The sequence below is a fragment of the Ipomoea nil genome, unplaced genomic scaffold (genome assembly GCF_001879475.1).
Source record: "Ipomoea nil cultivar Tokyo-kokei standard unplaced genomic scaffold, Asagao_1.1 scaffold1932, whole genome shotgun sequence".
Classification (NCBI taxonomy): domain Eukaryota; kingdom Viridiplantae; phylum Streptophyta; class Magnoliopsida; order Solanales; family Convolvulaceae; genus Ipomoea; species Ipomoea nil.
The window spans coordinates 2,796,130-2,925,000 of NW_017618360.1; the positions used below are offsets into that span (position 1 = coordinate 2,796,130).

The window sequence follows — 128,871 nt, forward strand, 5'->3', positions numbered from 1 at the left end:
TTAACTAATTAAAAAAAAGTTTCTACATGTTTTTTTTGTCACTGTTTTTGGTGTCTCTACTTATACTGATTTTGTCCATTAATGTCTAATTTTGTGATATTTTTTTAGAAAACTTGCATGCAAATGGTGTAAATATTAGATTTTTCAGTTCAAATCATAAGGTAGGACTGCATACTAATGCGGATGGTAAGTGTGGACTGCAATTTGAGAAGTGAGAAACAAATTGACAATGCCATGGTACAAATTACACAATACCCAAGACATACATGTAGGAATACATTTCCCATACACTTATACCTATACCTAAGCATTTAATGTGGATGGTAAATGTTGACTATTATATACTAACTAGTAGTTGCACACGTGCGATGCACGGCCATATGTATATTTTAGGGAATATACAGTATGTACTAAAGCTTAAGAAATGTAAAAAATAAAAAATCCCCACCAAATTGAAAATTGATTAAACATTGTTGAAGACTTCTTTGTACACAACATTTGTTGTCTTACTAAGACATGTTACATCTTCTCCGCAAATCAAAACTTTTAAACCCGCAGGGTTACTGACTCTTGAAACAACTACGTACATTTGGCCATGGTTAAAGACTGGTCTTTTTAAATACAATCCCACTCTTGAGAGCGTTTGTCCTTGACTTTTATTTATTGTCATGGCATAGGATAGCATCAAAGAAAATTGCTTTCGTTGGAATTTGAAAGGCAATCTTGGATCTGACAGTGTTAGTGACATCCTTGGAATCAAAACTGTAGTACCTGCATTTGTACCCCCCATTATTTTTGCCTCCAACACATGATCAGCTAACCTTGTTACAATCAATCTTGTACCATTGCACAAGCCAAGAGTGTGATCAATATTTCTCAAGAGCATAACAGGTGACCCAATTTTCAAAGTCAATGCATGATTAGGTACACCAGAACATCGCAGACCATTTAAGAATTCTGGAGTGTGCAATTCCGCTAACATATCTGCATTAGAATCTGACTTGCACACTGAATCACAACTCAAATAAGTCCTAGCTTCACTTGGATTTTGATCATTCATGTACTGGTTAATGATATCTACCATATCCAATGTTGGTGCCAATATGGCACTATCCTCAAGGTATGATAAATCACCATTAGCGCTTCTAAACAACGAGAAAATGCTATCAACAATTGTAGAGATAGTATCACCTTCACATTTAAGTAGAAACTTATCTGGAATTGTTAACTCTGCGTCACCATCCGTTGAATTTCCAATTTTCCCGTCACCTATATCTGCTATCCAGTTTGCAAACTCCTCAATCTCTTTGGCCTCTAGTTGCGATTTTACACGTCTTAGGCGTAGATTTTTTTGTTAGCCCAAATACTTTGCATGATCTCCAAAGGTATGATGAATTTATGCTCGATCCAACAATATCTTGCCTTGTGCCCTTTGGAATAACCGGAAGAATTTGTCTAAAATCGCCACCCAAAACAACTGTTTTACCACCAAATGTCATTTCACAACTTCTTGGATTTGTGGAGTGCAATAAATCACGCATAGTTCGGTCTAGGGCTTCAAAGCAGAACTTGTGCATCATTGGAGCTTCATCCCATATTATCAACTTGTTTTGCATAATAAGCTCAGCCAACGGGGTGCCTTGTTTTATGTTGCAAGTGGAATCTTCATTAACAGATATAGGTATTGCGAACCTAGAATGTGTTGTACGACCACCTGGTAGCAGAAGAGAAGCTATGCCGCTAGATGCAACATTTAGAACAATTTCACCTTTCCGTCTTAAAGCGGATGAAAGTGCTCTCCACAAGAAGGTCTTACTAGTACCACCATATCCATAAACGAAGAAAAATCCACCAGATTTGCTTTCAATATCTGTTAACACCTCCTCGTATATTACCTTTTTCTCATCTGTCAGTTGACTAACCAAATCGTTATTCTCTTTCTCCTGAGTAACACGATCATATGCCAATTCTTCTTGTATCAACCTATTTGATATTAAATTATATGTCTCCAAATCTGCAACTGACATTTCTGGAAAGTCCTTAAGACTCTTTCCCATTATTGATAACAATTTTTCAATCTCAACCAACGCAAAATTCATCTTCTGATTGTCATTCAACACAGAATCTGCAGTGATTTTAATCATACAGTGAAAACAAAACCAATGGATTTTGCTTGAGTACGTTGTCCTAAAAACAACTAAAAATAAAGTTCAAAAGATATAACCAGAATAGCTTGTGTACCTGAATTTTGCAATTGTTTCCGAACTTGATATTGTGCATCTTCAGACAAATGTTGCCACACAGCATTCCAAACAGCTTCAGGTTTACCTATACAGCTGGTCATTAACAGTGTAACAAATAACCTCCTCAACTTATCTCCAGAAGCCCAATGACTTGCTTCCTCTATTGCGTCGATATATTCTTTGTCATCATCAACTAAGCCTCTAGCATAACACGTATCGCGGAATGAATCATATTGAACACCATTCACAACCTTTATATCAGAAAAAGATGTAGGACCACGAACTTTATTCAACAAACATCTTAAATAAAAAATTTCACCAGTGCCAGGTGGGACGTAAAAAATCCTTCCAATTGCGAATCCTTTTTTCCTTGGCTGCCATTTTCGTAGTTGTTTCTTCCACACAAATTTCGTTGGCATCTCAGCATAAGTCATCTTTCTTGCCTCTGGAAATGTCTTGTTAGCCTCAAACCATTCCAAGAACATGCTTTGTCCTATAGTTGGTCTATTGACAATGTTGTCAACTGGATCGTCATCTGCAAAAATCACACTTTGTTGATTGGGTAAGTGAAAGCTTAACCTTTCCACTGATGGAGCCCTAAGCTGTATATCAAAGCCAAACAACCGCCATACAGCCTCGCAGGGAGAAATGTACATACAGTCATAGTACATATTAATCTCATCTACAGATTTTCCAACATCTGAATCATTGCTTGTTTTGTAGAACTCGGCTGTTACCCGGTCGTGTCCCTTATTAACATATTTGAAAAGGTACTTGATTGAACGGGACTGGTTGCACCACTCAACATTTATATGAGCCTTGTATTTAAGCAATAAATGTCTGTTGTGCGGTACAACATACCTGTTGTCCAAGGCAATGCCATTCTTTGTTATTGTCCTACCATTTTCTCGACGTCTATATAAGGGATACCCATCATCATCAAAAGTAGTACATTCCAAAAAATTTTTGGGAAAATGTTTGGAACATCTTCCTTTCACCATACACGGAGAATTCAGTCTAGCTTTTCCGCATGGCCCATGCATCATAAATTCCTAAACAGCTTTGTAGTATTCTACATCCATATTTTGATCAGGTATCTCAGTTGATATTATTTTGTCTAAAGCCCCAAGTTGACTAACTTCATTTCTTTTGTCCAAGAAGAGCAATATATGCGCATGAGGGAGGTCTCTTTTTTGGAACTCAATGGTATATATAACTGTGAAGTAAATAATGAATATATTTTAGGAAAAACAATCTTAACAGGATGATATAGTAAAAAAAAAATTGTACAGGGGTTTACCTCCAGCAACCGATCCAAACAGTTGCTTCTTTATACAATCGGCTATCAAGGAATCGAGCTTCATCTTGAATAACCTGCAAATTATGTCAGGACGGTCTTCAGCTTTCAAACAACGGTCGTTAAGGAAACGTTGCACCTCAGGCCACTTTGGGTTGCAGGTAAAAGTTATAAATAAATCCGGATATCCAATCCATCTACAAATAGCCATCGCATCGTGGTAGTTCTGTATCATGTACCTTGCTCCGCCAGTGAAACTCGATGGTAAAATTATCCTACGGCCCTGAGTTGCTGCATTTATTTCACCCCGAGTTAAAGCATCTGTCAACCCACTATATGATTCACAACGTAAGCTTTTTTGGTGTGTCCTTATATAGATGAGTCTTCCTGACTCAACCATTGTATATCCGTCAACAACAAATTGTTGGAATAACCTCTTCGCATGTAGTATTGTACTGACAACCTCTTTTCTTGATTGTAAGCGATAACAAAAAAATTCCCTTGGACTAATCCTTTGTCTTCCGCCAGCACCACAGTTGCCCTTTATGTTAGAGAAGGCAATGTCTTCCCTATAACCATCTTCCCCATATGGAAACAACAATGGGTATTGAAGTGGCAAGTATGAAGGGTTTAATTCACTTATTCTTTGTAGCTGGCCGCCCTTAGTTTGAACGACAATGTCACGCTCACCTATACTGGTATCAAGATCTCTAACTATTAATGCAGCTACTTCAGACACTTCAGGTAAATTATATGTCCTAGCATCTTTCTTGCGCTTGCCTAGCAATTTTATCTTGACTTCAGTGCAGGGATTTCTATCCATTTCTGACTTAGCCATACGAAATGACTTAACCAAGACATTATTTTGATCCAACTCACCTTGAATGACATTCACTATGTCTATATGAATGTCATCTTGATTACAACCCTCCCTGCATAAATTAATAAATCGTGTTCCTACTTTATATAATTGGTTTAGACTAAATGATCATAACATAAGTAAGCGAAGATTAGGTTTACCTCACAGCATTTATACGGATTATTTGCTCATTGTTTGTGTCGTATATGTATAGTTGGGCAAAATGTGGTGGCTTACCTTCGTGTGGGAGTAAACTTCCCATTAAATGATAGTTCTGCCCATTTAATCGGAATACAGGGGGGCCGCCTCCCTTGTTCACCGTCCTGTCAACCCTACCTCCCATTGATGTGAAGCAAAACATGTTGTTGTATGTCCTGATGTTTTGTAAGAATTTCCTAGATAGTTCACATTTGCCGAAAAAAAGATCGCTGATACCTTTAGGTGGCAAGGGTAACGTGGGCAACTTAATTTTACCACTGTTGCAACACATGGAAAATCGCGGTGATCCCTTAGTCACGGTTTTGTTCTGTCTCTCCTCAAACCAAAATAACGCACCGCAATGGTCACAAGTATTTGTAGCGTCTCCAAAATCACAGTATTCAACTGCATTAAAAGGTAATATTATGATGCGGTATTAATATTTCACAACAGCTATTAATAGTATATTGTGCAACGTACCATCAGAAACCGCATGTGTGGTAGCAATATTGTTGTTCTTTGGTATTTCGTCAACATTTTTAACCAAACTTGTAGCAGTAAGGCTGGCTTCTGTAGGCAAGGGAATATTTTGTACTTGAAATTTAGAAAATTTTTCAATTTTCCAATAATATATATAATAGATTAGAATAAAGTAGTAAAGGGTTTCTCAAAAAGGTTAACAAAATTAAATAAAAGTAGTAAAGTATCCCTATATTTAACAAAAGAAAGCATTTCTATATTAATATAGAAATTAAGGAAATACCGGTTGAACAAATATCTGCTGTTGTAATCGGTGCAGGAATAGATTCTTCTTCGAATGCTAATAGCAAGTCCCTATTTATCTCCTGTGGAGGTTTAATAGTACAACAATTATTACCGTCTAGGATTTTGGTGCATCCACTATTAACATTCGATATGTTCTTGAACGGTTGTCGCCTTGGTACTTTATGTTGTGTGTCACAACCTATTGTCAAAGTTCATAGCAAATGAGCTATAGTATCAACGTAAAAAATTAAAACGTACATTTAGGATTTTATAGAAAGTTACCAGTTAATATAGATGTTGGTACGGAGGATATTGACTCTTGTAAGTGTCCCAAAATGAAAACCTTTGATTTGTTTGAGCCGATTTTTTGTGTTATGTTACGCCCACTTAAGTGTATATTGCAAGTACCTTTGTCACAAATAGATAAATATTTTAGTTAAACACAATATCGAAATAGACAAATAGATTCAATAATTAAATAACAACCATGTATAAAAAAAATTATATACAATATCGAAATACACAAATAGATTAAATAATTAAATAACAACCATATATAAAAAAATAATATATGGATATTTGAAATATATGTAAATGTACATCGCTAGAATATGTAATAGTTTTACCGTTTGTTATAGTACTCATTGGTGTAATATTTTGAGTAGAACAACATCCATATGAAAGTCTTATGGGGATACTTGAATCGTTTTCGTCTCCAACGGGAGGCTTTTCCTTTGTTGGTGAAATTTCTTCAAAATTCTCTGCGATATAGGTAAGTAAAGTTAAGTAATTAGACCAACATTACACACTATAAATGTCCAAGTATAATTATCAATGAAAAGTTAATAACATAACTATGATGAATTATTTATGTACCAAGGTCCACCATATGGTGTGCACCCTAAATAGAAACTATATTGTTATGTAACGTGTTGTTTCCCTATAAGTACGAAAATTGATAAATTATCAAGATGATTTAGAATTATTTATTAGACTCTTATATTAGTACATTCCATTACAACACAATTTCTAATATTTCGTCTTAAAAATCTAATTTATAAAGATGTACGTTCAATTTAAAAGTAATATTGAATAAGACAAAAAATAGAGTTCTATGAATACTTTCAAAAACGTATCTAATATACATGGAAGCTTAGAATTGTGTATTATGTGTCAAATAATACTTGACGACATAAGTATTCTATGATATCCTATTTATCCATTACACGACAATTAATTCATTAAATCATTGTACTAAACATACTAATAAGTTGTAAAAATAAGGCCCAAGCTAAGTAAAAATGCAATACTTACCCAATAGACTTAAACTAACCAGTCCCATTAACCCGACCCACCAAACCTGTCCTAAACCCGACCCGCAAACCCGGAATATAAATGCGGAGTCCAGCCTTCACTTCTACCCTACCCGACCTTTCGCATTCCTTCCGCCTCTCTCGCCATCGTCACAGACCATCGCATTCCGTAGTTCTCTCTACCTTTCCTCCTTACATCTCTCACTCTGTCCGAAAGCTTGGTAGCAAGCATGTCGTTGACAGTCTCTATGGTGTTTGCGTGAACTCTTTCGCTTGTAGCTCGATGGAGTACAAACCCTAACTGTAAACTATACACCTGAAATCTTCAGTTTGTTTCCTTCGCTTTAGTTGCGTGACTGTCCTTTCTCTTTCGAATTTCAATTCTGGAAATTACCGATTTGATACTAAAATCAGGCGATACCATAGTTTTATCCTATTCTTCGATCTAGGGTTTTGTTCTATCCTAACCCTAACATGTGTTCGAGACATCAATTGCTCGGCGTGGATGAGTCCGACATGATCGTCCTTGACCAGAAGTCCAGAAACAACATATAAGCTAAGTATATCTAAGATTTCTCATCATTTGTCTACTTTTCGATTTCAGTTTGCGGATTTGAAATGATTCAATTGAATTGCTGTGAGACATGATTTCTGTCCGTAATTAATAGCTGAAATTATATAGCTAGCTGCATTTAGCCTCTGTTTTAGAAGTCACATTTCACGAATTTATGACCTTCTTTAATTGTTAGATTTAGTTTACTAATATTTGTAAAACAATTGTTCTTATTATTGAATCTATTAAATGTGTTTTGCAGGGACAGAGTCTGGGATGCACCATTTGAAATAGGATACAGTAAAAAATCCAAGTTATTGACAGTAATGGTAGCAAAAGTCAAGTAAGATTAGAAATTTTGTGTACCTTTTTGTTGTATTGAATGCTTCCTCTTTGTGCCTATGATTGTAGAAGTTGTAATTTGCCTCATTGCTCTGAAAATGGTTAAATTTCCAATATGATATGCTGTGTTTGATAAACATGAATTATGAACTGTGTGAATTATAACTATCTTATTTGATGTTGAGTAATTATGGTATGACTCTTCAGTTTTTCTTGAAATTGGCATTTGGTGTGTGCCACTTTTAGTACTAATTAAATACATGTATTCCTGATATTGTCTGATTTAAATTTTTTCAAATGAGATGACTAAATTATTTGTTCCCAGATTCTGGCAAATGATGACTCAAAATTCTGATGCCATTGTTTTGATTAACAATTCATCCTCTCTAATTAGCGTACGTGTGAGGTGTTGTACTTAATCTGGTCCTTAAAAAAGTGGATTCCAAACTTTTCCTAAACTTAGATTTTCTTTTTTCAGATTACTGCCTTGTATACATTTTCTAATATGGCAAATGATGAAATATTATTCTGATGCCAAAATGCATTTTAACCTCTGTTTGTTGTGTCCTATCTTTTTGCAGCACACATTAACCCCATAGACACTATATAAGTGTCTATTTTTTTCAGCTCTTTTCAAAGCTGTATAGTATATTTTTAGTCTAGGATTAGTCAACTCATCTGTATATGTAGCTTTTCAAATAATTGATACAGGGTTTCAAGATATAATACTTCATTGCAAAGAATCGAGTCATTTATTTGTTTCAAATTCGATTTCTTTCAAATTCACAAAAATCATTTTTAAACAGTACATATACAATGTGGATATAACTTGAGAAACCCCTGTCGTTCATTCATTGACCTCCTTACAGTTCAATATTTCTGAAAAAGAAAAAAATTAGTTTATATACTACAGTGATATATAAAACCAAGTACGCGAGTACTTTAAGAACCCAAGTTTTTCATAGTATACTATATAATGAGTCCTTTGTACAGCTCCAATTGAACGAAACCATGAAGGTGATTTTTATTTTTATTTTAGATTAAGTTACAATCTAGAACATCGAGAATGTATAATAATACGTATCTCTTTCATACAAAAACAGAACTTTTAAAACAAAACCACACAGGCAATTGTGGTTTTACTTCCATTTCAACTAAAGGATGATAGTATAGATAAATGTGACTTTTAAAAAAAAACTGTTTGACCGGCATAAATTTGTGGAATTAATTTGTTAGTTGTTTAAGTATCATTACAGAAAGTCGTATTGTATTATGGAAAGATAATTTCATAATAAATAATCACTTTTTTTAACAATAAAGTATAAAGTTTAGGGTATACTTATCGATCTAAGTCTATAATGTGTATAAGTTTCAACTACAAAAAATAATTTTTTTGAGAATCAAGTAGACGGAAAACTGTTTTTAGTTCACTTTCTGGCCTACTGTTATGAGATTTTAGACATTTGATGCATTTTAATTAAATGAGTTTTAATCTTTTCTAAGTAGTTGTGTTAATTTGGTGTTTGTTTAAGTATCATGCAAGATACTCTAAGTGTATTATAGTATGTCTTAAGCAATACATAATTTTTTTACCAACAAAGTCCACAGTTTTTGATGGATTTAAAATCAAACTGTTTTATTTTTTTTCTAAGTTGTGGTGTTAATTATCATTAGATTTTAGATAGAAAAACTGTTTGTATGAACCTTTATGGTCTACTATAATGAGATTTTAGATATTTGATGCAATTTGTTAATCTGTTTTATTTTTTTTATAAGTTGTGGTGTGAACTCTTTGTTTGCTTAAGTATCATGAAACATAAACTAAGTTCCCTTATAACCAAATTATAATATTTTTTGGGATTTGATGCATTATTTTTAACAAAATCAGGTCTAAAGACTTTGAATTGTCTATACTGTGGAAAGTAAAATTCTTAGCAATATAGTATTTGGTGTTTGTCCTATGAAATAAAATAGGACAAAATGAACTTACAATAGTATCCTTAAGTAATTATGTAATATAATTAGGAGAAATTAAAACATACACAAAACAATAATAAACACCGAAATAGCCCAGATTAATTATCATTTAAAAAAAAAACAGAGTCAACAAAATGTTTAGTGCAATGCATAAATAAAAAACAAATCAAAACATCTAAGAGGCTTAAAGTATTGTTCATAACTGAATTGAAACAATTCAGTTCATCTTCTCCTTCTTAATGCTACCACCCTTTAACCTTTTGCTCCCTTTTGAGGATGAAAACTGATCCAGCAATGACCTCTTAGTAGTAGGAGAATCTGCTTCAACATGAACTTGGGATTCTGAGTGCCTTGTGTTAGCAGGACTATTGACATCTTCTTCTTTAGATGCTTCTTGCAAACAAAAAGTAGAACCAACAATTAGAAATTACTTAACGTATTTAAGTAAAAGATAGGGTTTAGTTCAACTGTATACTCACCTCAGAATGTTGAGAAGTGTTGTCATCCTCTTCTATTTGCTGTGACATTAGGTCCTTTTCTTCATCTTCAAATAATCTGGAACAATAAGCATCTAACAACTGCTCGTCCCTCAGAACCCTCACCACATTGTAAGCTGGATTAGTGCCTTTCATTAGAGCTCTCTTAATCACCACGCACTTTAAAAATCATTTTTAAACCAATCACCACCTCAATCTCAGTGGGGATGTCAACATCGGCCTGATAAGTAATACGATTAGTAAAAAAAAAAAAAAATTAAAAGGCTTATACAATTGGTAGAAGCAAAAAAAGTACCTTTTTGTACTTCTCATACAACAGAGTAGCAGGAATGCCAACTAATTCTGCAACTTCCCTATCCCAGAGCAGGAAAGTTGCATCTGTGGTTTTGTCTAAGACTCTCACCAAAAGCTTATATCTAGCAGTACCTTCCTCAAATTGTTTTACACACTTGTCACAGCTTAAGACTCCTTCAATTGCTTTAAGCTTCCTGTTACAGCCAGGTGTCAGGCATGCCATGTAGTACCAATCGTCTGTAGAAGACTCTATTGCCATAATTTCACCAGGAATATAGTAATCCCCATCCTGAAAACATAGTTACAAAAATTATGTTTAACACCACAAAATAGATTTGTAAGAAAGCTTGTTAATATGTAATTAACAACCTGCAGCTTAGATAGATCAAAGATTGTGGACACAATCCTTTCACCCTTTTGGAAACTCTCAGTCCCTGTGGACTGGGAGTTCAGAGTCACAGTGCTCATACTCTTAATTGGAGTCTCTTGAACCTTTAACCTGCACAAAACAATCAGAAGTGGACTGAGTAAATGACACTCATTTAGACCTCATAAATGGCAGGAAGTTTATGCATTACATAGACTTACTGAGATTTGAAGTCCTTGAACTCATCAAAATCACCATTCACCCAGATCTTAGTTGCATCATACGATGATGTTATTCTGACCTCACCTAAAAAAACACATAGAAAAAACATAGCATTGGAGTCTATTGCATAAATTAGAGGAGGACAGTATAAGGTTCAAACACTCACCACTAACCACCTTGGCCCTACAACATTGAATAACTACAATCACTGGTTCATTTGAAATTGAATTGTAGTAGGGCAGTAGAGACTCAACATGAGAATCCCACAAGGTACACATCATGTAGTTATCACTGTTTTTGGTAGGTAGAAAATGAAAATAATTAAATATAATAATCAGAAAAAGAAACTTATAAAGTGGAATCAATAAAGAAAGTGTAAAACTAAAGGAAATACGCAATATGAAAGTCAATCTAGATCAACAATAAAATCTGAAAGGAAATATGCAGTCTTGTAATGGAACAAATAAACTAAAAATATAAAATTTACGCATTATCACAGAGTTGAAAGTCAATCAGTTTTGTGGCTTTACCACCAACAATCTTGTCCACAGGGCTATATATCTCCACCACACGACCTATAACATCTGAAACATATTTAAAGAATACAAGCAGTCATATAAGCAGTCATTATATGCCTAAGTAGTTGTATTAGTAATAGTACAATTAGGGTTTTACCAATGAGCTCCTTGTCATTCACTTCCTTGGGATCTTTCAAAGACTCAAAACTTGTAAGACGAAACATAAAAAGTGGAAAACCTATAGAGTTGATCTGTTTGACTTCTGTTTTGTAATTAAACTTGAGCATATACTTATGCTGGGTGACCTTGTAAAGGTAATAGTTTGTAACAGCATAGAAGTTCTTTATCTCATACAGTTGGCCTTCTTTTAGCACATCTTTGTATTTGACAACATCTTTATCCTGAATATTAGCATGTATATAGTCTCCCTGTACAGAAATGTAAATACAGTGTGCATAAAATATGGGCAGTAAGTGATATAGAAATTTTGATGGAATCATGCTTCTGTTTTACAAAAATATTGCTGAGTTACAGTGAACATGTAAACATGTTTCTGTTTGCAAATGTAGTTAGTAAACAACTATAGAAGCTATACATGTACAGGAATGCTATATATATAAAAACCTGCTTCTTTTTGCAAATTTAGTCACTAAAATTGTAAACATGTAGATTCTTTCTGTTATTCAGTGAATGTGTAAACATGTATATACTTTAAGATGAATTAAATAAAAATGTAATAGAAGTGTACCTGATCATCATGCTTCTGTTTGCAAATGTAGTTAGTAAACAACTATAGAAGCTATACATGTACAGGAATGCTATATATATAGAAACTTGCTTCTTTTTGCAAATTTAGTCACTAAAATTGTAAACATGTATATTCTTTCTATTATTCAGTGACTGTCTAAACATGTATATACTTTAAGATGAATTAAATAAAAATGTAATAGAAGTGTACCTGATCATCATGGAGAAGACACTCCATACTCTTGACGTTACTGCCTACCCTCCTCTCAGGCACATCATAGATGCGTACACAACGTACTCTAATTCCCCTTTGCTTGTGGACAGGATGGATATCTTTGATAGCAATGAACAGGGAAGGCATTGTATTACTATTTCGAAGATGGAGAATAGTGATGGGCAGGGTTTAGGGTTGAATCAAATGGACATCAACATCTGGATGTAGCCTTTTATAGGCAACAATCAGATTTTGAATTACAACTTTCGAAGAGTTTTCATGATGATCAAGCCTTGGAACACCAACATGGTATTAAATGTTGGTGTTGATTTAAATTTAAATTCTATAATCTCGAGTTATGTAAATAATTTCCGTCTTTATTATATGATATTGTTTGTAGTAGATGTGTAAATATATATAGACATTTCAGTAGTGGTCTACTTTTAAAAGTAAAAACCATTCGACTTCTCAGATAGTTTCTGCATTGGTAAGATAAAAGTAGTATTTAAGATATTATTTGGAATGTGAACATTTATAAATGCAGCATTAAATAGCCGAATTTTGGACTGACAGCACAACAAACGACATCGTATACATCAGGCGCTAAAATGCAATAGACAATAACATAGGGGTAAAACGACGGCGTATTCATTTGGGCGGGATAATTTTTTAGGCCAGAAGTTGTTGCTTTATTATAGAGTTAGATGTTTGATTGAGACTTCTTATTAGCATGTGTACTACTTGGTATCTCTATATATACTTCATTTAAGAATGCAACATGTACACTATATATTCATTCCAAAAGAGAACTTCTACAAGTTTTTAGCTAACAATTACAACAATGAAAAAATTGACTAGCTCAACTATCATTCGTGGAAAAAGAAAGCTTGATGTTGAAGATAAAGGTAAAAAGGAAACATTCCTGTTGTTCTTCATTAAAATTGTAACAAATGCTAACTTAATTTTTTTTTTCAATAGTCATCTTCTTTGCTTTCCATTTGTGTACTATATCTGCACCAATTTGGCTCCCTTTTATCTATTTTTTGGCCTGTGTATTGAGAGAGTGTAAATGCAGCACTCTCATGTACACCTGCAAATGAATAGTATACATATTATAATTTTTTAAATTTATTAGGTTGGCAAGTAATGACATAATACCCAGAAAATTGCATGAACAAAAAAAAAAGTTGTAAATTCTAACAAAGTCTCCACTACTAGAAGCTCTATCACACATTTAGACCACACTCAAATATTTTTGAATTCAAATTCTTTTATTTGCTTAATCATAAAAATAAAAAAATAAAAAATAAAAAATACGTGTGGGTACAACACAAATTTATTTTCCTAAAAAAAAAATTAAAAAAAATAGATACAGATGTATAGTTTTGAGGTAAGAGACTACTGATCTTTATCGTATTAGTGTTTGGGCCTTTAAATCCAAGTTTATGAACTACAAAATCTGTATGCATGTATATCTACCGTGCTTATTTGTGCTTTTTCGTTTGATGCTGGTCAGATGTAGATAGATCTGTAAACAAAGAATTAGGGTTTAGGATTAACGAATTTAAATGAAATTTTTTCTTGATATGTAATTAAAACGTACCGTGAGAAAGAATCTTTATCTATATCCATGAAAGACGATGCTCCTTAATCAACACAGTCTAGGATTCAGACTGTACGGAATATTTAGAAGATGTTTTGGGATGGTGAAGCGAGGGAATTAGAAGAAGCTAGGTAGTCTTGGCGTTAAGGAGGAGATTGAAAGAGATGTTCAGACAAAGGAGGGCATGCATCTGGTAGATTTTGCGTTTGATTTTTGTTTATATATATGGGCTGAAATGGATTTGGGTTGGGGTTTGCTTTGGGCTTCTGAGTTGGGTCAAATAAACAAAAAATTATATATTAAATACATGTATATTTTGGGCTATTAAAGTAAGTAAATTATATTATATTTTAAATATTATGATTTGTTATCTTTTTTTTTTTTTTTTTTTTTGGTTAGAATGAACATGTAAACAAATTATCTTTCTAATGCTATGATTTTTTATCATTTATTTACAGCTTGGAATGAAAATGTTAAGTAAGATTTTTTTAAAATTTATTTTAGTTAGTAAATTAATTTATGTTCAGTTGATGTAGAAAATATTCATGATCAAGTTGTGAAGACTGTGATTTGAATGGATCTAATTTGTGGTGGGAATCATTTGTATTTTTTAGTGTTTTACAGTTAGTTTGGATTATGAAAAATAGTTTTTTTTTTTTGTTAGATTTGAAATTTATAAATATATTTCATTTGTATGGAAGTATTCTTTAGTGTTTGTATACATTTCATATATAATTTTTTGTGCAAAGTACTGAATTGTATGAATATAAAAATGCATGCTTTGTATTAAAAAAAATACCTATATACAAAATTATTCAGTCTACTATTTAAATATGCTATCTTTTTTTTTTTCTTGAGAATTAATTTTAATTCAGTTTGTTTCTTTACAAATTCAGAAAATGTTCGACCTGATTGTATTGAGATTAGGTCCCATTTGATTTCAAATGTTGCTCAAAGTTCGGATATTATCAATTGTTTTTTTTTTTTAAAGGATATTATCAATTGTTATTTTACTATTAATATGAAATAATGGCCACAATGAAAATGAGCATTTGTTTCTTTATATTATTCTACTATTGTCGTTTTTTTAATATTATATAATGTGTTTTTATTTGTAGTTTACGTGTTCATGTTTTTTTTTTTTTTTTTTTTTTTTTTTTTTTTTTTTTGTAATTTTTAGGTGATCAGCCCAAGTTTAACATGCCATTTACGGGTATTGGACCTTAGGTTCACATCTCAACAATTAGATTCCATGTTATAAATTATTAAATTATATTTAATTATTTTCACTTCTTTTTTTTGGCAATGAATTATCTTTGGCTTTTATTGTAATGGCATATTATGATGTAGGAGATCTTATTTTTAATTGTCACCATTGTAGTGCGTTGTTTTGGGTGGATGAAAAATTAAAAAATCTGAAAGTAAATGGTGGACCAAGATAATATGGATCATTTTTATACATATCTAAAAACATAATAAGTTCCAGTCAAGGTTATACCCCTGGTTTATGTCCATTTTTTCTGTTAATTTTTTTTGTACCTTATGCTATAAAAGTTGTACTACATAATTTTTTGGACAAAAATATCCTTGCCGTTATAACTTCTGTTATCTTTCCACATTATTATTAGAGTAAATACCCAAAATAATGGTCCCTCGACTATAGCTAAATTCACAAATTGGTCATCGACTTTCAATTTCAACCAATTAAGTTCTTAACTTTGCAATTTTGACACGATTTGGTCTTCTATCTATTTGACCGTTTGTTGACGGCGATCTTTGAGGATATATATGTAGTTTCACGTGCAAATCTCAAGAGAACGCTCTTGGAGGTGACATCGTTGTTTCGGAGGGGGAAGTGCTTCTCCGCTTGCTGCTTGAGGATCACGAGCCGGTTCAACTTAGAGAACGCTCTTGGAGGTGACAGCGCCGTTTCGGAGGGGGGAAGTGCTTCTCCGCTTGCTGCTTGGGGATCCCGAGCCGGTTCAGCTTGCCTACATCGCTTGGAGTCACGGCTTTCTCGAAGAGCCACTCCAGGAACTTCGGCCATCTATCTATCAAAAGCTATAATCGCTCCAACATGGGGTGCAGCGCCGGCAGTGGATTCAAATGTAACAGTGTTGCGGTCTAGAAATGCAACTAGAACCTTAAAAAATCGACGATGGACCATAAAATTACATATATATCCTAAAAAACGCAGTCAACAAACGGTCAAATAGACAAATGACCAAATTGTGTTAAAATTGCAAAGTTAAGGACTTAATTGGTTGAAATTAAAAATTGAGGACCAATTTGTGAATTTAGCTATAGTCGATGGACCATTTTGGGTATCTACTCTTATTATTACCATGTACATGCATACACAATATTTTTCTTACATCCTTCAATGGTAAGTTTGAATTCATTTAGGTTTTAATTAAAATGTTACCATAGTTATATTTAGTAATTTATCATTTCTATAATTCTTAATTACCTCAAAAATATTAATATGAATTATACAATAATATATATATATATATATATATACACACACGCACACACTATTATTAAAAAAAAATTAATATAACTAATATTTTAATATTTAATTTTAATATTGGGCATATATTTTTTGCGCATCGCGCATATAAAATACTAGTACAATCATATACACATTAAAAATTAACATACAATTCTTTTCCAATAGCGTGCTTCACCAGGATAAGTCTTCAACAATAGTCGATATTAATGAGGGTTAGCCTTCATTTTGGATTGGGTTTAGAAGACCATGAAATTTTTAGCATCCAAAAGGTTGCATAAAAGTTATATATGCATGAGGTTTTTTTTTTTTTTTTTTTTAAAAAAAAAAATTATTTATTTGTACATGCAAGGTTGTAGAATAGTCCTTCTCATCTACTCACATACTTGTAATAGTTAGAATTGTAAACATACACGATGATTAGACTTCATTCATCTTATGATTTTTTAATGATTCATTCATAGTATACTCAAGCTTCAACTTCAAATCATATATATATATATATATATATATATATATATATATATATATATATATATATATATATATATATAAACTTTGTCCGTGCAACACACGGGTGGTGGTGGTGGTGATCAAGGGTATTTTTTATTTTTCCACCATCACTGAATTGTATTCATGGGTGCCCATGAATTACAATTCAACAAAATAAAGGAATTGCAATTCCCTCCAACTAAACACTGTAATTTGCTTTGTCATAAAATAAAGAAGGAAACAAGTTCCAACTACATCCAACCAAACACCCCATCAGTATTACTTAATGTAGTGCAACTATGTAGGCAATTTAATAATTTATATGAGGAAGTGTACGTGGTTGAAGACTTCGAACTTTGAAGTGTTGAAGATAATATGGACGTTTTTACTGAGAACTTGTTAGAACACTGAAGTGTTGAACAATTTTTTTTAAACGATTATGGAACCGGAATCATCTAATTCCGAACCATTAAGAGTATCTAAATTGGAACCAAAACCATTTGGGTTTCGGTTCTTAACCGGAACTAACTGTATAGTTTCGGTTTTAATAGTGAATGGTTCTGTTCAAACCGTTCGTGATAATGCTTTGACTTGTAGTCTTAGCCTAATACCAAATTTGGTACAAAATATAGTTTTTAGAGGATTAAATGTGCCAAAAAATGTAAAATAAGATATAAATCTAGTCAATTTTGAAGTAAAAATCTCAATAGCTAAGGAACAGAAACATAAATTAACCCTCTTAATGTAAAAATACCGATATAAATAAAGTAATATTGTATTGACTATACGGGAATAGAACAATAGTTTACTTAAGAGCAAATTACACTTTTGGTCCTGTGACTATTGGGGGTGTGTTAATTTAGGTACGTGACTTTTAAAACTAACAATTTAGTCCTTTAACTATCAATTTTTTAGCAGATTTGGTCCTCCCGGCCAAATTGCCGGTGGAATTCGGCCGGAAAGATGTTCGAATTAATAAATCATATAATAGTGGGGGTAATTCTGTCTTTTTATCAGATTTGGTCCTCCTCTGTTCTTTTCGTTTCTTAGCAGCCCATTCCCAGTTTTCAGCATTACACAACTAGAACTCAAAGAACGCCTCTCCCTCTCCCGAACCCAAACCCAAAATCAAGAAGGGGTTGGTAAATTTTCCGCTTTTGAGAAAAATGAGCCTCAGAAATGGCTTCAAGGCCCGGCGATCTCTGTACCATTTATGGAAGGAATCCTCCGTCGTAGATTCGATCGGAGCGTCGAAGCTCCAGACTCATCATTGCCACCAGCAAGCTAAAGTGTATTCTCAGTTCCCTCAATCCATTTTCAAAAAGACCAAGGAGGTTGAGCTGTCGGTTCCCAGCATAATTTCTCTGTCGTTCTCCTCTCGGAGTAGCTCCTCCGCGGCCGCGGCCGCGGCGAAGGCTGGATTGGCCGGGTGGTACTTAGAATTGTTGAAGACGCGGCCTATTCTCATCAAGAACATAACCTGTACTGTTAAAAAGACGAAATTACCCCCACTATTATATGATTTATTAATTCGAACATCTTTCCGGCCGAATTCCACCGGCAATTTGGCCGGGAGGACCAAATCTGTTAAAAAATGATAGTTAAAGGACTAAATTGTTAGTTTTAAAAGTCACGTACCCAAATTAACACACCCCCAATAGTCACAGGATCAAAAGTGTAATTTGCTCGTTTACTTAATTAGTTTCTTTCCCACTGTTTGTATAGTTTAGTTTGAAGTTCTATTCTCTTGTGTGTACGTATCAAATAATGTGCTCGCATTTTGATCATAGTTGATAAAGGATTACAAAGATATAAACACTCTAGGTATAGTCCGCATTATGATCCTAGCTAACAAAAGAACATAATAAGATAAATCATATTAGGTTGAAGTATATGGTAATCTGTAATTAAGGATGACAATGTGTCGGGTGTGGGTCGAATAGGGCTACATCCATCACCCGACCCACCTCATATTTTCTCCACCCGTCCACACCTCCAACCTGCATCGGGTGGACATTTTCAAAATCCACCCCCAACCCACCGGGTGCGGGTGCCCACTACGGATACCCACCACTACTTATCATCTTATTACTTTTTTTTTTTCAAAAATTAATATTTAAATTACTTACACATAATAAAATATTAAAATTCATTAGTGATACTAAAACTTAAAATAATATAAATATTTAAATATAATAACTAAATTGTTAATTTTTAAAAAGAGTTATTTCTCAAAATGGTCCCTCGACTATCACTCATTCTCAATTTTACAATTCGACCTTCAATTACACCCAATGTGATCCCTTGACTTTTAAAAATTATCCCAAATTGGTCCCCGTTACATTTTATGTCAAACCGTCGTTAAGTTGGCGGTATTTTGGTCCATTCCACCCAATTTGACCATTTTGTTCATCAACGTCGTGAATCATAGAGCTTTGATTTTCAAGGAGGAAGCCGCGGCCAAGGATTCCCGAATCTCCGGCGCGCTCGACACGTGTAAGGCGGTGCTACGCCACTCCATTGATGATCTTACGAGGATGTACAACCGGCTGTATATTTGATTGTATATTTATTCTAACAACACCTCCATCCAACGCCAAACCTCGATCAGTAGAATGAATGGTTGGTAATGTATGTCCAACAGAAGTTTGCACATGAGAAACCAACACTTAGAGGCGGCAAGCCTTCGTGAACACGAGCAGAAATCAAACCCGGGACTCCGGCATTGGAAACCATCGGTAAAGGAGCTCGAAGAGGATTATGGGAGCTATGACCAGCCAAGTTCGCATGAACCGACCGATTAGCAACACCATGAGAGGACAAGCTCGCATTACCAGTACATGGAGTTCCAATCTGCCAGAAACTATCCCAGAATCTTGAGGAATAATGGACTTAACTTGCACCCTAGTCAGATGATGAACCTTGGCCAAGAGCAGTTTGAACCCGAGAGTACGGAGCCTTGGTTTTGCGACGTCTCCACCTGCCACAAGCCACCAATCCTGCCCAAAAGATGGGCGATCAACAAATTGGGCGATGGTGATCAGCATCCCTAACTCCAACGGTGGACTCCGATTGCCCATGCAAGGCCTCGATCGACGGGGGGGCGGTGGTCAACGAAATCGAAGTCACAACCAACCTCGCATCCAACGAAAATCGCCGATGATCTTCCGATTACATGAAGCCTCCAGAAAATCAGGACCAACCTCGCATTTACCCTTCCAGCCGAAAGGAACTGATGATAGCCCCTCGTCGGAGAAGTTGGGCCTCTTTGACCAGATTCTAGTGTCCAGAACCCCCACTATAAACATCATCGACATAATCAGAGTTTGGCCAGAGGCCAAAAGATTCCGCCAAGCCTAAAAACTAAGGCGTGTGAGTGGTGTGGAGCTGCCGAACTTTATCCAGAAGGACAGAGAACACGCCGAGAAAGCTCCATAGCTGAGATGCGGCGCGGCCATACGAGTACAAGAGCTCAGATGGGTGAATGGACGAAAATACCCCTAATATTAACGGTTGTTTCACAAACAGAGGATCAATTTGAGATAATTTTTAGGAAAAAACGGCGCTTTTGGCCCCTCAATTGTTTTACTTTTGAAAATTTGGCCCCTATCAATTGATTTGAACAAACTTAGTCCTTCAATTCTTCATAATGTACTACACTTAGTCCCTCATTTTATATAATTAAAAACTTTGATAATAATTTTTTTCATGGGGTTATATTTGTTAATTATTCTCCAGCTTCATTCTCTCTCCTCTTCACAATTTACGCCATCTTCATCTTCATCTTCATAGAGCTTTTTTCAGCACTTTCCCAGTATATGTAGCTTATTTGTTCATTTTTACAATTTATTTCTGCTTTTAAAAAAAAAAAAAAATTGTTTCTCTAAAATCTACAATCTTAGTATACTGCAATTTCATATGTTAAGCAACTCTCCAAAACTCAGAACAACAAAAATGCTTAAGCAACAATTATAAATGAGTTAAAAGCTATTGTGAGTCTAGCTTCTAGTATTCTTGAGCTTCTGAATTGGCTTTGGCAATTCTTGAGGATTCACAAGCCTGTGTATATTAGGAGATTTGCTCACCTTTTTCTCAAAGTTGTAAATGTACAACTGTGTTAGCATACTTCCTCACATCATCTTCCTTGAAGAGGTTGAAGAGCTTCCTAATATTTAGAGCCCTCTTTGGACCCTTAGCTTCATGCTTGGCTTCTCCATATATCAGTTATACCACTTTTTTTTTTTTTTCTTACAATGCCCAGATTCTTATAATCTTGAAGACATAGCCCTTGAACTGCTTGACCAAAGCATCTCCGTTGACCATTATTCCCCATAATCAATCCATTGAAAAAAAAAAAAAAAACAAAAACAAAATCTACGCCCATTATTCCCCTGCAAAATCCATAATTTTGAATACACGAAGGGAAAAAAAAAAAAAACCTCCATGATGTTTTTGTCTAAGAACGCAAGCACATATACTTGGCTGCTTTTGAAAGCATGTAGGTGTGTTGGACATCTTCCCAAAAGTCATTGAGAGTGGAGGAATTATTGATTTTGATTGTTTATGAGTTAGGGTTCTTTGCAAATCAAATGTTTGATGAAGATGACGGACATTTAAGAAGAGAGAGAATGAAGTTGGAGAGTAATTGACAAATATAACCATATGAAAAAAGAATTATTAACAAAGTTTATAATTATATAAAATCAGGGACTAAATGTGGTATATTATGGACAATTGCAGGACTAAGTTTGTTCAAATCAATTGACAGGGGCCAAATTTCAAAAAGTAAAACAATTGAGGGGCCAAAAATGTCATTTTTCCTAATTTTTAAAAGTCAAGAGACCACATTGGGTACAATAGAAAGTCAAAATGTAAAATTGAAAATATGCGATAGTCTAGGGACTATTTTGGAAAATAACTCTTTTTAAAAATAAACATAGTAGTTTAGATATAAAAAATAGTAAAAAGATACACGAAGTTATATAAATTTTTATAAATGACTACGCACTGGTACTTATTTTTAACCAAAAAAAAAAAAAAAAAAGATATTGGCATGAACTCTGAGGAAGGTAGTCAGCTTTCTCTATCCCAACTACCTGCTCGAATAGATTAAGAAGTTTCCGAGCTTTTTTCAGGAACACCAACAAGCCTCACAGCTGCCACATCCAAGGCAGCCCTTCCGGTCACAGCTACCTGTCCACTTCCATCATCATTGGCCGCATGTGACTGGTTCTGATTAAGACTTGAACCAAATACCGAAAAAGATAAATTTGTACTCAATCTGGCAAGGGTAGCCTTGAGGGAAGCTTCAAAGACAGATGATCTGCTGGTTAAACAATCAGCAACCGTGAGAATTTGCAATGCACCTTGTACAAATGACCATTCCTCCTCATTTGACATGAAGTCAACTTTGCGTGAGTTGGAAGCTCCTTCCCTCCTGTCAGATCCCATTTCTTTCTTTGAACCAACAGCATCAGCATCCAATCCACACACAGCTCTTAGTGATTTTAAATTATCCTGCAGAGTGGAAATGTACTGTAGCATAACATCATCCAGAGCAAGAATAAGCTCATCCGCCTCAGAACCACCAGTGAAATTAATGCATCTCTCTACAGCAGCTTCAAGAAGTAAAATGATTTGTGGGATACACTCTTTCATCCTTCAAACTGTTTCACTAAGTTCAACTCCCTGAACCCCAACAAGAGTGATGGCAGCTCCTCTGAGGTCAAGTCCTGCAATCTCAACAGAGAGAACGGCACGCTCCATTTGTCCATACCTAAGAACAGATCAAACAGGCACACAATGCAAGAACATTTAGTTCAGAAAGCCAATAAAGAATAATTGTATGATGTATATTTAAAGATCCTGTTTTGGCTATTTCACACCTAGCATGCTGAATCTATTGAAACAAACTTACAAATCCATCCAATTCCATTCCATGGTTAAGTACAACAACGATAGATGTAGCAATCACCAGATAAAATCTTAATCACAAGAGCCAAATTGGAAGCTGAGTTAATTAAAAGCAGATACATTCGAGCCTCCAAATTTCATGTTTACAACTAAGAGTTAATTAAAAGCACATATATTCTAATGACAACAACACTTCTGTCCAATGAAAAACTTTTTAAAGGATTAATTTCTCAAGACCAAGAACAAGTAGGGGCAAAAGAACTTCTTTACACCTTTTAATATGATGATAGATGATAGATTTAAAAGCTCCTCTGAGAAAAAAATAAAATAAAATAAAATTGTTGTCTAGAAAACTAGAAAAATCTTTAAAAGCAGGATGCCCAAAAGAATGCTTCAGCAAAACCATGTGCCATTATAAACTTCATATGTGCTCACCGTCGTTTAAATGATTCAAAAGGATGGTATATGGCTTTCAAAACATCCAACATAACTTGAAGGTCAGTGTCTGAGAATAGGTGTTGGATATTCCTAGCGAAACTCCCTGTTGTATTGTGAAGTTCAATTAAGGCATCCAGATGTTTGGTTTGGACCTTGACACCTTTTGACAAATCTCCAGTTGAGATGTCTATGATACCTGAATTTTTGACAGAATCTTAGCTATGATCATAGAAAATGCTTAGCAAAATATAGTACAAGTATGTTTGGATGCCATACGGATGATGAATTAGAGAGGACACATGCTCATCTATCATTTAATAAAGGTCATAATATTTATATAGGTTTCTATTTACAAATCCATACTTGCTCCACTACTCGCATTCCAAATCCTTGCTTACATAGCCAAATATCATTTACATGAAAACAAGAAAGAATATGCTAAAATTGGTGACTAGAAGAGCGTGATTTGTTTTAAACAAGAGGCTGAAAAATGATTTACATACACCATCAATCAAAGTAAACAACAGACAAATATTGACTTTTCCTTAAGAATTAAACAGCTCCATGAAAATGCATTTGTGCAATTTCCCTTTGTCTATGTGACACCTTGCTTTTTGAGATGTCCTCAAATGTTTGACACACTGACACAGTCACAACCAACTTTCTTCCAGGTCATCATGACATGAGCAACTCAAGTTCAAATTTAAAACAGAATTTTTTTATGATTTAAAAGCCTCCCAACTCTTAACCCATGTCTATCAAAATTTGTGACATATTTGGATGGAGGCAATAGAGTTAACTAGGACTACTACCTAAAATCTTCCCAAAGATGTTTTATAGGCTTGAGGTGGACCTTTGAGTATTGCAGTTCTAATGACTTGAATCTCCCAATTCTATTGAGATTACTCCTCATTTCTTGGGCAACATCAACCTAGAAACAAGGATTTCAATTTATGTCCCTTTTCTACAGTCTCCAAGGAGATATGTGGATTCAAATGACTGTGAATTGGAAATATTTTGCAAAAGGGAAGGGGAAAATATGAAATTAAAGTAACCTTCCGATTGCTTAATGCATCTGTCAAGCGAGGTTGCACCATCGAGTCTAGTCTATCTTCTAAAACTTCAAGTTGTTCCTTAATATTAGCAAATTCAGCAACCTGGAAATCTCTCTTGTTCAAATCACAAAATATAAACTCTTTTCATTCCACTTGAATCTCTGGTCGACTTTTGTAATGATTATAAACAGACAATTTGGAGATATTCTCTCAACTTCTCTTATTAAATGTATAAAGAGTTCCCTTCAAAAAAAAATATGTATAAAGAGTTAATACCATATGGGGTCTTCCTAGTATAGTGATTTAGTCCGTAACTTTCAAATTGACTACATGTAGACCTTTGACTTTCAAATTGTTACTATCCACAGTCCAAGTTAACTACTTATGATCCTTCAACTTTTAAAATTTAACCAGTCAGGAAGGACCATGGCTTATTAAGTTTTGATAATTAAAGAACTAAGGGTTGTTAACTTGGACCACGAATAGTTAATTTGAACATTTAAGATTAAACGTGGCAAAATCCCTATACTCAGAGAATCCCATATGACATTAACTCAATGTATGAAATATAAACCCCTTTTTGGTTCACTTGAACCGCTATTCGACTTCCATAATGATGATTATAAAGAGACAAAAATGATTGCGTTGCCAATAAAACCGATATAATGATGCACTTAACAGCTTTAATTAGTGATGGGTTAGTGCCACCAATCTTCATCGGCCACGCTCCCCCCATTCTAAAGCCAGATCAGATTCGGGTCGGATGACAGAGACAGGATTAGAAATTTTAGCTAATTTTGACCTGGAATTGGATCATCCAATAGAGGGAGAGGGGAGGGCATATTATTCTGGAATTGACGGAGATTGATGGGTGCACTATAAGGGGGAATGGGAGGCCGAGAATGACAAAAGGAGTTAATTAGTCTGAGGATATAGCTCAATAGTGTGTCAATTTACCACACCTTTGCTGCAATAAGAGACATCTAAGACAGCTTACTGAGAAAAGGGCTCTCCTGAAAAGGCCAAATCAGAACGTTTATGCTGCCAACCAAACAGGAATCAACCTGGAACTGTTGCTTTCATCTCAATTTTTTTTGCTTTTTCTGCTTTTAACTTTATGTGAATCCATGGGGTGTATAAGAGTATCAATTCCCTTCATGTAAAGTTACTATCAAAACCAGAGGATTCCTGTATGCAGTAGACAATGTATCATTAGAAGGTGACCTATTCCAGCATTATCAGTAAGGCTGAAAATTCGAGAAAGAACAAAGTATATTACACTCGGGCTGTCGGTGAGTTGAAAATTATCAGAGAAAGGGGCATACCAATATACCATATAGTTGGCATTAATAAAATGTGCAAATTGCATTCTAATTTTAAAAAAAAATGCAGGTTGTAGGAAAAAACCAGAGAAGGGCATACCATATAGTTGGCATTAATAAAAAAAAAAGTGCAAATTGCATTCTAGTAAAACAGTGCAGGTTGTTTTCAGTATAAGCAGTGCTATAGTTACCTCCACCCGTCTTGGCAGATCAAGTGGGGGATCTCTTCGTACTAGCATTTGGTTAGCTCCAACATATTGCAGAGGCTTGTGATATCAGGTAATCAGGTATTACGCCTTCACCAGCAGGCCTTGTAATACCGTTTCCTACAAGGTCATTCAATATATTAGTAGCGTCTTTGGCTCCTCCATGCTGCAGGAACTTCATCCTTAGAACTGAACCTGTTGCCGGTGATAGTGGATCCTCTTGGCATATCTTTTCCCAAATGGTTGCTGAAAAGCATTTTGCATACAAGTAGCTATAGTAACCTGTAGAATTTAAATCAGTCAGATAAATCTCATGACTTAGGCTATGTATCCCATATCTCATAGACATGATCAATTCCCATGGTTAGATATAACTTTAGGCTAACAAGTAGACAGTTCTATTACTGGCTGTATATTGCAGCATGTAGTGTACCAGCACCATAGTTTGTAAGATGATTAAATTGGGTGTGCCAATGCGTCCCTTCCACATGTTTCCAGCTTGTATGTTGTCTTTTGAGATCAGCAACAATTGATATTGAATCTCTGACTGAGGATGGCTACTCTCCAAAAAGTGTTTGATCAACTAAAGCGTAGAAAATCTGATAAAATGACAAAAGAAGATATGCAGGTGAATGCTTTCCAAATCCTGCTACAAGTAAACTCTACAAATGTTTATAAACAACAATTTCAAGCCCAGAACAACAAACCTGTTGTTGCAATTTTGTTGCAGCAAACATATTTTTCGCTCCAAGCATTGATTCTACCAATTCTTTTGGTATGACATCACCAGTTGAGTAGTGCTTAGCAAATGTCCTTAAAACCCGATAATCCAATGCAAAGTGCCTTTAGGTACCAAGGTAAATGACATCACAATTAACAATCAGCAACAAGGTGGCCTTTGGGACCAACACTATTTGCTCCAATCATTGATTTTGTTATTCTAAAACATCAGGATAAAACGAAGGTATGTTATACTCACTCAAAGAGTGTTGAAGGTGTTTCAGCAAAACCAAGAACAGCTCTAGTCCCTGAAAAATGTTGATATTCCTGTACAAACAATCATCAAGTAAAACTCATCAAAATGATGAAGCTTATGCAGTGTCCACTAGAGAATATAGACGCAGTCCATCCAATACCGTACCTGAGAGAAATGAATGAAGAGCATGCCCGAATTCATGAAAAAGTGTTTCTACTTCAAGTTGGTTAAGCATAACTGGTGTTGAACTTGGACCAGAAAAATCACAAATGAGGGCAACAATCTGCAAGTTATCATGAATATATAAAAATGCATGTAAATAGGACCCCCACCCACCCCCCCCCCCCCCCCAAAAAAAAAAAAAAAAAAGCTCAAGCTATAGTTGTACAAGTCTAAATGATAAAATATATTAATAATGAAAAAAAGAGTAGAATAAATATCTTACATACAGGAAGTTGGTACTCTGTCTCAGAAATGCGACGTCCTCCTCTGGTAGCAAAATGGGCACAAATCTTTTCTTGATTTCAAATCAAGGTATAAGTAGCCCAGTTCACCCTGACATATATATGTTATGGATCAGTTCAAGCATAAAAGGGTGGTAAAGACTAACAGTAAAAAGTAAAAGCAAGTGGTGTGTTCTGGGGAGAAAGTGCACATATCTAAACAAGATAATATAAACTATGCACCCGCACGAAAATGTAACACAAAACAAAGAGTTTTGACTTCCAAAATATGCTGGGTGAAAAGCAGCGTAGACTCGTAGAGAGCTTTTAGTGAACCCTTTGTAATAAATTTAGAAAGAAAAATCAGTTTGATGAGAGATATAAAGAATATTACCTCATTAGGATGGTGTAGTAATATTTTTATCACATCTGGATGCCATGATTCACCAGGGGCCAGGGGTATCTGTCTAAATGTCACACCAAATGCACAATGAGAACCCAATAAATTAACATCCCACTCAAAGTGATGGAGAAATGAGGACGGGAATATTGAGCACATGAATTGCAAGATCACAGAAAATCTGCAGTTAATGACTATAGAAGCAGATTATGGATTATGAGAATATAAATTAAATAAAATGATACTCTTTTTGGTAAGTAATATATCAAATGATTCTCTTTTTTTTTTTTTTTTTTTTTGTTAAATATATATACCGGAAAAATGAAATGATACTTACAAATAAAAAAGGAATGGAGCAATCAAAATCTTCTCTCTCTCTCTCTTTGAGAGAATAATTGAATGCTATTTAATATATGGTAATTCAAATATGATCCTAGATTTCAGTATAACAAATCAACAGGTCTAAAGGTCTGTTTGCTTTTAGAAATGCAACCTGAGCAAATTTGTGGCAAGCAGCAATAAGCTTATCAAGAACCTCAAGATTCGTGCGTGGGGCAGAATTTCCCTGGAAATATGCCATCTTCCTAACCTGTACACATTTCTGAAGTTGACAAAATAGATGGAATAATAAACAATGTGGTAATCTAGCTTCCATCTAGTTACAGTGGCTCAGTGCAAAGGATATTGAACGTTATACATGCTGGTGAAGGGTAAGAAGATAGAAAAGATTTAAGGAACAAAGAGCAGATTGTGCTTCATTTTAGTGGCAGACAGAGAGTTAAAACTAAATTTACAGCCTCCAGTAAAGTTGTTGCTAAGACTGAGGTCCTAAAGCAACTCTTCCATTTCCAAATTCTGTTCTGCTTATCAAATATAATTTATTTCTTTCCTAATGGTACCAGCACAATCACGTCATTGTATATTCTTTCCCTTCTCTTCTTCAGTTAGTGGTATCTTTCTCATTTCCTTTCTCAACCAAACCCCAAAGCATAATATGGATTGAGTGTGTTCCTTTCAGAGCATGGGACATGTTAACTTGGGTTCGGAATTTTGGCACTTGGCATGTGCTTATGAAAGAGCCTCAAAACAGAGGGTTAAAAAAACTGCCATTTGCTCCAATTTGTGAACCAAGCATTATAAAATTTAAAAAAAAAAAAAAAAAAAAAAAAAAAAAAAAAGACGCCAATTATTGCACAATGAAATGCTGTACAAAGAAAAGTAGGTTGATTGTCTCTAATAACCCAGGCATGCACAAAAAAAGTAGGCTGTCCTTCACTCAGTTTAAGAGAGAAATTTAAGGATGTGGACATGAAAAATAGCAATTAACTATTTAGAACTGCATCAAAATTCAAAATGTTACCTCGGCATCTGATACACATTGAAGGACATGCTGCAAACTGTTTGGTGAAGTTACCAACCTAAAGCCCTTCTCCTTCACGCTGTCTCTAGACCATACGGATTCCTTGGAGGTACCCCTTGGAAAACGATAGATAGGCTTGACAAGGTGGTGCCAAGTTTTAGAAACTCATGAAGCTGGAAATATATCCACTTGACCTGGGTCAGTGACAATATTTGTACTAAACCTGATAAAAAAAATAGTCATAGAGAAGTATCTTGTAAGTATTCAGTCAAGTAGATGGTAGACCAGCGGCAAAATTCAAAAAGTGAAAGATGAATGCATATGCAGTGCAGAAGGATGGCAAAAAACTATCAGAAAGACCTAACGAATAAGCCATGATGTGCATTGTGTGTGATGAGTGTAGAAGAAACCAAATGTGGAGGGAAGAGAAGTGGTGAGAGAAGATTGGGTAGCCCCGGCAAGATATGGTTTTTGGAACAGTAATCACGTCAAAAAAAAAAAAAAAAATTAATTAATTAATTAAAAAAAAATCACGCTATGCACGTTTCGCGCACATACTATGGCCACACGGGCACGTGCAGTGCACGCGCCCTGTGGCGCATCAAGCACGCCTGACAGTGCATTTTAATACGTAGTAATTTTTTTAAAAATCAATTTTGCTTTATTTTTTTTTTCTTTTTTCTCTCCCCTCCCATATTCTCTTTCCTAATCACACTTACAAAAAACTTCTCAAAAATCACAAAATATTTTCACTATTATGGATGCTCTAATTGAATGTCTCATTTGCTTTTCGCAATACAACATAACAAATGTTACTAACTTCCCAATTTTTTCCCTCAAAAGTAGGTGTTATTTGTACAAAGTACAATTGTACTTACCTCTAGAAATTTGAAAAGTCAAAAGGATAAATTGAAAAATGTAGAATGATAGTTATGTTCAACTTTGAAAAATGACACTATTTTGGGACAAACTAAAAAGGAAAGTAAGACGGGTAAAATGAAACGGAGGGTTGAATTGCAAAGCATGGCATTTAAAAGGGAAGAATAAGATGACAAGTTACAAGTTTCAAAACAAAATACTCCATAGAACACATCCAATAGAAATTCAACCTTTTCCTTAGTTTAGCAGGGAAAACAAATGATGACTTCCAATTCTTTTTTATTTTTTAACTAGATTCACCCATTATTCCCATTAATACTCTAGTCTTTGGGCAGACTGCCTACAAATTTAGCTGGTACTGCTAAATTTTGATGCACAATGCAACATGTTTTGACCTAAGGAAGGCGATGAGAGATTTAGCTATATTTCTAAACAGAAGTTAATACATTAAGGCAATATAAGACGAGTGAGAGGTTACGTTAGAATGGTGCATACCGTCAAAACCTCTTCAGCTCCAATTTCACCACCACCATAGACAAAAAGGTAGCCTCTTAAACTGTTTTGAGATCTGTTAGCAGAGCAATGCAAAACAGTAACAGGAAGCCTTCTGTCTCCTGATAATAGTTGCAACTTAACAACATTGTTAGACAGATTTTCAGTCTTGGGGCTTTTACTACAGTCTGGCACAGATAAGTTCCATAGGAAAATATCACCATCTACATAACCAACAGCAAGAATTGATCCATCAGAGGACAACCAACAAAGGGAACTTATTTCCTTTTCTTCTTGGTCATGATCTTTGGAATCATTTGCATGCACTGTGCTCATATTTGTTTGAGTACAAACAAAAATTTCCTTTGGTTGAAGATGGTTTTGAATACTAACAAAAACAGCTCTATCTTCTGTAATATCCCAGAGAATAAGTAATCCATTTTCATAAGCAATTAGGACTCTGTAAACAAATAGAGAAGGAAAGGTTAAGAAGTTATGCTGCTTATTGCTGCTTTAAAACAGTAAAACTTGATCAAGTGTGGCAAGCTTGCCAAATTAGCACTCCATATATAAACATTTTCAAAACGAGAAAATCATGAAAAGGAAAACTTATTATTTATTACCTATTTCCAAATGAACAAGGATGGGGAAGCAACCCAACAATAGATAGTAGTTGGTCGGGCATTGAACTTGCATCAATTAATTCATACATTCTTTTGTTTTTTTAACAATGGTAAAGTAAAAGAAGTTTCACCCCCAACCCTGAGAAAAAATGAAGGCAAAGCTGTCCAGACCAAAAGAACTTGAAGATTTATGAAAGTTGCTAAAACAAACACCAGGTCCTAGCTGTTGGATGAAATTTCCACAATAAAAAGCTCTATTTAAGTACATAATGTAGATGAGTAATCAAGTCACCCTAATACCAGCTACAAGATTTGGAGGCACATAATATGGCAATTGTACAACATTCCTTTCCTCTGCATCATATTTGAGCACAGATAAATATCCACATTCATCCCCTAAATACCTGTTTGTAGAATAAAAACATGGTTAGGGAATGAATAAATGACATAAGATTTTTGGATGGAGTAAATATAAATTAAACAATTTTGGCTTTCACTACCCATTTACATGTAATGAGTGCCATAGATAACAGAGAATGCAGTTATGTTTGATTCCCACTTTAATTTTGAAGATAAGTGTCTGCTTGCCAGATCCCAGACCTGCAGAATTTGAATGAAACTGGCAGTCAGTAATAACAGAGTACTATCGTTCTTGAACCTTGGGGTGGGGATGTGGGGAGATAAAGAGATGGCCACAAGCAATATAAGAATACCCAGTTGATGAGAACAGTACTCTATGGCTCAAATTGCATAGACTGGAGTGGAAAGTACCTGAAATCCTGAATATCATTTTCCTTTGAGATGCTCACTAAGAAACCTTGGTTTTGCAAAAACTGAAAAAGAAAAAAGCACAAGAGAAATGATAATTAGTTGGCAAACACAAAAGGAGGTTTTGCACTGTAAATAAAGGAAATCAGTAAGTTCTAGAATTTAAAAAGAACCTCGTCTGTTACAAATTTCAGAATCAACTGATGAATAAGGGACCCAATCATACAAAACATACTATTAATACCAAAAGATAATTCCAGCAAAGACCTTAAAATATCACTACACAAGTACACAGTACTTTTATCTCACCAACCTCCAAATTCTTGAAAGGCACTGGCTTTGGAGATACAAGAAGGCCTTCAATATTGTCACCTCCAACAACTTTAATCCTACCATCCCTGGAATTAAAATTATCAGGAAAAATCAAGCCAATAATTTTGAACAGAATACAAGATCTGGAGAGCTATTATTTGTTTCTAATGGTATGCATATGGTGGTTATGGTTATCATTATGCATGCAAGTACGTGAATTCAAATGCTGACTTGATGTCTCCAAGCTTTCTCTCAAAGACATCATGGTTGGCTGGTAATGCAGAGTACATATAGTACAAATATATACAGTATATAACACATTGTAGCACATTCATTTATTGGGACAAATCATTAGCATCAAATACTATCAAGTGAATAAATTAAATTACTAGAAAAAGGCAAACTTCTTGCTTATCCATGTGTTATTAGGTGTTTATCTATGTCCCTTCATAGACAATACTATACTAATACTGCACTGAAATAAGCTCCCTACTCACGATGTCCCAATCGCTAAAAGCTGTTGAATAGGGTCAAAAGCCAGAATAGATGCAGGATATAGCTCGGTCACGCTCACCCCATTCTAAAGCCAGATCAGATTCGGTTCGGATGACAGAGACAGGATTAGAAATTTTAGCTAATTTTGACCAATAGAGGGAGAGGGGAGGCATATTATTCTGGAATTGACGGAGATTGATAGGGGCACTATAAGGGGGAATGGGATGCCGAGAATGACAAAAGGAGTTAATTAGTCTGAGGATATAGCTCAATAGTCTCAAATTTACCACAACTTTGCGGCAATAAGAGACATCAAAGACAGCTTACTGGGAAAAGGGCTCTCCTGAAAGTGCCAAATCAGAACGTTTATGCTGCCAACCAAACAGGAATCAACCCGGAACTGTTGCTTTCATCTCAATTTTTTTTTTTTTTCTGCTTTTAACTTTATGTGAATCCATAGGGTGTAATGGTGTATACGACTATCAAAACCTGAGGATTCCTATATGCAGTAGACAATGTATCATTAGAAGGTTACCTATTCCAGCATTATCAGTAAGGCTGAAAAGTTCGAGAAAGAACAAAGTATATGACACTCGGGTTGTCGGAGAGTGGAAAAATATCAGAGAAAGGGGCATACCATATGGTTGGCATTAATAAAAAGTGCACATTGCATTCTAATAAAAAGATGCAGGTTGTTTTCAGTATAAGCAGTGCTGGAGTTACCTCTATGTGACAACATATTGCTAGTTTCTCCACCCCTCTTGGCAGATCAAGTGGGGGGATCTCTTCGTACTAGCATTTGGTTAGCTCCAACATATTGCAGAGGCTTGTGACATCAGGTATTACGCCTTCACCAGCAGGCCTTGTAATACCATTTCCTACAAGGTCATTCAATATATTAGAAGCGTCTTTGGCTCCTCCATGCTGCAGGAACTTCATCTTTAGAACTGAACCTGTTGCCGGTGATAGTGGATCCTCTTGGCATATCTTTTCCCAAATGGTTGCTGAAAAGCATTTTGCATACAAGTAGCTATAGTAACCTGTAGAATTTAATTTAGTCAGATAAATCTCATGACTTAGGCTATATCCCATATCTCATAGACATGATCAATTCCCATGGTTAGATATAACTTTAGGCTAACAAGTAGACAGTTTTATTACTGGCTGTATATTTCAGCATGCAGTATACCTGCACCATAGTTTGTAAGATGATTAAATTGGGTGTGCCAATGCGTCCCTTCCACATGTTTCCAGCTTGTATGTTGTCTTTTGAGATCAGCAACAATTGATATTGAATCTCTGACTGAGGATGGCTACTCTCCAAAAAGTGTTTGATCAACTAAAGCATAGAAAATCTGATAAAATGACAAAAGAAGATATGCAGGTGAATGCTTTCCAAATCTTGCTATTAGTAAACTCTACAAATGTTTATAAACAACAATTTCAAGCCCAGAACAACAAACCTGTCATTGCAATTCTGTTGCAGCAAACATACTTTTCGCTCCAAGCATTGATTCTACCAATTCTTTTGGTTTGACATCACCAGTTGAGTAGTGCTTAGCAAATGTCCTTAAAACCCGATAGTCCAATGCAAAGTGCCTTTAGGTACCAAGGTAAATGACATCACAATTAACAATCAGCAACAAGGTGGCTTTTGGGACCAACACTATTTGCTCCATTCATTGATTTTGTTATTCTAAAACATCGGGATGAAATGAAGGTATGTTATACTCACTCAAAGAGTGTTGAGGGTGTTTCAGCAGAATCAAGAACAGCTCTAGTCCCAGAAAAATGTTGATATTCCTAGACAAACAATCATCAAGTAAAACTCATCAAAACGATGAAGCTTAAACAGTGTCCACTGGAGAATATAGAGGCAGTCCCTCCAATACCGTTCTTGAGAGCAATGAATGAAGAGCATGCACGAATTCATGAAAAAGTGTTTCTACTTCAAGTTGGTTAAGCATAACTGATGTTGAACTTGGACCAGAAAAATCACAAATGAGAGCAACAATCTGCAAGTTATCATGCATATATAAAAATGCATGTAAATAGGATAAATGGGCACAAATGGGATGTTATGGATTTCAAAAACAAGTGTTGTGTTCTGGGGAGAAAGTGCACATATCTAAAAAGATGATATAAACTATGAACCCACACGAAAATGTAACACAAAACAAAGAGTTTTGACTTCCAAAATGTGCTAGGTGAAAAGCAGTGTAGAGAGCTTCTTTTTTTTTTTTTTTGAAAACTGTAGAGAGCTTTTAGTGAACCCTTTGTAATAAATTTAGAAAGAAAAATCAGTTTGATGAGAGATATAACTTCAAGTACATAAGAAGTACAAGTATTCTATAAAGAATATTACCTCATTAGGATGATGTAGTAATATTTTTATCACATCTGGATGCCATGATTCACCAGGGGCCAGGGGTATCTGTCTAAATGTCACACCAAACAGTGACTCAACCAAAACCTCTAAGCCCTCTATACATCGTGCTAAAGGAAAATATGATGCCACAGCCTACAAGATTGAGAGAGGAAAATACTCTGTATAAGAATAATCTTTGCAAGTAACTTTCATATTTTCATATTTTGGCAAAATGTATAGAGAAGACAAATAAAATATATTTATTGTGAACTCACAAAAAACAAAGACATTCCACTTACCTAGGAATTCAAGTTGTATGCAGAATACTTCATCAACCACGTGAAGTATCCCTCATCCCATGGCTCTAAGCCTCCACCCAGGTCACAACTTTTCACTCTCTTAAACTCCTCAATTGCCTTACATTCCTACATAAAGCATCATGCTCTGAGTATAATTTCTGCAAAACATGCATCAAGAATAATTGCAGGAAATACTGTATAAGCTTGAACAAAATACCATGTCAGCCTTGGCTCTAACTGATTTGCTCATCTTGTGCTTAAAGGAAAAGACTACTTCCGGTGATGCAGCCATAGTTGAATGTAGAGAAAATGCAGAATAAGATTTATACCCCAGAATCTGCAAGCTAGCCCAAAAAATTAATGGCAACAAAAAATTGTGTAAATATTTTACTAGTTGGCCAAATAATTTGGTACCAATCAAAATTTAGGCCCCATAAAATGCACAATGAGAACCCAATAAATAAAGATCCCACTCAAAGTGATGGAGAAATGAGGACGGGAATAGTGAGCACATGAATTGCAAGATCACAGAAAATCTGCAGTTAATGACTATAGAAGCACATTATGGATTATGAGAATATAAATTAATAAAATGATACTCTTTTTTGGTAAGTAATATATCAAATGATTCTCTCCCTCTCTCTCTCTCTCTCTCTCTTTTTTAATATAACGGAAAAATGAAATGATACTTTTCAAATAAAAAAGGAATGGAGCAATAAAAATCTTCTTCTCTCGCTATCATTTTTTTGTTTTTTTTAGAATAATCGAGTGCTATTTAATATATGGTAATTCAAATATGATCCTAGATTTCAGTATAACAAATCATCAGGTCTAAAGGTCTGTTTGCTTTCAGAAATGCATTAGCACGTGGGGCAGAATCTGTCAATAGAATGAATTTTTGACACCATCGAAGACAAACATCCAAAGAATCTGCTACATGTTCAAACTGCCTAATACCAGAAACAATTAGGGTGCAGAAATTCAATTCAATAGGGATGTCATCATAGCACAAGATTCTAGCGTGCATGTGTAACAAAGAAGGATAATTGTTTAAGGTCAATTCTGTCAAACATGACCTGTGAAAACCTACATGGTTCCTAACTCAAATATACACAAAAGTCCCACGTCTAAACAGATTACATCAAAACAGAAGCGTATAACAGTACAGGTACTAGAGAATGCAAATGTTTGGGTCTGTAACAGCTCAGTGTTGCTGGTTATGATCATCGCTATCCATCTCTTCTGCATCCTCAAACCGTTGATCGTTAATTTGAAGCTGCAATTTTTAAAAATGGCATAACCATGACTCAGCATTTTGAATAATAAAATCAATAGGGAACATTTAGTCATTTACACTTAAAGCCAAAGATAATTACATAAAATAATAATAATAATAATAATAATAATAATAATAAAAAGAGTAAAAAAGCCAAAGAGAATTACATAAGCCACAAGAGTGCTGGACAGCTGACAGTGGTGGACTTGCTGCAGGTAAAATATAAAAAAGTAATCAGTTGCTAAGCAATAGTCATTGGCTGCAAGCATTAGTCAGTGGCCAAAGTTTGCAGTTGATGAAGAAAGCAAGAAAGCATAGAATATATGAATGGCACGTACTCTTAGGCTCTAAATCTCTTAGCACACTCAATTCCACATTCGAAAGTACCTCTCCAATACATTCTTTCAGTTCCTTGGGTGTGCTTGCGTAATGTATCAAAGAAGGCCTGGTGAAAAATAGAGACTTTGCTGCAAGAACTGATACAGGCAGAGGATCTGGCAATGAAGGTCCAACACTCACCATATAGCCACGAGTTTTCAAGCAGTCCAAGGATCTCTGTTTTAAAAAAAAAAAAAAAAACAAAAAGAAAAAAAACAAAAGTTTCAAACAAGAACTAAGTAACAAGTTTTGAGGCCATTTATTAACAAATATAATAGTGAAAGTGAGAATATAATACCTGAAATGTCTCTTGTCCAACAAAGTCATACACAACCTCCACTCCTTGTCCGGACGTGATCTTATCAACACGGGAGACAAGATCCTCCTCCTTGTAGAGTATGGTATGATGGCAACCATACTCTTTAGCTTGGGCGGCCTGTTCTTTAGTTAGGACCGTGCCAATGACTGTTGCCCCAATAGCTTTTGCCCATTGGCACATAATGGAGCCAACTCCAGCTGCTACAGGGTGAATCAGAACCATGTGTTCAGGCTTAACCTGAAATTTTCATGAAAGCTAGCATGAGAAAGCTGAAGAATAACAATTCAATATGTAAGCAGGGATAAACGTTGAGGAATAGCAAACCTGGAAGCAACTGCAAAGTAAAAATTGCGTCATCATCCCCTTCAAAAGCAGGGACATTGCTGTATCAGTGAGAACAAGCCTAGGAACAAGAGCCACTTTGTCAGCAGATAAGATCTGTTCTTCAACATATAATCCCGTTGGGTAGGGATCATAATAAGCAACACGATCGCCAGGTTTTATCCCAGTTACTCCCGAACCCAATGCTTTGACCACACCAACGGCGCCAATACCTGTAATGAAGGAAAGGAATTAGATTTCAAATTTTAAGGAAAGAAAAACTATAAATCCTAAAGAACAAACCTTGTATACAGGAATTGGAATCCACAGCATGAAAGCTAATGTCATGAGTCTCAAATTTCACAAGGACCTCCCCTTCCTTTGGGGGTCCTAGCTCAATGTCCTCCCACTTAAAAATCTATGACCAAATGGAGTAAGAATCAGTTAACATTCAGATGTTTTAAGATGACAAAGTGAAAACAAGCAAATTAAATGTCACATGAACAAGGAAAATATATGTCCAAGACTGAATACATTTGCAAAGAAAGATCAAGTCAAAATTGAGTCACAGGAAAATTTTACTTTGGTGAAAATCTTGTACAAATCAAGTTAATAAGAATTTTCAAGCACTCACAAGAGCAATCTGAAAAAGGATTCACTGCAAGACTGAATACATTTGCAAAGAAATATCAAGTCCAAATTGAGTCACAGGAAAATTTTACTTTGGTGAAAATCTTGTACAAATCAAGTTAATAAGAATTTTCAAGCACTCACAAGAGCAATCTGAAAAAGGATTCACTGCAAGACTGAATACATTTGCAAAGAAATATCAAGTCCAAATTGAGTCACAGGAAAATTTTACTTTGGTGAAAATCTTGTACAAATCAAGTTAATAAGAATTTTCAAGCACTCACAAGAGCAATCTGAAAAAGGATTCACTGCAAGACTGAATACATTTGCAAAGAAATATCAAGTCCAAATTGAGTCACATCTTGTACACATCAAGTTAATAAGAATTTTCAAGCACGCAATCTGAAAAAGGCTTCACTCCAAAGATCAAGCCAAAATTGAGTCACAGGAACATTTAAGAAAATCATTCAACAAGATTCTATTGGAAATAGAAAAAATGAGTAGAAAGTAGTGGTGGACACTTGTTAAACACCTAATAGACTTGTAATTTGTTTGGAAACAAGATTACTAATGAATCTCTTTCCGGTGGGAAGGAGAAAATTAAAATTGAGAAATCATACAATTCTTTGAACCACTATAATATTTCTAATTACACATTCACGTTTTCAAGACTATTTAGTTAAAATTTCAACATTACTTTTTGAAGTAATGTTGAAAAATTAACTTAAAAAATTAACGTATTTAGTAAATAAAGGGAGAGAGATGTACCCAATGATCACCGAATCTAATAGACTTCACCATTGTAGTGTTTCCGGCGAGAAGAACAAAAACTGGGGGAAGAAGAGAAATGCGAAAAGAAACAAAATTGGGGGGAAGAAAAGACGAAGATTCAATCTAAATATAAAATCAAATGTCAACTGTCAACTATCACATAAAAGAGTGTTTGGGCCGGCCCATTGTATACTTCCTATACCAACGGCCCATGTCGAAGACGTTGCTTGTCAGCTGGTTCTGCACCCCGGTTCAGTATCAATTATCATCAAGATTATCCAGAATCGGAACCAGAACCGACGGTATGGTCTCAAATTTTATATTTCATACATTTCATTATCTTCCTTATATGACAATTTCAAATGGGATAATTAACTTTCTTTTTAATTGATGGTGGGGTCACTCAATTCATGGACACCAATAATTTTAAGACATCATAGGAAAGTATTAGGAAAAAATTTAGAGGGGAAAATATCATCTTCCAAACATAAGTCTCTATATGGCTTGAAGCAATCACTACGAGCTTGGTTTGGGAGGTTTAGTAGTGTGATTATTGAGTTTGGTATGCAAAGGAGTATGTGTGATCATACTGTCTTTTTCAAGCACACTAATGTTGGGTGCATTCTCTTGATTGTTTATGTTGATGATATAGTAATCACAGGTAGTGATGCAGTGGGGATTGAAGCTCTTAAATCTTTTCTCAAAGAAAAGTTTCACACGAAAGATTTGGGAGTGTTGAAGTATTTTCTAGGGATTGAAGTTGCTCACTCTCGGAGATGAATATTTCTTTCTCAAAGGAAATATGTACTAGATTTGCTTAATGATACTGGGTTGTTGGGATCAAAACCATGCGAGACTCCTATGGAGCATGGTGTTAGACTTGTGACTGGTGAGGGGGAGGCCTTTGACTTTCCAGAAAGATATAGGAAGTTGGTGGGAAAGTTGAACTATCTCACCATTACGCGTCCAGACATTGCTTTACCAGTCAGTGTGGTAAGTCAGTTCATGCAAGCACCTACGCGAGCTCATGGTGTGATAATCAAGCAGCTATACACATTTCAAATAATCCAGTGTTCCATGAGCGTACCAAACATATTGAGGTAGATTGTCATTTTGTACGTGAGAAGATTCAACAAGGCTTAATTTCTATGGCTCATGTTCGTAGTGGCGATCAACTAGCTGATTTGTTCACCAAAGGGCTCAGTAAGGACAGGGTTGAATATATTTGTAACAAGCTGGGCATACTTAATATCTATGCTCCAGCTTGAGGGGGGTGTTAAAGATAAACAGTTATAGAAGATAGAAAAGCATAGAAATAAAGACTAGGAAGTGAAGAGTCTATAAACTGTCCATTGTTGTAGTATATATATTTGAGGTGTAGCAGTGAAGAAATACACAGAAAACAGAGAAATAAGAAACAAGCTCAGTGTTCAAAGCTTCTTCCTTTTAGTTTTCTTCTTCACATACAAAGTATAGTGGCCCAGAAAGGACTCCAATTACTCCAAACTAAGACGGCGCATTTTGCACACAAGGTTGGCAGTGGGTAGATGAAGCTGCAGATTTCCAGAATCAGATTTTACAAGTTCCTTGAGCTTATTTCTTGGAGTGGAGAGACATGAATAGAAGGTGGCAAGAACTGGAGGAACAGGCATCGATAGAGCTGAAAGCACATTACTTAATAAGTACTCAATATCAACAGAGAGTTGCTGTGCTCCACGATCGCTGATATAATGAATGCCACGCAATTGTTCCACATAAAGAGCAGTAGCACCTTCTGCAACCTATTCAACACAAACACAAGAAAGAATAGTTAACTTATAGGTTTAGCTGGAGGAAAGTTTAAATGGAATATGTGTTATTGAACATATTTTAACTACTTCAAATCCCAAGAATAATAATAGACCATTTTCTAAAACAGCCATTAGATCCTAGTTGTTATCTAATTCTTCTTTAAATGATGAAGATTGGATTGGAACATTTCATTTTTCGGGCAAAAAAAAAGAAAAAAACGAAGCACACTACTACTTATATAGCATAAGAACTAAAATCCAAGAGTGCAGATGCAATATGATAGTTCATCAATTCAGAATTTCAGATAAGCTGCCAGTAATAGCATTAATAATGGAAACAGACAAAATTAAAACCTAAATTTTTAAAATTTAGTTACCTTAGGCATCCATTCAGTAGCAAAGTACTGGGCCTCATCAGCATTGGCATCAGATTTGGAAATTCCCTCTGCGAGAAGCTCTAATTGTTTGGGTAACGTCAGAAGATACTCACCAACATTAGTAACATAAGACTGAGGATCTGCACTGAATATTGGGAGGGGACGAGCACTATGCTCTTCTACAGAAGACCATATAGGCAAACGAGATAAATCATCATTGAAGTGTTGTCGTACTTTTGATACAAGTACATCATAAACAAGCTCATTAACCGCATCCGCAAAAGCTGTAACCCGTTGAGAAGCAACTGGAAGTGCATGAAACTGGGGATCCTTAGACTGCAAGAAATACAAAAAATTACTCATAAATTTAATATAAACATCACATAAGAAAAGTATATATAGACAGAGAGGTTTCCAGATCTAGAAAAGAAAAGGACTCGCAGATGTATGTGGCAACTCTTTATTATTTTTCACCAGATCACCATATAGGTAATAGGTTCATTCCATCTATTTATTCATCAGTTTGACACCCACTTTAGGGGAAGTAGCATTGATATATTCATTTTATTTTTAACCACAAAAAAATAATAATAATAATAATAAAAATAAAAATAAAAAAATAAAAAGATATTGGCATGAACTCTGAGGAAGGTAGTCAGCTTTCTCTATCCCAACTACCTGCTTCAATAGATTAAGAAGTTTCCGAGCTTTTTCAGGAACACCAATAAGCCTCACAGCTGCCACATCCAAGGCAGCCCTTCCGGTCACAGCTACCTGTCCACTTCCATCATCATTGGCCGCATGTGACTGGTTCTGATTAAGACTTGAACCAAATACCGAAAAAGATAAATTTGTCCTCAATCTGGCAAGGGTAGCCTTGAGGGAAGCTTCAAAGACAGATGATCTGCTGGTTAAACAATCAGCAACCGTGAGAATTTGCAATGCACCTTGGACAAATGACCATTCCTCCTCATTTGACATGAAGTCAACCTTGCGTGAGTTGGAAGCTCCTTCCCTCCTGTCAGATTCCATTTCTTTCTTTGAACCAACAGCATCAGCATCCAATCCACACAAAGCTCTTAGTGATTTTAAATTATCCTGCAAAGTGGAAATGTACTGTAGCATAACATCATCCAGAGCAAGAATAAGCTCATCCGCCTCAGAACCACCAGTGAAATTAATGCATCTCTCTACAGCAGCTTCAAGAAGTAAAATGATTTGTGGGATACACTCTTCCATCCTTCCAACTGTTTCTCTAAGTTCAACTCCCTGAACCCCAACAAGAGTGATGGCAGCTCCTCTGAGGTCAAGTCCTGCAATCTCAACAGAGAGAACGGCACGCTCCATTTGTCCATACCTAAGAACAGATCAAACAGGCACACAATGCAAGAACATTTAGTTCAGAAAGCCAATAAAGAATAATTGTATGATGTATATTTAAAGATCCTGTTTTGGCTATTTCACACCTAGCATGCTGAATCTATTGAAACAAACTTAGAAATCCATCCAATTCCATTCCATGGTTAAGTACAACAACGATAGATGTAGCAATCACCAGATAAAATCTTAATCACAAGAGCCAAATTGGAAGCTGAGTTAATTAAAAGCAGATACATTCGAGCCTCCAAATTTCATGTTTACAACTAAGAGTTAATTAAAAGCACATATATTCTAATGACAACAACACTTCTGTCCAATGAAAAACTTTTTAAAGGATTAATTTCTCAAGACCAAGAACAAGTAGGGGCAAAAGAACTTCTTTACACCTTTTAATATGATGATAGATGATAGATTTAAAAGCTCCTCTGAGAAAAATAAATAAATAAAATTGGTGTCTAGAAAACTAGAAAAATCTTTAAAAGCAGGATGCCCAAAAGAATGCTTCAGCAAAACCATGTGCCATTATAAACTTCATATGTGCTCACCGTCGTTTAAATGATTCAAAAGGACGGTATATGGCTTTCAAAACATCCAACATAACTTGAAGGCCAGTGTCTGAGAATAGGTGTTGGATATTCCTAGCGAAACTCCCTGTTGTATTGTGAAGTTCAATTAAGGCATCCAGATGTTTGGTTTGGACCTTGACACCTTTTGACAAATCTCCAGTTGAGATGTCTAAGATACCTGAAATTTTGACAGAATCTTAGTTATGATCATAGAAAATGCTTAGCAAAATATAGTACAGGTATGTTTGGATGCCATACGGATGATGAATTAGAGAGGACACATGCTCATCTATCATTTAATAAAGGTCATAATATTTATATAGGTTTCTATTTACAAATCCATACTTGCTCCACTACTCGCATTCCAAATCCTTGCTTACATAACCAAATATCATTTACATGAAAACAAGAAAGAATATGCTAAAATTGGTGACTAGAAGAGCGTGATTTGTTTTAAACAAGAGGCTGAAAAATGATTTACATACACCATCAATCAAAGTAAACAACAGACAAATATTGACTTTTCCTTAAGAATTAAACAGCTCCATGAAAATGCATTTGTGCAATTTCCCTTTGTCTATGTGACACCTTGCTTTTTGAGATGTCCTCAAATGTTTGACACACTGACACAGTCACAACCAACTTTCTTCCAGGTCATCATGACATGAGCAACTCAAGTTCAAATTTAAAACAGAATTTTTTATGATTTAAAAGCCTCTCAACTCTTAACCCATGTCTATCAAAATTTGTGACATATTTGGACGGAGGCAATAGAGTTAACTAGGACTACTACCTAAAATGAGTATACAAGACATGATAGGGAAGGCAATACTGGTATATTAGCAAGAAAACACATCGGTCTATAGGAAATATGATTACAGTCCACTCCAAAAGAGTACTAGAAATTAACCTTTGGCCAATGTTTTTGTCTCGGGGACAGCCTCCCCAGCAGCCAGGTTGATAGATGATACAAAGTTTGCACCAATAGCTGACATTGTTTCAATTACTAGATTTGGAACAAGTGTTTTATATTCTTCTGGAAAAGCAAGCACACACCTGTAGAAAATATCAAACTAGTTTTACTCAAACATAAACTGCAATCTATCCTCAAACAGCCACAAAGAATGCAATATTTTATACAAAATAATTTTGAAGTCTATCCATGTTATACCATTTCCATTCCTGTTCAAGATAAAGCAGCAATTTATCATAAAAACTGGGAAGCCAACGTGAAAATGAAATCGGGGATGAATTCAGTTGCAAATCATTAGCACTTGAGAGCCTTTCTACTTCAATCTTCTCATTTGAAACCTTATTTGCATGTTGCCTCAACTCAAAATCTTCCCAAAGATGTTTTATAGGCTTGAGGTGGACCTTTGAGTATTGCAGTTCTAATGACTTGAATCTCCCAATTCTATTGAGATTACTCCTCATTTCTTGGGCAACATCAACCTAGAAACAAGGATTTCAATTTATGTCCCTTTTCTACAGTCTCCAAGGAGATATGTGAATTCAAATGATTGTGAAGATAAAATATTTGCAAAAGGGAAGGAGAAAATGTGAAATTAAAGTAACCTTCCGATCCCTTAATGCGTCTGTCAAGCGAGGTTGCACCATCGAGTCTAGTCTATCTTCTAAAACTTCAAGTTGTTTCCTTATATTAGCAAATTCAGTAACCTGGAAATTTTAGGGACATTAATACAGCAATTTAGGGCCCAATAAAACATGATTTAACACCAAACAAAGGCAACCAATTTAAACAATACCTCACCAACAGCAGACAAGCAGTGCTTCATGTTTGCCAGTGTTTCTACAGCACGTGGAAGATCACCACTCGAAAATACATCCTCCACGGTTGAGCTTAATTGAGTCAAACCAGCCTCATCCTGTCCATTAGCAGATGAGAGCATTTAGTCCAAAAAAAGTGAGGTATGAGTGCATTAAATAACGAAAATTTACATTTACCTTGGAGCATTTGTGTAGCAAGAGACGAGTTGCCATCTCCTTGACGAGTGCGGATGATGCGGTAATCGGGTCAACCGAAGGAGGAACAAGCACCACTTTATCTGCCGGGAGTATTTGTTCTTCCGCAAATACTCCCTCTGGATAGCCATCATAATAGGCAACGAGATCACCGACTTTTATTGCGGTTATTCCCGAACCCAGGGCTATCACTACTCCAACCGCCCCCATACCTGTGAAGAATCAGATTTCAAATTTTGGCATTTTATGTTAAAAATTTCTGGAAGAACATCACATATACTGCATTTTCAGGATATTTTTAGTGTAAAAGATGGATTTCAGGAAAATTAAAACGCATATTATCCTTGCGTCCAGTCCAGTCAGTACAATTTATCCAGCAAACCTAACCTTGTATATAGGACATGGAATTTACACCATGAAAGTTAGGGTTAAGAGCCTGATTTTTCACCAGGATCTCCCCTTCCTTGGGAGATCCTACATCAATATCTTCCCACCTAAGAACCTATGACCAAATGGGGAAACAGTTAATAAAATTACCCTTTATCAGTTAACAAATTAAGATGACAAAGTGAAGATTACATGATGAATAAGACACATAACTACATCGCACAAATCAAGTTAATAAGAAATTTCAAGCACTCACAAGCGCAATCTGAAAAAGGCTTCACTCCAAGACTGAATAAATTTGCAAAGAAAGATAAAGTCCAAATTGTGTCACAGGAACATTTAATTTGGTGAAAATCTTGTACAAATCAAATGAATAAGAGTTTTCAAACACTCACAAGCGTAATTAACAAATTAAGATGACAAAGTGAAGATTACATGATGAATAAGACACATAACTACATCGCACAAATCAAGTTAATAAGAACATTTAATTTGGTGAAAATCTTGTACAAATCAAATGAATAAGAATTTTCAAGCACTCACAATCGCAATCTGAAATAGGATTCACTCCAAGACTGAATACATTTTCAAAGAAAGATCAGTCCAGATTGAGTCACAGGAACATTTAATTTGGTGAAAATCTTGTACACATCAAGTTAATAAGAAATTTCAAGCACGACTAACAAGCGCAATCTGAAAAAGGCTTCACTCCAAGACTGAATAAATTTGCAAAGAAAGATAAAGTCCAAATTGTGTCACAGGAACATTTAATTTGGTGAAAATCTTGTACAAATCAAATGAATAAGAATTTTCAAACACTCACAAGCGCAATTAACAAATTAAGATGACAAAGTGAAGATTACATGATGAATAAGACACATAACTACATCGCACAAATCAAGTTAATAAGAACATTTAATTTGGTGAAAATCTTGTACAAATCAAATGAATAAGAATTTTCAAGCACTCACAATCGCAATCTGAAATAGGATTCACTCCAGGACTGAATACATTTTCAAAGAAAGATCAAGTCCAGATTGAGTCAGAGGAACATTTAATTTGGTGAAAATCTTGTACAAATCAAATGAATAAGAATTTTCAAGCACTCACAATCGCAATCTGAAATAGGATTCACTCCAGGACTGAATACATTTTCAAAGAAAGATCAAGTCCAGATTGAGTCAGAGGAACATTTAATTTGGTGAAAATCTTGTACAAATCAAATGAATAAGAATTTTCAAGCACTCACAATCGCAATCTGAAATAGCATTCACTCCAAGACTGAATACATTTTCAAAGAAAGATCAAGCCCAGATTGAGTCAGAGGAACATTTAATTTGGTGAAAATCTTGTAAAAATCAAGTTAATAAGAAATTTCAAGCACGACTAACAAGCGAAATCTGAAAAAGGCTTCACTCCATGACTGAATACATTTGCAAAGAAAGAGAAGGTTCAAGTCAAAATTGAGTCACAGGAACAAACTTTGGTGACGGTAGCTGTGTCTCCGGCGAGAAAGTTCAATCCAAATACGATAAATAAGGAGAAATACGTACCGGAGAACCACCGACAAATCTAACTGCTTTCACCATGTCTCCGGCGAGAAAAGAAACAAAAATTGGGAAGAAGAGAATACAATTGGCGTTTAGGAGGAAAGAAAAAAAAAAAAAAAAGAAGAAGAAGACGAAGATTACAGCAGTCTAAATATAATTAGTATAGTACCCGTGAGATAGGAATTATATATTAAATATACCAAGGTTTATGCAAAGGCAAGTCTAGCTTAGATGGTAAGGCTACTTATTTGTTTATTTCTAAATTATATGAATAGGCTAGGGTTCGAACCTTGCAAGGCACCTATGTTTAATTTCTAATTGTTTGTTTTTTTTTTTTTGTTTTTTAATTCTAATTATTTTTTTTTTAATTCTAATTTGTTTGCTTTTGATTTTTATTTTTTTTTTATTTTTTGCTTTCGAATTCTAATTGGTTTTTTTTTTTAATTCTAATTTGTTTGCTTTTGATTTTTAATTGTTTTTTTTTTTTTGCTTTTGAATTCTAATTGGTTTTTTTTTTTTTTTAATTCTAATTTGTTTGCTTTTGATTTCTAATTGTTTTTTTTTTTTTTGAATTCTAATTGTTTTTTTAAAACATTGTGACTTCTTCCCTATTTTACTTTTATTTTTACTTTTTAATATTAATAGTGTGATGAGTAATTTATAATATATATGTTTTCCATTCGAACTATTTTATCTAATTAATTATATTTTATATTTTGTCTTAAATATTTTTTATACTGATGTATTTTAAGTTTTCATCTTTAGTCAACAATATTTATGGCTAGGTCTCTAAGTGTTTTATTTTTATTTTTTTTTTCAAAATATCTCGTTGGTAAAACCTTCGCCCCCACTGGAGAAGATTTCTGGATTTGCCACTGTTGCCAACATTAATTCCACTTTGAGGGTTGTACAGCTCTCAGTATAAGACGATGAGAATATAATTGTGTTGTATTCAATAATAATGTCTGAGAGTACAGGGAGTGAATATATAGAGATGCTAGATAGAATCCTAGTCTAACACGAATAATATAGTCCTAGTATATGAATAATATAGTCCTAATACTTCCCCTCAAGCACAAGGTTGGCTAGCCAAAACATTGAGCTTGTCACGGAGAGAGTTAAAACGAAGAGACGACAAAGACTTTGTGAAGATATCCGCTAGTTGATCCTTGGTTGAAACAAAATGCACCTCTAACTCCTTTTTGGCTACTTTATCGCGAACAAAATGATAGTCAATCTCAATGTGCTTCGTGCGGGCATGAAACACCAGATTGACACATAAATAAGTAGCTCCCAAATTATCACACCATAGTCGAGGAGGAGACGCAGTAGGGATGCCGATTTCGTGTAACAGAGAAACGAGCCATGTAACTTCTGTAGATACATCAACGAGTCCCTTGTATTCTGCTTCACCATAGTCGAAGAGGAGACGCAGTATGGATGCCGATTTCGTGTAACAGAGAAACAAGCCATGTAACTTCTGCAGATACATCAGCGAGTCCCTTGTATTTTGCTTCAGTCGAAGAACGTGCTACAGTCCGTTGCTTCCGACAAACCCAAGATATAAGATTACTGCCCAAGAACACAGCAAAGTCGCTAGTAGATTTGCGATTATTCGGATCGTCAACCTAATATGAGTCAGAATAGGCGTGAATATCCATAGATGTGGACCGAGAAATACGCAGGCCAAGATGCATGGTGCATTTGACATACCGCAGGACTCTCTTTAGAGAGGCCCAGTCTGTAGTAGTGGGAGCATGCATATGTTGACACAAGAGATTAACAGCATAAGATAGATCCGGACGAGTTACCGTAAGATACTGGAGAGCACCAGCAAGACTCCTGTATTGTGTTGGATCGGCATAGGGAACGGCCACGTCGTCTGTGATTTTCGCAGAAGAGACAGGCGTGATTACTGGTTTGCAGTCCACCATGCCAGCACGTTTGAGAATATCCTTCATGTACCGTTGTTGGGATAAAAGCATACCGCCAGATAATGGGACAGTTTCTATTCCCAAGAAGAAAAGAAGGCACACCCATATCACGAACTTTAAATTCAAGTGCTAATTTATCAATAAGAGCAGTAACACGATCTGAGTCAGAACCCATAATTAAAATGTCATCAACATACACCAAGAGATAAAGACGATACTGTCACGAGAATAGATAAAAAGAGACACATCCGTCTTAGAAGGCGAGAAGCCCACAGAGACAAGAAAATCATGTAGCCTTGTGAACCATGCACGTGGAGCCTATTTGAGACCCTATAGAGATTTTTTAAGCAAACATACATGATTAGGTAACGACTTATCCTCATAACCAGGTGGCTGTCGCATGTAAACAGTTTCAGCTAGCTCGCCATTTAAAAAGGCGTTGTTATATCCAACTGGCGAATAGACCACCTGTAACACCCCTGATTTTCAACAACTTTTAAAACCAATTAAAGCTTAAGGAAGAGATAAAGTCTACTCATCAAGATTAAAATTAAAGCGGAAGCTAATAAACAAGTACGGGAGATGCTATGCCACACATATACATCTATAGGTGCACAGGCTAAGTCTAAACAAAACGTCATACTCATACTCATAAAAATCCATGGCTCACAAGCCAAAAGTCTAACTAAAACAGTCACAATGAGCTACACTAACTAACAAACTGCTAGCGCGCTCTCCAATATGCTACTCAAAACCTGTAAAGCAACATAAAGATAGGGCATGACACCCGGTCAGCGAGCATTGCTGGTAACCCATCAATACGTGTTAAATAACATATATAAATAGTATAAGTCAAAACCATTTTCGAAACGGAATACAGTATATATCATTTCAAAAGCCATAGAGAGAAGTCAACTTCAAGACTCATTCACACTCTCAAAGGAAAAGGGAATCAACACCCTTACGACAACAATAAGACAAGAATACCAACAGTAAACAATACAACTCGAGATGTATTCTACTGATCACAAAGTAGAATACATCAAGACATGCTCAATTGCAAAGAATACGCATTCACACACTGGCAACTACATGCCACAGTGACAACTACATGTCACAAGTTTCACAGTTCCAACCTTATTCCATGTTCCAACCTTATGGCTACCCCCGGTCTTATTACAGTTCCAACCATTACCTCCAAGTACCACCCTGTACTTCTGAGTCCAACCTTATACCGCCAGGGACCGTCGTCCCTCCTCCAACAACCTCTAACAAAACCACCTACATAAGAGTACACGAGGGTACTATTCATTTCATTCACACAACCACCTACATATGAGCCTAGACTCAGGTCACACCACCAATTTGAATCAAGGCCACACGAGGACCACATCATTACCAAGAAGACTAAGGCCTCATAAACCTTAATCATGCATCGATCAAAGGGTACAATGTTTACACACGTTCACATCATAGGAATCAATCAATGGATCACAACAAAGATATGAAACCATACTCAACGACGAAGGATCACAATCCGACACCAAACGATGGTCAACACAAGTTGCCAATCTCAATAGGAAAGAACAAACCGCACACACTAGCATTTCAACATCAAACTAGCATGTTTATCAAACAGGTAAACCAAAAGTAGTTCCATAGAACATACAAGACTCACAATAGCCCAACGAATCACAAAGTCGGACCCTTAGCACGATTCAAGACACCAAATCCTACATGGATTCCTAACATACCGTTCTAGACATACGAAACATCAAGAAGACACTCAAATCGCCCAATAAAACAACATCGGGAGGTCAAAACATCAATACCGAGTCAAAAAAATCACGGGGAACAAATCCCGAACAGCAACTCTAAACCCTAAACTATAATAAAGAATAGTTTTTAATAGTTCGGGTTGTCGGGCTAGCCCTATCGGGCCGTCGGGCTAATCGGTTTCGGGCTCGTCGTGTTAATGTGTTTTATCGGGCTAGCCCGTTCGGGCCATAGCCCTGTCGGTTTCGATTTTATCGGGTTGGCCCATCGGATTCGGGCTAAATTGACATCCCTAGTGCACACTATGTTGTGCACCAGAGGTTTCTTCTTCACCTGTAAAGCATTTTCAGACAATTTTTCACTTCCAAAACACCATCAACACATTGTACAACATCAACAAGTCATCTAATAGCTCAAACACATAATATTCTAGCATTTCTACTCATTTCTAACTACATAGCAGTGACTTCACAGAGTCAAAAGAGATTGGGAATCCATGGGGTTATACCTTTGTAGACTTCTTCTCTTTGTGTGGTTCCCTTTCCTTTGTTTCTAAGATGTTACCCTCCTTCACCACCTATTTCCTCAAACAAGCATAGGTACATTATAAGCTTAAGTCAACCTCAGAGATGAAAGATTAAGAGATGAAACCTTAAGGGAAGAAGATGAAGGAATGAGATGAAATCTTACTGTGATTTTCCCTCTCTGTTATCAGACTTGGAGTGTAGGAGGAAATGAAGAAATCAGGAGATGGCAAAGCAAAGGTGATATTTATATAGGGTCCAAAACCCTAGGAAACTTGCAAATGATTGGAGGGTGGAAAAATGATAATTTAGTTTAGCTTGCAAAAATATCAGACAAAGAGATGTGGAGTCTAGTGGTTCACCAAGCTTCATAGACCAAGGTATAGAATCATGGTTTAAAATAGTTTTGGGATAAAAATGCATTTTTCCAAAAATACTTTCTAGACAACCACTTAGTTTTAGGTTTCTCAAGTTTCTCCCGATTTCACTCAGATTGACTTTTGGATCAAAAACTTGGTACGCAATGTACCCGAAAATCTAGGATTTTAGATTCAAAATAAGTCCCGGTGTTGAATTTACTTAAAAGTGGCTCAAAATAATTTATTCAAACATCGATTTCATCGCAAAAATTTTTATAGGGTGAAAAATGGCTATTTTGGAATTTCTTAAAACCGAATTTATAAAATTAAATTTTGGGTTGTCACACCTCCGTTGTTGACGGAGAACAAACAACGCCGGATTATATATAAAAAAAAAAAATCACCGGCTGTTCCCCCTTCATCTACGTCAACAATGGTGGCTGTTTTTCCGGTGTTGACGGACGGTTTAGATGGCTGGACGTTCCGTAACGGCGGCGATGGCGCTGGTTCGCGAAGAGGTCGGCGGTGGTGGCGAAACCGGGTTTTATCGGTGGTAACGCCGCTGCTGTCTCCTCCTTCAGGCGACAGGTGACGGCTGACGTCCCGCGACGCGGCGGTGGCGGTTGTTCGCGAGAGATCAGGCGGAGGTGGCTTAAACTGTGGGGAAAGGGGATGAGCATAACCTTACTTATTTTGGAGAGGTTGTGTCCTGACCTGACCATGTGGCTATCCCCTTTCTTTGTAATAAAAATATCTTTTTATACCTTTAAAGTGAGTAATTATTGAATTATTCTTGTTTAAACCACATTGTGGGTGTGCAACTGGTTTTGGTTGATTTTTTGTTAATAATTTTTTTTTAAATAGTCATAACCGATCAAAAAATTTGAACTAATTTTTTTTTTTTTTTAATTTCATAATCAGTAACAAGTAACAACTAACAAGTCATTACACAATACACACATCAATTTAAGTGTTCATTAAACTCTCATATATTCAAAATAGATGCATTTGTGCGATAAACTAAAAATTATTAATTTCATAACCAATCGATAACTACAAAATCGATAGTGTGGCACGCGATCTTTCTTATGTTGGTTGTGTCTTAAATGAGTGCCGATCTCTCAAACGACACTTTGAATCAGTGTCCATTTATTTTATTCTTAGATCAGCGAACAAGTTTACTCATGCACTAGCTAGAGCTACTCGTTCTCAGCTTGGTCCGTTGTGTTGGTTATCAGTGATTCCTTTTTGTATTGAGCACCTATTTTAATAAAGTTATTCTTATTTCCTTTCAAAAAAAAAAAAAAACTACAAAATTTAAGATAATGCATATGCAACCGTTGCAACTAAATAATCGGAGAACGGAGGAGGACAAGCCCATACAAAAAAATGATAAAGAAGTGTCAAAGATAGTACCATTGAATCATTTATATATCTTCAATTACATAGTAAATTAGTTTTATTTATTTTTGTCTCACCCATATATCACATAATAAATGGATAAAGTTATAGATATCATAAATTTTCACCATGACAATAAAAATTTTATTTTTATTGATTATTACGAATTATCTGACTGCATATTACAGTAAAATTACATTTATGTATTAATTAAATATGAATATAAATTATATATTATCCAATTAGATTAGATTATATTCTGGTGGAAATTTGTGTACTTGCTTGATCCCATAGGCCATAACAAATACTGCAAAAACATTTGTACCTTTTTCTTTTGTGTAACTTGTAATCTTGTACGAAGACCGTTATATCAGTTGGAAACGTCCAGAACCGCAGTTTATAATCCCCTACGACAATCTACCACCAATAATATCCTACAACGCCACGTGTTCGGAGTTCATTGGTCTGGCGGAAAAGCCTCAATAGTCCAGCAATGGCTACTTGACCAGTCAATCTTCCACCTCATTGAGCTTCATAATTATTCTTCTTAATAATACTCCGTAATTACTTTTCTGTTCCTGCTTTCTACCAGCGTTCGTCTCCGAATCTTCGCTTTCCGGCGAGATCAAAGGTAAAACCCTAGTTTTTTCATCCCAAATTTAAGGTTTTAATCACTTTTCAGACACAAAATCATCGGAATACAAATTAAAGGGAAGAAGAAGAAGGGAAAAGCTGTTTTTATAGTCGGAAAAGCTGTTAATTGCGTTGAACAATCCGATCAAGCTTTTTTAGCCGAGCGTCAGTTGTGTATCGTTGATTCTTTGTATATCGTGCGTTTACGTTTTTATGGTTTTAGTTATTAGATTGTTTGAAACTCCAGTCCAGCGGTAGTGTCAGTTTTCCATGGAGTCTCGAATTCTCATGGGATTGCTTGTTGTTAAAGCGATGGAGTTGATTAATTTAGGGTTTGGTTGAATCTTTTTAACATCAGTTAATTGACTTATGCGTGTTTGTTCTGGCTAGGTGAATTTTGATTTCTTCCATAGTTGGTAATAGTAGTTGGTCAAACTTCAATGCCTTCGGCTATTTCGCCTCAGTGGCAAGATAAGGCTAGTGGGTTTTTCCAATCCTCAGGTAACTCATCTTGAATTTAGTTAACTTCTCCTTGACTTCTTGTATGAACACTGTATTTCTTAGGCATGATTAACTTTTTGATGTAGGGGCCAAGCTGAAAGAAGCTGGGCAGTCTGCAGGAACAGTTTTGGGGGAGGTTGCTAAGGATGCAAAGGGAAATGTCACTGAGGTTGCAGAGAAGGTTGGATCTGTCGTCAAGAGCCGTTGGTCATTTCTACAGCAGCCATCAACAAGACAAGCTATGCAAGAGCGTCTAATTTCTGCAGCTGCCACCACTAGCTTATTCTTGAGGAAGGGTTTTTCAGAGACAAAGGATAAGGTTGTTGTTGGGAAGACAAAAGTTGAAGAGGTAATAACTAGAAGGAAATTTTATGGTGTCTGTGTTTAAGTAGTCAATGATTAAATAGAAGCAATTGGGGAGTGTGCATCATCCTTTATAGGTTTGCGGGTCCTAGAAACATTTAACTTCTATAAGAGAAAGAGTATTGATATTTACATAACTAGTAGAAGGGAATTGGCAAAGTAATAGGTGATGCCATCACTAGGTTACCAAATTTGGCTGTCACATGTGCCCTTAATTTTTTATATGGATATGTTATTATTTTTCAGTAACCCTAAGGCAATCATTATGAAATCAGTTTGTCTGGTAATCCATTGTTATTAATAATCTACTGTGTATTGGTGTATGTATGTCCAAGTCTCGTATATGCATACACAAATTGGGTTAAATCATGATGGGCCTTCATTGAAGCCTAGATATTATGCTAATTAGCTAATATAACTTACATTGCAAGAAAATAGAATCTTGAACATATAGGGTAAACTGTGAATTGGTTTAACATACAGTGTTGACTTTAGGAGAGAGAAACAATAAGAACTTTCCCACTGCATTAGCATGAGAAAAAGGGGATTTTAGAAATACTTCTGACAATGGCTTACAACCATAATATTATGGTTCAGGTGGCAAAGAAAACAGCACAAAAAAGTAAGACCCTGATGACTGATATCGAGCGCTGGCAGAAGGTATATAAACCCCTATTAAGCTTTTTATTTTTTCTGATTAATTACTTTGTGAAGTGGAGACTAACTAATCATGCTTTCCCTTTTACCAATTGCAGGGAGTTGCAAGCACTGATGGTATGTTTCCCCTCTGTTGATGACCATATGACTTGCTATAATTTTAGATGCTTTATTGGTCTGCATATGTTCAAATTCAGACGAATGATCAAGACACTTAAACTGTGGGGAAGGGGGATGAGCATAACCTTACTATTTTGGAGAGGTTGTTTCCTGGCCTGACCATGTGGCCTAACAGTCAGTGACTGAGCTTTGGACCTCTGCATTAGGTCCAACCTCTAATATTAGTTCATGACTACATTTTTTGCCTAATATTTTTCTTAAATTAAATTTCACATTTTGCACAATGCTCATGATAGGATGTAATTTTATTTTATTTTTCATTGGGGAAAAAACTAGCCAAACCAGACAATTTTAGATGCCAAATAATTCTCTTGATACCACTGTGCTTTGCCAATTTGGATTTGCCTCTTTAGTGCTGGTGGCCCTTGTCTATGTGACAAACAGTGTGGACTATAAGTTATCGATGGTTAGAGAGAGTCTACTTACTTTATTTTATTTGTCTCCCCAGTGTTTGGAGTTCCCATTGAGATCACTGTTCATAGGCAACAATCCACCAGGCCTATCCCATCTATATTGGTCAAATGTGCAGATTATCTTGTGTTATCAGGTGATAATAAAACCCAATAAATTGGCTTTCTGATCTTGTTCATTGAAGACGAAACAATTTGATGAGCATGACTTCCTTCTTTTGGTGCAGGACTCAATTCTAGGGGGTTATTCAAGTCTGAAGGAGACAAAAAGACCATTCAGAATTTGGTTTCACTATACAATGAAGGTATATGACCATCTGAATTCATGTGGTACTCATTGGACTTCTACATTTCTGCTAACGGTTTTCATTCATTCTTGTGTTACAGATTCAAGTGCAACACTGCCTGAGGGTTTAAATCCACTTGATGTTGCAGCTCTTATAAAGTGCTATCTTGCAAGCCTGCCTGAGCCATTGACAACCTTCCAGTTATATAATGAAATCAGAGATGCTCGCTCTAGCATACCTACAATGAGAAATATATTGAAGAAGCTTTCTACTGTCAACTACATGACACTGGAATTGATTACTGCATTGCTGCTACGTGTTAGCCAAAAATCTCCAGTCAATGAGGTAGGATCTATCTGTGTGGTGCCAAATATAAGATACCATGTTCACTTTTCTTCCATAACTTGCTAGATCCCTAGAAGTGCTCCCTGGTGTTAATTGTTTGAAATGCTTTTTTTCTTTCTTCAGTCTCTGGTGACATTAGTGTTTAAGGTTTGTGCATATAGATTTGCTTATGAATTTTTCTCTGGAGTGGTGATTAAAAATTGTATTGACATGATTTGTTCTGGCAGATGGATGCTCGAAGCCTTGCCATGGAAATAGCTCCCATCATTATGTGGCAACAAGGAAAGAGTCCAGACCAATATAAACAGTTCTGGAGTCAGTTACCAAAAAATCACCAGAAGACTCGTTTAGATTCTGATTCTAACTATAGCCCATGGGACATGCTTGCAGGTGAATGATATTCCATTAATTATAAGCATTTCTGTTTCTCATACTTTTGCCAATTTTCATTACATGCATTTCTGCGAAAGTCGACTTACTGTGTTACTATATTTTTGGGCATTTAGATGAAGATGAAAATGTAGACGCTTCTTCTCCTATTCCTTTGGATGATGGCTTGCCTGTTGACTTTGGTGCGATCGAAGTTGTTCAGTGCTTGATTGAACATCATAATGCAATATTCACAGACGCAAATGAGACTGTTTGGAGGTGACAGATAACTCAGTTTCAGCGACGCTTATGCTCTGGAGATTCAGTAACCCATTGCCAATAACTTTTCCAGAATGGAGTTTGAGGAGTGTGCCGTCTCAACATTGGAGAGTTTCAGGGTTTCCGCATGCATGTCACTGTAAATTTTTGTTTATTTGCAATGGTCATAGGTTATGGTCTGTCATGAGTACAAGAAAAAGATTATTTTTTTGTCATCTTTGAAGTTTGAAGATGATTGATTGTACATGGGTTCATCAGTGACATAGCAGACATGATTGAAGGGCTTGTGCTTGGGCTTGGAGACTTGGAGTTAATGTTTTATTCTGGGACACATGCAAATAGTTATAAACCCATATTCTACATGCATCTCTTTAGTCTTTTATTTGCTTACAGTTCAACAAAATTTTCCAATATAATGTATGTGTATACAGTATACTCACTACAGTCTACAACAATTTATAATAAATAAATAAATAATGAACAAATACAGCACTCCAAACAATTAAAGATGAGCCTACAAACTGCGAATTGCAACATAATTATGAGTTATGTGGATCTCATAGATATAACGATTTTGTTTTGTTTTGTTTTCGTTTTTTTTTTTTTGTTGTTTTCGAGTGAAGACAGTAACTGCGTAACTTGCAATCCCTATTCGAGGATGATGTGTAGTGCATTGTGTAAATCTCACAAGGAAGTAAAGCAACCTACTCAAACCATGAATTCGCTATGCATTGGATAAAATCAAATTCGTGCTGCAATCACTACTCAAAAGTGTGTGCGGGATAAACCTCCCATGTAACCCTAGTCAGCAAAGGATCACACCACCTTGTAACCCTTGTCAGCAAAGGACCACAAGGAGATAAACTAAGAAGATTGTACCTACAAGGGCCCCTCACACCTCAACTCCAAGGGCCCCTCACACCTCAATCACGGTGACTCATTGGCGTAGTAGCTAGGACCAAATACCTGTGCGACTGTACCTACAAAGAATTTGCTCACTTTAGATAAAATTCTCACACTGTCGCCCAAATACACGTGGCTACAAAGAGTTTGCCCATTTTAGACAAAATTCACACACTGTCGTCGTTATTCAAACCTTGATCTCTTCTCCCAAATATTACATACTGAATCAGTGAGATAAGTCCGTGTCAGCTATATCATTGTTTTTCTTGTCTCTATAATGGCTGGATAGTAATGCAGCCGGCAAGAGACATGGATTGGTATTCTTGATTGTCATTTTATTAATGTTAGTTTACTTTTTCTGACTTTTATTTTCCTTTTATCAAAACGTTAACTTAACTTTCATCACAGTTGTATATATTTCTGACCAAAAAATGACGGGAAATTCCCTTTTGAAACATTATTGACGACAAAAATCAACGGTTTAGTTGTTGGGTTTTGACGAGATTCACGTCTGCTAAGATCCCCTTATGGCTTTACCCAATATCCAACTCGATTTCTCACTTTCTCGTTAACAATCAGATTTTTCCCCCTTTTTTTTTATGTTTCTCGAAACTGGGTAGGATTTTCTGCTCAAATAAAATCCAGATATTTATCTGAAGAAAAATAGAAAAAAAATAGAAAAAAAATATATATACTATTCCAAATTATGGAGAGGTGCGATGATTCATTACCGGGAGGAGATGAAAATTCTCGCCCAATTGCTGATAATGATTCCCAAAGCTCAATCTTGAGCTCAAATCTCTTCTTGGATGGCGTTGGAGAGGTTGTTGTCACCCTTAATTCCGACGGGTTGTCTTGTAGATCAGCTGAATCTGTTTCTAACGTAAGTTTTTTTCCATTTTATGAATTTGTTTTCGTTGGTATATAATTTATAGGGTTGTTTAAAAGATCCGAAGAAGATGAAGATTTATATCTTTTTATTTTATTATTTTAGCCATGTACTCTGCTTGGAGGTTTCCCTATTGTTTGGGCATTGATCTGAAACAATGAATTCATCTAGAAGATTGTATAATGCCAATGAGGTCATTTCTTAAGTTTCTGAAGTATAACATAGTTGGTTTGAATGCCACAATAAAGCGAAATCTATACATTATATATGTGTGATTGTGTGAATTAGTGTGAGTTGTTCACCTTGTTAAAGCAACTAAAGGAGACGATTTTGTATTCCCAACAACTTAATAGTGGATATGAAGTGTAGTGATGTATGTGGTAAATATGTTAGCAAGGTTAATAGTTTATTGAGATTGTATCATTTATGTTAGTGTTTTTTTATCCGAAACTGATTAACCTATCATGTATGTTAGTGTATGCTAGTTTTGTTGATCCAAGGCTTTCCTGGTTGACCAAAATCACCTGGATCGCTTGTGGATTTGAGTTTTTAAACCTAAAATGAGTATTCATCTTTCTTTTTTACTACTTAATAACAAATGCCATAACAGAGAGAAGGAAAGGAGGGTACTTTTAGGTATTGTCTGGTTATATCTGTCTGTTGTTTATTTTTACTGTTACCAGTTTTATTGTACTTACATTTTCTAAAGGAATAATCATTGGATTGTTTTGTCTATTCATGGTGGTAGGAGGATGATCCATCCCTTTGTTTAGGCTTAAAAATTTTCCGCAAATGCGAAATTTCTGTGAAATTATGTGATGTCTATGCCATTGACTCTCTTGGTTGGGGTTTGGTTCGTGAATCTTCGCTTCCAAATGCTAGTGGACTATTCTCTGGCTACTCATTTGAGGTTATCACTTATCATTTATCTTACAGAATTACAGTACCAACCAATAGTTTTTATTCTATTTTGTCTTAATCAGTGGGCTGAATTTTTATTTGCCATGGCAGATGTATAGGTTTGCTGTACACTATATTCAAAAGTCAAGAAACCACCCTACTGTTTGGATCCCATCGCAGTATTGTTTTGGCCATAAGGACCTGCGGACGTGCCAGATGTGGGTTAATCAGATCAGAGCTGTTCTATGCTTGCAGGGAGGGCGACCTAAAAATCTTCTGGTACATTTGTTTAAGTGGCTAATGCTGCAATATGATGAATTATAAAGTTAGTAATTCAGTAATGAAGTCTTGTCGTTAAACTATAAACATAAGATAAGCTTGTTGTAAGATTTTTTTCCAGACTTTCTTTTTGATTGACTAGGTTTTTGTTAATCCAAGGAGTGGGAAAGGAAATGGATGTAGAACTTGGGAAGCTGTGGCTCCTATATTTTCACAAGCCAATGTAATGACGAAGGTAATTTCTAAGCTGTAGCTGTCCCTTCTGATTTGCTCTTCTAGAATTTGTAAGATAACCAAGGACTTTCCAATCTCATGTTCGTAGTTATACACAAATCATTTACCATTGATTATGCATAAGAATCTATTTTATCCAATTAGCTCATGTCTAGAGTGATCATTTAGTTGGCCAAATAAAATTATTGAGGCTGAAATTGCCTAACATATGAGTATATATTTAACTTAGGGAGTTTTTAAGGCCTTTTGTTGTTTCTGTTGGTTACTTATGTCCTATTAGTGAGCCCAAAAGTTGGTGTTATTTTGTCAGGCAGATTCCATTTTCTGTCTCTTTCTATTCAGCAAATCATTTTGGTAGAAGTCTTCATATGGGGGTTCGGATGAAATCCTGTATGATAAGAGCATCTTCAATAGTGGTAGTTTTTTTTTTTTTTTTTTTTGGAGTTTTTGCAGGTGTGATTAGGAAAGAGAAAATGGGAGGGGATGGAAAAAGAAAAAAAAAAAAACAAAACAAAACAAAATCTGAAACTAAAAAAATAATAATGCTTAACGCGCCCGGCGGGCGTGTGCCGTGGGCGCGCATGTTCTGCGCAACGCACAGATCAAAGAGCAAGTGGGACCCACATTTCCGACCAAAAAACCTATTTACTGCAAAGACCTCAATTTTTCTCTCACCTCACCCTCTCTCCTCCACCTCACTTATTTCTCCTCAAAAACCGGTCCTAAATCCCCTAATGGGGATGCTCTAAGCCAACTGAGGTGATTTTTCATGTGGAGATATTGAAATGATGAGCTGGACCTTCCTATGATTTACTTCCTGCTTCTTGAAAACGTAAGGCTTCAAGTCTAATTTGTGAAATGAATCCATACAAAATAACTTTGAAAAAGAACAAGAAACCTTTATAAATACAGTAATAAAAACTAGATCATGAAAACTATAATGGATTATATGAAGATTCTTGGAATTGAGGCAGTTGGCTAGGGATGGAGTACAAGTTCTTTCATCAATTAAGATTTGACAAATATGAAATGCCGTCCTCAAAGCTGTGGAGATAATTTGACATGATGAATACCTTACTTCGTAGTAAAGTTCTTGTTTCAAAGTGATTTGAAAACTAACTTAGTCATGCAAGTTTGATGGATGGGTTATTGAAGTGTTGTAGATTAAGAACCATCTTCCATTCAAAAGGGCTGTTCTCCACAATTTGTTTTCAACAATTTTGATCAGGTCACTGTAACGGAGAGGGCAGGGCAAGCTTTTGATGTAATGGCCTCAATCTCAAACAGGGAGCTTAATTCATATGATGGTGTGGTAACTGTTGTAAGTGACAAGACTTCTTTCTAATCTATGCTAGAATTTCTTCTTCTTGAAACATGACTTTTGCTCAAGAAATTGAAACGTAGAATCTCTGTGCAGAAAAACTCTATTTCCACACTTTATTCCTAATTGTTATGCTATTCAAATCTGTGAGTAATTGTTTAAGAACATAAAAGAAACCTTGATTTGGACTATAGAAACAGTATTCTGCAAATTGAAATTTGTTCTCTTAACCTCTTTACGGTTCTATACTATTTGCTACAATTTCAGGGTGGTGATGGTTTTTTTAACGAAGTACTAAATGGCCTTCTATTGTCAAGACATAAAGCTTCATACCCACCACGCCCAACAGAATCTATTCATCCTGTTGAGAATGGTAGCAATGGGATGGCTCATGATGCAAATGGAAACACAGAAGAGCCTTCTGATAATAATGAAGATCTCTCACCTCTTCTCACTCGTTCAGAACTTGATGGGAGGCAAGGTACAAATCTCAGTAGGTAAACTTTTCATATAGTTTCTCTTCTACACATTGCCAATATCTGCATAACATTCTCATTGAAATGTATCTGGCGTTACAGGAGAGACTGGTGATCCTTGCAACACAGGTTCGTTAAGTTACAGTTCAAGGCAATCAACTGAATTAGTCGGTTATTTCAAGTCTTATTTCATCCTTGATTCTTATAAACAATTTGTTCACAAGGCTTTCACTTAGTATTGCTTTATTCTTTTAACTTTGCTTTCATCATGGTTTGGACAGATCGGGATTCTTTTTTATTTCCAAATGAACGCTTCCGGTTCGGGATTATTCCATCAGGATCCACTGACGCCATTGTAATCTGGTACATACTTTTATAGCATCGAAGAAATCACTTCTAGTTCTAGACTAATGAATCCAATAGCATATTTTGTGAAAAAATGCCTTGTCTTTCACTTTTGCAGTACTACTGGTGCTCGGGATCCTATAACATCTGCGTTACAGATTGTCCTTGGTAAAAGCGTGTGCCTTGATATTGCTCAAGTTATAAGATGGAAAAAAACGTCCACCTCAAAGGATGAACCCTGCGTACGCTATGCAGCCTCTTTTGCTGGGTATTATTTGTTTACCATTAGTAATATAGTATAATATGGAGTATTCCCTATGGGTCACATATTAAAGTGAAGCCAATTCTTGATCAGAACTGACTAAACCATTCTTTCCCGAATGTCCACTACTTTGATACTCATCAAAAACCAAACTATCTAATAGAAACTGTGAAATTTAACTTTACTAAATTCAAGTATGGAGTATACTACCGGTGCCTCTGAAGTATTTTGTGAGGCATGTTGGAGTTAAATCTATGCTAAATTTAATGCCGATATATTGGAGTAATAAAGTGTTATGTCTTAATTAACTGCTGAGATAAGGAATGTTTTTCTCCTCTTTGATTTATTTTATTCTCTTGATAGGTATGGATTTTACGGAGATGTAATCACAGAAAGTGAAAAATATCGTTGGATGGGACCTGTACGATATGATTTTGCAGGAACTAAAGTGTTCCTTCGACATAGGTATGTTTGGTTGATTCTGCTAATGTGCACGGATGAAATTATTAGGTTTTTTTCTATAATTATTCTTGTGAATCTCGTGCAAAACGAGCTTTACTGACAGAAGTAACATAAATTGAGAGAGGGTTTTAAAAGAAAACCTTATTCTTAACTCCAAAATAATATGCTTAATAGCATTTCTCTTAAATATTTTCTTTATTTACGTTTTTTTTTTTTTTTTTTTTTTTTATAGCTCGTATGAGGCAGAAGTTGCATATTTGGAAGTTGATTCAAAGAAAGCAAACTTGGGTGAACAGGGAGGGCTACAAGTGTGTAGGAAAAAGTCACTTTGTAGCCTACGTAAGAAGCCCGAAAGAATAGTGTGTCGTGTGAACTGCAATGTTTGTAACTTAAAAGCAGGCGAAACATCACCAAGACATGAGATATCTGAAACATACTCAATGGGACCAAACTCGAAGGAATCGAGATGGTTGAAGTCCAAAGGGCGGTTTCTAAGTATTGGTGGTGCAATAATATCTTGTCGAAACGAAAGAGCTCCTGATGGCCTGGTGGCCGATGCACATCTTTCAGATGGTTTCTTACATCTTATATTGATCAAAGACTGCCCTCATGCATGTTATTTATGGTCTCTCTCTCTCTCCCCGTCTCTCTCACTCATTCACTACCAATCGTTTGACTTCCACTCGATTAGTGTTCATTATACACGACGCAAGTCTTGTATTCTCCAATATAGTATTCTAACAGCGATGAAAATACGTGCAGGCATCTTACCCAGCTTGCAAAGAAGGGCGGGAATCCCTTGGATTTTCAGTTCGTTGAGCACCACAAGGTATGTATGCCTCTCTCTTTTACCTCGACCACGAAGCAATGCTAGCTCAGTGTTTCAGAGGTCTGACTTTCTGCACAAATCTTGCACAGACGACAGCTTTCACGTTCACTTCTTTTGGGAAGGAGAGCGTATGGAACATAGATGGCGAGCCCTTCCAAGCGCATCAACTCTCGGCGCAAGTTTTCCGCGGCCTCATCACCATGTTTGCCACTGGCCCTGAAGTGTAGCCTCAGAAGGTGCATATATGTTTTCTTCTTCTTTTGCAGCAAATATTATCCTGTTCTTGAAATGGATCCTCAGATTTGTATAGCAATTACTAAAATCCTCTCTCCTTGCTGCCACCTCCTCCCCCCATGTAATGTATACCATTTTGATAAATTGTTGGTCAGATTAGAATTTTGCAATCAATATGATCTTTGCTTTAGCTTTTTCTACATTAGCTCTTCTTATACCTTTTTATGTTTTTGGCTGGATTGAATATTGTCAACTCTTTTTTTTTTTTTTTTTTTTTTTTTTTTAATAATTTACGGGAAAGCCCACAGTCACTATTCGGATCTGGCCGCTCTAGGTGAAGCTTATTTTGTAACCTTAGTTGATAAAAAGATCACAAATAAGGTAAACCAACTTAGCTGACTGGCTCAAGCCAAGAAGATCAATAGATAGCTCTTATGCTTAAACTTCGAACATTTTGATTATTAAGCAAATTGTCTGACTAACTTGACTAGGAGTTGCTCTCCCAAATATTGTCAACTCTTGTCCTTGTGATAAATACTTAATATAATCTCAAAAGCATACATGATTATACTAATGCAAAACACATTTAACACTAAATAATTTTTCTGTATCCAAAGATCTAAGTTGTCTATATTACAAGACGTTTAAACATGTCATCGATAAATCCAACATCTTTATATAATCAAATATTTTGTACGATTACTCGTGCAAACTATATCAATTGATAATATGATAAGGTTGCTAAAGTGCAAGTACAATAAATTAATATTTCGTAAAAATTTTGAAATAATTTGTAGTTTATCCTAAATATGCCACTGTTTGGAAGTACAACAGCACCAAGCCAAAAATAGATATCGTACCGGAGATATCATGCCCCGTCTTTACCAAGCATGCATCATGTGGAATTGGGGTTTAGGTGATTAACGTTTTGGATGAAGACAGTGACAACGTGCCAACATTTGATAAAGTAATGTTTTTTTTTTTTTAATAATCAATTTTTTTTTTACAAGAAAAATCTCAGTCATTATCTGAGTGTGTGTATTGAGTAAAAATTCTTTCATGTTTAATAGATTACAAATCACATGTGAGAGGTTAAACCGCACTAAGAAAACTATGCGCAATGAATTCGATCAAGAATGTGTTGGTAAGAATCAAATACGTGACATGTGCGAAAATTATGCTCCACCCTTTTACCATCCTTTTAACTTTTAAAAAAAAAAAATAATAATTAAATAAGTTTTGCTCGCCAACTATCATATAGTCATGGGTTCAAATTTCGATGGTGGGGACTTAGATTCTTTGAGGTGAAAATGCTTGAGAAAATATAAAATATATACTAACATGTAAAGAATCATGAATACTTGTGAAATTATATAGATTTGCTGATGCCAAGACCTTGTAGTCTAATGGCACCCGGGTTGGACTAACATGTTAAGAATCATGAATACTTGTGAAATATAGATTTGCTGCTGCCAAGACCTTGTAGTCTAATGGCACCCGGGTTGGACTCCTATACGGGAGGTTGCGGATTTGAGCCCGGGTTGGACTCGCATATAGAAGGTTGCGAGTTTGAGTCTCAGTGGAGACGTTATTGGCTCTTTGTGCTTTAGTAGGTTGAGAAAGTAGTTATGAACGTATGAACAAATACGGCAAGTTACCACTAGCCTTTACCTTCATTAGCGTTTGATCAGGATCATTAGGACTCTCTTTGGTTTGCTTTCAAAAATATAGATTTGCTGCTAGCTACGTTGTCCATTTTGGTTGGGAGAATAATATTTTTTTTTCCCATATTTATTTATATCAAAGTATAAAACCGTCTTTTTCATTTAAAATAATGAAAATGACTTTTTTATTAAACAATTTTGGGATTAGTTATTCTAGATAAATAAAATATGTATTGATTTTTTAAAAAAATGTTTTTGAAAGATTGTGTTATAAGAATTTAGTGTAATTTAAATGCAACATATCAACGATATTCTCAATTTGGAAATAATAATATTACATTAATAATTTTGGTGGGGCTATATTTTCTAGATATAGGCCAAATATGTTATTGTATTAGAGCAGCATGTCAGCAGATTGAGAGTTCAAGATGACGGAGTTGAGCCGGGGGCTATCCCAAGCTTGCATAAGAGGCGGTGAATAATCATAGTTTACAAAGGAGTAGGCCAAGAACAAGTGGCGGCGTTGGAGAAGATGTAGCTAATCTTTGTTTAAATAAGTTACCAATTTAGTTTATTGGTTTAGTAGGTAGTATTTGAGATAACAGATTAAAGATCAAAATTTGATAATAATAATATGGAGATAGGGATTATGTTCAAAGTGAGCTGATCTCTTGTGTGTATTGATATTTGACTTTGTTTGTTGAGCTACTGAATTATCGTGATTTAAACCTTCCCAAATATTATGTCGGTTCGGGTGTACGAGGCCCTTCGAGGTGGGGATTTAAGTTTTGGAGAAGAAGGTTTGAGTCCTATATCACGTAATTTTATTTGTGGTAAGAGTAATTGAGTAAGATTGAAATATGGATCTCATTTTTAACAACAATAATGTTTTCTTTCGTTCCTTGTATTATTATTACGTAGTTAGTCTTTGTACTATAAACTAGTTATTATTGTTATTATTATTTGATGATTTTACAGGATCCAGTTTCATCATAAATAATTGAATACAGGTGTATAAATGGGAGTGAGAAAATAATATTTTTATTATCTGGGGCACTAGGCCCAAAGAATGAGTTATTAATGGATCAGTGAATAACAAAATAGTTGCTAAGAATTGAGTCTTGATATTTGTATAGAACGTTATTTAGGACAAGACACCACTAAGTTTGTGAACATAGAGATGATGTCTTAAAGAGAAACATGATGCCCCTTATATAAGTGTGTGAACTTCCTTCATTCGCAGACAAGTGCGGGCCTTCATTAACCTTCCACCTTAACCATATATTGTCCCATTTTCACCCTCCACTACTTTGTTGCTAGCGTCCTTCAAAGAAATATGTATAGCTTGATGTCCCTTCATACACAAGATGTGAATAGCTTGGTTGGTTGGTGTATGTTTGTGTTGCCAACTTTGAAAGTTGCATGTTTAGACTTAGCTCGTTACACTCTTTACCTATGTTGAAAAAATCGCTAGGCGCCCTCTAGGCGCCTGGGGATCGCCTAGGGCGCCTAGAGCGCCTAGAACGCCTAGGCAGGCGCCTAGAGCGCCTAGGCGGGCGCCTAGAACGCCTAGGCGAGCGCCTAGACGCCGAGACGCGATTTTTGCAACAGTGCTCTTTACATTCTTTCCTTCTTTAAGCCCAACTGGTGCCCCATTCACTCTTTTTAGACTAAGATATTCTCAATAAAATGAATTCCGAAGTCTTATAACCCTAATACCCTATCATTATTATTGTTATTATTTATTCGATCACATTCTTTATTATGTATGTATATATGGCAAACATACAAGTCAATCCAACCCAAATTATAAATTTTCATCAAATTTTTAAAAAATGGTCAAAGTTGCATCAACACATGAATTGCGAATTTTAAAATTAAAAGTAGTTTAAATTATCACTTTGCAACAAATGTTTGACTTTTTGTATTTTAATTCATCAATAAAGCCACTTTACACACACACACATATATAAATATATATAAATAAAGGATGATATGAGAATTATTAGTACCATCGTGAAACCTTGTAAATTAATCTCACATTCTATTTAAGATGGTTAATGGCTGACAGTTAAGAAAATATAGTGATGTTTCTATAATTACAGTGGTGCATTTAAATATACTTGATAGTGCATTTTCAGATAATGAGAACACACTCAAGATATATAATAGCACTCACATATGTGCACTATTGATTATAGTTATCTGCAGATACACTATTAAACATTTTAAAATATAATGTTATAATTACAAAAAAAGTATTGCATTATTATTTTTTTAAAAAAAATTATTGATTGTTTTAAATTGACATATAAGATTAGTTCGCATGTAATCACAAGATTATTGGTTTTTCTTAAAAAAAAAACAAAATTATTAGTTTTAATGGGATTTTTTTCCTATAATTTTAATGGGAGTTATAGACTCTATATATGAGAGTTTTGTAAACAAGCATCGGATTAAGTACACGCGATTCTGATCGTGCAGTGTAAGTGATAGCAAGGTGATTTACACGGTCTTATATAGTTATATAACTTATATGTGTAATTTAAAATAATATTGTGTTATTCAATTAGAGCAAATACTAATTTTGGTCTCATAAGTATTAATAAAATGACAATTTTGATTCACATGTTTAATTCCTATCAATTTTTCTCCACAATTATTATTTTAGTATCAATTTTCATCTACGACTACTGTTTTAGTGTCAAAATTCGCCACGTCGATCACCCCATTCGTTTAAGAGATGCTGACATATGAAATTATTAAGGATATTTTTATTATTTTCAAATTTGAGTATGAATAAATGAATTTAAACCCTAAGATCAATCATAATTCACAGTTCTCTTTCTCAAATTAAAGTAGGATGAAAATGAGAACTGCGAATTGGAATCGATCTTAAGAGTTTAAATCTCTTTATTAATGTTCAATTTGGGATCTTAAGTTGAAAAGGATGAAAATACCCTTCAAAATTTTAAATTTCGACATGTCTTAAAAGGAGGTGTGACCGTTGTGATGAATTTCGACACTAAAATAATAGTTGTGGATAAAAATTGATACTAAAACAATAATTGTGGATGAAAACGATCATTTTACTAATACTCGTGAGACTAAAATTGGTATTTGCTATATTTAATTATTATTTTTTAATTGCTAAGTCTTTGTCGGGCCGCCCTGTCAATCATTAACGCTGTTTTGATTATACAATACTAGTACATTTTTGGACCACGCGTATGCCTCGACAAACCTTTCATTATTACATCATTTGTTCGATTTGTGTGTGATCGGATAATGTTTGGTTTCTGACTTTTGTATTTTGATGGTTTTGTTTTGTTTGTTTACTTTATTGTTGAGTTCAATTTTTTTTTTTTATATATAAATATTATATGTAAACTTACTTGATAGAAAATTTATGGGACAAAGAAATAAAGGAATTGATATTTAAAGAATATGAATTATTGTTCTATCACCTTTGAGTTTTTTGCACTTTTGGTCTCACAATTATGGTGTCACTAACAACTTTGATCTACGACTTTTAAAACTTGTAAAATTAGTCCACGATTATGGCTTTTTTAGCAAATTTGGTCCTTTTGGTGCATTTTCTGTTTAATTCTTGTCGAAAATTTTTACTCTCCATTTTAACATTGGTAATATTGTCTTTTCCATCTTACAAACTAATGACATAAATAATTAATTAATTAATGTTATTAGTGACAACCTTTGTCAAATGGAAAATGGGGAGGATGATGAATTTGCACATATTAACGGAAAATGTGAGATGGAAAAGACAATATTACCCATGTTAAAATGGAGAGTAAAAATTTTTCGGTAAAAATTGAACGAAAAATGCATCGAAAAGACCAAATTTGCTAAGAAAGTCATAGTCGTGGACCAATTCTACAAATTTTAAAAGTCATGGATCAAAGTTGTTAGCGACACCATAGTCGTGGGACCAAAAGTGCAAAAATCTCTATCATCTTTATATGGTTTACCGTTTAACAAATGGTTTTGGAGCAATCAAAGTTAAATTGGTCAGGTAATTGATTTGCTATTTTGATTTATATGAGAGTTATTTATTAGTAGTCTGGTTTGGGCCAATCAACTATAAACAATTCAGATTAGTTATTTCTTTGTCGTTCTTTGTTTGGGTAGAGTTTCTCAAAGATCTCACATAACTTGATAATGCGAGGGATGTGATTCTTATGAATGTTTTTTAAAAAATGAAAAAAAAAAAAAAAGAGGAGAAAGTTTAGCAATTTCACTTTTTTTTTTTTTTTTGAAAAGAAAAGGACACTTCATTAAATCAAAAGATCAGCAACAAAAAAAAAGTGGAGTGACAAGCCAGTCACCCGGGTGGGGATCAAACCCAAGAGCTCTAGCAATAGAATAAGTCCCACATTGGCCAACCGTCTAACAAACAATTGACAACGAAGTAAAATCCTGAATACAACTCCTATAATCATCAAGCACAACACCTTTGTAAGTTATAACCACTTTATAAAATTTATAGCTTATTTTAACGGCAGGTAATCCGTCTCAAGTATAACCTGCTACACACCCATCTATTTAAGCCATGAAAGAGCTTCACATTTTTTAGTAACCTCATATTTCATTAAACCAAACAATATTCACATTTTTTAAGGTTATGTGACATAATTAACATGAATCAAATGTCCCCTAAAAATATGTTTCTACTATTTAATTTTAAAAAACTAATTAAACATGACTTTCTAATTTCGTTTTATTTCTTCTTACACTAATAACAAAACTAATTAATAACCTTTCAAGTTTTACACACCAAACTTGAGAGCCCTAAATTGTCCTCCCCTAACAAAACTAATTAATAACCTTTCAAGTCTTACACACCAAACTTGAGAGCCTTAAATTGTCCTCCCCTATCAATGACCTTGTGTTCTAGTGATACGAAGTGACTCTCCCAAATTATAGGAGGTTAATAGTTCATTCTTTAGTGAGGCAGTATTAACTCTTTGTGCTTCACTAGGTTGAAAAAGTAATTTATAAACAGATACTACATTGAATCAAAGTAATACTAAAAAAAAATGAATTTTATGTACAAAATTACCTTCCCCTTAATATTTTGGTGAAAACCGAAGTAATTGGTAAGGTGTGTTTTAATTTATATTTTTCAAAGTATTGTACACTAGGTCCAATAATAAGATAACTCCACACCACTTCCTCTAATATGATTTGTACCTACAGATTTTGTGTAAATCAAATATTGTGCACCTTCAGATTGCATAGTCGCATCTAATCAACCTAAGGGTCCGTTTACTAACAGAAAACTGTTTTTTGTTTTCTGTTTTCTAATTTTCAGTTTTCGTTTTTTGTTTTCCATTCTCTGTTTTCTGTTTAGAAAACTTGTTTACTAACAAAAAACTGTTTTCTGTTTTCTAAACTTCAGTTTTAACCTAAAATTTCGTTGGGATAATATTAATATTTTTTAGCTAATATTTAAAATATTTTTTTTGGATGTATTCATTTGAATGACATGTATATGAATATATAACTTTTACTTTGAATTCTAATATATGTGAGATTTCAATATTCAATATCTAGACCGAACTTGTATTATAATGTAACATAATTAAAAATATTCAAACTAATAATCTATTGAGTTCAATCAAAATCTAAAATATTATATAGAGTTTAATTCTTAATTTTGATAATGTAAATAATGTCTAACATTAAAGTGTAAGCAAATAAATTATGTTTAAATAAATTATGTTTAAATAAGTAAAGTGAGTAGAAAAGATAGAAGATAGTGATAAGTACAACAAGATGATAATGAATGTAATCATAGTAATGTGGTTAGAGTGACATATAACTAAATAGATGATAGAGATTTTGTTTTTCATTTCCAAAATAGTTTTTAAGTGTGTTTCTGTTTTTCAGAAATTTCTAAAAATATTTTCAATTTTCAAAATAGAAAACTGTGTTAGTAAACATGTTTTCTATTTTCCAGTTTCCAGAAATTTTTAGAAATTTTCAGTTAGTAAACCGTCACTAAATATCTTAAGGATCGTCAAAGACGAGGCCCACACCGTCCCGACATTTTTCCCTTCTTCTCAGTCATCCGATTCGCCCACGACGAAACCGTAAAAGCGAGGTTAGCCACAGTGCAAACCGCACCGGCTTTTTTCACATTTTTATTATTTTTACGCTGGACCGGACTCTCACCATACCTTCTTCCACTTTCCGATACGCCTCGCATTCAACATTTCAACTCCCCAACCATCCTTCACTCTTCCCGTGCTCTTCCTTTTCTCCTTTCTCTCTCTACAAAATTGCTCAATTTTTTTTTGTCTTCTGAATTTGAAGATTCCAAGTTAGCAATTGAACACTTGCGGTTTGTTTTTTTAATTTATTCTTAGTATCTAATGAGATATTAACTAAAAAAGTGCCAAAAAAGGAGGGAGATGAGAAACGGCCGAACTGTGTGCTCGTCGGAATCGGTGAACGGCGGCCAGGATGTCTATAGCTGTAAAGATTCCGGTGCTTCGTCCCCGGATCATCTAGTTGTCATGGTCCACGGTATTCTCGGAAGGTAAAAATATCTCCGATTATATATGATTTTTTTCAACTCTATCGTTAACTGTTAGTCTGTTATGCGTTTTACTTTACCTTTATTTTTCAACTTGTGTACTTGAATTGGGTGGAATTGGAGGAAAACTGAAATTTGCCTTCGAATATTCGCGTACAAGTCGGGATTAGGCAGTTGTCGAATGTTTGTGTTGAAGTTCATCTGTAAATTGTTGATTACTCTTTAGAACTTAGGTTTTCCTCAAAATTAGTGTTCTAAGTTTCAATTTATGTTCCAAGAGGTTGTGGATAAGATGAGTGATCTTACTCCGCGTTTGCTTTGCAATGGAGTTACATTATTTGCTTAGATTTTGCAAATAAGGTTCATTTCTGCAAAATGTAATAAGTTCTCTCAATGCCACTCCATGGCTACAATACAAGCATCTTATAAAGACTGATAAGTTATAAGATGCCAGAACTGCTAAAATGTTAAAGGGTGCCATTAACTAATTGCTTTTTACTCAGAGACCTAAATGCTTCTTTTACCTTGACTTGTCTTATTCAAGTAGAAAATGATCAATGCTTCAACTATTCAGCTACTCATTTTTTTTTTCGGGCTTCCATATGTTACTGCAGTACCACAGATTGGAAGTTCGCGGCAGAACAATTCGTCATGGCACTCCCTGACAAAGTTTTTGTTCATTGTAAGCTCATTATGCCATGAAGTTTCTCGCAGTTCTTATCTATGCATATTCTGTTAGGTTCATTCATGGGACATTATTTAGAATACTGGATATTGCAAGTTGGTTATTTCTCTATGCACGCTGCTCTTCTCTTTCCTTGCATTCTCTGGTTAAAAGTGATTTGCTTGAATATCCTTAGTAAATGTTACTTGTTTTGCAGGTAGTGCTAGTAACATGGCTATCCTAACATTGGATGGTGTTGATGTTATGGGTGAGAGATTGGCAGAAGAGGTTTGTCTTGATATAATACCTATAATTATTTTTGCTCCTGCCTCCCTGGCCAGTAGAATTAAACACATTCTATGTATAGGTCCTTGAATTAATAAAAGAAAAGCCTGGTTTACGGAAGATTTCTTTTATTGCACATTCTGTTGGAGGCCTTGTAGCAAGATATACCATTGGCAGACTATATAGATCCACAAGAAGGCAAAATACAGAGGAGTTATCTACTGATACCCCTGAAGAAGGGTCAAAGGGCACCATTGCTGGTTTGGAACCAATGAATTTTATCACTGTTGCCACACCTCATCTTGGATCAAGGGGCAACAAGCAGGTATCCTGTACACTTCTTCAATGTTGAATGTCTGCTTTAAGTTTAATGTTCTACATCCACAAAATTATATTACAAAGGAATGCTCTTTTTGCAATATTGGACTGTATAGGTTTTCTCATACTATGGTATGGTCTCTAAGTTAATATGTAGCCTTTTCGATTTATGAAATTCTTGTTAAGCTGATAGTTGGACCAAATATTGGTTGTGAACTTGTAGTAGCCTTGACTAGCCTTTAAGATCACATTGAAATTCGCTTTTTAGATTATCCCGTTTTCCAAATCAATTTCTACAGTTCATTTGAGTATGAAAGGATCTCTGTTATTGACTTCTCAATGTTGAATGCCTACACTTAGTTTAATGCTAAACATCCACAAAACTAGTTAATAAGTGGATGCTCAATATTGGAGTGTCTGATTACTCTCAAACATTATCTCTAAGGATGGGCATCAGGCCAGGTTGGGTTTGAACCCGATGTATGGTTCAGGTACCCAAATTTTTAGGTGAAGTATTACAAAGCTGAAAGGCCAAAGCAAAGAAGGGGGATACAGATTTTTAAATATAGTTCTTGAGTCAAGTTGGGTTGGATCTTGGTGCTTATAACCCCAAAAATCTATTGATCCAAAAGCCATGTAGGATTGTAGGCAATCATTATTTTGTGGACCATATTTTGTATACTGTAAAATAATGTACATTCAGTACAAAAATAATGTACTGTTAGTATATTAAAAATGTATATTGTATTCAGGGGATGTACATTATTTGTGTATTGAGTGTACATTATATTGTATAATGTACATTTAGTATATTAAAAATGTACATTCGGTCCACACAATAATTTGCCGATTGTAGGTATGTAGTCTATATTTTGCTATTTACCTTGAGGTTTTTTGGGTTCACGAGATAGGGTGGGAAAATATTACTCTTATCTATGAGATGAATAATCTCTATTCTATTGCTTGCTAAATCTTGTGGAATGTAGATTTTCTAATTGAAAGGACATTCAACCACTCTTGTTTCAATCAAATGTGATGACTTCATTAGTAGTTTTCTTTTCAATAGTTATTCAACCACTCTTTTCTGTCCTGACTGTTTTAAGCTTATGGTCAGGTGCCATTTCTTTTCGGAGTTACTGCCTTTGAGAAAGTTGCGGGCCATGTGATTCATTTGATATTCAGGAGAACAGGCAGACACCTTTTCCTAAGGGATGATGATGAAGGGAAGCCTCCATTACTTAGACGCATGGTGGAAGATGATGGTGAATTGCTTTTCATGTATGTTATTTCAACTACCTTGTGTCATATCCATGGATGGCCCTCATTTGAAATTGTAGATGCCACAGCTAGCAATGAATGTGTGTGCATGTAATATGAAGTACATTTATGTTACTTCAAAACTTGTGTTTGCAGGTCTGCCTTGCGTTCATTCAAGCGCCGAGTGACTTATTCAAATGTTGCTTATGACCGTATCCTAATTGCATTGCTGAATCAACAATTATTGTACCTTACATTTTTAATACTGAATTTCACTTTTCCTTAATAGTTGTGTTTGCTTAGATATTGTTGGCTGGAGAACATCATGCATAAGAAGAAATAACGAACTGCCTAAGGTATTATATTCTTAAATTGTCACATCTTTGTTGCTATCGGTGGTTTCATATTATTCTTTTGATTGTAGTGGGAAGAATCCTTGAACAAGAAATATCCACACATTGTGTATGAAGAACGGTGCAAGGCATGTGATGGTGATCAGGCTGAGTCTATTGTTATGGAGGATGATTGTCAAGACAAGCTGGAAGGTTTGTAGCCTTTCTTCGTACTTACCCCCCCCCCCCCCCCCCCCCCCCCCCCCGGTGTTTTTCTGTTCTCTGGTGCTTTGTCTGTCACTCTTTTCTTGTTCACCAGTTCTCCATTATATTTGGGCTATATGATGCAGAGGAACTGGTGACATTTTTATCTCGTGTGCCATGGGAGAAAGTAGATGTCAGCTTCCATACAAGCAGAATAAAATTCGCTGCTCATAGTATTATCCAGGTCTGTGTGTTGCTTTTTTGCCCTCGATACTCTTCAGCTATAGCAATTTTCTTAATGGAATGGAAACTGCAAACGAAAAGTACAATTTCATATTTTCCAGCAAAATAAATTGCAGGTCAAAGTCCAGAGTGTACATTCAGAAGGCGCAGACGTTATACAACATATGATTGATCACTTTCTTCTATAGAACACCGATTTTTAAGTAAGCTACGATGTGCATCAGCAGCCTCACCACTTTTTATTAACAGCCTGGTCTTCAAGGCTTACCGCTTACCTGATGCCATATGCTGATAATCAACGTGTATCAAGGGCTGCAGGTTGAATGAATGGTCAGTTCTCAATTCTCATGATGCTATCATTTAGTAAGCTACAAAGGAAGCAGCTTATGTGAGATCTAATTTATTGTTGATGTGCTGCAGTGTATAATATTACACCTTGTCCAACTAATAAAACAGAATTACTATTGTATTCCGTATATTTAATGTTACCACGATATTTGTATTTCCCCAATCCCTTACCCCCCAGAATATCTTCTTTATAAACCATTTAATTTAATTTTTTTTAAAGGTAGTGGTAAACAAGAATGATGTTTTAATTTCCTCTAATAATATTTACCATCTTTTACTGTACATCATGAGATGAATATTAAGAGAAAATATTATTTGGTAAATAAATACTCATAATTGGTAGATCTAGTATATATCTTCTATTCCTTGAGAAGTGTATGTACAATTGTTATATAGTGGACCATGGTTTACACAATGTTGTGTGGACCATTGTCGTCAAATGAAACTGGAATAGAATTAAAATGATACTTTAATGAAAAGTTAGTGTATGTAGAAAATTAAACTAAAAAAAGAAAAAAGAGTTTATTCAATAATGTATATTGTCAAATGAAGTTTAGTATAATTAAAATGATACTTGATATTGCTATAATGAAACTAACGTGTGTGAAAAATGAAACTACAATAAGAATAATATTATCAAATGAAACTAAATTGTAACTAGAATGATACATACTTCATGGTCCATAGTAAAATTTGGCGTGTCAAACACAGTCGGCTAATTAGTAATTAGCATGATAATAGTGGTTTTATAGTTGGGCCCATTGTTGTTGACATCATATTTTGGATTTGGGATGTGTAGACATCAGTGTTTAATGCAGGTAGGAGCGATGCTTTGCAAATTGCAAGTTGCAACCAAGCAGTGGGGTCGGGTTCCATTTATACGATGATAGTGAGTGTTGGGACTTGGGCGTCCGGGTTACTTTCATGAACCTGAGCTGGTAGTGAAAGTGAAACACAACTGGTCCGCCCGGATACATCCCAATATCCCATCCTATCCCTTACTATACGACCTTAGCTTATATCGCAATCCACACCCTATTCTCCTTTTATTACTTAAACATCTACAGACCACACCAAACAGCATCCAATTCAAAGGCACAAAGGAATTCAGGAACAACTAAAGGAAAAGGGAATTCAAGAACAACCAAACTCGTGAGACAATTATCATATTTCCAAAAACGTGGACCACCATTGTTCTTAACTGGTTCTTTTTTATCTTCATAGGATTTTAATTTTTCTATGTTACGTTCTTGTAAGTTGAAACGAGTTAGAGAAAATGAATTCATGCTACTTTGAAACTAGTATTGATGGGGATTATCCCTTACTGAACGACACTTCTACGTTTTATCAATATCAGTACTATACTAGTGGAGAACCCGGCCCGACCCGAATAAAGACCTGGTATAGTTCGGCCGGCAAGACAAAGGACAGTATCAATTGGTCTGTTCCGAACACATAAGGTTAGGACCGAGCACCCGACCTATAACACTTAGAACCCAAGGCCTAATTCCCTTACCCAAATTTAGTAGCGACACACCCAACGGAATCAGGAATTTCAAGACATGTACTCGAACTAACTTGGGCCCCGAGCTTGTCCAATGCATGTGCTCCACATGTCACGCATGTCGAGAGACCGCTAACAATCTACTCTTTCTCCCTATATATAAATATCACACTAATTGCGAAAAGGGGGACTTTTTGACTATTGCTAGACACAAAATTTTAGCTCGAGAATCTCTGACACACTGTCAAGTCATCCGAGCTCAAAAATTTAAAACCAACAATCAGAGTGGGCAAACATGAACTGTAGCCGGAACCAACCTCAATACTGTGTAAAGTAATAAAAATTCCGTATTTACTACATTAAGTATTTAACACGAGAACACATTTTTTGTTCACTCTCATATTATAATTTACAAATTGCATTTATTATTATCAAAGTGGTAAATAGTACAGTATAATGCACAGACTATATGCTAATATTGTTTTTTTTTTTTTTTGAAGTAGTAAGTAATCTACTTGAAATATAATTCCACACTATGCTGCTTTCAATTACGTACTTCCGTAGTTTTATAGATCCACAAATCTATAATTGGCATTCAAACTGCTAAACTGATCTCAAGTCTTCAAAATATCTCCTCTTTCACTCGGGATTTGATCTCTTTCCTCCGATTCCGGCCGTGGTTCACCGGCGGTCCCGACTTTCCGGCGTCCAACGGGAAGTTGAGAATTGCTTTCCTACCTCTCATCTTGAACGCAGCACAATCGTAGGCTCTAGCAGCGTCAATGTCGGTATCGTAAGTTCCCAACCAGATTCGCGATCCTTTCCGGGTCGGGTCTCGGATCTCCGCCGCGAACTTCCCCCACGGCCTCCTCCGAACTCCTCTGTAACGCCTCCCCTTCCCGCCGTTACCGGATTCCTTGTTTGCACCCGCGGAATTCTGCGTTGTCGAGCTTGAATCGGGAGTGGAGCGAACAATAATATCGGGTTTGGTTTCGAACTCGGGGAAATCGAGCTCCAGGTTGAGGTAACGTGAGACCGGCGATTCAGGTCGCTTTAGGTCCGGAACGGGAGAGACCGAGTCCGAAACGGAAGTAGAAGATTCCGGCTTATCGGAGCCGGAAAACGGCCGGTAGTCGTTGAAGTCGTCGTCGGGAAAACAGAAGCCGAGGTTTCCGATGAATGCTTCAGTGGAAGCAAAGTCCCCGAGGAGGTATTGGCTTATCAATTCCAACGTCATGAACTCATCTGTTGTCGTCATCATGCATGTATCATTCATCTGCCTGTCTTCCATGCCTGCTGTATATATGTAGAAGAAGAAGAAGATGGGTATTGAAATCTTGAGACTTGCAGGATATGGATATGACATATATATAGAATATAGATACATACATATACGTCATACGTGTGATATAAGTGTATGTATTTAATGGCAATATCACTTGTGCAGTGGCGCAGTGGGTTTGGGCAAAAAAGCGGTTTGCACGCTGGTTTAGCTGGAATCATCTATCAGCGGATATAGATTTTTTCATGTTGCATAATATGACTCAGCCGGATATACCATATATATACATCATAAATGTGACAAATTAATTGTGGATATAGATGTGGATGAGGATGAAATTTGGTTAGTTATAACGCATCCCTATGAAAATTATGTTTCATCCATTCATTCACTTTGTTCAGACGGTTTTGATTAGAAGAAGTATAAAAAGAAAATTTAATCATTTTTTCTACATTAATTAAAGTATGCCATATCAATAGAGTTTTTTTTTTATTATTATTATTTTAAGAAGAATAAAAATTGATATAATTCTAAAATTGGACTCCGACACTTGGGGCTTCCATTATATTGTCCCATCGTTAGAGTCTTCTGAAAAAGGCTGTGTTAGTTTTAAAACTTTTTGAAGCCCACCGGGGTTCAACACTATCGAATTTAGTTGGTGAATAGGGAGAAAATGATAAGAAATGATAGACTACTTGATGGAAAATGTAAAGTAAATCTATGACTTGTTTTTCAAGCACAAGATATGATGAATAAGTAATTTAGGAATTTGGATTCAGTGTGTCATACAAAGCCTTTTTGGGGCTTTTGAGGCTTATTTATCAGTGTTTTTTTACTGTTTTTAGCCGTTGCTTCTTCCGTTATCGATCTTCCTTGAAAACAGTCATCTTGATCGGCCATTTATGGAGGCCTTGAATGCCCAACGGTCACATGAATACTTGGCTCTCCGACTTCCACTTATGCCGACTGCTTGGTCTCGATCACCTTCCTGGCCGAGTCCTGGAGTGACTCGACTAGTTCATCTTGTCGAAAGGGCTCCTTCTTCTTTCTTTGTCGATGAATCCTGCCATCGGCCCAATTCTTGCCCAACCCATTTGTTTGGTTTTCTAGGCCCACAACCCATTCGGGGCCCATATCCCATGGGGCCAATCGTTATGCTGTGCAACCGTATGCATCGTGCATTGTGCATAAGGATGCAAAAACGACGTCGTTTTGACGTCTAAGTCTAACTTAAAAAAAAAAAAATCAGAATTGCATAACTACACATCCACAATTTCATAACTATACATCCAGAATTACATAACTACACATCCATAATTTCATAACTATAAATCCAGAATTGCATAACTACACATCCATAACTTCATAACTATACATCCAGAATTGCATAACTATACATCCATAACTTCATAACTATAAAATCCAAAATTGCATAACTACACCATGCATAATTACACATCCATAATTTCATAACTATAAATCCAGAATTGCATACTTACACATCCATAATTTCATAACTAAAAATTCAAAATGAATGAACTAAAAAAATGAACAACATAATGTTGTTGCTGGGAATCGAAATTGATTTTTTTTTTTTTTAAGTAGGACGCGCGTTTTGATACAAAACGGCGTCGTTTTTGCATCCGTATGCACCATGCATGGTGCAACGGATGCACAACATAATTTGCCCCATGGGGCAGCAACATGTATCTAGAAGGAATCCGATTATCACGATTGAGATTTATTTTATATTGACCTTGTCTATCTTGTTGAGTGAAATGGTAGTATTTGTTCTATATTTTCTTTAATGTCCAAAGAGAGAGTCACCTCACTACAAGAGTTCGATCCTGTGACATTCCCTCAAAAGGAGCTATAAAGGTGTCATCTGAAAATAAGATATTTGACAGAGACTTAAGATTAATTAGTGTAAGTTGATATATCTAAATCCAAATAATAATAATAATAATAATAATAATCTGGCTTGACTTTGGAAAGGATATTTATGTAGAGCTTTGTTAGCTCCATGTTGCAAGTTACGATGTTATTGCCAACTTGATTGAGTGGGCACCCACCCTTGTCGACTAGCTAACTTAGCCGCCCTCCGTTGGGGTCTATGATTAATATGTTACATAAATACTATATGTTCACTCTCATCCCAAAATGATTAATACATACTCAATTTCATTTTATATGTTTAGTTTGTTTAATGACATTTAACTAGAACTATTTTGAATTTAATTTTTTTATAATATTAAATTTAGTATTAGTATATAAAAGTTATATATTTTAAAATTACATTAAAAATACTATTGAACAAAAAAAAATTAATTTAAAAATATTAAAGAAAATAAACAAATAATAAAGAGTTTGTTTAACTAACGAATAGTAAACATGACATGTAAAATGAGACAGAGAGAGTAGAATTTAACTTAAGTATCAAATAACTTTTTGAATTATTTTTTAAAACTGTAATTATATCATTAATTAAATTAAAATAATTTTAATTAGACATATGAACTTTAATTAACCCCATGTGACTTGTTTGTGTTAGTAAAGTTCAAGTTAGAAGTGGTTTGGATGCTACCTCATTATTTTTTGATGATTTAAATACCTAGTTGACATATAATAATAATAATAATAATAATAATAATAATAATAATATTATTATTATTATTATTATTATTATTATTATTATTATTATAATATAAAAATAAAAAAATTATTTATTTTAAAAAATAAGAATATAAAAGCTGCTTAATTAAGGACAAAGACGAAGATGACTTTATCTTCATCCTTACTATGGGACATCTTTGTCCTTGCTCAAGGACAAAGACGAGTGAGTGTCTTTGTTCGGAAGTTTGATTTAATTTGGACAAAGACAATTCAAATCTATATAAATTTAGATGCAGTGAATCTTAATTTTAATGGCTCTTTAATTACTATTCTTATTGCATCCCAACTGCTTGTGCATGCATATAACAAGACCAAAACCAATTTCATTTTTTCTTTGGGTCATGCACACTCCGTTCACATTGCTAGCAAAACAATTCTAAAACTATTTTGTATTGATTAATCAGTTAAGTTGTGCTCTGGAAACATAAATTACAAATATGATAATATAATTGTAGGATTCACTTTTTTAAGTGAGAGAGTATTGCATGGATAAACTTATCTTAAACAAATTTCTCCTATCTTTAACTTACAATCACAACTTGACTGGTTAACCAATATGGATATATATATATATATATATATATATATATATATATATATATATACTAGCATTTTGTACGCGCGATGCGCGAAAACTTATGCCCAATATTAAAATATTGTTAAGTAATAAAATTTAAAAAATTAGTTAAAATTATATTTCACATTTCCTTAAAGTTATGATACTTTTGAATGATCATATATTTGAATATAGTGATCAAAACAATATATATATATATATATATTAATAATAATTTACAAATAATACTAAGCTAACATCCACATATATGATATATTGATATGTATAAACAAATAATATATATAAATATTATTTATAATTAAAATTTAATATTCATATAAATATTTAATTAAAATTTATAATTTATAATTAAATTAATTGTTATATGATAATTTTAATAAAATGATAACTAAAAATAAGAAAAAGATATGATAGATGTAGGTGTATGGTAAGATTGGTGGACATATTAAATATTAACGGTGTTATAACGGTGTAAGGGTAATTTTGTCCAATACAAATCAAATGTACAACAATTAAAGCAAGATGTATATATTTTTTAGCATATAAAAAAGGGACAAAAATCAAGGACATAACTTGTATTGACACTTATTATGTTTTTAGATATTTAATTTGTTAATACGCGATTTACCTGTCTACTAAATTCCATGACCAATAAATGTTGGATGCTTGAAAGTCAACACAATAATACAAATAAATAAATAAATAAATGAAAACTGCAAATCTGCAATAGTAGTACGTACGTCCAATGCACAAGTTAAGACTTTCCCGAGTGTACTACTACATTATATTCTACAGTGTATATATAGATTTTGATCTTTATATATAAAATAATAATAATAATTGAATGAAAAAGAAAACGACATGTCAAGTTGTAAGTTGTTTCTAGTTTCTACGACACCGGTGATGAGATGAGGTGGCCCCAAAGAACACAGTACTGGAAAATACTGCAACTTGCTCAGCTGCTTCTTTCGTACATGCATGGAAGAAGCACCAAGGAAGGAGCAGCTAAAAGATCCAAGTACACCACTCAACTTGATTTTTTTTTTTTTTTTTTAATAATAAAGTGAGTTTCTCGACTTTATTATACTATATTTTAGATTTCATAAATATACCTTAACCTCATAAAGATGTAAATCAAATTAATTTAATGTTGAGATTTAATATTAAACTGTACACGTATATATACAATGAATTACATCTAATTAAACTCATATACAATGAATTACATCTAATTAAACTCAAATTTTTAATATTTGGGAGAAGAATTGAACTTTCACTCCAGCTCTAAAAGCAAGTATTAAGTGAATTGAATATGGTCCACTAATCAATGGATCGGATTCACTGCCCTAGGGGCAAATTGATCCATTTGGGCATGAGTTCTAGTAGGGGACAAATTATATCATGTATCAGTGTTCTATTTACATTGTAAATTCTAGTCTAAAATTAATATTCATATTTTGTATATATAGTTGACACATTTTGTATCTGTCGTTGATAGTTTCTGTATTTATAATTATCATTATTATGTGTCAACAATTATCAAGTTATTTGTTTACATATACAGAAACTGTTTAGTGTAGGTACAAAGTGTGTTACCACTGAAGGTTTAAAATTGTTGTATCAGAGTTTACAATGCAATATGAACCATAATCCATGGTATAACAATTGCTAGTAGGGTTGTCAACCAACCAAAATTTTTTAACTTGCTTTTTAAAGAACAAAACAAAATTGGGGTTGTTAATATACTAATATATAATAGGGAAAAGGGTCAAATAGGTCCTCGAACTTTAGCTTAAAAGTCAATTAGGCCCCTAAACTTTTTAAAGGTGCAATTACACCCATCAACAATTCATTTAAGTGCAATGAAACCCAAAAACAAATTAATGACCTGCTATAACAGGTCATTAGGGTTCAGACCATCTTCCGGCGAATTTTCGGGCAAAAAAAAAAAAAGTAACCGGCGAAATTTTCGACAAAATAAGTGACTGGCGAAATTTTCGGCAAATTTGGGTCGGTTGCTGGTCACTTTGTTTTTGGGCTTCATTGCACCTAAATGAATGATTGATGGGTGTAATTGCACCTTTAAAAAGTTTAGGGGTCTAATTGACTTTTAAGCTAAAGTTCGATGATCTATTTGACTCTTTTTCCTATATAATATATTATTGGTTTCATCTATTACAGATAGACTGTGATTTACCTTTCTTATGTGATTTATAGATTACATAAGAATGAGGTTTACTCAATATATATACACACTTGGATGAGGATTGCTCATATTATTATAGGATTATTATATAAAGAACCAAATAAATGTTTGAGAGAATAATAGGATACTGCTTTTACCTTATAAAATTGAATAAATTAAATGCAACAACTCCATATACTATATATATTTACATTAATTAATTAATTAATTAAACATAAAATCAAAGATTGAAAGAACTTGGGGAAAACCAACTGCCAAATTCGACCATTTTTCTTGGGATTTTTTTTTTTTTTTTTTTAATTTTTAGGGCTTCGATTCACCACAGACTCTGGCTTCCATAGTCAGGTGCAGGATCTTCGTATTCCTCAAACAAAATATTTTATGGATTTCCTTAAACCCTAATTCCATGATAGTTATATACGTTTGGTGATAACGGCGGGATTTCGAAGATACCCTTCGCTTCAGAACAGTCCCATACCGTCATCCAACTTGACGGCGTTAAGGGAGCCGCCGCCGCCGCCGCCGCAGGCGGCGGCTGCGGCGCTTCAGATGACTCTTCCACCACTTCCCTTTTCACCTGCTTAATCACCGCCACTTCCTCCTCGGCTTCTCTGGGCCTTTTCTGGCCGAAAGTCGGCGGCGGCTGGGGCTGGCTCTCTGGCCGGAAGTTCTCGACTTCGAGCGGGAAGTTGAGAATGGCTTTGCTGCCTCTCAGCTTAAACGCCGCCCGATCATAGGCCTTTGCGGCGTCCACGGCGGTGTCGAAGGTCCCGAGCCAAACCCGGGTCCCCTTCCGGTTCGGGTCGCGGATCTCCGCGGCGAATTTCCCCCACGGTCGCTGCCTCACGCCCCTGTAGTGCCTCTTAACAACCTCGCCGGAATCTTGAATTTCCGGCGGCGGCGGCATCTGCCCAGCCCCCTTATTGTTCACCGCCGCCGGCCTGGGAATCGCGATATTCAAACTGGGTTTCCTCTCATTAAACTTGCTAGACGGACTAGAAGCCACAACCTGCGGGTTAAAGCAATTCTGCTCAGAATTGCAGTAAAGTTGATTAAAAGCAGGATCATCAAGAAGGAGATGTCTAATCTGTTCAAGGGTACAATTTTCCCCAGATAAAGCCATCTTAATTTACTGTTTTTTTCTGTCTTTTTTCTTTTGTGACTAAGAAGCTATGGAGATTGGAGAGATAAGAATGAAAGTGTGGATTGAGTGCAGAAGGGGGGAGTGTGGGGGAACTTATAAAGGGTTGGAAAATGGGGTTAAGGATAGTTCGTAGGATGCTTCTAAGGTGGAGAAAGGAAGCATCCTTTCATCCTCTCATAGGATAATCCAAAAATAATATAAATAATTCAAAAATAATATAAATAAAAGCTACGTGCTGATAAGCATATGATGTTTGGTTTTTGTTGGGGTCTGGTTTTTAATTTGCTATGATTACTTCAGTCTTGGGTCAACCACTTCACCTATTTCTTGGTTGCTTCATTTGGGGTCATTTCATCTTTTTTTCTTTTTTACTTTTCTTAGAATAATTTCTTTTCCTTCACGTACTTTTAATGATTACTATATGGATTTTCTAGGATGTGAAATTGTGAATAACATGTAAGATTGCATATAATTAATTTAAGGGTTTGGATTCATGTGTAGTAACGTGTAAATTACATAAGAAAGATAAAATTGTACTCCACATTAAGAATATTTTCTCGTTCATGTTTAATACGAAGTAATTTGTAAATAACACAATAGAGATAAAACGCACTAAGAATATTCTCCTTGCTCTCCACTCCTTGTAATAACATGCAAACTACATAAGAGAAATAAATTGTACTAAGAGTACTCTCCCGGTCCCCGCTCCTATATAATAGCTGCAAAGTGCAGACTGCATAGGAAAAGTAAATCACATTAAGAAGACCTTGTGCGACGAGCTTGATTGAGAGGGTGTTGGTGAATTGTACTTGTGACGTTATGGTACGAGAATCATGTTTCACCTACTCGATCACCCATTTCGGGACAGAAAATATCATTTTTAGTCATATATTGACTATTATGATATTGTCACATTTAGTCTTTATATTTTGAATTTTTCAAATATATCTCTGCAAACCGCTAATATATACTACTAGTTGTTCAACCCAGCTAATACAATTAGCTAATCATTAACCGCTAATTGACAAACAAGGCCTATATATGGAAGCAATTTTTTCATGTTTTACTTTTTGCACTATTTATATAGATGGTACTAACTAATTTAAAATTGAGTCTCTTAGATTCTATATAGATTATGATCACATATTGGAATAGAGTTCGAGTGAATTTGTATGTTTATAGAAGTTTTATATTGACGAAGAGCTTGATCCAAGTGACAGAGGAAGAGGAACTTTTCAATCAAGGATTAACACGAAAAGAATTAAGTTTGTTATTCAACACAATTATATTAATGATATAAGTATTTTCAAAAAAAAAAAAAATATTAATGATATAAGTATTAGAGAAGGGTGACGTACTTATGTAATTAAAATGATAATGATACATGAATCAAACTTGTTAATTGGTGTAATTTAGCCTTCTTATTAGCCCAAATCTCCTGTGATATAATTGTACGGTAGACTGCCAATAGATTTGTATGCAAGATACTCCGTAATAAAATATAAAGAAGTAAAAAAAAAAAAAAAGAGAGAGAAATACAATATACAAACTCAAGATCTCCATTTCATTAAGCCTTCACTATGAATATATATACATCCATATAATAACCTTACATTTTCTATAACTAAGGCAAACGAAGATTCTTATGATAATGGCCCATAACATAATATTTATAGCATTAATTTAATATTTTATTATTATATGGTGTAATTTTACATAATTAATGACAATGACTTAATTATTTATTATGGTCTATTGCTTTGTAGGAATAAAGGATTTCATTTTGTTATTTTTGAGCTGACTCTATGTTGAGTTGTTGACTATCAAAAATGTAAAGTATGCATTCAATTGAAGGATATATTTAATCTCAATTAAAAGTATAAATTAAGAGTCGGATATATTTAATCTCAATTAAAAGTATAAATTAAGAGTTGAACATACCTCGCTCTCACCCAATTTCAATTTTATAGGCTTGAACCCATGACTTTTTGCATGAGTGTGGTTATAATATCAAATTAAAAGACATGTTTATCTCAATTAAAAGTTTAATTTAATAGTTGAATTACATATTTATATTTTTATATTATATTATGTTCAACATCTCAACTGAGAAATCCTCATCCTTATCATCATTATCTTGTTGAAGCTATTAAATAGATAATGGTCATGTTCGGTAACATAATTAGCTTATCAGTCAATTTTGACTTATTAGACCACTATTAGCAGTTTGAATTTGTTAAACAATCAATATGAGTGTTTGATTAATTAGTTTATGTTAAAATTCAAAAAGCTGCTCAAAACAGTTTTTTCGATCAATTTTTTGAGAAAGTCATTTTGCATGTAATCAGCTATCAGCTAACAGCTAATTTACCAAACACTTTTCTATAATCAGCTAATATTATCAACTAGTCAAACCAACTAACCCAATCAGCTATCAGCTAACAGCTATTTACCAAACACATCTAATGTGATGAGAACATATTTGTTCTATCATACGCATTTATGGGATGTTTGGTTCACGGAATAGGCTTGGAATGTCATAGCATTCCTAGTAATAAGCCTATTCCTCTGTTTGGTAACCACTTGTATTCCCAGGAACATTGTTCACAGGAATGATCTATTCCCCTTGCAAGGGGAATAGAGATTCCTGTGGGCCCCCTAGTATTAGGCTATTCCTGAGTTCTCGGGAATAGCCTAAAGTTTTTATTTCCTATTTTGCCCCGCAATTAAATTTCACCGCCGCCACCACCACCACCATCACCACTGCCGTCGCCGCCGCCGCCGCCACCACCATCACATATTTTTATAAGGGTATTTATATCTTTTAAAACATATTTCATTTCTGTTCCTTAAATCAACCAAACACTATAATATAATTCGTAAAGTCTATTCCTTTCGCAAACCAAACAATAGAATACAATTTCTATTCTATTCATTGCCTATTCCATTCCTTATGGAATAGCACTCCTATTATCTCAAAATTCATTCAGTGAACCAAACGTGCTGTTATAGAAAAAAAAAAAAAAAAAAAAAAAAAACTAATTGGTCCACAAATTAGATGACAACTCATTATGATTACTCTCTTGCTTGAATTTACAAATTTTCGAGAGTTTCTCAAATTAAAAGACTTAAGGTAAACACTGTTTATAATTTTATGGACATAGATTTGTTGAGATTCTTATGGCATGTTTGGTTCTCAGAATGAATTTTAAGGGAATAGGAATACTATTCTATAGAGAATGGAATAGGTAAGGAATAGAATAGAAATTGTATTCTATTGTTTGGTTTGGTGAAAGAATAGACTTTAGAAATGTTATTCCAGTGTTTGATTGGTTTAAGGAATAGAAATGGAATATATGTGTAAAAGACATAACTACCCTTATACAACATATATATATATAATTGTTATTATTATTATTATTATTATTATTATTATTATTATTCACAGTGATATAATCTAATCATCTTCCTCGCCTCTTTGACGCAAGGTTTCATGCGAAGGGTTTGTCTTCTCCCAAGAGGCGATCAACTGCATCAAGGCTGGAGATCCTCTGCCCCCAGGTCATCGCAGTCAGAATTGGAGTGATCGGACAACTCTGGAGGCCAATTGCAATCGTGTCCCAGTTTCGTCAATGGATGTTCCGGTAATCGCTCAGGCTGGCGGAGGCCCCAGTCGACCTCTCGGGATCACCGCGGAGGCCCAGCAAAGTGACCGGCATGGCCGAATTGACAATCGGCCTTCGATTGCGACGTCGGGGGGTTCGAGCCTTGCATCGCCGATGGAGGCTTTGCCGGTGATGGAGGATGTATTTGGATGGTGCAGATGGTGATGGGGCTGAGGCAGGAACCATGTCCGGTGGTCCAATTGGTGATCGGTCAGGGTCGGAGAACTTTCGCGATCGGACCCAAGGTTTGGCGATGGTGGATTTTTCGGCGGCCTCAGTAGCGTGATCGTCGTCCCCAGTTTGGTGATCGACTGGCTCCTGAAATGAAGGGGAGGGTGGTGTGGGCCTCGTTGTGGTTGCGGTAGATAATCGGCATTCTGGTAGCGTCGAAAGAGATGAAAGATAGAGAGAAAGAGAAAAATGGTAAAATAAGAAATAAAATATAAAATCTATTTAAGAGAACTTAGGAATATGTTAATACCATGGGGGCCCTAGTAATAGCTATTCCCTCCTGTAGGGGAAATAGGCCATTTTCAAAAATAATGTTCTTGGGAATAAAAAATTTTACCAAACAAAGCAATATGCCTATTACAGGGAATATTATGTCATTTCAGGCCTATCCCGCGAACCAACCGTGTCATTATAATTTATTTTCTATTTCCAATCAAGGGGGTGGGTGGAAGAAGAAGAAGAAAAGTAAGCTTAAAAGTAGTTGTAATTTCGGATTCTAATTCCTCTTAGTAAAAAGTATGTAACATTGTAGTTGTAGACATGGAATGACAAGGACATGCATATTATAATTAAAAGATGAAGAAAAGTCTTCTTTGGCTTTTCAAAAAAAAAAAAAAAAAAAAAAAAGTCTTCTTTGCAATCGTTGTAATTAAAAAGGAAAAATCACCTTATGAACCCTTGACATATTTGCCCATTCCATACTCTTCAACTTACTAAATGATTGGTTTCAAAAAAAAAAAAAAAAAATACTAAATGATTGATTCTGATCTCTGACCGTTGGTGTTCCAAAGTCTTACAGATCATTTCCTAGGAAACTTACATTTGCAAACGTGCACTATTGCACCTTTTATATATATATATATATATATATATATATTTCCTTCCATGTTGAATAAAATGGTCTTGAACAGTTGTACTAGTTGCTAAATAACTTTTTGTTTTGAGTGAGACTCGTTGTGTACTAAAAAGATTTTGCTCTTATGCATTAATCTCTAAATTGTATTAAGAACATTTCATGCTACAAGTTCGATTGATAGAATATTGATAAAAATTGAACTTGTGATCTTTAAGTACGAGAGTCGTAATGTATATTTAGCACACTTGGCTATCTCTTTCAAGGCGATGATAGATGATATATATATAGGGTGACGTGAGTTCATTAGAACCAATATCATCTATTAAAAAAATAGATTTATGGATGAGATTAATTGAGGATTAAAAATGTGCACATGCATATTAGGCATTATAATGTTTGCATATTAACTATGTATTGTGTGCAACATAGCGACATGCATGTTTAATATGCACACACACGTTTTTAATTTTTTCAATTAATCTCATCCATATATCTAATTTTTAATGGATGAAATTGATTCTCATGACACATTGAGAGGTTGGTTCATATGATCTCATATATATATATATATATATATATATATATATATATATATATATATATATTATCTGAGAATGTGCTCTATAAATCATATTGTTGTATAATAGCATACAAATCAACAGAAAAAATAAATTACATTTAAAAGATTCATGTGATAGACTCAATTAAAAAAAATATTGGCAAGAAATAAGATTGTAATCTTTAAATACGATTATATACGAACAACCCATTCGGCTACTGATGTTGAATATTGTTAACAAATTCTGTCTTTGTTGACTGACCATATAGAACTACACAGGAAATATTTTGGTCAATTGTTTGTTGGTTTGTCGTACGTGTGCAGAATGGGCGACCTCGAAGAGCGTAAATTGTTTTGATTTATCTGGGCATGAAGAGATAAATTATAAAATTCTTGAAATAATTTAAAATAAATCGAATTAATGCTATAGATAAGGGTAAAAAAAATTAAATAGGGAAATTAGTATGGCAAAGGGACTGGCGGCGTTTTGGACAGAAATTATGACACAGTTTCCCCTTGCATTTATTCTTAAATTACTCCAAACCAACTAAATTTGCTAGAACCAATCAAAAATATATAATATTTTCTTAGATAATGTGAGGTTAACACGGATTAAATATTTTTTAAAAGTGATTAAATTTTAGAAAAATTATAATATTTCGTAATATAAAAGAGACAAATAGTTAAAGTAAAACTATCACGTAGACTATTATAGAAGATCAATGTTTACTCCGTGTATACTATATATATGTAGTGCATTTGGTTTCTCTGGTCACAAAAATAACTATTATTTTATGTCCAAAATATATCATCTATTTCTATTTATAATAGTTGACAACTTAACATTAGTACTATTTTTCTTAAATTTTTTATGTAAACAATAAAAGATTAAAAAAAAAAAAACAAAAAAAGTTAATCAATGAAATAGAAAATAAATAGCTTTAACATGGAATTGTATTCTGGTAATTTTAAACATCTAAGAAAACCACAGCATGACAGCAAGGCAGCAAGTAAGCTCTTTGTTGCTTCCTAAGCACGTGAAAAGACCAAATTGACAAAAAGATTGACTTTTTGTCACAAAAGATGACTTTTCAACGACTTGTTATTAGTAGATAACATTCTTTTTTTCTATGCATGCACCAAAGCCCCCCAGACGCTAAGCCAAGCCGCAAGTCACAAAATATAGTGAAAGAAAGAAGAAACTTGAAACAATAAATACAAGGGCATCTTCAATTGTGTGAAGATTTTGAAGAGTTTTTACAGGTGTGATTAGGAAAGAGAAAATTGGATGGAAGAAAACAAAAAAAGAAAAAGAAATTAAAATTTGAAAATTAAAAAATAAAAATAAAAATAATTACGTGCCCGCCTGGGCGCGAGAGTTGCGCCTCACGCACGTGAGGCACAACTCTCTCTCTTCACTAGTGGGACCCATCCACTGCAAAATCTCCATTTTTGCAGGACACACCAAACTTTTCTCTCTTTCTTCCACCTCACCCAAAATTCTTCAAAATCTGGTTCAAAAGTCCCTTTTGGGGTTGCTCTAATATTTTACGGAGTATTATATTTCATTCTTTTGCAAAATGTGTCTCAATAGATTACTGATTCTTTAAAATTGTATCGCTTTTTTGTAAAAGTATTTGTACATTAATACTTACGGAGTACATAATAGGGTCAAATTGCTCTAATTGAATCAAAGCTTTCTCTTTAGATTGATCAATTAGATACATTATGACCATATTTGATAAAACAGTTAGCCTATCGGTTAATTTTTGATTTATTTGACCATTATTATAGTTAAACAATTAATATGAGTGATTGATTAATTAACTTTTTGTAACAATTTATTACTCTAAAATGTTAAATTTTAAAAAGTTGTTCAAAGTAACTTTTTCGATCAACTTTTTGAAAAAATCATTTTGTATATAATCAGCTATCAGCTAACAGTCATTTACCAAACACCTATACATACATACATACATACATATATATATATATATATATATATATATATATATATATATATATATATATATATAGAGGAGCGCTCACATGTGGCCATGTTGTTAGGTGTGGTCATATGGTCAATTATAGACCATTAGATTAGATAGATCTAATGATTCATATTAATCAAGATTTTTTCCAGTATTTTCGCGCACATTCTCCTACCCAGAGAACTGTAAGGGTAAACTTGTCATAAAACACCGGAATAGGAAAAATCACATTGTTGTGTGTTTTATTACACTATTGGTGCATGTTGTCAACACTGTTGGTGTATTCTGGAACCCGACCGCTATAAATGGCCATTGTAATTACCATAACACGGGAATACACCATTGGTGTGTTTCACTGTGGTGTGTTTTATTACACTATTGGTGTATGTTGTCAACACTGTTGGTGTATTCTGGAACCCGCCCGCTATAAATGGTCACTGTAATTACCATAACACCCCCACTTACTAAAACGCGCGAAAATTCTCAGAATTACCACTGCCTTTAGATTAAACTGATTCAACGACCCAGATACGACCACACAACCATACCTAATGACATGACCACATATGAGCGTTTTTCTATATATATATATATATATATATATATATATATATATGTATGTATGTATGTATATAATGTCAAAATGAGCTATGCATAGACTATTAGGTATTATTGATCAAATAAAATAGTTTGAATAAAAAATAATTATAAATCAACTAACATGGATAATATCCCTACACGTTTTTGTATCTTTTGAAATTAAATTTAGGTAAAATCAATCTTCTCAATTTGGCACACAATCAAATAAGAATTTTAAAAATATGAACATATCCCAAGATGATGTTCACATATGTGTTCTCTACGTGCACTCTCTCATATGTTAAAATGATTGAAGTGGAAATTAAAATGAGAGTCGGTGCAAAAGATTTATAATTGTTATTTTTCTTTTAGAGTCATTAATAAGTCCAAAACTATATTATAATGAAAGTTATTTATATTTTTGATTCTATGACTATATTGTCACCACTATATTTAGTGTTAAGTATTACTTTTGTTAAACCAGCTTGGTTGGCGTGAGTAATTATGCACTCTCATCTCTTTAGAGAGATCGGGAGTTCAAATTCCCTCTTGTGTGAAAAAATCAATATGATCAGCATTTTGCTTGCGAATGGAGATTGGTATGAGTATCTTATAGGGTCTGCTCATGACCTGATAAAAAAGTATCACTTTTGTCACATTTTGTGAGAGACTTTCATATTTATTTATTTATTTTTCCATATTTGATATGTTTAACCAAAATTTTGATAAAAATAATCAAATAGCATGACATTTTTAGCTCAAAATTATTATATAAAAAAGTATCGAGATATGCAAGATGGTTCCATATTTGATATGTTTAACCAAAATTTTGATAAAAAAAATAATCAAATAGCATGACATTTTTAGCTCAAAATTATTATATAAAAAAGTATCGAGATATGCAAGATGGTTTGGATTTTCTAATAAATAGTATTTGAATTATTATATATTAGTGTTAGTTAATTGTGATCCTATTTTGTAACATCAATTAGTTGTGATCCTATTTTGTAACATCTATGTCTTTTTCGACAAGTTGGTAATTGAGAGTTAAATTTTAATTTCGACAAAAACTTTAGACAAACAAATCAATTTCTGTTTATTGGAATCGCATGACGTAATTAGTGAATAATGCATCAACTTGTTGCCAACTCATTTTCATCAACTTGAATTTTGTTATATTACTGACAAGAAATTAAACAACAATAATAATTTAAAAAGGATTGATTGAAAGGAAATCAATGAGCGAAAGGGGCTGAAATGGACTTAGATCAATGAAACATGAAATTGGAAGGAGGGAGGGGATCGGAATGAATTAGATCCATCGTTTTCAAGTGTACCAATTGATACTCAACTTGATATTCATTATTGCAAAGCTGCCTGTTGGGTGCCCAGCACCTTCTTTACAAATTGCAATCATGCATTATAAATTAATAAAATATGTGCATCAATATTGATCTCGTCGGTTTTGAGAATAACTACTTTAAGGGTCCGTTTGGAAAGCAGGAAAATGACTTCTGGAAAATGTTTTCTGGAAAATGAGTCATTTTTCGGAAAACATTTTCCTTTCCAGTGTTTGGTTGCATTATGAAAAACTGTTTTTCTGTGTTTGGTTCATTTTCTGGAAAATAAGTAGAATTGTATAATTAAACATTTTAATTATTTTATTTAGAATATTACAACATGTATAATAATATATAATAATATAATATTAATTTTAAATATAATAAAAAATAGCTAAATTTTTCAAAAAAAATTAATAATATATCAAAAATATTATGGTGGTGGTGGTGATGTAGTGGTAGTGGTTTTATTCGTTATATAATAATAATAATAATAATAATAATAATAATAATAACAATAATAACAACAACAACAACAACAACAACAACAATAATAATAATAATATTAATAATAATTGGTTGTGGTATGACGGTGGTGGTATGGTGGTGGTGGCGACGGTGGTGGTTGCGGTGGTATGGTCGTGGTGGTGGCGGCGGCGGCGGTGTGATGGTGGTGACGGTGGTTGCGGTGGTATGGTGGTGGCAGCGGCGACGGTGGTTGCGGTAGTATGCTGGTGGTGGCGGCGACGGCGGTAGTGGTGTTGGTGTGATGGTGGTGGTAGTATGACGGTGGTGGCAGTGGTCGTGTGGTTGCGGTGGTGTGAAGGTGGTGTGGTGGCGGTGGTGTGGTGGTGGTGGCGGTGGTATGGTGGTGGTAGTGGTGGCGGCGATGGTGGTTGTGGTGGTATGGTGGTGGTGGCGGTGGTAGCGGCGACGGTGGTTGTAGTGGTATGGTGGTGGTGGTGGTGGTGGCGGCGACGGTGGTTGCGGTGGTTGCGGTGGTATGGTGGTGATGGCGGCGGCGGTGGTATGGTGGTAGTGGTGGCGGCGACGGTGGTTGCGGTGATATGGTGGTGGTGGCGGCGGCGGCGATGGTGGCGGTGGTATGGTGGTGGTGGTAGTGGTTGCGGTGTTGGTGGTGGTTGTGGTGGTGGTGTGATGGTGGCGGGGGTATAGTGGTGGTGCCGGCGGCAATAGTGGTGGTGATGGTGGTATGGTGTTGATGATGTTGGTGGTGGTGTGATGTTGGTGTAAAAGTTGGAAAATGACTTCCCCCCAAAAAAAGGGGAAATCATTTTCCTCCAAAACAAGCCTATTTTCCAAAGTCAACGGAAAATGATTTCCGTTGACTTGATTTTCCAGGCACATCCAAACACTGGAAACTTGGAAAATGATTTCCAGAACTCATTTTCCAGGTTTCCAAACACACCCTAAGAGACAACCTTAGTCAAGTTGATCAGATAATTGATTTGGTATAGTAATTACAATGTTTAAAGTTCGACTCTTACAGGGCGTTAGGTTGAAGGGAATTTAATTCCCTTCCCACATTGATAGTACTAATTCTCGTTATGTAGAATGTATGTACCGTATGTATGTGTATGAACAATATGATAGATAAGAAGACGTAGAACCGAGTACCCTTTTATTCATGGTGTTCTCTTGCATGTATCTATAGAGAGGAGGAGAGTATTAAGGTGTATGTAGAGAGAGAGAGAGTGACCAAAGGGGGAAGACCCCTATCTTAAAGGGCAACGGCCCTTTTATAGGCGCACGGAGGTGGCGGGTTTTAACCCGTCACCTTTTACCTTGACCCGCTGATCGGGTCCCGAACCGCTTGATTCTGACCCGACTATAAAACGGGAACTCGGGCGTACCGGAAACTCGGACCCGGGGTATATAACCTATCACACATAATTTCGAAGGCCACAAAATTCCCTTGTTTGGTTGAAAGGAATTGCAATTCCCCCATTTTCATGGAATTAAAATCCCATGTCTCCCTGAGATTTTAGGAAGAAAAAAGATAGTGATGAGTCAAAATACAATTTCCTTTTTTAACCTAAAATTAATGCCTAACAACAACAATGGACATTTTTGACTTTATACTACTTATTCCCTTTCAATTTTCATGTATACCAAACATTGGAATTGAAATTCCTAGTAATTCTATTCATGTAAACCAAACACTGGAATTTAAATTCTCACTTTATTCTCAGTAATTCATCCCCCATGGAATTGCAATTTCTTTCCCACGTAATTCCCCCTCTCCAACCAAACACCATGTTAGTGGGAGGTATATATACTATACTTTTCGAGACAATCCTAGTCAAGTTGGTCAGATAATTGGTTTGGTATAGTACTTACAATATTTAAAGTTCGACTCTTAGTCGGAGCTATTTATTGACATTCTTAGTTTGAGTCGATCAATAATGAGCAACCTAGTTTGGTTTACAAGGTGGGCTTCTTCACCCAGTATGCACTTTCACAGGTAATGAATGCAATTTTTTTTTTTTTTTTTTCTAAATTAGAGAAAAGAAAAGAAGAAAAAAACATAATTGTTGTATGCAGCTTTTTGTTTTGTTTTGTTTTGTTTTGTTTTTTTTTTTTTTTCAAGAACTATACTTGCTCACTCTGCACTAAAAAAAAAAAAAAAAAAAAAAAAAAAAAAAAAAAAAAAAAACTTGCTCACTCTATCCGGCCTGATAAGTAACTTTCTAAATTACATAGAAGTTATATATATGTGGTATCGTTATCAAATTTTTATCTAATTTATATGGTCCCAGTATGAATTAATTTTCTTCATTATGGTCCCAATATGAATTCATTATCCTCAAGTCATGTTTTATGAGTAGTAATCACGTAGCACGTGATCTGACTAAGCTATTTTTTATTTTTTATTTTTATTTTAGTAAAACCAAGCTAAATTGAAAATTTTTTATGCGATATTTTTAATAGAGAAAAGTATACTTTTTTTTTTTTCTAAAAGTTTAGAACAATAATAATGAATTTAATTTATGTAATAATAATCACTTTTAGCCACATAATTATACACTAAGGTGAGCTTTAGCTAGCCATAAATTTAGGTCTCTTCAATTCGTTAACAAATTTGTCAAAACTACTCCAAAAATTATACCTTACATAATCAAACTACTAATAAGTAATAAAGTTTCACCTTAATTTTTTTTTTTCTTTCAAATTGCATTCAAACTATGTGACTTAATAGGTGTTAGAAAAGTTACCACAGGATAAAAGACTTGTAGTAGTTAAACAATTATAATGATGCTGTTTTTTCATCCATTCATGTTAATTACCTGTTCTTGTCATTGTGAAACATAATTCACCAAGTTTACCAATAGGAAACATAATTAAGCTTGGTTTAGACCATCATGAAACACGCTACTTTTATCCTATTAATGATAGTCTCGCGATAATAATTTAACTTAGTATGAGTGCAATCACTGATTTGCACATTTAGTCATTGATCTATAATCTATTACACTGATAAAAAATTAGTGTATTGTAAATCAAATTGGTTTACGTCTTTAATTGTTAAGTTATCAAATTGTTTACGTTTCTGATCGCTAAGTCAAGAGGAGAAGTTTATTTTAAATATCTGTAAATATGAGGAAGAGAAATTAAATTTGAAATTCTATTATACAGGGTTTATGTGGAAATAAGTGGAATAATTGTAAGAAAAAGAATAGTATAAGATAAGACTACAAGTGTTTCAAATTTCTGGTTTTCCGCCGCAAATTTAGCTGTCATAAGCAAGTTAAATCCTTTTCATTCTACGTTTGTCCAGGCTCAACCATTTTTTCCCAGCCAGTAATCATATACTTAAATAAAAACTTATAAAATTGAAAGCCTACAAGTTAGAAGTTACTTAGTTTTTTTTTTTTTTTTTTTTTTTTAAATTGCTTCGTAAGGTAGCATTTCAAAATAAGTTATTAATTTAAATTCTCTATATTTTTATTAAAAAGAGTTTATAATTTATTTGTAGCTTTAAATAAGATATAATAAACTCTAAAATAAACTATACGAAACATAGCTCATGTTAATTCAGTTCGATAAAACTTCGTAAAGCACTCCCTTAAATATTGTTGGTTTCGTGACACTTGGGTGATCACGGGCAAATTAACATTACCAATTGGATAATGCAATAAAACATAAATAAATTGAGAAAAAAAATAAATGATGAATACAATATTTTTTACGTGAAAATCGTAAGGTGAAAAATTACGGACATTGTTTAGCATTACTTTGTACATGTACAATTTCATATAGAGGGATGCTCTTTTTCACTCCCCTTTCACATCTTTTTTTTTTTTTTTTTTTTTTTTTTGAAAACCAAAAACATAGAGTTTTATTAAACCAAATGTTCAATACATGAAGGAATAGAAAACAACCAACTACATGGACCAGTTTGAGAACACATAGCTCTAGCTAAGGCATGAGCCACAGTATTCACTGATCGAGGAATATAGTGATAAGACACCCTTTCAAAGTGTCTTTGAATATTATGGCAGTCTCGTATAACACATCCGGCGTATGAAAGATCCTGAGATGAACCATTTAAATACGAACACACAACCTGGCAATCCGAGTAGATCTTCACCTTATTAAAGCCCCTGTCCTTGAGCCATGTTAGCGCTTCTGTTACAGCCTGAGCCTCCGCTAGATGAACATCATTCATGCATCTCACCACCCCATTCTTTGCGCCCGCATAGGAACCACCACCATCACATACGTAAATTCCATAAAAAGCACTATTAGTTGATGGGAATACGGCAGCATCCACATAAGCTAGCATTGTATCCAGGCTTTGTACAGATAACAAAGTTGAGGCATCATGTGATGACGCAGCAGCAGTATGCTGGGAATCCAAGTTTTCATCGCAAAACCATTCAAGGCAAGAAACTGCCACCTCATGTTTCACAGCCGTTATGTTCCAACCCTTATTGTTCCAAACTTGATCATTCCTACCATTCCAAATACACCAGCAATTTGCAATCCATTTTATGAGTGCCGCCACATCTGCATGGCTCATCCATTTCATAATCCACGCAGCAAAATCATCGTCAACCAAAGGTGTAGGGCAGCCGACATTGCACCAAAGCGGTTTAACATATTCACACTCAAAGAACAGGTGCACAGTAGACTCCGGGTGTTGACCACACAAGTGACATAAAATACACACGTCCACTCTCCGAGAAGACAAAGCCACCATTGTTGGCAGGACGCCCTTGATACACCGCCAAAGAAAGTTCAGGACCTTTGGTGGGATCTTTAAGCCCCATAACTTACTCCACCTGTTGAAAGTCTGTTGCATAATAACATTCGTAGAGTTTAACAACCTATAGCCATGTTTTACCGAATAAGTGCCTCGCATGTCTCCCTTCCAACACCAGGCATCCTCAAACTGAGTGGAGACCGGGATTTTGAGGATAAGATCAATGTCACGAGGTTGGAAATAGTAATTCAAGATCCCAGGATCCCAATCTAACGAAGTTTGATTTATGAGATCGCAAACCTGTAATTCCCGATTTCCATCCAAGCATGGTGTAGCTACGTAGGGATTTTCCGCATCAGGCAGCCATGGATGTTTCCAAACCAGGGTCATTGCACCATTGCCAACATTTGATTATGACGTTTTATAGCGGAAGATCGAGATGTATCGTACATGGTAATAAAGTCTCCTTTTTGGTAATTGAGTATTTATGATAAAGAGGATAATTACTATTTACTAGAATGAAGAGGTGACTTAGGAAGAGAAAGATATAATCATTTGGAAAGCAGAAAAATGATTTCTGAAAAATGTTTTCTGAAAAATGAGTTATTTTAGAAAATGAGTTATTTTCCAGAAAACATTTTCATTTCTTGTGTTTGACAGCACATCAGAAAACTGTCTTTGTATGTTTGATTCATTTTCTGAAAAATGAGGTAGATTGTATAATTAAACATTTTATATAATTAATTATTTTGTTTAAGATAAAAAATATTTATAATAATATTTATTTTGTAAAAATCAAATAATATTAATTATTAAAAAGTTAAAAATAAAAAAATAAAAAAGATAGTGGAAATCAGAGAGAACTTCTCTCTGGTTTCCCTTCCTCTCGTTTTTTTTTTTTTAAAGGTTTTCGGCAAAAATCAGTTCACTGCTCTGGTTTCCGGCAAAAACCAGTCCACTGGTTTTGCTGGAAACATAGTTGTATGTATGGCGGAAAATGACTTCTGCCAAAATTTGGCAGAAGTTATTTTCCGCCAAATTGACTTGATTTTCCCTCGTCAACGGAAAATGTTTTCCATTGACTGGATTTTTGCCAGAAACATTGTTGTATGTTGGGCGGAAAATGACTTCTCGTCAAATTGGCTTGTTTTTCATAGTCAACATGTTTTCCGTTGACTGGATTTTCCAACCCTTTCCAAACATGAAATCCCCATAAAATAATTTTCAGAAACCATTTTCCGAGTTTTCAAACACAGCATTAGGAAAATAGAGGTGATTTAGGTTGACCTAATTATCCTTGCATAACTACAGGACTGCCATTAATGCCTTGCTTCACAGTTTCCATAATTAATTTTCAATAACTTTAACCGGGTCACTTTTACGGACCAAATCGTCATATGCTTTTTGACCTTCACACATTTTGGCAGTCTACTATACCAAGTACATGCCCGAATCCAACTGGTAAACCACTCAAACCCTAGTATTCCATCCATTGTAAGTTTTAAAGTAAGTATGTTTCAAGGGCTCAAACGCTAGAAGTGACATGTTTCATCTCATCTACCTCCCATGGGCCGGGTTACTGTTACTAAACAGAGAGTTGTGCAAATATATATGGATACTAATGTTAGCTAGCTAGTGTATAGTAGTCAACTATATACGATAATGAACGCCATTTTTCAAAGGTTGAACGTTGAAAATTGCTCAATCATATTTAATTTGCAGCTGTCGACCATATTGTCGGAAGTCTGGCATTGACTTGCACTGCAGTCAGTAGCAGCATGCATTCTGGATTTCTGGTTTCCAGAATGGTTTTATGGATTTTTAGTTGTTTATTTGGTCAGCATCACGTGCCTAATTCACCCATTCAAAATCGCATTTAAAGATTTGAAGTTTTCAATGGTGCCCAGTCCAGTCCTGCAGATAAACTACTTTTTCTTATCCGAAACATATTGAAACTATTATGTTGTTCCTTAAACTTCCATTTATTGAAGCACAGAAACGTTAATTATGTCCACACAGACACTTTTGTTAATTTTTGGATATAGAGTGTGTTCGAGTCGTGACAGTCACAGTGTAATAGTTGTACCCAATGTGACTGCTAAACACAAGTTCTCCCACTGCTGTTATACCAAAAACTTCAATTCATTGAAACAGAGAAACATCAATTATGCTGTACGGACAGCTCAATTGACTCTTGTGTGTAGATTGTCGACAATGATGGGGTATGGACCCCAGTGAGATCGAGGGCCCAACAGGAAAATAAACAAAGGGGTTGGGCTTTAAGAATTGGGCCAGAAATAAAGATCCATCGATTTAAAGACGGAACGGGCTAAGTCGAGGACTCGGCCTGGACACACCCGAGTCCAAACAGTCGGCCTTTCGGGGAGTTGGCAGTCCTTAGTGACCGTTGCCTCTTTAAAGCGCTTCATAAATGACCAGTCAACATGACCGTTTGGTAGGCTGGGTAACGGAAGGAGCAACGGCCCTAAACATTAATCCGTAATCATTAGCATTGGTTACCTGATGTCTTAATTATAATCCTTGTACCTATAAATAAGGGGGAGAGGAGCATTTTGAGACATTCAGAAAATTCTAAATACACAGAGGAACACCATTTTTGCATACTTTCATACTCTTTCATTTTAATATCACATTATTTCTCTCTTTTTTGCACTATGTACGTTTTCCGGTGAATCCACCAACTTTCCAATTGTGTTTGGCCTTCGTGGACTTCCAAAAGTCCTAAAACCAACAATGACAACAAATAATTAAATCCTGATAGTTACAATAATACGAGAGTTACACCACGTAATATAATGTGGTTATTATGCACTGATCCTCCCACCGTTGTTATTCCAAAAACTTCAATTCATTGAAGAAACATCAATTACGTGGATGGTTGTTGTGTTGGTAGTTGGTACCACTCAGAATATTCATTGTAGGTAGTGGAGGTTTAACCCATGATGTTACAGAAGCTTGGGTTCATAACCAGCTATATATTGGATCAAATAAGAACCAAACTCTGTTTTACATCTGAAAAAATAAGACCTATCATATTAATTTTTGTTTTTTAAAGAAAAATTACGGTGACATTTTCATAATTATCACTAATTTTCTATGCAAAGTTAGAGGACCAAAATTTGCAATTCTTATACTTTTCTAAGTTTGCACATTTAGTATTAACATTTTGCATATTTAGTATTAAATGATTGCACTTGCAAAAATGTCAAAGTACATTGCACTTAAGGTTTCGATTTAGAGTATGACTGAGTTTTTTATTTTATTTAATTTAGCCGCTCACTTTTTACTACTTAAGGTCTAGAATTTACGGTTTAGATTTAAAATGTAACTTTTTCGTTGATTTTATAAAATTTACAAGGTTTAATTTGCATATTTAATTATTTGTTAAAGATTGTATATTTAAGTGTTCAAGTTTGCAGAGTGAAGTTGCTAATAATTGCGAAAATGTCACTACTTTTTTTTTTTTTGTAAGATTGAGATTAGTTCTTATTTCTCTCCTATAGTATTGACTAATATATATATATATATATATATATATATATATATATATATTTTGCACGGATAACTTAATTTGTTCTTGAGTAGGTATATTTTGGAAAAGATACCCTGTTTGGTAAAAAATTGGCCTATAGGCCAATTTAGGCTTATTTGACAACTATTAATTGTTTGATTTAGTTAAAATATCAATATAAATGTTTGGTTAATTAACTTTTTACAACACTACAAGAAATTTCACATTTAATGACAACAGAAGTTGTCACTGAAACTATCAATTTTGGTCACTATTGAAATTAGTGACCATTTTTTGAAGTCGTCACCTGTCGTCACTATATCCTCCGTCACTATTGTAGTAGTGACAACTTTTGAAAAGTTGTCACAATTACTCACTACTTTGTGACAATATTTACTTTCACTGCAAGTAGTATTTGAGTGATAACGATAGTTGTCACAATTACTCACTACTTTGTGACAATATTTACTTTCACTACAAGTAGTATTTGAGTGATAACGATAGTTGTCACAATTAATGTATAATTTGTGACCAAATATGTTATTACAAAATATTGTTCTAGTGACAACTAAAATCATTGCAATTAATTATTTTATTGTTATTAGTGACCTAAAAGGTAGTAACCAATTAATAGGCTGAACTCGGGGTCAACCCAATGGACCCCCAACCTGCCCCGGGACTAGACATGGCTCGACCTACGCCCAACCCATTTGGATCGATTCGTACCTGTGACCTCAACTCTAATACCAATTGATACCGGGACTAGACATGGCTCGACCTACGCCCAACCCATTTGGATCGATTCGTACCTGTGACCTCAACTCTAATACCAATTGATATATTTTAGCGTTGCACTATGCTTACTTCCCAGTAGGTCACCCATCTTGTAAGTCAAGCACGCTTAACTTTAGAGTTCTTTGGTTGTCTGTTGTCATATCCTTCTTAAAGCTAATTAGTGACAAGTATGAGCTTTTTAACATTTGTAATAAAATGAATTGGAACAGTTTAACTTGCGAAATTGTTTGTTAGATAGTGTCCGTAAATGATAATGAACTTATATGTCACAGAAAAAAGAAAGTAAAAAAAATGAGCGATTACAAAATGTATTTAATTTTCACAATTACATTTATTTTAAGAATCACTAACTAGTTGCATTTTAATTGACCATAATATTTAATATTTAGTTCACAAAAAATTACTTTGGCACCAACTTGAATGCAATTTTAGTGGCAAACATTGGCTACAACATAACTTCACACAATATTCTTCTATTTAATTATAGTGACAAAATCATTGTAACAAATAATTACTTATCACAATTATCATAACATTATTGACAAAACTTGAATTCAACATAATTATTGTTACAATTTAGTAATTTTTGTTTAGGAAATAATAGAGCGTCACAAATTAAATATTTGTAACAATTTCATAAAAAAAATGACAATATGAGTGACAATAATTTTTTTTCTCACAATCGTATCTCATTTCTAAGTGTATTTTTATTGACAAAAAGAGTTGTCACAAATATATAAAACAGAGTGACCAATAACAATTTGTCACAAAAAAGTACCAAAATTTATGTGTCACAGTATATTTTGTCACAATTACTTCTGTTCCCACTATAATTATATTGCCGCCAAAAGACACATACATTTAGTGACAACAAATAGTGACAACTTAGGTTACGACGCTATCATTCTAATAATAGTGACAACTTATTTGTAACAAATACTTACTTGTCACAATTACCACACTATCTGTGACAAAAAAAATAGTTGTCACAATTATCATAAGCAATAGTGTTGAACATTTTTTTAGTCACAAAAAGAGTATTATTTGTGACTAAATTACAAAGTGTCACAAAAAAATTGTCACTAAATGTCTTAATTCTTGTAGTGCAACTTCAAAAAGCTAAAATTCAAAAGGCTACTCCAAGCAACTTTTTCAATTAGTTTTTTGAGAAAAGAAATTATACCAAACAGCTATAAGCTAACAGCTAATTTACTAAACATTTTTCTACAATCAGCTAATGTTATCAACTATTTATACCCTTTAATTAACACAATCAGCTAACAGCTAACAGTCATTTTACAATACAGGGCCATATATATATAGGTCTTCAAGTTGTAAACGGCAGCAACTAACTGGTTATCCGTTTTCAGTAAATTAAGGAAGGAGAAACGCATGCAACAACGTCTCATCGCCTGTTTTGTTGTTAAATTAATTCTTAAACCGCAGCCAATAATTCACTGATATGATTCAACTATCAACGTAACTATGTACTTATATCATCACATGGATGGAGACTTTAATATGCACGCATGCACTGCCTACAGCCTACACTTCTCTTCAAAAATGGAATTTTTCAACCGTTTTGGGAGGGAAACCAGCTGCACTTAGTAATTTAAGCTAGCTAGCTTGGAGACTTGTTCAATTCACCTATATATCTAGCACCCATTTGTTTTGCTTTTCTGTTTTAGAACGTGGTAACGTGATACACACGTACGGGTTGGTCTAGAAAAAACAAAAAGAAGCATTAATTTCACTACCCAAGGGTGTAGGTGATCTGACGTGTCGAGACTCAACAAATATGATATTAGTATGAATTGAACTCGTAAACTTCTTGTACAAGAATAATAATGCGCTTCACTCATTTGGACACTTCCTTTTGGACATGATAATATTTAATGATAATCAAGGTTTCATGATTTTACGTAATTATATCATGAACCCTATGAACCTGGCATTCTCATACCCATGGGTATGATAATATATAGTTATTGACAATAAAATATTTCAGTGACAATGACTCTGGCCTCAACTTAATTATGAGAGGTCGATCTCAACACAACGTTGGCCCAAGAACATTTGATCTGTGAAGAGATTAGAGGCCGACCAAACCCAATCGGAGCGTTATGCTGTGAATCCGTGTACATCATGTATGGTGCACACAGATGTAAAAACGACGTCGACTTAAAAAAAAAATTTCATAACTTCATAACTATATATCCAGAATTGCATAACTACGCATCCATAACTTCATAACTATACCTCCAAAATTGCATAATTATACATCCATAACTTCAGAACTATAAATCTAGAATTGCATGCATAACTACACATCTATAACTTCATAACTATATATCCAGAATTGCATAACTACACATCCATAACTTCATAACTATAAATCCATAATTGCATAACTACACATCCATAACTTCATAACTATACATCTAGAATTGCATAACTACACATCCATAATTTCATACCTAAAAATCCAGAATGAATAAACTAAAAATCTAGAATGAATGAACAACATAATGCTGTTGTTGAGAATCGAAACTATTTTTTTTTTTAAAAGTGAAACGTGCATTTTTAGTCAAGTTCCACTCGAAAACCTAATCCAACAAAACTCGATCAGTTCACCAAATAGTTGTTTACAATCTACGGAGGAGTTTTTTGCACTTTTAGTCCCACGACTATAGTGACACTGGCAGAATTGATCCACGACTTTTGAACCTTGCAATTTTAGTCCACGGCAGCGGAGTACATGTACCACTATAATGCTGCTGCCGGATAACCCAACTAGCCCGGGGAATGCCACGGCCGCTTTGCCGCTTACTGACAGCCCTGCCTGCTCCAGGAACTCCGCCGACTGAGGCAGTAGTATGTAGCCCAGTAATATTGTATGTAGTCAAATATCAATTTTTTTCTTTTAATTTTTTGAGATAAGTAAAATGTCAATTTTAACCCGGCTAAAAATGGAGAATTTTTTTTTTCCGGTGAAATTTTGACGGAAAAGTGGCCGGAAGGATCATTTTTGCAAAAAAATCAATAGTCGTGGACTAAAATTGTAAGATTCAAAAGTCGTGGATCAATTCTGCCAGTGCCACTATAATCGTGGGACTAAAAGTGCAAAAAACTCATCTACGGAGTATTTGTTATGTATAAATAGGGTGTGTTCTATAATGAAGAGACACGCAACATACATTGTACTAAACTCAACTACCACTAGCTAGAACCAGCAAGCATTTGTGCCGTGCGATTATTCATTTACTCCCTATATCTCATTCATTGATTTCCTTTATTATTTGGTGTTAATTTGCATGAATATAATACCATACACAAACATACATTTCACATTTAGAAATCAGAAATGATATAAGAACTGAATTTATATTTTTTTATATATAATAATCTTTATAAATGGTTAAACACACATCACTTTTTATTTAAAAACACAATAATAATGTAACTACATTTATTTCAAGATCTTGTTTGGTAAATGACGAATCCGTCATTTTGACGTTTTGACCTTAAAAAAAAAATTTGATTATTCAACAGTTTAAAGTAACAATCCATGCTAGACCGTTGCATTTTGCAGCATTTTAGCTTGGTGTTTTGGTAAATAAAATAAAATAAATAGCCATTAAAGCTCCTTAAATGAAGGGATTGGCTCCTTATATATATGGTTTTGTTTTGTGGTGTTGTTGTTGTTGTTGTTATTATAAATTTTATTTTATTATTACATAATAATATCATCATTATTATTATTATTATTAATGTCTTTATATGTCTTTTTATATGTTAATTTGTTAATAGTAAACAACTAATTTTATTAAACAATTTTTTTGCAAACCGCTGATTAAATTCATTAACACAATTTACTATCTGCTAGCTACTAACATAATTTGTTAACTCCTAACCATTAACCCGTGATTGCCAAACATGACATAAATTAATAATTTTAATTAATATAATTTAAGTCGTATAATTTATATATATACATTCGCTGGAATAGTTTGGAAAATGGACAAGGCACGCTATCCGCTTTCCTTTGCTTGGGAAGGGAGGGTTGTGGCCGACAAAGTTGTTAATAAAATCATAAAAGAAAACAACATATCCTAATTAAGACTAACTAACAAAAGGTATTTTAGGCTTTTATTAATTGAGAAAAAGCAATCTTACCCATAAAGGCATATATGATTTCATTTAAACACGCAACGCACCTCATACATTCATTCACGATTTCTCGTGCCCCACATTTTACTCTTATTCAAATCCCACTTATCACCCCATATTTGGTCTCATTTTTAAACAATAATAAAATCAATTTTCTTTTTGACTTGTTTTCTCATGTGTTTTCACAATTCGTGTGATAAATTCTTTAAAAAAATGTAGTAAAATTATATTTTTGACGGTAAATATGTTATAGGAGAATATAATTAACAAGTAAATTGAGGCAAATAGAATGACATGTATTGTTAAGAGTTCTGGGTATTAGAATTAGAGCATGTCCCCCGTTTGATGTGATATGTGCTCATCTTCTATACAATATAATGGTAACGGTTACAATAATGGCACAACAATCTCCTAATAGCTGTCGTGCCTTCCCATGTATTATGGCATCCTAGTAATTGAGACGTTGTCATCCATAAGTGTGCTAGCCCTCCATAACTCCTGCTATTTGATGAGGCGATGCTTCTATTAAGTGCATGGGCTCTGCTTTTAGTGCACTGTTCCACCTGCCCTTTGCTTGGCTATTACAATGACTGTGTTAATTGCTTTAACTCCTCCACTTAGACCAATAGCATTGGGTCAGGTCCAGACCCAGTGCCTTGTCCAATTATCCCGTCACCAGCCCCTACTCTCGAGTTGAGAGCGTAGCTGAATCAGTTAGGGAGTAATAATTGTGCATATTTATTGAATATCTCGTCAATTTTTATCAAATGTTCTTAAAAAGTATGTAGTAATAAATATTACATTTTCACCCAATGCATAGACATTACGCTTAAGCAAAATCTAGTATTGCAACGTGTGTAGTGTGATGGAGGTTCAGAGCCGAGCAATTTGGGAAGGTTGCAACATGCATGGGGTAAAGAATTTTAGTAGGTATTGGATGAGAGTGATTTAAACATGAATGTGTCAATGGACGAAATAGAGTGATATGTCTCAAGGATCATATTGTAATTTGATAATGGCTTGTCAAAATGAATTAGGTAAAGACAATGAGAGATTCAATTGATGCATGTCTATTAAGTAAACTTTTTTGACTGATTTCCTAGTTAAGGCCTTACTCCTCTATTCGAGGGGTACATTTGTGTTTGTTTGATTGAATTTTCTTTTTTCTTTTTTTCTTTTTGTCAATCTCGAACATGTCTTTAAATGATAGAATTAGTAAAAATTCTTGCTTTAATCATGTTCTTTTGAATGCCAATCAAGACTTTTGCTACTTGCCTATATGATGTTTGTATTGTAGTCCATTTGATTGATCCATTGTATAACGGAGCCCTGATTATGCATTAGAATCTTTGAAATTTGATGTTGCTATGAGAACGTACAAAACACAAGCTAGCCAGGTACTTTGCTAACATTAAGAGGTACATTATTTTTGCATTTGGTGAATTATTATTATTTTTTTTTAAAAAAAAAAAAAGAAAGGGAAGGGGCATTTTAATAATTTAAACCTATTGAACAAAATCTAGAGGGTATGCATGCTAATATGATGATAAAGTCAATTTTGTTTTGAGTTTTTTCTCCCATGTGTTTTCACAATTCTAAGCTTACTTCTATTCAATAGATTCCTAAGTATAATCCAATTCACAAAATCACATGTTGTCAAATAAATAAATTAAAAAAATAAAAGAGAAATACATACTAAACGTGCTAATTTTTTTTTTTTTTTTTACCTTACATTCTAAAATTATCTTCAGACAAAATCTAATATTAAAGTGTGCAGTGCAGTTAAAATCAAGAGTTAATGAAATCCTAAAGATTGTAACTGCATGAGTTAAAGAATTTTAATGAATAATGATTGAGAATGACTTATACATGATTATTCGTTCATGATATATTTTAGAAACTATATATAACTTAATATTTGAAAATCACTTGTAAATGTAAATTGAAGAGGCAATGAAGGATTCAATAATTGATATGCATGTTAACTTTTACAAATTATTTTTTAGCAAAGGCTTTACTCCCTCCAATCAAGGGCTATGTGTTTGGTTGAGATTTGATCTACTTTTTCCATCAAGAAGATTATTTTGAATGAGAATTGATAATTCCTTTTCTTGTCAATTATCTTTAATATAGTTGAGGCTTTTGCTTTCTGCCTAGATTTTCCCAATCCAAAAAAATAAATAAATAATCTAAAATAAAACACATCTGCATTTTGTGACCGCCATAAAGTGACAGTTAATTTGTGCACATTGATATTTGATTTTGTGTATTGAGTTATTGAGTTATTGTGATTTATATCCTCTTAAATGCTCTGAAATGTTAGAGACTCTTGAGATTGAGGATTCAACATTTTGAGAAAAGAATAAGAGAAAATGACACTTTTTCCCCCTAAGTTATATACTTATAGCACTTTTTCCCCCTCAATTATTTATGTAAGCACATTAGCCCCCTCAATTATTTTAAAAGTGGTGGTTTTTTCTCCAAATATATTAAATTGACATTTCTACCCTTAAAGTAAGCATTTTATTTATTTTACTTCTCCAACAAATTATTGCGTATATGTAGCGATTACCACGGTTCGGTTCGAACTGAACCAGACACTATAGCAATCGAATTAAAAATTTTCAGTTATGATTCAGATCTAGAACCCAATATTTTGATTTCAATTTATTAAATTTAAGAATTTAAAAAAAAAAAACTGGATCATGAACCGTGAACCGGCAGTTCCAGATCCAGTCGCGATTTTGAACCGTCTTTATTTTAAAATTTTATTTTTTATTTTAAAATAGTCTAAATTCAACAATAAATGTATTTTATTTTTTCAATTCGAAATATGAACCGGTCATTCCGGTTCGCGATTTTAATAAACTCTAAATATCGCGTTTTGATTATAAATTGTAATTGGAATAGTTTGGTTTGGTTGCTATAGTATCTGTTTGGTTTGAACCAAATTATAGTAATAATTTGTTGGAGAATAAAAATAAATGAAATATTTATTTTAAGGGTAAATATGTCCATTTAACATTTCAGGGGGGAAAAAGAGCCACTTAAATAATTGAGGGGAAAAAAATGCTATAAATATATAACTTAGGGAGAAGAAGTGCCATTTTCCCAAAGAATAATGTTTATGATACTTTTGCATTTGATATATTAAATTGAGTTAATTCATTTTTTGTCCTAGATTTATAAATGACAATCTCTTTTTAATTTTTTTTTTATTAGAACAACCTCATTTGGTCATAGTATTATTGTGGCATGATCATTTTTAGTCATTTATCAACAAAATTGTTGGAAAAAATATCGTTAAATACAAATACATTTTAATCTTTTATATATATATATATATATATATATATATATATATAAAGTAGGTTGAAACATTATATTTTTTATGTATATTTTTTTTGACAAAATTCATAATTGAAGACCAAATTTAAATGCTCTTGTATTTAACAATATTTAAATTGTTTTGTTATAAAGGACAAAAAATAGTCATGACATAATGATACTAAATTCAAAAGTAAATATTTTAATAAAAAATGACTTAAAGTGAACACATATAAATTTAGGATCAAAAAAAGAATTAACTCTATTAAATTGTATAATACAGGATAGGGACATTATGTTAATTTAAAGCTTTTGAATAAGGTGGGAACCTCCGGGGAGAAACTGGCTCAAATGCAACGTGGATGCGGCGATCGATACTGAAGTCGTAGGCTACGGTGCAGTTGTGCAAGACTACAATGGTCGTTTTGTAGCTGCTAAGTATGGACGAATGGTTTGCGAAAGGGACCCTCTCATGGCAGAGGCTAGTGCCGTACTTGAGGCACTACGCTGGTTGAGGTCCCTCGAGCGTGACAATATAGCTATAGAGACTGATTGTCTTACGTTCTATACTGCTTTCAATTCTAGTTCGTTAGATTTTTCCTATGCTAATTGGGTTGTTAAGCAATGTGTATCAATTGCTAGGGACATTAGGAACGTTACCGTTCACCATGTCAAGAGATCAGCGAATCATGTGACTCATATACTAGCTCGGGCAACTAGTTCTTTGGCTGGCTCATGGTCGATTATACCACCAGATTGTATTTCTGATCTTCTAATTAATTAATGAAGTGAAGTTTATTGTGTTAAAAAAAAAAAAAAAAAAAAAAAAAAAAAACTTTTGAATAAGATATAGGGCGTAATTACGAAAATACCCTGGCGTTTAAATTAATTTTGGTGCTAACTGCCAAAGTACGAATGACGGCTACAGACGTCTCCTGCTGGACTAACCGTCTAACCCCCCTGGCCCTTCCACGTTTTATGGCTTTAACGTATACTCATCATGAAACAACAGCTCCAAATGTCCCTTCTAAGTTTCTCCACCTGTACCTGCCCACAAATCCACCTCTATTTATCGCCATTTTCGTCCCACTTCCCAATTAACATCCTTGTTCCAGAATCCTCAGATCAGATCAGTTTCCATAGATTCATCCAATGATCATCAGCAACTCCGCCAGAATAGTGGCTTCCAGCGACGATCTCTTGACGGAGATCTTCCTGCGTTTGCCTGTGAAATCCCTTCTCCGATTCAAATGTGTCTCCAAACGCTGGCTTTCACTCATCACCCACCCCTACTTCCACACCCGCCTCAAAAAACCCGTCTCCGGCATTGTCTTCAAGAAGTCTAATTCCACCCTGCCCATCCCGGAGTTTGATTTTATATCGCTGGATGGCTGCGATGATGCCCCGTTCAGAACTCTGGAGTTTGGTGATGAGAAATATGGAATGGCTGTCCAGTCTTCCTGCAATGGCTTGTTCCTGTGTTGTAGTAGCTTCCGGGTTGAAAATGGCCGCCGGAGCTTCTACGTTTACAATCCCAGTACTCACAGTTTCGCCGCTTTGCCGGATTCCCCTTACGATTCCTTCTTGGTAAAACATGGAATCGGGAGAGTTCATTCTGTTACCTTAGCGTTTGACCCGAAAAAATCACCTTATTACAAGGTTGTTCTTGTCGTCCCCTCCGATAACGCGTCGCCGGCGCCGTTTCAGCTCGAGGTCTACTCGTCGGAAACCGGTGAATGGAAGCGCCTGCAGAGGCCGCTCTTCCGCGATCTCAACTATAAGCTGGGAGTGTATTGGAACGGCAGCGTTAACTGGTTCGGCAACAACAATAATGCCGAAACCGGGCTTCATTTCAACGTGGAGAAAGAGAGCTTCGCGACAATGGCGATGCCGCCCATGCCGGACCAAAAACGGGTGAGGTATATGCAGGAATCCTGCGGCCATCTCCACCTTATCGACATCCACGGCCCAAAAACCACGCAGTTTAAGGTTTACGAGATGGAGAGGGACTATTCCGGGTGGTTCGTGAAGTACCAGGTCGACATTGAGAACGTGATGAACGCTTTCCCTGAATCTATAAGCAAGAACCTGGAAATTTCCGACAAGTTTTACTACAAGTTCCTGACGGCCAGCATTGTCCGATACGAAGAAAACGACGAGGAGGACGAGGATTCATTCCTGGTCTTGAGTGTTCCTGGGAAAGTTTTGCGATACAATTTCTCAGACAACAGTTTCGCGGTGCTCAGAGATTTTGGTTGTGATGAGCTTTTTGGGAACTCTCTCATGCTTGGCTGGTTTGATTGTTTTCAGTACATTGAATCATTCTCTTGTGTGTAAAATGTAAATTAAATGCTAGCTAAGTCAAATTCCATTTCTGTACTAAAAACCAGACATGTATCTATGAATCTATATATGTACCAATCAATGTCATATGACTATATGAGTTCAAAACCAGTTTCAGTAGAAGTAGTAGATAATGTGTCCTTTGAGAAACGTCTTGGGCGTGGCAAGTCGGAACCAAAACAAGAACACGGTGTCCGTTCGTTTGTACAATGAAACTTCATCCGACACGGCGGCGCCAGGCTGAATGTCCAGGTTCTGCATATGAATATCAAACCGAATCGGCTTAACGCTACAATCTTTCCTGGTGGAAATCAGCCCAGCCTGCACGCAACAACCAGCTAGCTACATATATTATATTCATCTATCAACCCACTTTTCAAAACCTCACAACTTTATTTAGTTTGTTTACCAGATTAATGAACGTAAACGTACCTTTTGGGGCATAATCAGCGGGTCCAAAGGTCTTGCTTCGGTAGTGAAAAACACTTCATTATCAAGAACAGTTATGGTAGCTGCAAGCAACATTATATTGTTAAATTTCGATTTTTGGCAGTCACTACTCAAGATGTGTACTGGACTTACTAGCTAAACTCAATATTGTTGACCCCTAAATAGTAAAGGACCACAAGGAGATAAACAACATAGCCTTGTAACTCTAGTCAAAAAAAGATCATAAAGAGTCGAATTTATAACTTTATGGTTACCAAGTCAACTGTATAACCCTAACCAGCAAATAATCACAAGGAGTAAATCAGTTTAGATTGTTCATAACTAATCGGCTCAAACCAATAAAAGTTTATAAGCTGCTCCAATTAGCTTGGAGTTAAACTTGTAACGTTATGATTACAATTAAGTCAACTGAAGTTAATTCAAGATTTGTATGATAGTTTTGTAGGTACCTGTCATCCCGAAGGTCTCCAAAGTAGCTATGTAGTGCGCAAAATGTCTTGAAACAAATACAGCCGCGGGTGGATATTGAATGAGAGATGGATCGTGCGATACATCAGCAGCTTGAAGCACTCGTTCAGGAAAGATGCCATAGATTTTCATGGGGATGTAATCATTCATAAAAGCTCCTGAGACGAGCCCTGCCGCCAGATCTTTCAAACGAATTGAAATCAATCAAATAAACCAATCAGCTGCAGATTGTTGAATTGGTTCTATTTAATTCGGGGTTTCAAAAATGGAATGGAATGGAATGAATTTCCTAATTCAACAAGATAGATAGATATATATATATATCTTTGGTAATGTATGTAATCAATTCGCAGTAATTACTGGCATCTTATCAAACATGTGGAGAGCATAAAAAGAGCATTCCAAAATCCGTAAAATCTGAGAAGCAAGGACTGACCTACAGGCCTGTTGAAGCGCGCATGAAGGTAACCGAACTCATTTAGTCCATTGTCGTCTTCAACGGATTGGTAGAACTCGATAGGGTCGGAATCCTTGGCGGTGTGAAAGACGGCTTCGAGCTCGGTAGCTTCAATGGCCGCATTGAAGAAGCGATCCGTGGAGTCATAAGCGCTGAAACCCTCGGGAACGATCTTGAGAAGCGTCAGGGGGTTTTCTCCTTCGGGCATCTTCTCTGCAAACACGGATTGCACGGCGAAATACTCAGGGCTCCAAATGATTATCACCATCCCTGACCCGGCCACCGGCACTGCCTGAACCGCTTCTCTCAGAAAACCTGCATTGATGACTGTGATTCGTAGCACCATTGCTGAGAAGAAGTTGAGAAATTTGTGTGGGATCTTTTTTTCTAAGATTTTCTTGTTTGGTAAAATTATTTGTCGAACTGAATAATAAGATGCTAAGTGTAAAAAACATAAATAATGAATAATTTTTTAAATTTATATATTATAATTTTAAAGTCTAAATATATATATTTCACATTTATGATTTAGTATTTCATAATAAAGTAACAATGTTTGTATTTAATTTTTGTGTACTTTAAAATATGTTATGAATGAAATACATTTATAGATGGAATGTTTTAATATATTGATTCATAAAGTAATTTAGTTTGTTTGTAGTTAAAATAAGTTATAAACTTTAAAATAAGCTTTAGATAATTGTTCAAATGTACTGTACTTAAGAGTTGATTATGTATGTAGAGGTTCCACAAATCGCCTAAATGTGGATTATTATTATAATTATTGAAAGACTAAATAATGTAATAATGATAAGATTATTGATTCTTGAAGAATAAATAATGTTCCAATGATAAAGATTAAATATTTTTGCCTTATTAGTTAAAATTATTAGAATTTCACTTCCATTTATAACTATCTTATCCAAAACTTTATTATTGCCCTGAAAAAATATTGAAGTACATATTATTTAGAAGGGAAAATGGCACTTTTTCCCCCTTTGTTATATACTTATAGCACTTTTTCCCCCTAAATTATTTAAGTGGCAGTTTTTCCCCCTGATATATTAAATGGACATATTTACCCTTAAAATAAATATTTCATTTATTTTTCTTCTCCAACAAATTATAACCACGATTTGAAAAAATAAAATACATTAAGTGTTAAATTTAGAATATTTTAAAAATAAAAAATAAAATTTTAAAAGAAAGTTTGAACCAACCGTTCAAATTGGATCCAAAATCGTGAATCGACGGTTCAAAATAAAACTCAAATCGCGATTATATATACTTATATGTGAGACTCAATATAAATGCAGAAAAAAACATACACTATTTGCAAATATTATAATTCTAATTTAAGCTATTGCTAGTAGTTGTTCCGATTTGAACCTCCGGTTCACGGTTCAGGATTCATTTTTTTTCAGTTCACGATTTTAATAAACGGAAACCCAAATATTGGGTTATGTTATGAATCATAACCGAAATTTTTTAATTTGATTGTTATAGTGTTTGGTTCAGTTCGAACCGAACCGTGGTCATCCCTACGTATAAGCAATAATTTGGTGAAGAAGAGAAATAAATAAAATATTTGTTTTAAGGGTAGAAATGTCCATTTAATATTATCAGGGGGAAAAACCGCCACTTCTATAATAATTGAGGTGGCAAATATGAATGCATGAATAACTCAGGGGGAAAAAGTGCTATAAGCATATAACACAGGAGGAAAAAGTGTCATTTTCACTATTTAGAATTAAAGTACGTAACAAATTTATAATGTATTACGTCTTAACTACAAATTTAAATTTATAATTTTATAAGTGTACTTACATATTTATTATTAATTTATATATTATATAACTAAGAGAAAATACATTTTACAAGTGTACCAAATTTTCACAATCATTAATGGTTCTTATATTATAACATTATCATATAAAAAGAATTGTGATGAACGAGATGTGATGGCGTTTTTGAACTTGGATTGCTAAAATTAAGCACATTGTGCATTCGTTTGTGTGAGCAATAATACACTTAAACAATCTAAAAGGATAATCAAGTGAATAGAAGTTATAGCACATGATTCTCGATCATATTGGAGTTCACTTCCCTTTGTGTAGTTTGAAAATTATTAAACATGCACACCATTGAGTAGTAGTGGTTGCGGATTTTCAAAAATCTAATAACAACTTAGCTAAAAGAGTTGTCATCTTAGAAGTCTTGTTGTGAGACTTTCTTTTGTAATTTATTATTACAACGTACTACAAGTTAAGGTGCTCGATTAATAATATGGGAGCGTTATGCTGTGCAATCGTGTGCACCATACATGGTGCACACGGTTACAAAAACGACGCTATTTTGACATCCGACTTTAAAAAAATTCAGTTTCGATTGCTGTTAACGGCGTTATGTTGTGCATAATTTGAATTATATATTGCTGTTAACGGCGTTATGTTGTGCATAATTTGAATTATATAGTTCATTCATTCTGGATATATAGTTCAAATTATGCACAACATAACGCCGTTAACGACAATCGAAACTGATTTTTTTTTTTTTAAGTCAGACGTCAAAACAACGTCGTTTTTGCAACCGTGTGCACCATGCACACGATTACACAATATAATTTGCGCATAATTTGAGTATGAGCTAACATGTTGGACCATTCTTATTCATTTATTGTGATTCCGTAACCATTATTATATCAAAATGAAAAGAGAAACAAAAAAAAAAAAAAAAAAACACTCAAAATAACACATCTTGCCAATTGAGTTTAACAAAGAAAATGACCATTTTCATCGTCACATATAAACATTATTTATACAAACTATTATTAACATATAATCTATCAGTCTCATTTGTAATCATTTTAGCACCGAATATGCAAAATATGCGAGCTGTGCAACAACACAACATATGATTATTGTACAAAACACACATATTGCAAATCAAGCCGTTCTTTGATTAACAAAATATGTTCCATATATGTCATCAGCAAAGAAAATGTATATGAGACAAATTTTATGCATCAGCATAACTACAAAAGAAGTATATACTACAACATTACATTTTGTTCATCGATCAATTCGCCACCAAAAGTTCCCCGGCCGCTTTCAATACCAGTAGTAAATGATATCTCCACTTAAAAGGTATCGCGTTTTTTCAAGCTTAAACCACACTACTAGCACATTTTCTGCCCGTTTAGATAGAAAAACCACAGACGAGAGTTCCGAAGCAGAATGTATGTTCAGGAATGGAAGTTTGATCTCAAGCTCAAGTGATTCATTAGGAAGATCCTTCATCGTATAAATCACCCCATTCTGCAAAAGAATGAGAGCTTGATATATGGATCAACCCATTAATATGATGAGTACGTTAAGTTAAGTTAATTTAATTTCTTTAGCAAATTACTGTACCTTCGGCCCTAGCATCAGTGGCATCAACCCTTGATCAACAGGAGCAAAAAATACTAGTCCCTCTTTAACAATTATAAGAACTGCAACGTTGTTAAACAGCATAATCAGAGGATGTACAAGATAAGATAAAAGACAACCCCAACCAAGTTGGTAAGGTTATTGACTTGGTAACCACAAAGGTTACAAATTCGACTCTTAACGAGATCAGCCTTTTGGCTTTTTTTATTTGAGCCCGTCAGCTATAGGTAACCTGATTTAGGTGTTTAGGGCAAATTATGATGTGCATCCGTATGCACCATAAACGACGTCGTTTTATTAAAAAACGCGCGTTTCCCCTTTAAAAAAAAATTCAAATTCGATTCCCAGCAACAACATATGAACTAAAATTCCAGAATCGATGAACTATAATTCCATAATGGATGAACTAAAATTCCAGAATCAATGAACTAAAATTCCATAATCTATGAATTAAAATTCCAGAATGAATGAACAATATAATGTTGTTGCTGGGAATCGAACCTGAATTTTTTTTTAAAGGGAGACGCACGTTTTTAATAAAACGAGGTCGTTTTTGCATGCATACGGATGCACAACATAACTACTCGGTGTTTAGCCAGTGCACTATCTTGGATAGTAATTGTGGGTTTCTCTCGTCACCCAAAAATAAAAAAGATGTTTCATGAAGTTTTCCTATATAGTGTTGAATGATTAAAGGTATATACCTTTCTCTGCCATGCTCTCCATAACTGCTATAGCGTCTGCAAAAGCGGGTGCACTAATTCCAGCCAGAGGGAGAAGTGGAAGGAAAGATGGATCAGCTGATACATCAGCACTTCGTAGCATGCTCTCAGAAAAGATACCATATATTTTCAAGGAAATGTAGTTCTCCTTGTAAGCTCCTGTAAATTGATTCAATTCCCATGTAATAATCGAAGCAAGAATGGAATTGAATGCAAGAAATTGGCAAGAACAATCAAAAAACGGTTCAATTCACTCTAGCTACTTGGGATTTCCAAGAATGGAATGCAACAGAAATTGGCAATTTGCAACTTTCAATTCAGATCTTCTGTCAGAAACGTAACCCTAGCTTTTATCCTCTTTCTAATATTTCCTAATTCAACAATATATATCTATGGTAATCTGATCAATTTGCAGTAATTCTTGGCATCATATCAAACACATAGAACGCATATATAACAGGGGAAAAACTGACCTACAGGCCTGTCGAAGCGGGCATGCAAGTAACCAAAGCCATTCAGTTTATTGTCTTCATCAGATTGGGAAAACTCGATGCGTTCGGAATCGTTGGCAGTGAGAAAGACTGCTTCGAGGTCGACACGTTCAACAACTGCACTGAAGTATTGATCTGTAGATTCATAGGAGCTGAATGTCTGAGCCTCGAGCCTGAGAAGAGTAGAGAGGTTGTCCCCAGGGTCCAGCTTATCCGCAAGCATGGATTGCACACAAAGTCCCTCAGGTCTCCAAATGAATATCACCGTCGGAGATTCAACCACTGCGGCTGCCTGAATCGCTTTCACAATAGGAGTTGATTTGAAGACGGTGATTCGCAGCACCATTCTGTAGCGTTGATGATCGAGAAGAAGCAAAGAAATGTCGGAGATTTTTTCCTGCAATTTTCTGGATTCCAAATTTGATCAGTTTAAACAGAGAGAAGGAGACAGGAAAGATGATTTCAGAACGATATATTGATTTTAATGGGTGAAGATGGCGGGAGAATGTGAGAGTTAGTTAAGTTTACAATTCAATACTTTTTTTTTAAAAGAGAAAATGATAAAATAGGCCCTTGTATTTTAATTTACATGATAAAAGTATAGAAAAATTAGGTTTATGAACTTTTAAAAGGTTTCATTAAATTTTACAATTTATTAAAATTAATCAAATAAGTCTAATTTATCGATAACTAACAAGTTACATGTAAAAATGTATTATCGACCGTCCTCAAGGCGTTGTTGGCATGAAAAAATTGATAATCGATGAACCGAACCGAACCGATTGCCTTATTCTGAGAAGGTGACCATGGGTGCTTTCTCGAAAGAAGGCAACAAAAAAATTGGTCGCCTTCTCGAAAGAATGCAACCAAAGAAATGATCCTACAAGAGGTCCCATTTTACTCGGAGCTAAAGCCAAGGCCAAATAGGCGACAACCAGAGCATTGTTGAAATTTCCCTCAAAACGGAACCTAATTGCTCTATCGGATAAAGTTAAAGAACCTATTTGATTCTTTTTTTTTTTAATATCATTATAAAATTTTATATTAAACATAAATAGATAATTCATATAATTATTTAAAAAATATTTAAGAAAAATGAATGTTATTTATTTATTTAAACGGTTCGATCAATCTGTTACAACTACGAAACGGGGAAGAAACTAAAATGGAGATCCAACGCAATCGTTGAGCACCATCTAGTATTATAGTACTCTGGTAGTTTTTGACGCATCATCTTTTCTGGTCAAGTCGAGATCGCCCAATTCCAGAGGTAAATTCCCTGTTTGAGTACCATCACTATCCACATCTCCATCGATCGTCAATCCTTCGATTCTCGCAGCAATGGCGTCGCCGCTCATCGGAACATCAATGTCTGCATAAAAGAGTAAAATTCTTACTGAAACTCAATTACTGATCGAATTCCTCGTGCTCACTCACAAACCGCTTGTATACTGAGAATGAATTGCAAATTACCAGGATTGGATAAGAACCAGAGGATGAATGCGCATAGGAACAAGACGAGAGGTATGAGATGAACGGCGTTCTCTGCAAGCTTTGTGCGAGCTTTTTCGCGCTTATTCAAATCTGCAGAGAGCGGTTCGTAGGAAGGAAACTCGTTGGTTTCTAACGATAAAGCTCTGATTGACGAAGAAACTTTTGGAGTCGGTGAAGAAGAAGAATTGTACTTCATGTAATCATCCCATACTCGGTTAGTGCTTCCTGAACGATACATCTTTCGAAACTCAGCTTTCTTATTACTTTTCCTGATTAAGTAACAATGGAGATTACAGTACTTAGGCAGGTGATAAGAATTGTATATTAATATTGAAAGATTGAGAGAAAGAGATGCCGATTTCAAACACAATCATATTGACCATTTCAAATGCCTTAGCTTTGCCTACATGCAATTGTAATAAATATAGTAAGATCTGCTTTTTAGGCAAAAAAATAGAATCTGATAAAAAAACACATTTTGTCCGTCAACCGTCATTCTATAATTAAAACTGTTATGCATTGTTGTAACTTCATATTAATATGTATAAAAAAACAAAAAACAAAAAACAAAAAACAAAAAAAAAAAAACAAAACAAAACAAAACAAAACAAAACAAAACAAAAAAACTTGAAGAAAATCATAGCTCAAACTCAATATCTAGAGGCTAAAAGAGCCATGCCCGTTTTAAGAATTTTACAATTAAAACCACACATGAATGTAGGGATATTAATTTAACTCAAAACTAATGAAATGACCCGAGTTGCTCAAATGTCCCTGGTAAAGTATATTATTATAGGTCGGGTGAATGTGACTAGAAAATCAATTAGAATATGGAATGATGTGGTCATGAGGTTATATAAAGGTTCGATCACATGAAGTCGGGAACATAAATAAAGGTTATTGGTGTGACCGACCGGGAAGGTAATTAAGGTCCGATTACGTGAGACAAGGAAGCTCCGAGTGGAGTGGTGTATCTTGGGAGCCAAAAAAGTATCCTTGAAATGCAATAAATGTCCTATATATAGAGAGAGGAAGAGGGAACGCATGTCAGGCGTCCGGCATGTCCTCCACGTGTCCTAATGACACCGGGTACCGAAGCTATTTTTGCCAAGTGCCCTTAGAGGTTTGACACGTGAAGGGATGTTTGGAGACCGGGAGGTCTACTAATAATGAGACTAAGAGGTCTAATGATAGTGAGACCGGGAGGCCTACTAATAATGAGACCGGGAGGTCTAATGATAATGAGACCGGGAGGTGTATTAATAATGAAACCGATAAGTAAACATGCACTACTCGGGTTTGAAAATACACTAGTGTGCTCGGAAAATATACTAGTGAGATCAAAAAATATACTACCAAGATCAAAAAGTGCACTAATGAGATCAAAAAATACACTACTAAGCTCCGTAGAGCAAGTGAGTTGCCCTACAAGGCTACAACCCTATCAGTCCCTTTATAGTCTTTGTTTCATACTTCCCTTTAATCTTGATTTTTTTAATATTAAAAAATTATTTACATATATATCACACAAACGTAAGCTATTATATTATATTTTTGAGTTGAAATTGACATTTATATTTTATTATTGCAAAGTACATATTTGTTAAAATTGAAAGTTTAAGATTTAATTTTAAAATGTCAAAATTTTCAATTAAATCCAAAACATGACCCAAAATTTTGGGATTAGGGGAAAATTATTAGCCCGATAAAAAATAGCTGAATTAGCATAAATCAATAAACTTGTCCGAATCTCAAGTCAAATTGCATATGATAGGCAAATTATATTGTGTACCGTGGTGCATAATCGATTATGCACCACGCATCAAAACGACGTCATTTTATTTAATGAAAAGAAACGGAATTCGTTTTGCACTGTTCCGCAAATAATAACTATGTTCTTCAGTTTCATTTTGTATACACTGCAGTTTCAGTTCAACACAACTACAGTTTCAGTTCAACACAACTACAGTTTCATTCAATATTTATACACTCAAATATGTGAAAATGTTATTTAATTTTATTTTATATACACTATAGTTTCATTAAAACACAACTACATGATCATTTCGATATAATTACAGCTTCATTGTACAATATACACTCAAATATGTGAAATGTTATTCAGTTTCATTATATATATATATATATATATATATATATATATATATATATATATATATTGCAGTTTCATTCGATAATATAAAAATAATACGTGAGGCATTGTCGGTTTAGATACACTGTAGTGTCACTCTGTTAACACTAACAGCGCGTCGTTTTGATGCGCGGTGCATAATCAATTATGCACCGCGGTCCACGATATAACGACTGCATATGGTAACATACTAAAAATTGTAGATGAAATTCTTTTTAAAAAGTTTTAAATTTAAATAAAGCTAATAGAAAGTGGGATGATGTGGATCTAAATTGTGCCATGTGTAGAATATCTCAAGAGGAGACTGCATGCTTTAGTGTTGTGTGATTTTGCAAAAGCCATATGGGAACAATTCCACCTTCCAATCCCCAATATTGTGACAAATATTTTTCATATTTGGTTTGGTGAACTTCTAAATGTTCTAGACTCTAATGAGATAATATATGCAGCAACAATTCTATATCATATTTGGAGAGTACGAAATGGAGTGGTTTGGGACGCTTTTCTTCCGCGACCGAGGAGATTAATTGCGATAGCCACCGCAACCATGCAAGCATGGTGTCAAACCCGACTCGTACCCAACGCACAAACACCACCCAAGCAGCCTGGCGTTACCGATACACCGTCACTGCCTCACGGCTAGTCAGCTGCCCCAGCTGCTTTGGACGTTGTGCCACCACCCTGTCGGCTGCCCCAGCTGCTTTGGATGTTGTGCCACCACCGAGGATCTGCCACGTCGACGCCGGGTTCCTCCACGAGACGGGCAAGGCAACGCCAGGAACAGTCCTTCTCAATATGAATGGGGGATATGTGGCAGCGTTCAGTACACCTCTCCCGAACTGTTTTTCACCACTTATGGTCGAGGCATTTGCATGCAAAGAGGTCTTGTCATGATTAAAGGATCTGGGCGAGCGGTCTATAGAGCTATATACGGATTGCCTGTCACTCCAGCGTTATCTTACTTCACCACCATCTACGGTTCGTTCGTACATCAGCTATGCTATTGATAGTTGCAGAGCAACTACATCTTCGTTTGATTTTTGTTCGTTTAATTTTATTCCTAGATCAAACAATTATTTAGCACATACTTTAGCATCTACAGCTTTCCAGCATCCTACTGCTATGTATTGGGATCTAATCCCTCCTGATATTATTGCGGCTTATTTCTAATGAAATTACCACTTATTATTTTCTAAAAAAAAAAAAAAACAAAAAAAAAAAAAAAAAAAAAAAACTAATAGATAGAAAAAGAAATAAAAGATATTGAAATGAAGAGGGCCCCAGGAAGGCAAAAACACCACAGTAAATCTGTAACTCTGTAAGGTGATATGTATGCAGGCAAAACAGAACCTGGCATGAATTAGCCTTAGCCTAATTGTGAATGTTTGGAAACCAAACTTCACACTGCTAATCAAGAATACATACAATCCAAATTAATATACAAAAGAACACAAACAAGAATGTCTACTCTATATGTAGACAACATTCTGCAGGTCTTTCCTGGGGCCCATTCTGTATGTGTATTAGCAAGAAACTAAGGATCTACCCCAAATGCTACTTGCATCACTTTGATTGATTACTGCAGTTGTAGTCATATGTGAACTCTTGCATGGGGGGTATATTCTTACAAGCAAACAACATGATATGAGGCACACACTCATAATCATCCTCATACAACACATTTTGTACATACAGGTTGGGTGAGGAGCTGCTGCGGTTGATGAATCTCGCCACGTTCCCCGAGCATGCTGCATCAAGTATGTAACCATCACCATACATATATCCAGAGCTTGAGTCCCCTTTGAATGCAGGGTTCTCTGAGTTGGCAATAGGACAGAAATATTGAAGGTGATCAATTCTTTGCTTAGCTTGTTTCTTGTCGATCAACTCTCCAACAAACTCACAGATGAAGCTCCCAGATGAGATGTAATCCCGAGACCTAACACCCCACCCGCTCGGTTTCTTCCTGAAGATTTCCAAGTGGTGTTGAATACCTTGCTGGCTGACTCGGTTTCTGCAAGAAGGGGGGCATTTGCAGGCTGGACCACACTCATGGATAACAGGCTTTGGCTTAATGATAGCTCGTTGAGTGTTATATGGGATCTCACCGCCATTCTTGAATGCACAAAAGCAATCCCGGGAATCAGTGCATCCATTAGTGCAGTGACAGCCGAGGGGCTCCCAAGGATGATACCAACGTGGATATATCATGTTTGCAATGTAAGAGAATGGCAGGGGTCTCTCAGCATATATATCACTCACAACACGAATGGGTACGGTTTCCTTTCCCCGAGACACATCATCAACCACAACATGATCTACAGCCCGGCAGCGCAGTAATCTCTTAAAAACTCCACGAGTTCGTTTGCCATTCAAAAAGGGTCTCCCTATGCCAAATGGTCTCCTCCCCTCTTTTAATGTTTGACGATGAAACCATGTTCCTACCCTTCTTGGCCTGACGGACATTTGGGGAGTACAGCTTGGTTGGTTCGACATTCTATGCAGTTCAAATTTGAATACCATTTTACCATGTTGCGCTCTCTCTTGCCAATAATTTGTCACTTCAAACAGCCCCTCGAAAATGTATCGCTTATTATTGGTATTGGAGTTTTCATCCTGCACGCAACATGCACGAATAACCCTTACGGGTACTCCTTTATCTCTGCTGTTTTTCAAGGCAAGATTACCACATTTGAGCTCTTGATCCACTGGTTCCTTGCCATCAACGCGCGGGTTTCCACCATGACCAACATATATGAAATTCTCGGGAGATATACTTTGGTTTTTGTAACGACCAGAATTCACAATGCTGGTTGCATAGTTCTTTCCTTGAATTTTCACATAATGTATGCCAGAATAAAATGTGCCATGAAGGCCAACAATGGGAAGTTCAGCTCTAAACCGAAACTGGTCACCGATATAAACTCCAGGAACATTCCCAACAATGTCCCTTCCATAATTTGCCCATTTTCCCTCACGCTTGAGAGCCATTGCTGTCCTCACATCAATCTTTTGTTTAGCACTTCCATGGTTTTGCTCTGCTTTATATGCTTTGAAACGTACTGCGTAGACATCTTTGAAGAGATCTAGAGCCCGCATTACTCTTCTCCGAGAATCATGTACATGGTATCTATCAGAAACAAGAACTATGCAATCATTCTTCAATTGTTTCAATTTCTGAATACGATCATCATCAGCAACATAATAGAAGCAACGTTGCTCATCGTTGTTATAAGGCTGTTCTGCCCTGGCCTCGGCTGCTTGTGTATTCACTACTATGATTTTTTCATTGAACAAATGTTGAAATGCCACTTGTTCTTGGTGCCCACAGTTTCCTGGAATTGCTTCACAATCTTTGACTTGTGTGCTTAGCTGCTCAGCAATCTTACATTTTCGGTTTTCTTCAAAACTCCTTACCATTTTCTCATCATCTTGGTGTCTTCTGAGATCACCATTTTCTCTCTGACATTTGGAAGAATTCTCCTCTGATGTGTTCTTCAGCACCTTCTGACTGACCACATCCTGCAAAGAAGTTTCCTGGTGAAAGGAAACCTTCTTCCCGCCTTTTGAAGGTCGCCTTTCCCGTGAAGGCAACACAGACAGCTGAGACGAACTTTTCAATATACCAGAAACAGCACCATCATTTGATTTAGCCTTGACACCCAATCTCCAATCACCCTTATGATTTGCAGGACTTCTGAGAACATTCTCCCTCTTAATCTGTTCTTCATTTTCGAAAGAATGATCCCGGGAAAAGGAATCCTTTCCCCGGCCATCTGAAGGTCGCCTTTCCCACGAATACGACTGAGACATTTCCCGGGGAATGCTGGGAGATGAGGTTTTCAATTCACCCAAATCAGCATCATTAGGTTTCTCCTTGGAATCCAATCTCCCATCACCATCACTAAACTCTCTCCTCCTGGACCCATAATTCAAATGCTTCAAGGGTGAAACTCGCTTGTAAGTCCTTGCATTATCAGTAAAACGCCCACCGGAACTCCTCTCACGGATTCCAGAATTAGATGCATGACGGTCACGAAACTTTTCGAATCTTTCAACACTCCGCCGCCGCTTGAAAGAGGGCTGAAATTTCGGACGGCGGCGGTTATCATCGTCGTCAACACGATCATAGCTTCTCTTCCAGGGTTTCTTTGACACTGGACTTCTCATCGTTCTGAAACTCGACTTTAGTGTATGCAATATGTATCTACATTATATTCCAGAATCATATATACAGTCCAAAACATAAAATATAAACGTTGATATAATAAAGTAATCATTATTTCAAACAATAAAATCACAGAAATCATGTGAAAATTCAATCAATATACAACAATTCAAGCACAGAACTGTTTAAACACAAGAATACTTACTTAAAGTAGGGGAAGAAGAAGAGCAGCGGCTGCGTGCATAAAACTACTTTGAAGAAGAAGAAGAAGAAAGGGATTAGAACCCTAGAACATTCCGGCTCGACACCCGAGGCCACTACGCCGCCACTACGCCACCACGCAGGAATTCAGTGAAAAATGAAGAGCGTCTCCTCCGACATTATAGCAAGTAGCGACGCCATTACAACCACTACATCCACTATCTGGAGTCTTCTTCAGTCTACAAAATGTCAAATTTGAGTCCTGTCTGAAATATACCCAAACAGATTTTCTTCGACCTTGTCACCTTGGTACTAGTTTCTTGCTTCTGAAAAAAAATTTGAAAAAAATACAAAAAACAGTTTATGGCACGTAGATAGCTAATGAAGTACTGAACCCATTTGACTTTATTATGATATTAGTAAAAAATTTAAATATAATACGGAGTACTACAAAAACTACAAAAACTTGTAATGTAGATCCAAGTTTAAAAATACACAATTTATATATGGAATATTCACAATTTACAAATTAAATGTTCACAATTTAAATTATGACCATTCAACATGTAAATTGTGAACATTGTATTTTGAACCCGGATCTACCTTGTAGGTGGACCCGAGCTCATGGTATAATTGCTAATATGTTTTACGTCAAATAGGCGCAGCAAATCGATAACTCCTAGGTATAGCAATGTCGACCCCCTCCGCAAATATTTACCC

General features: G+C 35.0%; 16 protein-coding genes, 2 long non-coding RNA genes and 1 pseudogene across 21 annotated transcripts; 5 read left to right on the forward strand and 14 right to left on the reverse strand.

The window, feature by feature from the left end:
* Window positions 1-656: 656 nt before the first annotated feature.
* On the reverse strand, window positions 657-4,742 carry LOC109193896. Its single transcript, XM_019344724.1, has 6 exons — window positions 4,561-4,742; window positions 3,534-4,472; window positions 2,242-3,158; window positions 1,423-2,125; window positions 822-1,334; window positions 657-771 (listed from the first exon to the last, which is right to left on the reverse strand). Exons 1-6 carry the CDS (start codon window positions 4,740-4,742, stop codon window positions 657-659), a joined length of 3,369 nt encoding a protein of 1,122 aa, XP_019200269.1.
* Window positions 4,743-9,764: 5,022 nt separating this feature from the next.
* Window positions 9,765-12,553, reverse strand: LOC109193897. The gene is made up of 10 exons (XM_019344725.1): window positions 12,404-12,553; window positions 12,194-12,208; window positions 11,603-11,873; window positions 11,415-11,511; window positions 11,094-11,110; window positions 10,927-11,011; window positions 10,708-10,837; window positions 10,340-10,627; window positions 10,023-10,203; window positions 9,765-9,940 (listed from the first exon to the last, which is right to left on the reverse strand). The coding sequence occupies exons 1-10, from the start codon at window positions 12,551-12,553 to the stop codon at window positions 9,765-9,767; spliced, it is 1,410 nt and encodes a 469-aa protein (XP_019200270.1).
* Window positions 12,554-13,391: 838 nt separating this feature from the next.
* Window positions 13,392-14,165, reverse strand: LOC109193987. Its single transcript, XR_002056355.1, has 3 exons — window positions 14,010-14,165; window positions 13,886-13,934; window positions 13,392-13,454 (listed from the first exon to the last, which is right to left on the reverse strand). It is a non-coding gene; the product is annotated as an uncharacterized LOC109193987 (long non-coding RNA).
* A 2,644-nt stretch (window positions 14,166-16,809) lies between these two features.
* On the forward strand, window positions 16,810-20,785 carry LOC109193982. The gene is made up of 3 exons (XR_002056354.1): window positions 16,810-16,820; window positions 18,838-18,842; window positions 20,556-20,785. It is a non-coding gene; the product is annotated as an uncharacterized LOC109193982 (long non-coding RNA).
* Window positions 20,786-25,322: 4,537 nt separating this feature from the next.
* Window positions 25,323-35,786, reverse strand: LOC109193899 (annotated as a pseudogene).
* LOC109146493 (probable mitochondrial intermediate peptidase, mitochondrial) lies at window positions 26,030-27,150 on the reverse strand. The gene is made up of 4 exons (XM_019294144.1): window positions 27,089-27,150; window positions 26,927-26,994; window positions 26,655-26,790; window positions 26,030-26,546 (listed from the first exon to the last, which is right to left on the reverse strand). Exons 1-4 carry the CDS (start codon window positions 27,122-27,124, stop codon window positions 26,505-26,507), a joined length of 282 nt encoding a protein of 93 aa, XP_019149689.1. The 5' UTR covers window positions 27,125-27,150; the 3' UTR covers window positions 26,030-26,504.
* LOC109193898 lies at window positions 30,465-31,209 on the reverse strand. Its single transcript, XM_019344726.1, has 2 exons — window positions 31,121-31,209; window positions 30,465-30,957 (listed from the first exon to the last, which is right to left on the reverse strand). The coding sequence occupies exons 1-2, from the start codon at window positions 31,207-31,209 to the stop codon at window positions 30,480-30,482; spliced, it is 567 nt and encodes a 188-aa protein (XP_019200271.1). The 3' UTR covers window positions 30,465-30,479.
* A 491-nt stretch (window positions 35,787-36,277) lies between the features above and the next one.
* LOC109146492 (2-haloacrylate reductase-like) lies at window positions 36,278-39,134 on the reverse strand. The gene is made up of 7 exons (XM_019294143.1): window positions 39,055-39,134; window positions 37,960-38,074; window positions 37,660-37,889; window positions 37,315-37,572; window positions 36,977-37,193; window positions 36,806-36,847; window positions 36,278-36,638 (listed from the first exon to the last, which is right to left on the reverse strand). Exons 1-7 carry the CDS (start codon window positions 39,085-39,087, stop codon window positions 36,628-36,630), a joined length of 906 nt encoding a protein of 301 aa, XP_019149688.1. The 5' UTR covers window positions 39,088-39,134; the 3' UTR covers window positions 36,278-36,627.
* Window positions 39,135-40,387: 1,253 nt separating this feature from the next.
* Window positions 40,388-47,195, reverse strand: LOC109146491 (conserved oligomeric Golgi complex subunit 7-like). Of its 2 annotated transcripts, XM_019294141.1 has the most exons (11): window positions 47,094-47,195; window positions 45,541-45,655; window positions 45,136-45,365; window positions 44,937-45,056; window positions 44,746-44,847; window positions 44,342-44,622; window positions 44,081-44,226; window positions 43,150-43,348; window positions 41,903-42,581; window positions 41,225-41,560; window positions 40,388-40,838 (listed from the first exon to the last, which is right to left on the reverse strand). In XM_019294141.1, exons 1-11 carry the CDS (start codon window positions 47,127-47,129, stop codon window positions 40,554-40,556), a joined length of 2,529 nt encoding a protein of 842 aa, XP_019149686.1. In that variant the 5' UTR covers window positions 47,130-47,195; the 3' UTR covers window positions 40,388-40,553. The 2 variants fall into 2 exon arrangements, with proteins under 2 accessions (XP_019149686.1, XP_019149687.1); XM_019294142.1 differs by lacking the exon at window positions 45,541-45,655 and having other exon boundaries at window positions 47,094-47,175.
* A 6,420-nt stretch (window positions 47,196-53,615) lies between these two features.
* Window positions 53,616-57,488, forward strand: LOC109146464 (uncharacterized Rho GTPase-activating protein At5g61530). 2 transcript variants are annotated; one of them, XM_019294109.1, is made up of 10 exons: window positions 53,616-53,715; window positions 54,108-54,218; window positions 54,305-54,567; window positions 55,179-55,241; window positions 55,337-55,355; window positions 55,867-55,965; window positions 56,056-56,133; window positions 56,216-56,460; window positions 56,688-56,850; window positions 56,967-57,488. In XM_019294109.1, exons 2-10 carry the CDS (start codon window positions 54,158-54,160, stop codon window positions 57,110-57,112), a joined length of 1,137 nt encoding a protein of 378 aa, XP_019149654.1. In that variant the 5' UTR covers window positions 53,616-53,715; window positions 54,108-54,157; the 3' UTR covers window positions 57,113-57,488. The 2 variants fall into 2 exon arrangements, with proteins under 2 accessions (XP_019149654.1, XP_019149655.1); XM_019294110.1 differs by lacking the exon at window positions 55,867-55,965.
* A 970-nt stretch (window positions 57,489-58,458) lies between these two features.
* Window positions 58,459-64,442, forward strand: LOC109146463 (ceramide kinase). 2 transcript variants are annotated; one of them, XM_019294107.1, is made up of 13 exons: window positions 58,459-58,894; window positions 59,649-59,810; window positions 59,912-60,079; window positions 60,222-60,314; window positions 61,542-61,634; window positions 61,902-62,115; window positions 62,213-62,239; window positions 62,392-62,473; window positions 62,574-62,723; window positions 63,081-63,182; window positions 63,412-63,804; window positions 63,942-64,008; window positions 64,098-64,442. In XM_019294107.1, exons 1-13 carry the CDS (start codon window positions 58,718-58,720, stop codon window positions 64,233-64,235), a joined length of 1,866 nt encoding a protein of 621 aa, XP_019149652.1. In that variant the 5' UTR covers window positions 58,459-58,717; the 3' UTR covers window positions 64,236-64,442. The 2 variants fall into 2 exon arrangements, with proteins under 2 accessions (XP_019149652.1, XP_019149653.1); XM_019294108.1 differs by having other exon boundaries at window positions 58,461-58,894; window positions 60,239-60,314.
* A 7,600-nt stretch (window positions 64,443-72,042) lies between these two features.
* Window positions 72,043-76,366, forward strand: LOC109194110 (putative lipase YOR059C). The gene is made up of 10 exons (XM_019344999.1): window positions 72,043-72,468; window positions 73,080-73,147; window positions 73,347-73,417; window positions 73,497-73,739; window positions 74,847-75,010; window positions 75,146-75,201; window positions 75,293-75,345; window positions 75,414-75,534; window positions 75,672-75,769; window positions 75,885-76,366. The coding sequence occupies exons 1-10, from the start codon at window positions 72,341-72,343 to the stop codon at window positions 75,954-75,956; spliced, it is 1,074 nt and encodes a 357-aa protein (XP_019200544.1). The 5' UTR covers window positions 72,043-72,340; the 3' UTR covers window positions 75,957-76,366.
* Window positions 76,367-77,996: 1,630 nt separating this feature from the next.
* On the reverse strand, window positions 77,997-79,149 carry LOC109194111 (ethylene-responsive transcription factor ERF107-like). The gene is made up of 2 exons (XM_019345000.1): window positions 78,132-79,149; window positions 77,997-78,100 (listed from the first exon to the last, which is right to left on the reverse strand). The coding sequence occupies exon 1, from the start codon at window positions 79,005-79,007 to the stop codon at window positions 78,243-78,245; it is 765 nt and encodes a 254-aa protein (XP_019200545.1). The 5' UTR covers window positions 79,008-79,149; the 3' UTR covers window positions 77,997-78,100; window positions 78,132-78,242.
* A 5,364-nt stretch (window positions 79,150-84,513) lies between these two features.
* LOC109194112 (ethylene-responsive transcription factor 5-like) lies at window positions 84,514-85,585 on the reverse strand. The gene has a single exon (XM_019345002.1). It carries the CDS (start codon window positions 85,479-85,481, stop codon window positions 84,750-84,752), a length of 732 nt encoding a protein of 243 aa, XP_019200547.1. The 5' UTR covers window positions 85,482-85,585; the 3' UTR covers window positions 84,514-84,749.
* A 27,177-nt stretch (window positions 85,586-112,762) lies between these two features.
* Window positions 112,763-114,113, forward strand: LOC109193825 (F-box protein At5g07610-like). Its single transcript, XM_019344652.1, has one exon. The coding sequence runs from the start codon at window positions 112,927-112,929 to the stop codon at window positions 114,109-114,111; it is 1,185 nt and encodes a 394-aa protein (XP_019200197.1). The 5' UTR covers window positions 112,763-112,926; the 3' UTR covers window positions 114,112-114,113.
* Window positions 114,114-114,220: 107 nt separating this feature from the next.
* On the reverse strand, window positions 114,221-115,863 carry LOC109193826. The gene is made up of 4 exons (XM_019344653.1): window positions 115,472-115,863; window positions 115,017-115,217; window positions 114,550-114,629; window positions 114,221-114,438 (listed from the first exon to the last, which is right to left on the reverse strand). The coding sequence occupies exons 1-4, from the start codon at window positions 115,836-115,838 to the stop codon at window positions 114,232-114,234; spliced, it is 855 nt and encodes a 284-aa protein (XP_019200198.1). The 5' UTR covers window positions 115,839-115,863; the 3' UTR covers window positions 114,221-114,231.
* Window positions 115,864-118,575: 2,712 nt separating this feature from the next.
* Window positions 118,576-120,558, reverse strand: LOC109193984. Its single transcript, XM_019344820.1, has 4 exons — window positions 120,119-120,558; window positions 119,628-119,804; window positions 118,906-118,985; window positions 118,576-118,809 (listed from the first exon to the last, which is right to left on the reverse strand). The coding sequence occupies exons 1-4, from the start codon at window positions 120,480-120,482 to the stop codon at window positions 118,603-118,605; spliced, it is 828 nt and encodes a 275-aa protein (XP_019200365.1). The 5' UTR covers window positions 120,483-120,558; the 3' UTR covers window positions 118,576-118,602.
* Window positions 120,559-121,266: 708 nt separating this feature from the next.
* On the reverse strand, window positions 121,267-121,952 carry LOC109193989. Its single transcript, XM_019344823.1, has 2 exons — window positions 121,610-121,952; window positions 121,267-121,508 (listed from the first exon to the last, which is right to left on the reverse strand). Exons 1-2 carry the CDS (start codon window positions 121,866-121,868, stop codon window positions 121,339-121,341), a joined length of 429 nt encoding a protein of 142 aa, XP_019200368.1. The 5' UTR covers window positions 121,869-121,952; the 3' UTR covers window positions 121,267-121,338.
* Window positions 121,953-125,125: 3,173 nt separating this feature from the next.
* LOC109193973 (histone-lysine N-methyltransferase, H3 lysine-9 specific SUVH6-like) lies at window positions 125,126-128,312 on the reverse strand. Its single transcript, XM_019344810.1, has 3 exons — window positions 128,156-128,312; window positions 125,363-127,989; window positions 125,126-125,328 (listed from the first exon to the last, which is right to left on the reverse strand). Exons 2-3 carry the CDS (start codon window positions 127,950-127,952, stop codon window positions 125,306-125,308), a joined length of 2,613 nt encoding a protein of 870 aa, XP_019200355.1. The 5' UTR covers window positions 127,953-127,989; window positions 128,156-128,312; the 3' UTR covers window positions 125,126-125,305.
* Window positions 128,313-128,871: the final 559 nt, after the last annotated feature.

What these genes read in the sequence shown, in the direction of transcription:
- LOC109194112 (XM_019345002.1), bottom strand. Translation starts at nt 85,481, where the DNA reads ATGGCTTTATCTGGGGAAAATTGTACCCTTGAACAGATTAGACATCTC.
- LOC109193826 (XM_019344653.1), bottom strand. Translation starts at nt 115,838, where the DNA reads ATGGTGCTACGAATCACAGTCATCAATGCAGGTTTTCTGAGAGAAGCG. An exon ending in GCGCTTCAACAGGCCTGTAG is followed by an intron (nt 115,218 to 115,471) that starts GTCAGTCCTTGC and finishes TTCGTTTGAAAG; the next exon opens with ATCTGGCGGCAGGGCTCGTC. An exon ending in GGAGACCTTCGGGATGACAG is followed by an intron (nt 114,630 to 115,016) that starts GTACCTACAAAA and finishes TGTTGCTTGCAG; the next exon opens with CTACCATAACTGTTCTTGAT.
- LOC109193973 (XM_019344810.1), bottom strand. Translation starts at nt 127,952, where the DNA reads ATGAGAAGTCCAGTGTCAAAGAAACCCTGGAAGAGAAGCTATGATCGT. An exon ending in CACATATGACTACAACTGCA is followed by an intron (nt 125,329 to 125,362) that starts GTAATCAATCAA and finishes GTAGCATTTGGG; the next exon opens with GTAGATCCTTAGTTTCTTGC.
- LOC109193825 (XM_019344652.1), top strand. Translation starts at nt 112,927, where the DNA reads ATGATCATCAGCAACTCCGCCAGAATAGTGGCTTCCAGCGACGATCTC.
- LOC109193897 (XM_019344725.1), bottom strand. Translation starts at nt 12,553, where the DNA reads ATGCCTTCCCTGTTCATTGCTATCAAAGATATCCATCCTGTCCACAAG. An exon ending in TTCAAGGACTTCAAATCTCA is followed by an intron (nt 10,838 to 10,926) that starts GTAAGTCTATGT and finishes TGTTTTGTGCAG; the next exon opens with GTTAAAGGTTCAAGAGACTC. An exon ending in TGTATGAGAAGTACAAAAAG is followed by an intron (nt 10,204 to 10,339) that starts GTACTTTTTTTG and finishes TGATTTTTAAAG; the next exon opens with TGCGTGGTGATTAAGAGAGC.
- LOC109146492 (XM_019294143.1), bottom strand. Translation starts at nt 39,087, where the DNA reads ATGGTGAAGTCTATTAGATTCGGTGATCATTGG. An exon ending in TTAGATTCGGTGATCATTGG is followed by an intron (nt 38,075 to 39,054) that starts GTACATCTCTCT and finishes ATTTGGTCATAG; the next exon opens with ATTTTTAAGTGGGAGGACAT. An exon ending in TACTTTGCAGTTGCTTCCAG is followed by an intron (nt 37,573 to 37,659) that starts GTTTGCTATTCC and finishes TGAAAATTTCAG; the next exon opens with GTTAAGCCTGAACACATGGT.
- LOC109193989 (XM_019344823.1), bottom strand. Translation starts at nt 121,868, where the DNA reads ATGTATCGTTCAGGAAGCACTAACCGAGTATGGGATGATTACATGAAG. An exon ending in CTGGTTCTTATCCAATCCTG is followed by an intron (nt 121,509 to 121,609) that starts GTAATTTGCAAT and finishes TCTTTTATGCAG; the next exon opens with ACATTGATGTTCCGATGAGC.
- LOC109146493 (XM_019294144.1), bottom strand. Translation starts at nt 27,124, where the DNA reads ATGAATTCGGGCATGCTCTTCATTCATTTCTCTCAG. An exon ending in TCTTCATTCATTTCTCTCAG is followed by an intron (nt 26,995 to 27,088) that starts GTACGGTATTGG and finishes TTGTTTGTACAG; the next exon opens with GAATATCAACATTTTTCAGG. An exon ending in CAACAAAATTGCAACAACAG is followed by an intron (nt 26,547 to 26,654) that starts GTTTGTTGTTCT and finishes TCATTTTATCAG; the next exon opens with ATTTTCTACGCTTTAGTTGA.
- LOC109194111 (XM_019345000.1), bottom strand. Translation starts at nt 79,007, where the DNA reads ATGTATCTATATTCTATATATATGTCATATCCATATCCTGCAAGTCTC.
- LOC109193898 (XM_019344726.1), bottom strand. Translation starts at nt 31,209, where the DNA reads ATGTATGAATTAATTGATGCAAGTTCAATGCCCGACCAACTACTATCT. An exon ending in CCTTGTTCATTTGGAAATAG is followed by an intron (nt 30,958 to 31,120) that starts GTAATAAATAAT and finishes ATTTGTTTACAG; the next exon opens with AGTCCTAATTGCTTATGAAA.
- LOC109194110 (XM_019344999.1), top strand. Translation starts at nt 72,341, where the DNA reads ATGAGAAACGGCCGAACTGTGTGCTCGTCGGAATCGGTGAACGGCGGC. An exon ending in GTGAGAGATTGGCAGAAGAG is followed by an intron (nt 73,418 to 73,496) that starts GTTTGTCTTGAT and finishes TTCTATGTATAG; the next exon opens with GTCCTTGAATTAATAAAAGA. An exon ending in TTCAAATGTTGCTTATGACC is followed by an intron (nt 75,202 to 75,292) that starts GTATCCTAATTG and finishes GTGTTTGCTTAG; the next exon opens with ATATTGTTGGCTGGAGAACA.
- LOC109146464 (XM_019294109.1), top strand. Translation starts at nt 54,158, where the DNA reads ATGCCTTCGGCTATTTCGCCTCAGTGGCAAGATAAGGCTAGTGGGTTT. An exon ending in TGGGTTTTTCCAATCCTCAG is followed by an intron (nt 54,219 to 54,304) that starts GTAACTCATCTT and finishes TTTTTGATGTAG; the next exon opens with GGGCCAAGCTGAAAGAAGCT. An exon ending in GGAAGACAAAAGTTGAAGAG is followed by an intron (nt 54,568 to 55,178) that starts GTAATAACTAGA and finishes ATTATGGTTCAG; the next exon opens with GTGGCAAAGAAAACAGCACA.
- LOC109146463 (XM_019294107.1), top strand. Translation starts at nt 58,718, where the DNA reads ATGGAGAGGTGCGATGATTCATTACCGGGAGGAGATGAAAATTCTCGC. An exon ending in ATGATGGTGTGGTAACTGTT is followed by an intron (nt 61,635 to 61,901) that starts GTAAGTGACAAG and finishes CTACAATTTCAG; the next exon opens with GGTGGTGATGGTTTTTTTAA. An exon ending in CCTCATGCATGTTATTTATG is followed by an intron (nt 63,805 to 63,941) that starts GTCTCTCTCTCT and finishes AAATACGTGCAG; the next exon opens with GCATCTTACCCAGCTTGCAA.
- LOC109193984 (XM_019344820.1), bottom strand. Translation starts at nt 120,482, where the DNA reads ATGGTGCTGCGAATCACCGTCTTCAAATCAACTCCTATTGTGAAAGCG. An exon ending in CCGCTTCGACAGGCCTGTAG is followed by an intron (nt 119,805 to 120,118) that starts GTCAGTTTTTCC and finishes ATCAATTTACAG; the next exon opens with GAGCTTACAAGGAGAACTAC. An exon ending in GGAGAGCATGGCAGAGAAAG is followed by an intron (nt 118,986 to 119,627) that starts GTATATACCTTT and finishes ACAACGTTGCAG; the next exon opens with TTCTTATAATTGTTAAAGAG.
- LOC109146491 (XM_019294141.1), bottom strand. Translation starts at nt 47,129, where the DNA reads ATGGTGAAAGCAGTTAGATTTGTCGGTGGTTCTCCG. An exon ending in GCTTGTCTGCTGTTGGTGAG is followed by an intron (nt 44,848 to 44,936) that starts GTATTGTTTAAA and finishes TAAAATTTCCAG; the next exon opens with GTTACTGAATTTGCTAATAT. An exon ending in ACGCATTAAGGGATCGGAAG is followed by an intron (nt 44,623 to 44,745) that starts GTTACTTTAATT and finishes CCTTGTTTCTAG; the next exon opens with GTTGATGTTGCCCAAGAAAT.
- LOC109193896 (XM_019344724.1), bottom strand. Translation starts at nt 4,742, where the DNA reads ATGGGAGGTAGGGTTGACAGGACGGTGAACAAGGGAGGCGGCCCCCCT. An exon ending in GTTATTCCAAAGGGCACAAG is followed by an intron (nt 1,335 to 1,422) that starts GCAAGATATTGT and finishes TCTACGCCTAAG; the next exon opens with ACGTGTAAAATCGCAACTAG. An exon ending in ACAAGATTGATTGTAACAAG is followed by an intron (nt 772 to 821) that starts GTTAGCTGATCA and finishes GTACAAATGCAG; the next exon opens with GTACTACAGTTTTGATTCCA.